At 42.6% G+C, this 133823-nt stretch overlaps 7 protein-coding genes across 12 annotated transcripts; 1 reads left to right on the forward strand and 6 right to left on the reverse strand.

The window, feature by feature from the left end:
* Positions 1–11209: 11209 nt before the first annotated feature.
* LOC308124035 (lysophosphatidic acid receptor 6) lies at positions 11210–14657 on the reverse strand. Of its 3 annotated transcripts, none has more exons than XM_080486814.1 (2): positions 14397–14657; positions 11210–12842 (listed from the first exon to the last, which is right to left on the reverse strand). In XM_080486814.1, the coding sequence occupies exon 2, from the start codon at positions 12834–12836 to the stop codon at positions 11880–11882; it is 957 nt and encodes a 318-aa protein (XP_080342940.1). In that variant the 5' UTR covers positions 12837–12842; positions 14397–14657; the 3' UTR covers positions 11210–11879. The 3 variants fall into 3 exon arrangements, with proteins under 3 accessions (XP_080342940.1, XP_080342941.1, XP_080342939.1); XM_080486815.1 differs by lacking the exon at positions 14397–14657 and adding an exon at positions 14052–14314; XM_080486813.1 differs by lacking the exon at positions 14397–14657 and adding an exon at positions 13595–13703.
* A 3925-nt stretch (positions 14658–18582) lies between these two features.
* tm4sf21b (transmembrane 4 L six family member 21b) lies at positions 18583–22564 on the reverse strand. Its single transcript, XM_080485887.1, has 5 exons — positions 22194–22564; positions 20764–20829; positions 19840–19982; positions 19545–19731; positions 18583–18961 (listed from the first exon to the last, which is right to left on the reverse strand). Exons 1-5 carry the CDS (start codon positions 22383–22385, stop codon positions 18959–18961), a joined length of 591 nt encoding a protein of 196 aa, XP_080342013.1. The 5' UTR covers positions 22386–22564; the 3' UTR covers positions 18583–18958.
* A 2980-nt stretch (positions 22565–25544) lies between these two features.
* Positions 25545–30215, reverse strand: mblac1 (metallo-beta-lactamase domain containing 1). Of its 3 annotated transcripts, none has more exons than XM_080485889.1 (3): positions 29763–30215; positions 27399–27667; positions 25545–27198 (listed from the first exon to the last, which is right to left on the reverse strand). In XM_080485889.1, exons 1-2 carry the CDS (start codon positions 30183–30185, stop codon positions 27428–27430), a joined length of 663 nt encoding a protein of 220 aa, XP_080342015.1. In that variant the 5' UTR covers positions 30186–30215; the 3' UTR covers positions 25545–27198; positions 27399–27427. The 3 variants fall into 3 exon arrangements, 2 of the variants coding, with proteins under 2 accessions (XP_080342015.1, XP_080342014.1); XR_013936212.1 differs by having other exon boundaries at positions 25573–27118; positions 27349–27667; XM_080485888.1 differs by having other exon boundaries at positions 25547–27667.
* A 10447-nt stretch (positions 30216–40662) lies between these two features.
* Positions 40663–52212, forward strand: mpdu1b (mannose-P-dolichol utilization defect 1b). Its single transcript, XM_080486603.1, has 7 exons — positions 40663–40896; positions 42099–42164; positions 43236–43368; positions 43462–43547; positions 49343–49461; positions 50357–50467; positions 51477–52212. Exons 1-7 carry the CDS (start codon positions 40770–40772, stop codon positions 51609–51611), a joined length of 777 nt encoding a protein of 258 aa, XP_080342729.1. The 5' UTR covers positions 40663–40769; the 3' UTR covers positions 51612–52212.
* A 7757-nt stretch (positions 52213–59969) lies between these two features.
* sox19b (SRY-box transcription factor 19b) lies at positions 59970–66538 on the reverse strand. The gene is made up of 2 exons (XM_080485876.1): positions 65306–66538; positions 59970–62227 (listed from the first exon to the last, which is right to left on the reverse strand). The coding sequence occupies exons 1-2, from the start codon at positions 65962–65964 to the stop codon at positions 61966–61968; spliced, it is 921 nt and encodes a 306-aa protein (XP_080342002.1). The 5' UTR covers positions 65965–66538; the 3' UTR covers positions 59970–61965.
* Positions 66539–78514: 11976 nt separating this feature from the next.
* eif4a1a (eukaryotic translation initiation factor 4A1A) lies at positions 78515–84491 on the reverse strand. 2 transcript variants are annotated; one of them, XR_013936246.1, is made up of 12 exons: positions 84375–84491; positions 82996–83038; positions 82759–82891; positions 82401–82540; positions 82124–82292; positions 81603–81712; positions 81383–81526; positions 81166–81303; positions 80998–81087; positions 80266–80345; positions 79532–79969; positions 78515–79451 (listed from the first exon to the last, which is right to left on the reverse strand). XR_013936246.1 is itself a non-coding variant. In XM_080486292.1 (11 exons), the coding sequence occupies exons 1-11, from the start codon at positions 84395–84397 to the stop codon at positions 79825–79827; spliced, it is 1215 nt and encodes a 404-aa protein (XP_080342418.1). In that variant the 5' UTR covers positions 84398–84491; the 3' UTR covers positions 78515–79824. The 2 variants fall into 2 exon arrangements, 1 of the variants encoding a protein (XP_080342418.1); XM_080486292.1 differs by having other exon boundaries at positions 78515–79969.
* Positions 84492–86300: 1809 nt separating this feature from the next.
* Positions 86301–118939, reverse strand: senp3b (SUMO specific peptidase 3b). The gene is made up of 12 exons (XM_080486114.1): positions 118773–118939; positions 115708–115833; positions 114520–115209; positions 110337–110450; positions 109944–110055; positions 107124–107271; positions 101109–101156; positions 98227–98304; positions 94612–94749; positions 91518–91601; positions 91384–91434; positions 86301–87745 (listed from the first exon to the last, which is right to left on the reverse strand). Exons 2-12 carry the CDS (start codon positions 115793–115795, stop codon positions 87635–87637), a joined length of 1662 nt encoding a protein of 553 aa, XP_080342240.1. The 5' UTR covers positions 115796–115833; positions 118773–118939; the 3' UTR covers positions 86301–87634.
* Between the last annotated feature and the right edge of the window lie 14884 nt (positions 118940–133823).

A 133823-nucleotide genomic window follows, 5' to 3' on the forward strand; every position in this document is an offset into this window, starting at 1 on the left:
AAGTTAACTGACGGTGTCCCAGTAGCCAAAACATACAATGCAATACCACATCCATTGTATGATGAGGTCAAGAATCACATTCAGGACTTTTTGAACAAAGATTTTATCCGCAAATCCACTTCTCCATATGCAGCTGCAGTCGTTTGCGTGAGAAAAAGTTACGGGAGCCTGAGACTCTGCATTGACTACAGGGGGCTCAATAAAAAGACAATCCCAGATAGGCATCCTATACCACGCATACAGGAGATACTTGATGGTCTTGGTGGAAACGTTTGGTTCAGTGTCCTGGACCAAGGCAAAGCGTATCATCAAGGGAGCGTTAGTGAGGATTCAAAGAAATTCACTGCCTTTACTACCCCATGGGGGCTGTATGAATGGAACAGAATTCCATTTGGGCTCACAATGCACCATCAACTTTCCAGCGTAGTATGGAAGAGAGTCTAGAAGGCCTGAGAGACAAAATATGCATTCCATATTTAGATGATATTTTGGTGTACAGTAAAACATTCACACAGCATGTTGAGGATGTGAGAGCTGTCCTAAAACGACAAGAAGACTGGGGAATTAAACTGAGGCCAGATAAGTGCGACCTGTTCAAAAATGAAGTCCGCTATCTTGGCAAAGTGATCTCAGCTGAAGGCTACAGGATGGACAACAAAGAAATAGCAGCTGTACAAGCGCTGAAAACCAAACCCCCAATGAACATAAAAGAACTGCGTAAACTTCTGGGTTTTCTAGGGTACTATAGAAGCTTTGTGCAAGACTTTTCTCGCCATGCAAAATGTCTCTATGACTTGCTCTCGACAGACGTAACCCCAAACACTGAGTCAAAGCCTACCTCCCGGTCAGTTGGGGCTGGACAACTCCCCCCAAATCAGAAAATAGTCTGGAATGACGCCCACCAGCAAGCTCTGAACTATTTAGTTGATGTCCTGACTAATCCACCTGTGATGGCCTATCCAAGGTTTGAGGATCCATTCATTCTTCACGTGGATGCATCAGAACAAGGACTGGGAGCGGTCTTATACCAGAGGCAGGAAGGAAAACTCAGAGTTACTGGGTACGGCTCACGGACTTTGACACCAGCAGAAAAAAACTACCGATTGCATTCAGGGAAGCTCGAGTTTTTAGCGCTCAAATGGGCTGTTACAGACAGGTTCAGAGATTATTTGTTTTATGCTCCCTCTGTAACAGTCTACAGTGATAACAACCCTGTTACTTATGTCTTGAGCACAGCTAAACTGAACGCAACCGGACATCGCAGGGTATCTGAGCTCGCAGACTTCAACATAACACTGAAGTATCGTCCAGGAAAAACAAACGCAGACGCAGATTTTCTGTCTCGTACTCCTGTGAGTATGGACTCTTAAATGAGCGAGTGTACAGAGCAGTACACCCCTGACATGTTAAACGCAATATTCTGTGCTGTTGAAATGCAAAAACCGTCAAGAAGTGGATTGGGTCTCAGCCATTACCTGCAACCCAAAGGTACAGGACTTAGCGGCACATGATCAGCTAGACATAAAAGTAACACTACAGGAGTTACTACAAGCTCAGTTGCAAGACCCACACATATCCCACATACTCCAGTTGAAAACATCTGGGGAAAAACCAGACAGAAGAGCTATAAAGATGGACACGCCAAAAACTAAACAGCTGTTACATGAATGGAAAAGACTACATGTTTTGCAAGATGGTCTGTTAAAACGTAAAACGGCAACATGTACTCAAATTGTGCTTCCGGAACAGAACAAAGAGCTGGTGTACAAGTACCTGCATTGTGAGATGGGACATTTAGGGGTAGAACGAGTTTTACACCTTGCGAAGCAGAGGTTTTATTGGCCTGGGATGCAAAAAGATATTAACTTTTTCATATCAGAAATATGTTTTTTTCCTGTGTTGAAGGCGAAGCTGCGGTGTGATCCCGTTTTGTTTTATGGCGACTTGATTCTGTACCTGTCCTGCCAGTGGTAAATAAAGTCAACTGTTCTTCACGCCACGTCGATGCCGTCTGAGTGGTGTAACACTTGCTCTGTAGACTTTCCAACAGCTTTACTTGGAGAAGAAGTTTCTTCTTCTGCAGCTCCTGTAGTTGTAATTCTCCCAACAGAACCTGCTGCTGAAACTTGTACACTCTCTCAGATGCACTTGGCTTCTTCCTGGTCCAGTGTGTGGAGGCTGCAGGCTGGCTCTGACTCCGTCGTGGACGTGGGCGTGTCTGAGAGATGGGTGCAGCAGCTGAGGCCTGTGAAGTGGACGCTGCAGCTGGGGTCTGTGAAGTGGACGCTGCAGCTGGGGTCTGTGAAGTGGACGCTGCAGCTGGGGTCTGTGAAGTGGACGCTGCAGCTGGGGTCTGTGAAGTGGACGCTGCAGCTGGGGTCTGTGAAGTGGACGCTGCAGCTGGGGTCTGTGAAGTGGACGCTGCAGCTGGGGTCTGCGGAGGAGATGCTTCTTCTTGTGTCATCGATGAAGTGGACGGTACAGCAGGGGTCTGCGGAGGAGATGCTTCTTCTTGTGTCATCGATGAAGTGGACGCTACAGCAGGGGTCTGGGTGGGCGTCCTCACACCGACAAACTCGGACATGACGGTGTCAGCAGTGTCAGCAGGCAGCACTGCTTCATACACGTCATTTCCTGAAATTCATATAATAACGGCAATTAGCAATGTATATGACCATGGAATGTTAAGTTGTGTGTTGAAATGATATTGCTATATTACCACCCAACAAAAGTTTAGAATTACTATTGAAAAAATAGGTACATACAGTATAAACCCTCTTTCATTACAGAATAAGTCATAACATTCCATCTTATTACTGATTATGCTGACACATCATCAAATGCACTGTGAAACATGCTAATAAATTCAAATGATCAATGTACACCTGTATCTTTTTTAACAGGATAGATGAGGTGTTTGGTTATTGAAACCAGAATATAGAGCGTTTATGGTGGCAAGTTCAAGGTCCATATTAAAAATAGATTTTGTGATAAACATAACGTGGTTCTCTTTCAGGTATAGCAGCGGACAGTTGATTCGGAAATGTCATTATTTGAAAACTTTATAGACCTCGATATACACAATCTGCTTCACTTTCCGTGATTGTCGATGGCCCTTTGGCAATGTAAATACCGACATCGTGAACACTAATAATCACACATCAGTGTCACTATAATCCGACTTCGGCCTTTTATAAATTTGAGGTAAATTAACTTAAATTTATTGAAATATCTGCAGATTAGAAACTTTGTTCAAATAAACCTGAACAACTCGCTTATCAAACCCTGGCAATCGCCACTGGAAAAAGTCATTGTTAACGACTGTTTGAGAAAAGCTATTATATCAGAGATTTTTGATTTATTGACTCTTTCAATTCCCACTTTGACTGCTTGGAAGGAAAAGTCCACATTGAAATCCCAAACGAAGACTGGAAAAGAGCTTGTGCCAATACACACAGAATATCAACAAATGCGCTATTAAAATGAACACACTCTAAATGGTTAATACGTCTGTATTTTACACCGGCGGACCTGCATCGCTATAATATGAACATACCGGACGTCTGTGCTAAGTGCACGGATGCACCAGGAATATTTTTCACAGTGTTTGGCAATGCAGAGCAATAAAAAGCTTCTGGGAGGAGGTCACAGCTACAATTGAATAAAGAATCTCAAAAGTAATTGAACTGGAGCCTAAACCTTTGTTAGAAGGTCAATAAACATATTTACCTCAAAGGGAAACAAACATTCACACATAAAGAACCATTGCAATGGTTTGAAAACTCATCAGAGAACAATAACACAGAGGACAAGACAGACTGTTGCCGGCAGGCCATTAGAGAGGATCACATAGAAATTAAAGTCTAAAGCACATATCTTTGAGAGAATATGGAGGCTTTGATTCAATATATTAACGATCCAACAGAGCAGCCCGACGGAGCGACTGTATAAATGCAGACCCCAAATAACAACACTCTTCAGACTGTACTTTTTCAGCTAAATTGTAGTTATTAACTTAATAATACTTAAAATTCACTTTATATACTGTATGTATATATACATTTGTGTTTTTTTAGACGTCAAACTTTAATATGGGAAGAGTATGTTTAGATAAGGCATAAGGCCAGAGAAGCACTTTTGTTCTGATTTGTTTTGTTTTTGTTAGTTTTTTCTCTTTTGTACAGCAATTCATTTTCAATATGATCGTGTAACACAACATATCTGAGAAGCTCTACTTTTGCTGTGAACATTTAAATAACACCATTGAAGCAAAAATAATTTATTTAAACACTTGTCTATGTAAATCAATGATTCAAAAAGAATATTTCATAATGATTTAATTAAACTTACACTCTGTCTCCAGGCCGTCTGGGACGCCGTCAAAACTCGCCGTGTCCCGCATGATGTCAATACTGTGGTTTGTTGCCTGACTCAGCTCCGGCGGTGGTCGTCCTCCTCCGGTCTTCCCAGACTGAATTCGGTCGTCTGTGTATCTTTTCTTTGTCTTTCTCATCATGTTGCTCCACTTTTCTTTCACCTCAGCCAATGTTCTTGGAGCTACGCATTAACCTCTTCGACAATCTCACACCAGATGACATCACTTCTTCGTCGCTTCATTAGAATGCTTCTCTGTCAATACGGCCCAGTTTGCTTCTACCATTGATTGAATCACAAGACACCGTTTGGTTCTCCATTTTTTGCAACACCAGATGTAAACAAATTGTGGAATTGTGGGATATATTGCTGGTAACCAATGACTTTAACTACGATGTTAATTTTGACGGCAAACTAACGGGATGAAACAACACATATTTAACGGTCGGTTAGCTAACGGCGGGTTAAGGATTTAACTGGCGGTTATCGTTTCACCAGTGGTTAAAATAACAGAGTTTTGAACAACCGGGCCCAGAGAGTCTTCCAGTAATAACCACCACTCAGGGTAAACAAAGAGAATGTGTCAGTAGTTAGAAGTATCTTGGTTTTGTGCTTGACCAGGAGCTTCTGGCGAGTGTGAGATTTTAGTGGTGGTGGCATGCACAACTGCCGGGTTCACCCACAGAGAAACGGAGTCGGGGCTTTCCAAATCCTTTCTTTTTATTAAAGTAAATCAAAATGTTCACAGAAATCTCACACTCTCAGACACGACGGCCTCTTTCAGGCTCTTCAGTGTGTCACTCTGCTCACGCCCGCCTGTCACCCTGTGAGTCCGGGCGGCTCGTCCTGCATGGGCAGAGAGGTGAGGCAGCACACCTGATTCCTATCAGGGCTTAATCACCTCTCTACTACAACACACACACACACACACACACACACACACACACACACACACACACACACACACACACACACACACACACACACACACACACACACACACACATTTATATATATGATATTACATAAGCCCTTATTTTGTGTACAAATCTGCGTGTCCTATAATTAGCTGTTTAGTATCTCAAAACTATGTCCTGGACTGTCATTCCCGGGTGGCGTTGTCTGCATTTCTTTTTGGTGAATAGAACAATGAAAATGCTGAATATCACACAGAGAGGAACCTAATTAATTTCTCAGAACAACAGAACACAGAACTTGGTGAGAGCTCCTCCTTAGCAGCGTGTGTGCAGGGAGCAGCGCTGGCTCTAAAATTAGAAGTAAAGCTTCTAATCATCTAACTGGTGCCTTTGTTAAGGAGAGCATGAGCAGCTGGTCCTGACCAGCCTTCACCTCCCCCACTCCTCTCCATGTCCATATGCTCTACATCTTGACAGACACAAACACAAGGAGCTGTACAGCGTTTCTGCACTTGTGCATGAGGTGATCAACATGAGCGGGGAAGTTTAGCTGGCAGGTTTGAAAAAGGTACTAAGCTCAAGAATGGTACCACATGGAAACCAGGTTTTTAAGAAAGCAGCAAGTCTAAACAAAGTTATTCAGGTGAACCCACTGGATTAACAATAAGAAAGAGTGTTCATTTTGACACACTAGGCAATACACACATGTAAAATAAACAAGGAGGGCATAAGACTCATCAATATGATCAGATAATTACTGGCACTGGATTAGGAATGTATTTATTTAGGTGTTGGATATTCTTCATTTTAATTCAGGGATGTCAATTTCATTCAAATACAGAAGCCACATTTAGCCCAATTCAATCCTGTCTGGGTCAGACCAGTAAAGGTTATCATAGTACCCTGCAGAGAGGAGAACTCCAAACATTCTGTTTGTTTTATTTCAGAGGGACTCAAGGGCACTTAGAGACAGTCAAGTTGAGCATATTCAAGAAACATGGCATAGATTTGGGGCATTTTGCGGCTCTTTTTTATAAATCCACGATCAATTTGGCTTCATGTTTCACGGCAGTATCACAGGTCTCCTGACTCAACTGTCTGTTATATCTGCTACTCTCAGTAAAACAATGCCATTGTTAGAAACACCAGTTAACTTCATTCAAAATCATAAGTGAATAAAGTTTTTCGTAATCTCATGTATATATATGATCCATTGAGTGGCGGGTTTTAGAGAAAATACACTGTAAAACAGACCTGATGCTTACATTCTGCTCTGATTGCCAAAAGCATTAGTAGATGTCAAATATATTAGAAAGAAAACTCAGTTTGAATCAATAAATGAAGAATTAAGGATTATAAACTCATTAATCATCACATTTTGTTAGATACAAATGGTGGGTTGAGATAAAGAACCAATGAGGACAGTAACAGGTACTCAGTGTTATACGTTCCATCTGACAGTAAACAATGATGATATGATTCACCTGATGATTCATTTTGTGAACCTCAGCTTTGTCTTTAACATAACTGGTACAGAAACTGATCCACCTGATGGACTTTCTGAGACCAGATGGGACAAAACACATAATCCACATTCATCCTGAACACAGGTGCTCCACATGCAGGGGTGTGTACCCAGTCCCTTCTTCACTCCACCACCAGAACAGCAGTCAGACTTTCTGGGAGTAGAAACAACACCCTGCAGCAATAAGACAGCCTGAAAAACAATCAGCATCTGGTGTTCTGATAATACCTGGACAGAAACACCACAAAGACCAAGGAAATAATCCAGACTTCAGAAGAATGAAGTACACTGAACACTGGAGGAGGTAGAAGGTAGACAGCTTCAGATTAATGCTTGCCATCTCAGCTGACCTCCCCTGGACTACAAATGTCTTCTATCAGATGACCTCATCAGGAGGCTAAAACAAGCTCACCTCACACAACTCCTGCTGACTCATTTCTCTCAGGTAAGCCTCCTGACCTACTTCTACTGGGAGCTCCTCCATCTGATCAGAGGAGACCAGGGAGAACCTGCAGCAGGTGCTGAGGCTGCAGAACACATCATAAACAGACGTTTACTCGGTCACCCACTATATAAATGGCCCTCTACAGCTAAAGACCCTCCGAACACAGTCATCAGTGAGCTGGTGTTCTCTAGCTCTGGATCAGCAGGGTTAATGCCGCAAGATCAGTCAAACAAGATTACTGGGCATTGTTGGACCAAACGCTGGGACAATAAGCCGAAGTGTACTTGAGAATATGCATATCTGCTGTGTTTACAGGAGCATGCAGTCAGGAATCACACGATCAGCTTCAGACAAAGCAGACAAACATGGTTTATATATCTGCTCCACAGAGCCTCACTGAACACTAACACAGATACAAATGGTATTAATTCTACTGCAATCACATTTTAAAATGTCGCTCATTAGATTTTGGAAATCACACATTTATTCAAAATGCAGTGGCTTCTGTGTAAGAATCAAGCAATCACTGACACGCAAAATAGAGAACAATCTCTGACAGTAAGTATGTTTGTCCAACGCTTTCAATCGCAGTTTGAAGAAAAAAAACCTCAACATGGATTCCAGTGCTTCTTTTCTCTCGATATATTTGATGCTGCCCGTTGTATGTCACAGTGTTGTCATATGTGAGGGAGAAATAGACTCACCTTTGGGCTCTGCCTGCCGTGTGTGTGCTCTCTCAGTGTGAGAAGACTATGAGCTGGAAAGACTGTAAGCTGGAAAGACTATGCACTCTTAGTGTGATCACACCGTGAGCGAGACAGACTATGTGCTCTCAGTGTGGACTGACTGACTGACTGCTGGACAGACTTAAAAGATTTAAAACAGCTTTTATCATATTTCAGCGGAAATTATGAGGGAAAGAAAGTTAGGTTTTCTTTATGCTCTCAGCAATTTAAGAGTTGGACAGTTTTTCTGTTTCCTTGCCTTGCTGATATGTTAATGAGCAGCATATTATGGATATTTGTCCAATTAGTGCTGTTGAACTCCAAACTCAACTCTTTTCTTCACACGACTCCCTGCTGTGTGACTTTCTTTTGCTTCACACTAAACTCTGAGAATTAAAGCTCTTCGGATTTTTCACTCCATGTGCATGTGTTGTACTCATTTAGCTGATTGGGTGCAGATTTAAAGCCATTTGGTTTGATTCTTCAGGGATATTTTGCAATCTTCTTTTTTTAAAAAGGTGTCTTTTCAGTTTCCACCACTGGGGATAACCAAAGTGTCACATTTTACTACACATGTGAATGGATTCTGCAGAAGATCCGTGGCTAGCAGACATAAACGTGATAGGGAATAAAGTGACTTTTAAGTTGGATTCCGGAGCGGACGTCACAGCTATTTCAGAACAAACATTTGAAAACTTTAAAAGCAAAAATGTTGGAAACGGAAAAGGCACAAAAAGCACTCTATGGACCAGGTGGTACTGCACTACCTGTGTTGGGGTCCACAACAGAGACCATCACATATGGTGACAGGAGCACATCTGAGAAAATCTACGTAGTCAGAAACCTACGTGTGGCACTGCTCAGTTGAACAGCTCCTGTGAGACTGAAACTAATCGCCAGAGTTGACATGATAGACCAGTGTGCCTGATAAGGCTTTTCCACCAAAAAGAACCAGGTTCTAGTTCAGGGCCAGTGCCAGAGCCGGTTCTTAAATGAGCACCACCAAAGAACCAAGTGAGAGTTACGTCATTGTGTCACTCCAAAACGTGAAACGTCACTGATTTCAACAATTTTGCGTGGAGAGCGCTCATCCAGGTACAAGGAGACGGACTGTATTCATCGGTTTAGTCCGGATCGCTCCATCTAGTCTGACCTGAGCCTCAGATGCACCAAAGAGCCAGAAAACTTTACGTCTCTTTGTATCTCCATTGGTGTTTTTTGCTTCCTTTAGTCCAGAGCCCCGGGGTGGACACTGAGCGGAAAAAAAATGACGCGTGAATGAGTTTGGGTCTTATTTTTCAATATTTCAGCATTACATTGTGAATTTCTGCTCCTTTCACTTTATTTCTGGGCGTGTCTGAATCAAATGCTTCAACATGGAGGAATGGAGGTGTAGAATGATAGAACGAAGCTCTGAAAGCTGTTTCCAATGGCAACCTACGTAAACACACTGTGGTGTCCGGGTCAGGTTTGACTGGTGATTGGCTGGCAGCTACGAGCTCCGCATTTGTTGCACAATTTCCATCGGTCGCCAACCTGGGGGTTGGGGACGTCCTGGGGCCTTTGCCTTGCTCCCTGTTGTTTTATGGCCTGATCACTGTTTCTGGTGTTTCTCCTCTGGGGGAGAAACTGCTGGACGAGTTCAATGGAATCTTGAGCCCAACACTGTGTATTGGTTTGATAATTGTGAGGTGATCTTTTTATTTATTTCTAGGATCCAATGGTGGCTCAGGATATGCTCCTGTCTGCTACTAATTATGATCATTAGTAGAGGATAATTATTTTATCTGATCTCAGTGTGGCATGCACATAGTTAGATAAGTGCATAGTCACTCAGGCTGGTCAGACTAATAATAAATTTGCTGTTAAAAAATCACATTTCTTTGTAAAAAAAAATAGTCAGTGCAGCTATTTGACATATTCAGACGCACACAATGTTTCACTAACCTTCTGAAACGTCCTGCTGCAGCGGCAGAGTCTGAACTTCTTCAGGAGCTTCTCCTTCTGGGTCAGATTCTGGTTCATATTGGTTTGGTTGAATGGCATTTCTCTGTGACATAACAACAGATAGAATGTAAACAATAGCACATCATAAGGAGAGGAAGCACTTCATCCATTCAAGCCATGTGACAGAGAAATACTTCCTTTGTTTACAGTTTCAGCACAATCATACAATTCACATCAGAAAGTTAATGTTTGAACATGGAATAAGCACACACACACACACACACACACACACACACACACACACACACACACACACACACACACACACACACACACACACAGGGAGGACTTATTATAATATTTGGTGTTTTTGAAAAGTCAATTCATTTACAGTTGAATCTAAACTTTTTCTTGATGGTTGTGGCCACTTTGGGAATTTGAACTTGGTCTCAAAATGTTGCGTCCTTATTTGCACAGAATTTCCTCGCTCATGATACCAAGAGTTGTGTGATGTGAAGCAATCGCACTCTCAGAGACTGTGTCCCTCAGCTGCACGTCTCACTGTTTATTCACATACAAAAATATGAAATTTCTGTTGCACATTCATTTCCAAATACACAATTGACTGTTTACAATGTTTACAATTTCCATGAAGAAATGGAAAAAACAAGATTCTAATGTAAATTCCAAGTTTGAAATGTGACCTGATTTTTAATGCAGACGCAGAACTGTGATCAAAGACTCAAAGCCGGAGGAAGCTGATGTGGTTTATCTGTGGGCGAGCTATTTGAGCTGTCACGTCCGTGCCGGCGGTGTTTAACTACATTGCGCTGCATCATTTGGTTTCTGCACATGATGATGGTTGAAGAAATATAAATAGACATGGAGAGAGAGAGAGAGAGAGAGAGAGAGAGAGAGAGAGAGAGAGAGAGAGAGAGAGGGGGAGGGTGAGAGAGAGAGAGATTATCTAAATGTATTACAGCTATAATTCAGAAATAATTAATAAAAGGGAAATATTGAAATTCCACAGGGTTCTGTGCTGGGCCCAGGTTATTATTATTATTATTATCCGAGACTTATTTTTAGAAATGCTACAAGAAACTCCCCTTCTAACTATTATACTCTATGTTTCCCAACCCCCCAAAACATTTAAATGAACCAATTAACCAATCAATAAACCAATCAATTAATCAATTAAGTAATGAAGCAATTAATTAATTATCTGTTTCACCAAGAAAATCCAGCTCAACGGGCAGGATCACAGAATACATTAAAAGACACAGAAGGGCTTTAATTGCAAAGAAGAACGATAGTACGTGAAGGTGGTTATGTTAATTTTCAGACAGGATGCTGTGGTGAAGACTACAGTTTCCTTTGTTACCCATCATCTTTCAGTAACAGCTTTACAGTTCTGCAATGAGTTACTGACGAGTGCGTGAGAACAGTGAAGACCAACAGAATGCTCACAGCCAACACTGAGGAAATGTTTGTTCGCTAGATCATTTCTAGGTTCTTACCATAAAACCATCAACTCTTGGCATAATAAATCATATACTGTTGGAAAGCTTGCTGGTCACTTTTACACTTTTACACTTTCAGAACTTTGATCTTCAGTACGTCAGTAGCTACAACAGGTTAAATGTGTATTTAAGGAGCCTGAAAACTGACTTGAGGACCAGAGAATTAACTTCATAGCGTGTTAAATCATAACAAAGAAGGCTATAGATATTTTAACAAAGAGCTATCATTTCACAGTGTCGGACAGAATCAGGTGTACACTGAGGAAGTAATGAAAAGGAACTGTAATATTTCATAACAGAAGTTGTTATTGCATCTTCCTGACACCAAATGTTTAGAAGACTTTTAAGTGCTGAGCAGAGGAGGGAGTGATCATGTCCGGGTTAACTTTCAACCTGACGTTTGGTGACTCCAGTGCACCCACTGACTCAGCCATCCTCCACATTGTTGATGGGAACTCTGCTCCGGGTGTTCACATCAGGACTGTGACTGTTCATCCGTCGAACACCTCTCATGTCCATGTTCCTCCTGAAGGTGTCTGTGGTGAAATAATATGCCACCGGATCCAGCACCGTGTTCAGACAGGCCACCAGCAGGCTGTAGCGGTACGCAGCCACCATGGAGCAGGCTCTCTGCCCTCCGTTCACATACAGCAGCACCAGGGTAGCGTGATACGGGAGAAAGCTGAGCAGAAAAATAAGAACGCTTGTTGCAATCATCCTCTGGATCTTCCTGCTGTCCACGAGGTTGGTCTGTGCCACAGTGCTGTGTCGGACAGCGTGGACCAAACCCCAGGAACATATCAACATGATAAGCAAAGGGATCCCAAACCCCAATGAGAGTGTGGAAACAATCACTCCTAGTTGTGTTGCATAGATGGGCAGAGCATCAAAACAATCATGACTGTAAACGAGGCGGCGCTTGGAGAGGTAAATGAACAGGCTGGTACCGAATGTGAGAATCCATATCCCCAGACAGAACAGCCACGCCTTCTTTCTGACTTCCTGAACTCGTGGTGACATGGGAAAACTGACGGCCATGCAGCGGTCGAAGCAAATACACGTGAGGTAAAAAATACTTCCGTACATGTTGGCCTTCAGGATCAGACCGAGTCCTTCACACAGCCACTGAGGAAGGCCTGCAAATCCCAAGTGGTAGGAGATCCTCAGGGGCAGAGTCAGGATGAGCAGCACATCTGCAACAGCCAGGTTTGTCATGTAAACGATGGTGTGCGATCTGGATTGGGTGTGACTGCAGAAAAACAGCAGCGCTATCAGATTAAATATAAGGCCCACGACGAAGATGGACGAGTACATGCACACGAAGAAGATGTTGATGGATTCTCTGCTGTCATTGAGGCAGGCTGAGGAGCTGTTGATAGACATATTGGCCTGTGAGACATGGGAGAGAAGAACGGTTAAAAAATGGTTCGAAGAGCAGTCATAACCATGTCAAGAAAGACAAACTTTTTGAATAACTATTAAGCAGATTTGCTTTTCATCTGCTCAACATTAGACTTTATTATTTTGAAACTAAGCAGTGTTAACAATTTTTCATTATTCATATTATTCTGTTTTACATCTCTCATAAGAAAGGCTGTAAGCTGAAGGCTGAAGGTTAGAAGCTCTACTGTGTCTCAACAGAAGACGGTTTCACCACCCCACTAACACCTAACCGACACACAGACACACAGACCCAGCATTAAACACAACATATAAACCTTTCCACAAAAACACTGACTGTTAAACAACATGGTGGCCCAGCCGTTTTACATGAATCGTGCAAAGACAACAACTTCTGATGAAGAGCCGAGAAGGTCACTGTCTTGTGGGGCCAATCCCCGAGAAGCATAAATGTTCTAGAATTTCTTTGTTTGGTTCTTTTTCTGCCCTCGAATCTTGGTGGTGTTAACAGCTATAGAGTCCTCAGCCAGCCAAGACAACATTACATCTGACTCCATTTATGGAGCTGAAATAAATTGTTGAACTTGATCGATCGTCTCCTCTCCTCCTTCCAAATCCAAACATGCACCAACACCAGCAAGCACAAAACCTTCCTGTGAAATTACAACACTAAGCACATGAAACTGAGCAGTGAAAAATGACCTGTTCTATGACAAACAGTAAAAAGCTTGAGATAGTACCTGTGGAAATGGTTTCCGTTACTTAAAGTTACAGCCTTGGGAATACTCTGTGATGGATAACTCGGTGTAAAGGCTCCGCTGACAGTGTTTGTTCATTTAACGCTGCTATAATTATCTCTCAAACAAGGAAGCTCAGACTGGAGGAAGTCTCATTGCTGCAGTTTGCAACACTTATCAATGTTTGGAAACACAGACACAGAGTATGTGACTATCAAAAGAGTTCATGAAAACTGCTTAAAGCCTCAAATCAAGAGGTTGACAATCATTAAAAACAAGAGGTTTACTGGACTATAATTCACCAAACACTCCACTTATCTGTTTTACTGTGAGGAAGTTAAGAGCGACACTTGAGCGACTTGTAGCCAACATAATCCCTTCAAGGAGAAAAATACAACATGAATTGGACCTATGAGAATTAGTTAAATGAACCTTTTGAAAAACTGTAGAAAACACAAACCTGTTGGGTAGAAGAGAAGCTGCTACAAATTCTGGAATGTTAACTGTGAACAAGTTGTGCAATTCTATGCAGATGGTTTAAGTTGATACAAAATGTGAAAAAAAAAAAAAAAAAAACACACACACAACAAATAGCAACTCCCATGTAAATACAGGCACTTCAAACCACGAAAATTCTAATAAAAACAGATTTATGTGGTATGAGAAGTATTAATGTTTCCATATTAATGCCCACATCTATAAGACAACGTAATGTCACGTTTCGCAGTGTATACTGCTGTGTGTGTTTTTGTGTGTGTGTGTGGGCGTGTGTGCGTAGGTGGAGCGGACGGAGTAGGAGGCTCACCTGAAAGGGATGATTGAGGCCACTATATAGGAACCGGGTTTCCAGGCTCTCATCGCCAGATCGTCTCGTTTACCCCCGTGGTACTTTGACTCGGCCCCTCAAGCCTTTTTGTAACACCAATTGTTTATCGTGTACTACGGTACTTGGAGTAATCTGTGTAACTACCCTCCTGTGCAGTCCCGGTGTGCGCCGCGCTGTCCAGCTCGGGAGATCGCTCTCCGGTGACGTCAACCTCCGCCTTCACGCCACTCTCCGAGGATTGTCCGCCCGCTGGAGAGATCGCCTAAATAAACTCTTTTCTAAAACTCAACTTCCTCATCCTGTCGGCGCCTGAATCCTCCTTACACCTTACACCTTACATGACACGTAAATTAGATTACTTCATGAAAAGCTCAATGTAGATTTCTGTAGAAGCTTCAGTAGAATATGTGAAGAGCAACGATAAAAACCCTTTTATCATGTTTTTTTGTGTTTGGCTGTTTAGGGGGAAATTATTATGCCTGCCCTGTAATGTAATAATGGACCCAAATTCTAGCAAGTTGTTAGATTTAGGGCAAAGTGGTTTTATGTTTTAGCCTCGAGATCTTGTTACATTAATGACCAGTCATTACATTTTTGGTTTTAATACATTTTTATAAATTACATTTCGGGCTCAGCACTTTTTTTTACATTATGGACCAATTATTACATTTAAATTTTATTACATTTGTTTTGTCTAACAATTCAGGTCGTTACACATCGGGCTCGAAGAAGCTACTTTAGTTTCTGTGCCCAAAACTGTTAAGAAGACCTCCTGAAAATGGTGACGTTGGTTTTCCTGGTTTGTAATGCACAGCGTGCATGTAGTGTACTGTTTGTGGGATGGCCCATCTCTTCATGATCTTGGGGGTCATCGTCTGGGAAAGAAATACCCTGCTGCAGATTATACCTTGTTGGAGTGCGCCCTCTAGGGATACATTTAGGAACAGCGCCAAGTACCGTATAATGAATGTCACTGTGTGTGACCATCATGCAATCCCAAATATATTGACCTCTTTGGAATTACTGAAATGGATAATATGAAAAAAGAATATGAAAAAAGAAAAAAGTGAAAAATTGTTAGGTCATATGACGTTGTTACCAACGGTTGTCAAGCTGACCTCGTGGCGCAACGGTAGCGCGTCTGACTCCAGATCAGAAGGTTGCGTGTTCAAATCACGTCGGGGTCAATCTTTTGGTTTGCATCTTAAACAATCACTTTATTTGCCCTCCTGAGATTTCCAGGGACAAAAAAAATCTGTTTTGTAATTTTGTAATTTATAAAATGTGTGCCGAAAAAAGCGGTTTAACATTTAAAATGGTAATAATGCAGCTACTGAATAAGTTGTAAATGGTGTTTTGCTGTAATTCAAAAACTTGGTCGAAAATACTGTATAAATCTGTTTCTTACACAGCTCCACACAGAATAGAATATTAAGAAAATATTGAATAAGAAACAAAATACTAAGTAAATATGTAATGTAATGTGCAAGACTTTACCGTGAAACAATATAATTGAATACATGGTGAAGGCCTATTGACAAGGAGGAGTTGTAAAGTCTGATCTTATGTTGTCTTTACACAAATGCACCACTCCCTTTTAGAATATATATTTTTTCATTTTTTCAGATAAAACCACAACAAAGTGCAATTCTTTTGTGGTTTTATCAGTTTTAGATCTTCCATCTCTTCTGTAGTTTCTGTGCACATCTCAAACTCCAGACTTGTATTTATTTATTTGGATTTAATTCTGGTTATTTTACCAAGAGGAGACTTTAGAAACTCTCAGCTGAAGTAAAAGGCAGCATGCAGGAGACTGATTTTACTGGATCAACTGTTCAACCTTTCTATATTATAAATGGAGCCACTAAGAGGGGCTATAGAGCCTCTACAGAGGGGCTGAGCGGCTCTAGACCTGTAGAGCCAATCCAATGTAAAATATGTGCTTAATAGTTTAGGAATTTTTTTTAACTTTTATGAGATTGTTTTAAGGATGCCCCCTGGTGAGAAATACAGTCAAATGTTCTCAATTTGTGTGATTTCGTAGCATTCAGCATGTTTTTACAATTGTCACTTAGTATGTGCTTTAATGCAGCTGTGTCCGTCAGGAAGCATCACCGAGGCTTCAGCATCGTGTTGTAAATCATTGCAATCCACAGTTGGGGTGCACATAATTAACTGGCACGCATGCGCCACAGAAATCAGGAAGGCGTAACCGTAAGTTGCATCACTACTTTGCGTACCTGAGAGTTCGGTTGGTTGGCAGCATCACACATCTCAATTTACAGACACACAAGAGAGTAGGTTACCCCACAGTGTGGAATATGTCAAGGAAGCAGCAGACATTAAGCAGCTTCTTTGGTGTTTCGTCACCAACAAGGAAACAACAAGCCAAAGTGGCCTGGAGCCGAAGAAAAGAGTTTCTTCTGAAAAATGGCTGCGTGATGTACCATGGCTTGAAACAACAGTAATAGTGAGCACACGGACATGTGGTGCAAGGTTTGTCACACAAAACAAATGTTTTATAAAGGCTCACAGAAGTTTAATCATCCTTTATTTGACAGACATGAAAGAGCAAGGCGCACATGAATTAGCTATTGCTAATAAAGAAGCTCGCCAAGAAGAATTTTCCAGTCGTCCATTTTCCAGATGGCGAGAAAAGCTGACTGAGGAACAACATCAAGCTCTTTGCAAGATTTTTCTCTTCACCTTCCATAAAGCTAAACATGCACACCCCATGTCTTCCTATTCTGAAGCTATTCCAATAAAGAAGGTACTCAGAGTGAATGTCAGAAGTGCATATCCTTCACGTGTGGGGTTACACGGATCATGCAGCCCATCGCACACACCACCATCACTGGGGAGTTAAGGACCACGTTGCAGGCTGCTGAGTTTTGGGGGCTGCTTTATAATGGATCGGAGGACGTCACAGAAACCCAGCAGGAAACTGTTAACATCGTATTGTCGTCCAGCAGCGGAGAGTTTACCTCAGAGTTTCTTGGACTGATTGACCTCGGTGCTGCCTGGACTGCGCAGACCATCACAGACGGACTGGTGAGACTTTGAGGACGCAGGCTCGGACAACTGGACAGAACGGTTGGTGGCTGTGTGCACAGACGGGGCTGCTGTCAACGTCGGTATCTCCAACGGCATTGTGCCAAAACTACGTCAACTTGCTGCGGGAGGAGACTCTATTGTGCACATTCTATGCGCCGCGCACACACTGGAAAACTAGGCTAAATCAGCTGATCGCAACGTCCCTTGTTGTGAGACATTTAATCGCTCCGTGGTCAAGCTGCTCCAGTTTTATTTACAAAAAGGAGGAGCAATAAACACTGCTGCACTGAAGGTGCGTGACAAAAATGGGATCACCTTTGTGAAACTGAGCAAGTTTCATGATATTAGATGGTGTGCATCGAAGCATGAAACATTTTTAGAAAATCAGGACTATTGCCAGCTATTAAAACACAACTGGCTACAAGTGATAACAGGGGCTTGCAGCATGTTTGCACAGGGCGGTTTCAGTGTTTTCTGGCCAACATGCTTGACATTGGCAGCATTTTGCAGATCACATCCGTTAAGTTTCAGAAGGAAAAGCCGACCGTTGGAGAATGTAATGATGAACTCATGGTGGCCATTGGACAGTTCACACCTCTGCTCGATGGTGAAGGCCACTACAGGACTGGTTCTAATGCTGATGCTGACAGAGACCAAACAAATGCACTCAGGGGCTTAATTCAAAAGATGGAAACCAGATATGATTTTCTCAAGTCATGCAATCAGTTCTTAGTATTTGATCCTTCAACATGGTCTCGTGAAATGCAAGACCTGCACATTTATGGCGACACAACAGTTTTTGCAGCATTCTTCAGAAATATGAGGCCATGTTGCAACTGGACAGAGACGCCACTGGGAGAGAATGGAGGCGCTTAAAACAGGCAGGAAAACCCTTGGAACCCTCTGTGTACAACTTGGTATAAATAGTCAACACAAGTAATTCAGATGCTTACTCCAACACCAACAAGGAGGTTAAACGGTCTCTCACGCTGCCTTTAAGCAGTGCAGCTTGTGAGAGAGGATTCTCACACCTCAACGTCGTCAAAATAATCTGAGGAATTCCCTGAAAAACCTCTGAGACGCAGTAAATGAATTACAGATGGCAGCACGTTGTATTCAAAAAACATTGTATTTAAAAAGTTGTTTTGTGTTGTTTACAATGATAAAAACATGTTTGGGTTGGGTTTAGAGGCTTTATTACAAAATATTTTAAAAATACACATTTTTAGACTTCAGCTGCTGGAGATTTAAATATATAATAATATAACAATCATCATCATATTCCTGTAGCATGTTGATTTGAACCAAAAGCTGAATTTACTTTTAAAGAAGTGCAATGTGTGTTTGTGAGACGGCATTGACCCCACTGCCATAGATGAAGGTGAGTGACTTAAAAGAGTACTGATGAAGATGATGGTGGTAAGAAATGATGACAGACTGATGGTGATGAAGGTCCCACACAAATCTTCTTCAGGACTTTTTGTTTCTTACTGTTGAGAGAAACCAGATGAGCAGCCTGTTAGTTAAATGTCATTAAGTATAACTTTTCATCTGCCGTCAGTGTCCCTCAGTCAGACATTTGTCCCATACTTCAGGGTGTTCACTGTGCTCATATTCAGCACTGCCATTGCTTTCAGGCAGTAACAGACACTATTCAACAGTTGACTGCATAAAAATAGAAAGCTATTTCTTTAATCAAAAGAGCTTATGTGATTATTCATGTTGTTTTTGAAACTAGTGCTGACAAACTGAAGGAATATAAAATGAAATACTTAAATACTTAACTGTGACTGTCAGTAAACACTTACTGTTCCACTTACACGAAACGCCGTGTGTGTGTGTGTGTGTGTGTGTGTGTGTGTGTGTGTGTGTGTGTGTGTGTGTGTGTGTGTGTGTGTGTGTGTGTGTGTGTGTGTGTGTGTGTGTGTGTGTGTGTGTGTGTGTGTGTGTGTGTGTGTGTTGGCGGCGGGCTCAGCCAGTGTCAGCGTGTGCTGCCTTGTATATGGGTTTTGTGTAAAAACATTGCTAAAAGAGTGAATTGTGGAGAAAAGGCTGTCAGGTGTGAGGTCTCACCTCCGAGCTGGAGCAGGTACCACACAGGCAACCGAACAGGCCATTGACCATCTGGATGGCACAGAGGATGAGCTGCAGGCCTGCAGCCACCAGCAGGGTGGAAAACAGCGCCACGTTGAATTCAACCACATTGTCTGGCTCTATGCACTGCTTCCACAGATCCTTGTTATTCAGGTACTCCCCGCTGCTGCAAAGCACCAACACAAGCACACATTTCAATACAGATACTGCTCATGTTCATTGAGTACAGTTCTCAAGATAGTACCTAGTACCATGACAGGATCTTTAATTGTACCTGTTTGCAAAGGGTGCTCCCCACTGTGGTAATGGAAGGATTGTGAGGCACGTTGGTCCATTAGCAAGACCGAGACCAGCAACAGCCAGACTGTACACGGCTCCAGCCACACCCACAGCCGCGAACCCGATGGACAGGAACATCTGCAGGAAGCACGCAGCCCGGAGTCAGTGATGGGAGGAACTGCTCTCACTCTCACCCTGACCTCTGACCTCAGCTGTGGCGCTCACAAGATGGACACATTCAGTCAGGAGGCTGGAAGCGAAACTCCAGACCTCCACAGTAAAAACTACAGAAGTTTGACTTATTGAAGTCAAGATCACGATGACGATTCTTCACCAAGTGACCTCAGCACCACAGGAGTCACAAACCAGACCTCCGTCTCAGATTTCTGACTTCAGACTGACTTATAATTAGAATTGTGACCTTTTTATTCCTCAGAGTTAGGATTCAAACTCTCAGGTTGAAATCAGAATTCTGTTTATGGGGAGAAAATAGTCCAAAATACTAGTCAAAGCCTGAGGACCCAGACTTCTGTGCTTCAGGAGATCTCTTAAGATTTAAGGTCTATATCAGATTTCCGACTTTCATCCGGAGCTCAGACCTCTCACTCCAAATTCGATATTTTGTCAGAAAAAAACTTTGTGAAATTGTGGTATATTGATTTTTACCGTTTTTTCTTATCTATAAGACTTTGGCATCATCAAACATGTGTTGTTGTTGTTACCATGACAACAAGCATCTACTGAGCTCTGGTTACTTTATAATAATAATAACAATAATAATAATAATAATAATAATGGTTTTTTGTTTGTTAAATGATCAAATCCTTTTAACTGCAGCGACTGTCTGACATGCAGGTCTGAGTCCTCTTGTTTGAACTGTTTCCGAGCAGAAAGCCGGTTGGTGGACTGATGGACTCACCCCACAGCGGTTTGCACAGCAGTTCTTGGCACTGGTCAGATGGATGTGGATGGCAGGAATCAGAGCCTGTTAGTGGAAACAGAGACAGAAAACAGCACTTGTGATAAATTAATCCTCAGTTTAAAGAAGAACAATGTAAGACCTTACCTCATTTTTTGCGATAATGTGACACAAAACGATCCAAATCCACTTTTGAAATATTCATGAAGACAGAGGTGTCTGACACCTGCAGGCCAAAACGTGCTCACAAGAGGATTCAGTTCCTCTGAGCAAAGTGTTGAAATATTTTACTAGAAATCAACTGCAATTTTTTTCCATAAAAGTAGCTTTACCCCCTGTAGACTGAACAGTTTCATTAAAAGCAGGAGTGCTGGCTGAAGAGATGATTGAAACCATGCTGACGGTGCAAATAAAACGGTGGGTTTGTGAAAACCTGCACGCAGAAGCTGTGAGTTTGATATTACTGTGAAGACAAAGGGAGAAGTTCACACTGAACTCTGCTTCAAAACAAATTGAAACTTTTCTAAACATGTTTTTTTCAGACATTTTTTTATATGTGAATACTTTCAGGATGTAATAACTGGTTATGTACTGCTCTGGTCTAATTCAGAAGAAGCCGGAAGAAGAAGAGCAGTGGAAGCGTCTGCACCCATGTGATATTTGTTCTAAACGTTCAGAGAGGACAATCCTACTTTAAAACTAGTTTACAGGAATAAAAGCAGAGATCAACTCTTCATCACGCAATTGAGCATATTTATCCATTTTTGCATTTCGTGAAATTGTAAAGAAATGTGACGCCTGTGTTCTATATCTGAATACCTGAGAAGTGCTTTGAAATACTGAATATAGTTCTTTTGCTGAGATACAAAAACAAAGCATACATCAAAAGCCATTTATGTTGCTTGTTACATCTGCTTGCTTTGGAAGGGTTTAGTTGGGTTCTGTCCTCTATCATTGTAAGAGCGCTTTGAGATATCTGTTGATGTGATTTGGCGCTTTACAAATAAAATTGAATTGAATTGAATTGAATTGAATTGAATTTATGATGGGTCATTTTCCACAAACACAAAAATTGTTGGTTTTATGCGTTCAGAAAATATAAATGCAAAACGAAATGTGTAAAAGGAATTAAAGTTTGGAAATATATTTTCGTTAGTTCTATTCCTGAAAACTGATTTTATTTCGTAGCCACGGCTGAAAATAACACAACCGCATTTCCAACCTTGAAAAAGTCAAAGAAATCCTCATTCCTTTAGGGTTCCAATTTTCATTTTCAAACCTTTGCTGCCTGATACGGACCTCAGGGAGAAAGGTTTAGAACCTGATGGAGAAACAAACTAGAGGAGTTCCTTATTTCCCTCAGTAGTTCTGCACTGCTCTGGTTCTTCAGTTGAAGGACGTCCTAAAGCCTCGAGGCTGGTGACACTCACCATGATGCCTCCTCCGATCAGGCCCCCCATGTATTTGACCTCCGCTGTGATTCGAGGATTCCCATCCCTGTCCTGACCCGCATATTTTGTGTCGAAGTCAGGGAAGAAGAGGATGATGTTGCAGATGATGGACACCAGAGCCAGGATGTAGAGAGGGATGGCGATGAACTTCGAGCACGCTCCAGTACACATTTTGCTTGTCGGGAGAAGAAAAACTGCTGCTCAAAATACTGGCGACTCGTCTCCAAACAAAAGTGTCGGGTTCTTTCAGAGCCACTCGGGTCGTCTCCTCGTTCACACTCCCGGCTACTGCGTCTGTCACAAAACGTCAGAGAAAAGGAACAAAATATATAATCAAAGTGTCGAGGGGTGGGGATTATTGAGGTGGAGCTCTGAGAGATAAAGGACTTCTGGCCTGGTGTCACACCCTTGATGGCCTGGGCTTTATGGCCGTTTATTACAGAGACTTCATCACGTCATTGGGAGTAAAGAAAACAACACTGCGCTTGTTTGAATCACAAGCACCAGGCTGATGCTATTTTGTTTGAAACATATCTAATTTAATTCAGTCTAATCCACAGAGAAAAGAGAAGAGAGAGCTCAGACTACCAGAACATTTAAGCAGCTGCTCAAACTAAATGTTCCTGAAGATAGAAAAGCTTTGACGACCTGTTGTTCTCACTGCATTCAGCTTCCAACGTCTTAGAAGCAAACAATGCTGGAAATGTTTTGAGCAGCATGAATATATATGGGTCTGCCATAATCCCGTGTTGGTCCCATCCGTCTCCTCACATGAGGACGGTCCATCATGATCCAGATCAGCACCACTTCGTCTCAGTCTGTGGTTTATGGAGAAGGATGTCAGGCCCTTTGCAGGAACGAGAACCTTCCCTGGGTGGAGGAGTTCAAGCTTCGGTAGGTCGTATTCAAAATAGAATTAGCAGGGATTGTGAGATCAGATTGGAACAGTCAGCTTGCAGTGATGCTGTGGTTGGATTTGCTGAACAGATTATATCTGGTTTGGTCTGAGAGCACAAGAAGAGCAGAAGAGAGAGATGGTCTGGATTTCTTCGAAGAATGGTGAGTGGATGTTTTAACCCTCATTTTGCAGTCCTTATGCAACAAACTGCTTCACTGTGTATTTGAACACATTAAGAACCAAGTGTTCCTCCGCAGTCTGGACTGAATGGAGCTCGTCTGTTAACCACAGAGACCAGACTTCACTCTCCACGTGCATCAATAAACCTTGGCCAGCCATCACACTATCGACGAACACAGGTCCTAATACATAATAATTAGGCCTGAAACTTCCACGTGAAGTGCTTGTTTTATTTAATCTGCATAATATCCTTCAAAATCAATATTTCCATTTGATTAGACTTATCAGGTCCGGATCGTGAGACTCCTCCTTAGATGACTTGAAGCTGCTGAGTCAGAGAGAGCTGCACCTTCAGTTTGTGAGACGAGATGTCCTTTAGACCGGGATGACAGTTTTTCCATTTGCGCAGGGGGAGGGAGCTTTTTATCAACATGACAGGTCACTGATAATAGAGAAGTCTGTTTGCACAAGCACCTTTGTGCATATGTTTTTATGATATGATTACTTTATCAGCTAATTATGGCATTACTGCATGTACTAGAAGTGGACTCTGAAATGCGCGCACACACACACACACACACACACAAAAGGAGCTCTGCTCCCACCACTACAACATGTCAGTGAGTCAGTTTCCATTTTATCTCCACTAACCTTTGTAGAAGTGAAGGTTTGCCAAGATGGAAGATTCAAAGGAAGGTAATATTATTGAGGAGTGTCCTGCTGGCGTTTCTTTTTTTTTTTTTTATTATTATTATTATGTCAGAGGGGACGTAAAATCTGTGTCCCTCTCACCTCATCTTTATACTAGTGTGGACAGACTGTAAAACGTCCAACGAATAACTTTTAAAATCCAAGTGAAGTGGAGTTGTCAGCTCTCAGGCATTGAGAAAGAAAAGATGTTGTTAGTAATAGCTGTTCAAAAACAAAATATAGTGTTATAGTGGAAATGCTCGTTAGAGTTTTTCAGGCGCCTGCACCTGTTAAATCTTATAAGTTTAATTCCTCTTTGTCACAGTTTGTGTTTCCATAAAGTAAATACGAGCTTTAAACAGCATTTATCCCGAAATAATGAGACAGCTAATAATCTCTTTTTTTGTCTCGGATCAGGTCCTGATGATGAGCAGATGACGCCCTTACAGAACAACAGAGAGGAGTATAGGTCTGCACGTTGTCGTACTTTGTGGGTGGTTCATCATGTATCCAGGAAACTGTCCAGGGCACGCTGATCCTCTGAGATCACTGAGCCTTAAACCACATTATTCTCATGTTTTGACCTCTAATCTCACATCCGCTCCACTGTATTGCATCCTAAATAAATAAATCCCAAATGAATCTGAAGACTTACATGCTATTGAGGAATCAATGAAGATTTATAAACAGTATTTCTCAATAATATTGCATCACAATAACTTGAAATGTGGGCCCAACACAGAACCCTGTGGAACGCAAAGGTTACTCTGTGTTAGTCTGCGATAGTCACGAGTAGAAGAGCTTTTTTTCTGGTGTGTGCTAAAAAAAGATGAGGAAATGTTTGTTACAACTGGAACACGGCTATATTTAAATGTTTTAAAAGCTGTGCAGTTGACAACTGTTAAGTATTGTAGACAATCATTTATCAAACCTTTCTCAAAGGTCAGGAGTTGGACTTTACAACCTAAATGAAGTTTATCAACTCACCGAGGGCCTGAAAGTCCTCGCCAAGATGGAAATAATATGTTAATTTGTCCGTTTGAAAAAGATATTATTGTTGGTTTACTTCATAAAACTTAAAACCTGTTTTATGTTAAACTGTCGTTTATGTAAAGTCATTTTCAGATGGTGTAAACAGTAAAACAGGAACACCAACACAACACAGAAACTACCAAGTTCCCTTCATGTTAAAACACACACACACACACACACACACACACACACACACACACACACACACACACACACACACACACACACACACACACACACACACACACACACACACACACACACACACACACACACACACACACACACACACACTTTTATGGGCTCATTTCTTTTGATGGCCATGAAGTCATTTGTGCTTTATGATCTGCTGTTTGCCTGGTACCAGCAGGCACAGATGGTACTCTGACTGACACACACGCGCACACGCACACGCACACGCACACGCACACACACACACAGAGTGATAATAACATCGTCACATTCAGGTGATCAAGTTTTATAAGATCGAAAGAAAAGGAGGAAACAAATTCAGACAAAGATTCATAAAAAAACGTTTTTCTATTCAATTTTATTTTTGATATCTTTTTAGAGGACACAAAAATACTCTGTTGTTAGGATCATTTGGAACAGTTTATGGATACCAGAATTTAAAAAAACAAAACAAAACACTAAACTTGGACTAAAGTAAACTCATTATATAACTAAATCAAACCGGCGGGGGGCGTCTTTGTATTTTTACCTTTATTGAGTGTTATTTCTAACATGTGAAGCTCTTTGCTCTTTGTGCTCGGCCACGTAGTCGATGAAAAGTGATCTATAAATATGATTTGATTTTCCCATACATACATACCATGGTTTAATTCTTTTTTTTTTTTTCTGTATAGATCTTGTCTCTATTCTGTCATTGATCCTGTTCATGCCTTGATGAATAAATAAAATGATGGAACTGGAACATAATCCACAGGTATGATTTCAGAGGGGCAACTAAACTTCACTGTTTGTCAATTGAATCAGCAGCAGTGAAACTCAAACATGTCAAACATAAGCAAACTTCAAAATGAATCTATGAAAACTCCTTAATAAAGGAAGGACAAGAACAAGAGTCGATGTGTTTGCTGCTCATGTACCGTACATTGTTCAAACGTTCTGCTGTGGTGACTCAATATAAAACCTTTGTGACAGGGTGTGGGGACGTTTGTTGTAAGTATTGGTTGTCGTTGTATTATAACACTGATCGTGTGGATTCTGTTTGACTGTGTCTGGTGGTGTTGGTGCACCACCTACTGGCAGCAGAAGGGCATTACTGTTGTTGCTATTACTGCAGTAACTGACCGGAACATGGGCCGGTCAACTGGTGATGTGGGTATAAAAGAGAGTTACAATTTTTCTTGATTATTCACACACATTTTCGCAAAGCATACCTCATACTCTCAGAACTCCACACACAAATATAAAAACACATGAACAATGGGCAAAACCCATCAATGTTATTACTCTTCAAAATAGTATTTTGTTTTTAAATGACATGACATTGTACACCTCCAAAGCAGTGCCGCAAAGTAAATAAGAAAAGATGTAAAAAGGACAAAATCAAAAAGAAACACATTTCTAAAAGAAAAAAAAAGACAAAATCATATAAATAAAGGAGAGAAAAATTAAAACAATGTCAAGACTGCCATAACTTCATATTATGGGTGTTATTATCAATACACTTCGAACCAGAATTACAGTTGAGAAGTGATGCAGAGATACCTCAAGGAACCTGAGGCGACCTGAAGGAACCTGAGGAGACCTGAAGGAACCTGAGGCGACCTGAAGAAACCTGAGGAGAGCTGAAGGAACCTGAGGTGACCCGAGGCGACCTGAAGGAACCTGAGGCAACCTGAAGGAACCTGAGGTGACCCGAGGCGACCTGAAGGAACCTGAGGAGACCTGAAGGAACCTGAGGCGACTTGAAGGAACCTGAGGCGACCTGAAGAAACCTGAGGAGAGCTGAAGGAACCTGAGGTGACCCGAGGCGACCTGAAGGAACCTGAGGCAACCTGAAGGAACCTGAGGTGACCCGAGGCGACCTGAAGGAACCTGAGGAGACCTGAAGGAACCTGAGGCGACTTGAAGGAACCTGAGGCGACCTGAAGGAACCTGAGGCGACCTGAAGGAACCTGAGGTGACCTGAAGGAACCTGAAGGAACCCGAGGCGACCTGAAGGAACCTGAGGTGACCTGAAGGAACCTGAGGTGACCTGAAGGAACCTGAGGCGACATGAAGGAACCTGAGGAGACCTGAAGGAACCTGAGGCGACATGAAGGAACCTGAGGAGACCTGAAGGAACCTGAGGTGACCTGAAGGAACCTGAGGCGACCTGAAGGAACCTGAGGTGACCTGAAGGAACCTGAGGCGACCTGAAGGAACCCTGCCTCCATCTAACGAGTCAGTTCCGGATAACTCGGAAAGGGGGTCCATGTCCTGGGATGATAACGTCCGCAGTGCGCAGCGCCTCCCAGCGGCTAACCTCTTGTACTGCAGGGTTCATACTCACATCCCGCCAACTGTTCTCATCGGAGCAGCACTCAAATAAGTCCCCGGCAACAAGCACTGTGCCAGCAAAGGTTCCCTTCACCTGGATGCTGACATCTTGCCCTGTGTGACCCGGAGTGGGAATGACCATGACCTGCAGGAGAGAGCAGAGCGCCCACTGTAAACAGGTGTTTTTAACTTCCCTACAGTCATCCCACTGTTCTTTCAGATTTCTGTGGAACTATCATAAACATGTTTAAAAATCATTCATGAACCATTCGACAGTAACAAGCTGCAGAATTTTTTCCTTTGTTGCAGATCAGACCCTTATTTAAAATCCCCATATATCCAAGACTCAGTCCCTCACTCTATTATGTGAAATGTATTAGGGCTGGGTGATATATTGAATATACTCATCGTATCGCAGCTTGTTCTCTGTGCCATGGAGACACTGACTACAGCATGAATATTCGAGTGGGGGGTGGGGGTGGGGGGTTACGGGATGTTTTGGACAATCGAAAGCGTGGAAAACAGAGCTCCGGTTTCTTTTTTTTCTTTTTCTTTATCTATTTATTTTTCTGCACTCTGGTTTCCGAGAGGTGTGAAAAAAACGGCTGAGACGGGGTGCGAGCGCTACCGCGCTCCGACCCAAGGTCCGCAACTGAATAGCGCTTCATACTCGACCTTATTTACCAACAACATTCTTGGACACAACTTCAAAATAAAAGTCAAAACAACGTATTTTCAAAACAATCTTCTCCCAACCGAGCTTGTACTTTGAAAAGAATACCGGATGCGCATGCGTAAACGACATGGTGTTTGCGTCCAAAAGAAAACTAAAAAGAAGACTAACATTTGTAGGGATCATATGTGGGGGCAGAATAGGGCTGGGCGATATGGCCTCAAATCAATATCATGATATATTGAGCAGTTCACCTCGATAACGATAAATGAATGATAACTACTCCACTGCGCAAAAAAATGTTTTAAAAAAAGTTTTAAAACGGTGACGCCTGTCTGCAGAGCCCCGCCTCGCTGTACAACGGTTTTGCTAACATCCACGTTTTTGTTGCTTTGCGTTGTTTTGAGCGTAAAATACGTCAAAACAACAACATGTTGTCATGAAAAGTTGGATAGCACAGTGCTGCTATGCTAGCCTGCTCGCTGGCTGCAAACTGTGGACTGGATTCCCTGACTCATTACAGACGAGGCTCATGGAGCAGAAATCTCCGCAGGTTGGATCTGAAATATTCCGATCCGTGAACTACGTTGGTGTCGGAACCCGATCCTGATACTGGATCGGCCCCGTGCCTAATTCAGATTGTGATGGGTCTATCTGTGTACAATTCTCTGAAAGTATTATTTATTTCTTTGAGGGTCAACATTTATTTGACCATTTTGAGTTTTAACTGAGGGGATTGTACATTTTTCTTTATTTCATTTTAACTGATTGACAAGGAATTTGCTGGATTTATTGCCAAGTACACAGTTCCCCAAGTGTAATCTCTGCAGTTGAAATTGTATTTAATGTTCAATTATTTTATTTAAGTAAATTTATTATTTTCTTAACTCAATCAATTATCAATAATCATGATTTTGCTGTTTAATAAATACCCTTTTGGCAAAATTCACTTTCTTGTGATTTCCTCTTCATTGAATCCAAGTTAAATATTAGCATGTATTAATGTAGTATGAACAAGAATGCTTTAATGTAGAAATAGAATCATCACTAGTGTGATTGATGCATCTAAAGTGTTGAGTTCAGGCTCAGGCAAAATATCGAGATATAGTGATATAGCATAAAAATATAGAGATATTGATAAACGGCCATATCACCCAGCTCGAGCATGTATACACACAGATGAAGAAATGTGTATTTAAGGATTGTGCTGAGACATGACTGCTAGTATTATCAGCACAGTTCAAACCTTTACGAAGCTTTTCAGTATGAACAGAAACATTTTAAGTACAGAAAATCCTCCTGGATCATAACTTCATCTCTCCTGCTTGTAACAAACCAAAGCAATTGAAAACCTCTCATTGCTTGAATTGTGTAAAGACCTCCATCAATAGAAGTGACTGTACGTCACAGGAGACACAAGCGACAAGAATGAACCTGCAGTAAAGGAGTCGATTATATACTACTCTCAAAATGCTTTTTAAATATTGTGGGTGAAATCTCTAGTCAATCTCTATAACACAAGTTATAGATTAAGATTCCATTTTCATATGAAATACGTCGCACTGACTTGTGGAGCTATGGGGACGGGCAGGCCCTGGGCCAGCTGGTTCTGGCGGTACGTGTCTCCTTCACTGAAGTCGTAACCGACGATCAGCTTCGCTCCGGCGAACAGGTTCAGGTTTCCAATGTGGTCTGAATGTCCGTGAGTTCCCACCACCCAGTCGATGTCCCCCGGATCCATGCTCCTGTCTCTCAGACACGTGAGGAGGAAGTCCCGGTCCCACGGTCCTCCGGTGTCCACCAGTATAGTCGTGGGCCCGGTGAGGAGGGTGATGGTTCCGTCGGCCCTGAAGCTTCCGTCGGCCTGAGGGCGGCAGTAACCCACCTTCAGCACGGACACCGAGTAAGGCTCCCCGGGGAAGAGCAGCTCGGGCTGCGGCACACAGACCGCCTGCAGGCAGCCCGAAACCTCCGAGCCGCTGGTCCCCATGCTCTACCAGCTCCACAGACAACCAGTCATAGAGTTACAGGGGTAGAACCTTAGAGCTATACAAATAGAATAGAGTTACACAAGTAGAATTCTAGAGTTGTACAAGTAGAACAATGGATCTTTACAAATAGAATAGACTTACACAAGTAGAATTATATAGTTGTACAAGTAGATTCATAGAGTTGTACAAGTAGAATCATATTTATATCAAGTAGAAATATACTGTGGAATTACAAACTAGAAGAATAGTAAATCTACACTAGCAGAATCCTCGACATAATAAAACCAGAATTGTAGAAATACATGAGTAAAATTATAGACGTAATACCATAGTTTAAGGACATAACAGAAGTACTGTATTATCATGAATGTAATGCAAGTGGAGTGATGGACATAATACAAGTAAAATCATGGACTATGGATCCATAAGTAGATACAATCATAGACATTCCAAGTAGAATCAGATGAAAGACAAAAGGAATCACAGAAATGTTTCTAGTCTGCAAAGCCACTTTATTATTAAACAGAACCGGGCCACTCCTCCAAACGGACACACACAGGGGGCTTTTCCACCGGAAAGAACCAGGTGCTAGTTCAGAGCCAGGGCCGCACTTAGCACCAGTTCTTTGTCTTTCCACAGCAAAAGCACCGGCCTATCATCGTGGCTGCGCCAGAGCGCGGCCTGAGTGGGGTCTGACACGTCATCGGCTGGGGGCGGAGTTATCGCCGGAGTTATCGCTACCTACGAGGTGGATGAGACGCTAAACCAACATTCTGAAATCTACAGCAAACATGGAGTACGCGTGGGAACGATATAATAAGTCGCTCCCTCAAGTTAATAATACGAGGGAATGAGATAATTGAATCTGCGATGGCGGAGCCGTGGCTCTCCAGAGTGCAGCAGAGCTCCTGAACTGTCCTGTCAGCTGCGTCGGATATATAATTTAGAAGCAGTTTTCCATTGTTGTTGTTTTTTCAGGCTTTTCATGGTGACATCATTGCAACTAACTTCACTTCCAGGTCTTGTATCATGTCATGACCGCTGGCTGAGGTCCGCATGAGGCTGCAGGGGGCGCTCCGATATAATTTTCTACCCATAGAACTTCTTCATAATGAAGAGATACTTTTGGTTCATCAGTAATTACTTCATCAGTAACTACTGTACATTTACAGTAGTAACTACTGTAAATGAAAGCTTGGATTTTTTTAGCCTTAAAATGAGCCTTTTAATGGCTTCATGTGAAAGAACCTTAATCAGAGTGTTTATGTAGGTTGTCATTATAAACGGCTGTAGAGCAGCGTTCTATCATTCTACACCTCCATTCCTCCATGTTGAAGTATTTGATTCAGACACTTCCAGAAATAAAGTGAAAGGAGCAGAAATTCACTATGTAATGTTGAAAAATAAGCCCCAAGCCACTGCGGGCTTCGGACTAAAGCAAGGCGGACGTGACAAAACACCAATAGAGATACGAGGAGACTCAATGTTTTCTGGTTCTTTGGGGCATCCAAGGTTCTGGTCAGACCAGATGGAGCGACCCGGACTAAACCGATCAATACAGTCCGTCACATCGTGTTTTTTTTTCACAGAGAGACGTCTATCCATCCCTTATCATTTACTCTTAGATGTAAAATCACATTAAATCACTTAATTGTGACTATATAGTGTTGCTGACTGCTTATGGACATGTGAGTTTACACAGGATTTCCTTGATTAATAAGAAGACATTTAAATAAGCAGCCCAGGACCCGTGCCTTTGTCCTTCGTATTCGATGAACTTCCACGACAGAACAAGGCAGCAGGCTGCTCTTGTCTCTTCTAGTCCTGATACTGATGATAACTGCACCGTGTTTATGAGCGACATTCTGTCCAGAAGCATCTTTTCATCACTTTATTAAACCGCCTGATTTGCATTTTGAGGAAGCAGTCACACGCGCTGGCATGTTGATGGACCAACTTTTTTTTCCACCGTGAAAAAAAAAATCTCGACTTTGATTTTCTACTTTTTCTGAAGCGCATGAAGGTTGGTTTTTTTCAGCCTCCAAATTTATTTTTTTTCTTCAGTGGCCCTAAAACTCTTCCGTAGAACAATGACGTGGCTCTGCTGACAACGGAAAAACAACCGGTTCTATGGCGGTGCTCATTCAAGAACTTTCCCTGAACAAGCACCTGGTTCTTTTTGGTGGAAAAGCCCAGGCAGTGTGTCTGCACGCTCACCTGACCCGCCCCCTTCTCCACTCTCAGCCAATCACAGACCAGCTCGCTCCAATGTTCAGGTGACACAAAAGAATAGGAACTAACAAACATAATCACAAAACCATGTCATTGCAACAAGAACACAACTGCAAAGATTTTTGTAATTTTCCTGGTTAAAAAGATACATTGGCCCTTTTTTTCCAGAGTTTTTACCAAAACCGGATTCCTTTTTTATGTTGAGACGGTGGGGGGTGCTGTCGTCAGCTGGTGAAAGTAACACTACTTGTGTTCTAAGTTAGTAAGGTCGCATAGACCAGGTAGTGTCAATAAATAAATAGATATATAGTGCAACAACAGACTACAGCTACATCACCAGGGAAATAAATACCAGTAATAGTAAAAATCTGAGGATAAAACCGTGAGTCAAGGTATAAATACTGTTGTTAATCAGGTGGTGATGAGGTGAAGATGAAAAAAGGACTTTACTGATGCCTTCTTGCTTGCACACAAAAATATTTATCATAACGCTGGTAGCATCAGGATCACAGCTCAAATCTGCAGAGAGCTGCAGAGAGCTGCGGGAGTCCACTGAGTCAAAGTGCGTCTCCCAAAACAGCGGGCGTATCCGCTCATATATACATTTCTGAAACAAGCACCAAGAGCAGACCAGTGGGTCCATATTTGGAAACACAAAATGTCTGGACATGTGGTGCCATATTAAGGAAAGAAGTCCATATCTGAACATTCCACATCTAAACATTCTCTTCCCGAGGTTCCACACAGACTATCTTGCAAAACAGAATGAAAATGATGCAAAACACTACAAACTTCAAAAAACACTTCTCAATCCAAAAAAACACTTCACAATAGAGAAAATACTTCCCAATAGAGAAAACACTTCCCAATCCTAAAAACACTTCCCAATAGAGAAAATACTTCCCAATAGAGAAAACACTTCCCAATCCTAAAAACACTTCCCAATAGAGAAAATACTTCCCAATAGAGAAAATACTTCCCAATCCTAAAAACACTTCCCAATAGAGAAAACACTTCCCAATAGAGAAAACACTTCCCAATAGAGAAAACACTTCCCAATCCTAAAAACACTTCCCAATAGAGAAAATACTTCCCAATAGAGAAAATACTTCCCAATCCTAAAAACACTTCCCAATAGAGAAAACACTTCCCAATAGAGAAAATACTTCCCAATAGAGAAAACACTTCCCAATAGAGAAAATACTTCCCAATCCTAAAAACACTTCACAATAGAGAAAACACTTCCCAATAGAGAAAACACTTCCCAATAGAGAAAATACTTCCCAATAGAGAAAACACTTCCCAATAGAGAAAACACTTCCCAATCCTAAAAACACTTCCCAATAGAGAAAATACTTCCCAATAGAGAAAACACTTCCCAATCCAAAAACACTTCCCAATAGAGAAAACACTTCCCAATCCTAAAAACACTTCCCAATAGAGAAAATACTTCCCAATCCTAAAAACACTTCCCAATAGAGAAAACACTTCCCAATCCAATAATACTTCCCGATAGAGAAAACACTTCCCAATCCAAAAAACACTTCCCAATCCAAAAAAACACTTCCCAATAGAGAAAACACTTCCCAATAGAGAAAACACTTCCCAATCCTAAAAACACTTCCCAATAGAGAAAATACTTCCCAATAGAGAAAATACTTCCCAATAGAGAAAACACTTCCCAATCCTAAAAACACTTCCCAATAGAGAAAATACTTCCCAATAGAGAAAACACTTCCCAATAGAGAAAACACTTCCCAATCCAAAAATACTTCCCGATAGAGAAAACACTTCCCAATCCAAAAAACACTTCCCAATCCAAAAAAACACTTCCCAATCCAAAAAAATACTTCCCAATAGAGAAAACACTTCCCAATAGAGAAAACACTTCCCAATCCTAAAAACACTTCCCAATAGAGAAAATACTTCCCAATAGAGAAAACACTTCCCAATAGAGAAAACACTTCCCAATAGAGAAAATACTTCCCAATAGAGAAAATACTTCCCAATCCTAAAAACACTTCCCAATAGAGAAAACACTTCCCAATAGAGAAAACACTTCCCAATCCAAAAATACTTCCCGATAGAGAAAACACTTCCCAATCCTAAAAACACTTCCCAATAGAGAAAATACTTCCCAATCCTAAAAACACTTCCCAATAGAGAAAACACTTCCCAATAGAGAAAACACTTCCCAATCCTAAAAACACTTCCCAATAGAGAAAATACTTCCCAATCCTAAAAACACTTCACAATAGAGAAAACACTTCCCAATAGAGAAAACACTTCCCAATCCTAAAAACACTTCCCAATAGAGAAAATACTTCCCAATCCTAAAAATACTTCCCGATAGAGAAAACACTTCCCAATCCAAAAAACACTTCCCAATCCAAAAAAACACTTCCCAATAGAGAAAACACTTCCCAATAGAGAAAATACTTCCCAATAGAGAAAATACTTCCCAATCCTAAAAACACTTCCCAATAGAGAAAACACTTCCCAATCCAAAAATACTTCCCGATAGAGAAAACACTTCCCAATCCTAAAAACACTTCCCAATAGAGAAAATACTTCCCAATCCTAAAAACACTTCCCAATAGAGAAAACACTTCCCAATAGAGAAAACACTTCCCAATCCTAAAAACACTTCCCAATAGAGAAAATACTTCCCAATCCCAAAAACACTTCGCAATAGAGAAAACACTTCCCAATCCAAAAACACTTCCCAATAGAGAAAATACTTCCCAATCCTAAAAACACTTCCCAATAGAGAAAACACTTCCCAATAGAGAAAACACTTCCCAATCCTAAAAACACTTCCCAATAGAGAAAATACTTCCCAATCCCAAAAACACTTCGCAATAGAGAAAACACTTCCCAATCCAAAAACACTTCCCAATAGAGAAAACACTTCCCAATCCTAAAAACACTTCCCAATAGAGAAAATACTTCCCAATCCTTAAAACACTTCACAATAGAGAAAACACTTCCCAATCCAAAAACACTTCCCAATAGAGAAAATACTTCCCAATCCTTAAAACACTTCACAATAGAGAAAACACTTCCCAATCCTAAAAACACTTCCCAATAGAGAAAACACTTCCCAATAGAGAAAATACTTCCCAATCCTAAAAACACTTCACAATAGAGAAAACACTTCCCAATCCAAAAACACTTCCCAATAGAGAAAACACTTCCCAATCCTAAAAACACTTCCCAATAGAGAAAACACTTCCCAATAGAGAAAATACTTCCCAATCCTAAAAACACTTCACAATAGAGAAAACACTTCCCAATCCTAAAAACACTTCCCAATAGAGAAAACACTTCCCAATAGAGAAAATACTTCCCAATAGAGAAAATACTTCCCAATCCTAAAAACACTTCCCAATAGAGAAAACACTTCCCAATCCAAAAATACTTCCCGATAGAGAAAACACTTCCCAATCCTAAAAACACTTCCCAATAGAGAAAATACTTCCCAATCCTAAAAACACTTCCCAATAGAGAAAACACTTCCCAATAGAGAAAACACTTCCCAATCCTAAAAACACTTCGCAATAGAGAAAACACTTCCCAATCCTTAAAACACTTCACAATAGAGAAAACACTTCCCAATCCAAAAACACTTCCCAATAGAGAAAACACTTCCCAATCCTAAAAACACTTCCCAATAGAGAAAATACTTCCCAATCCTAAAAACACTTCACAATAGAGAAAACACTTCCCAATCCAAAAACACTTCCCAATAGAGAAAACACTTCCCAATCCTAAAAACACTTCCCAATAGAGAAAATACTTTCCAATCCTAAAAATATTTCCCACAGATAAAATAATAGTTGGTGATTTTAATCTGGTTCCTGATTTATGGCTGGATAGAAACCCTCTGAGAGCTCAATGCCATAAAAATGATGATATTCTTGCTTTATAAATGCAAACCTGGTTGATTATTGGAGGATGGAAAACCCAGGAGCTTCTCAATAGTCCTGGTTTAATTCATCTGGAAATGATCAAAGCTCCAGAATAGATTGTTGGCTGGTCTCAATGTCCTTGACAGATTTTATTAATGATTGTACCAGTTCTGCTTCTCCCCTGACCGATCATTGTGTTATTACACTTTCCTTGCTTTTTTCAAGAAACAATTCTGGTTTGACTCGAATTTGGAAGTTCAGCAGTACCGGACTGAGCAATTCTTATTTTTGTAGAAAAGTTAAGCGGTTGATAATAGAAATTGATGCCTTGGACTTGTCCTCAGTAATCAAATGGGAACGGATAAAATTCAAAATAAAAGAACTTTCTATTCAAACCAGTAAATATTTGTTGAGACAGAAAAAGCAAAGGCAACTGGTCATAAATCGAATCAATAAACTGTCTGAGACTACGCAGCTGTCAAACGATAAATCTATTGGGCTAAACAAATTAGATTCCTTATACGTAGAAAAAGCGAAAGGTGCATTTGTACGATCTCGTGGTGGCTGGTTGGAAGAAAGGTGAAAAGAATACTTCATATTTATTAATCTTGAAAAACAAAGAAATTTACTAAACATAAATGTCTTGGTCACTGAAGACCTTAACTTAATTAATTGACAAATCCATTGTTTTTTCTCTAAATTAAATGAGTCCAGCTACTCTGAACCTGACTGTCAAATGTTTCTGAATACCATTAAAGATTCTGTAATAGAATCGATCCGGATTTCAAACAATTAATGGAAAACCCGTTAAGTATTGAGGAAATGGATCGAGCTATTTTAAGGATGTCCTCGGGAAAATCACCTGTCAGAGATGGATTAAGGGTTTTTTGGCAAGATGTCTGAGTTTTGTTCCACAAAGTAGAGTGAGTCTCTGCTGGGAATCTTTCCAACTCGATCAAACTCGGAATTATCAAGGTCGGAATATTCACAATCATTTTAGATTCATTGTTGATATGTTGGATTATGTACAGCGTGGTATTCGTCAAGGATGTCCAATTTTGCCTCAATTGTTTATTTTTGCTGCACATTTCCTCCCCGTTATGAAGAACCCTACAATTCAATGAATTAGTGTTTTTGACAGACAATTCAAAATAAGTATTTGGGGCTGACACAGATTGATTTTTTTTTAAAAACAGTCTAATGGTTGGAAATGCTTTTGACTCAGTTTCTTTGTTTTCAAAGGCTTCAGGTCTAAAGTTAAATATTAAAAAGGGTGAGATTGTGCCTATTCATACATGCCAACTGAACCATATTTCATCAATTAGAGTTGAAAATTAAAGTAAATATTTGGGTGTTTATTTCCAAAAATGCTCCCAGAGGAGAGGATGTTAATATGTCGAATCGGTTAACGGACATGAATAAAGCTCTTTGTCATTGGTTAACCAGGGATTTGACTTTGGAAGAAACCTGTTAACTAAAGCTGAAGGTGTTTCCAAGATTCTCTCTGCTTGTCACTCAATGTTTATTTCATCTCAGAATATTAAGAAGGATAACTCTATAATCTTTCAATTTCTCTGGAAAAATAAAACTCATGATGTTGAGAGAGCCCAATTAGTTCCGTGTTATGACAGAGGTGGTGTTAATGCTGTAGATTGTGAAGCCCTGGCTGGTACTCTCAAAATCAAATGGTTAAAGTATTTTATGTCACATACAAACCACATGTGGTTCCACGTTCCAAATACTTTATCTAGAAAACTAGAAGGAATAGAATTTCTGTTAAGTTAGGACTTTGAGATCACCAAAATACCATTAAATATAAGTACATTTCATAAATAAATACTCCAGTTTTGGAAAATGATATTCAACTATAATTTTTCACCTCATAATTCAACTCTGTGGAACAATAGAACAATTTTACCTGGTAGGAAATCTTTATTCTAACAGTACTGGTTTGATAAAAATACAAAATTTGTGAAGGATTCATTGGATGACAATGGTCTTTTTTTGAATTACTCGTCCTTTGTGGACAAATATAACAAACTGTGATTGTAAAATGTTTAATAAGGTTTGTAGTGATGTTCCACGGTCATTGATTCAGTTGATCCAAAACACACTTTTGTATTCTCAAGTCACAATTTCACTCCCAAAGCTGAAGGTTAATGAATGTGAGTCGTTAACTTAGAATTGTACAAATAAGCATATCAATGAGGGTTTGAGACAAGTAATGAACCACCACTACAAAAGAACTTCTTTCGAGAAAGGCTATGGTCCAGACAATCAGTCAACGAGAATTAAAGCTCATTCCTTATTTGTTAAACAGCCAATTTCTAAAGGAAACTCTTTTCAAAATATTAAATGATATTCATCCTGTGGGGCGACTTCTTGAAAGAAGGTTTGAATTTGATTTTGACCCTCGTGTTTTTTGTCACCATGAGGCTCAGACTATTTGTCAGTTGTTTGACTGTCGCTACTCGCAGGTATTTTGGATAGATGTCCCCCCTTTTTACATTTCACACATTCTATATTATATGGACAATCTGGACTCTTTTTTTATCTACTGTCATAAATATTATAATACTTTTGGCCAAATACCATATTTACTGCTGTAAATGGAGGGGGAATACACCTTCTTTTCCTTGTTTTATGGAAAATATAAAATGTATTACAGCTCCCTTATAACTTTGAAAGACTGGAAAACTGCACGGATCACCAGACACCAAATTTCTACACTCTGTTATTCTAATGTCTTTGCTCCCTGTCTGAAGAATTGTTCTTGTATTTAATTTCATTATACAGGTATATATGCTATTGCTGTTTTGTGTACCTCTGACGCCCCCTAGCGTTTGGTTTGTTTATAGTCTTCTACGGGAGTTTGGTTTATTTTGTATTCAATACAAAAAGAAGGAATGACTTCCTGTTACAGAGACGGACCGTGTTTTGGGATTTGGAAGGGTTTTCTGAAGTTTGAAGTGTTTCGCACTTCCAGGCCACCGTAGATCTCCCTCTGGTAGTTTTTTCTTTGAAACGTGTTTTACAGTTGGGGGGGGGATCTAATTCTCTTGGGAAGGTTGTGTTTAAATGCTATGGCGTCAATTCAGTGCCAAAAACGCAAGTGACCAATTAATGTGACCAATCAGAAAGGAGCGGGTTTAGGAGACCTTCTATGCAATGACGCCCCCAAAGTGCCAAAACTCAACATCACAGGAGTCACACATAGAGGCAGCGAGTGTGCAGAAGGCACTCCTCCGGGTTGTATGAGAGGATTTGAGTTGTTGGAGTAATATCTTGTTTGGTTGGTGGAGGGCAGCTTTACGCCATACACTGTATGGCATACAGCCTGCCGGAATCCTGGAGGAGGAAGAGGAAGAGGAAGAAGAAGAACTTCACTGATGCATCTAAAAGAGTAAATGATGGGGTCGGGGTAGCTTTCGTAGTTCCAGAGTTAGGCATTGTATCATACAAAAGAAGAAACAATAACTTGTCAGTATACACCTTGTGTGGTGTGTTGGGTGGAGGACGTCAGACCACACAAGGTGTTAATAGGGTCAGATTCCAGCCGTGCAATAACCAGTATCGGAAAATTTGCTTCAGAAACAAGACAGGATATAGTTTTAGAGAGAGCACACACAATACAAAGGGTTAAGAGGTTGGCAGTCCAGGTTCAGTTTATTTGGGTTCCAGCACACAGGACTAGAAGGAAAGGAACTAGCAGACACGTATGCAAAGAGGGCAACGCTGAAAGAGGGTCTAGGAAAGAGTGCAGGGTACAGTAAAGCTGAAATAAAGAGCATGGTAGAGATAGAAATGAAAAGGAAGTGGCAGGCAAACTGGAATAACAACAATAAAGGCAGACACTAGTTCAACATTCAAAACGAAGTGGGAGAGATGAGAGAAAGCAACAGAAAGAGCAATGAAGAAGACATCATTTCTTGAATGAGATTTGGACACACAAGATTAAATGATTCACTACATCTCATCCAAAAACACCCAACAGGGAAGTGTGTATACTGCAGAACACAGGAAACAATTCAACACATATTCACTCAACGTCAACGGTACCATCACCACAGACAAATACTCAAAGAAACACTCCACAGACAGAAAATAACACTGAACATAACAGAAATACTGAGGAGACTGAGGAGACGGTATATACAAGGACATCTTCAGAATTTTAGAAAAAACAGGGTTCGTAAACAGGATTTAGACTAAAAGCCATTCTGCTCCCATTCAGTAGGTGGCGGTAATGCACTGAACCGTGTATGCCAACCCCCATAAAACAACATATGAAGGAGGAGGAGGAGGAGGAAGGGGAGGAGGAGGAGGAGGAGGAAGGGGAGGAGGAGGAACTAAAAGTCTGCGGAACAGTTGACGCGTCGCGCGGACCCAGGGAACTGGTTTTCTTGCGACACACCACATACGTCACATCTGAGGCTGAAAATGTCGGACGGAGGTGGTTTGTACCTGGGCTCGTCCTTCATGGACCCCTTTAAAGGGCTCCTGGTGCCCTACCTCATGCCGGAGTCCTGCTACGACCAGTTCTTTCTGAACTGGAACCTTCTGGACGGTGAGCGGCTCGAGCTGGTCACTTCCGGCTCTCTAAACCTGGTCCTGGAGGTCCATGTTGACAGTCGGGGTTTCTAAACCTGGTCCTGGAGCTCCATGTTGACAGTCGGGATTCAGTTATCTTTCAGCAGCCAGCTCCTCGGACAGCTCGATAAGGAGCAGGGACCCCAGGACCAGGGTTAGAGACTCGGTCATCACGGGATTGTAACTGTGATCATTCCTTGAAACAGACTGAAGTGCATCAAACTGTAAATCGGCTTCTCCTTTGACGACATTCACTTCTCCTGATCAAACTACCTTATCAGTGAATGTTTTCAATATTACTACGTGAAATAAAGGTCTTAATGAATCAGTATGAGACCTCATAACCTGTCAGAAAAGACTTTAGTTTGACAGAAAGCTGCATGTTTTACTAGGAGGAACGAAATGTGTGCTGATCTTTGGGAACAGAGTAATCCTCTAAATACTACTACAACTTAGTGTCCCCCCTCTGTGTGAGTACAAAGAAGTCCAGGAAGCCCCTTGTTTTATTCAATATATTTTCTAGGACCAGAGAAAGTTGACATTCGTTAAAAAAAGAGTGGGATTTCAACATTATCCCATTTTAATGCAGCCTCCAATCATAAAATAGTGTGTATATCCTCTTTCGTGTTTTTTTTTTTGCCACAAGTCACTTGAATTTGTCTGTTTTGTCCAAACCTGCAGAATGATGTGAAATCTTGTAAGTAACAATATTTCTCTTCAACTTCATGTTGATTAAAGCCTGATTCTTCTTCTTTTTACTAATTCAACCCCTTACTGAGACTCTACCACTCCCATTCAATATACCACAAAGGGCAGTTTTCTGTTAAAAATACCAATTTAAGCTGTTTGGGGCCTACAGGCCTTATGTTTCACAAACATGTCAGCTTCAGCAAACAATGTGACGTTGAGTAGTTTTTCTTCACACTGGAGTTAGTTCGAATTTTCAACTTTTCTCAGTGATCATCAGTGATCATATTGTGCATGACAAAACAATGCTGCTGGTCTGTTGTCAGTTTATTTTAAAGAAGTGTTCCTCATAAACGTTTGAACAAACCTAAAGAGGAAGTGAGAAACTATACCTCTTGCCCCAGATTGTTTCACAGATGTACTATGTGTTTTAATCCTTGTCCGCTGACCAATGCCTTGCTTTTCTTCTTCTTGTTTTCCTTCTGCTGTCAGTGCCATGCCTGAAAATTGTGATCAGCAAGGCACTGGGGATCGGCATCATCCTGGGATCAGTTATGGGTAAAAGAGCTCAGCCCCTCTTCCTTTCTGTCATGTTACTCAAATCTCAAGTAGGACTTTCAGCTTTAGTCCAAATCTCATCAGTTCAGGATGGGATGGAGCCCATCATCACACCCCAGGCAGGCAAAACCCAGAAAACACACATGAACCTCTACATCTCTTTCACAGAGGCCAGTCGAACCTGATGCATGTGGGAGGGAAAAACCCCTCCTCACTGCCGACCACTCCACCGTCCATTCAAACTTCATAGAGAAAGCAACACCTTTTCAAGTGTTTAAGTTTTTCAAAGCATTAAGAGCAGTCACGTGTTTGTGTTCACGCTTTTAATTCACAACTGCAAGGAAGCACTAAATCCGTTTGTCTGCCTCTATTTCTACAACTTTATCCTTTTCTCATGATACACACTCTAAAGACAGAATCGGTTAAAATGTCCCTTCCCAGAATTTATTAAAACCCTTTTAACTAATTTTTAACCAACACAAGACTTTTGATTTCATTATATTTGTTATTGCTTGTGCTGTTCTGATTATTTCTCTACACATTTTTTGAGGTTGTTTTTAATGAGCTGAAGAAGAAAAGTCGGCTTATCAAGCACATTTTCAAACCGTAGTCTCAAAGCACTTTACGTGGTCAGACACACACTGCCAGAGAGACACGCACACGCACAAAGACATAAACACACACACACTCACAAACATAGACACACACTCGCAGGCAGGCAGACACACACTCTCACAGACCGTTTGGAGCTTCCTGAGTTTCAGTGTGGAAGGACTTTTTCCTCTGAACCACAGGGTTTCATTTTTGATCAGATTTTTACAAAGACGTCTATAAAAGTTATATTTCAAAGCACCTAATGTGGAATAAATTAATAATGACCATTTGAATTAAGTTTACTGTCAGTATTGTGTCATCTTAAAAAGTTTCCATTAACAGCCCCTTTAATTGTCATTGAACCTGCCTGTGTTGTTTCTGACTCTCAAACATTGTCTTTAAGAAATCAATGGACTTTGTGTCCTGAAGCTAAAATCATGTTGTGTGATTCTTTATCTCCGTCCTCCTGGTTCTCAGTGAAGTTGCCTCAGATCTTGAAGCTGATGGCAGCAAAGAGTTCAGAAGGCCTGAGCTTCAAATCTGTCCTGCTGGAGCTGCTGGCCATCACAGGAACCATGGCCTACAGCATCGCCAACAAGTTCCCCTTCAGGTTGGACCTCACGCTCTCAGGATATTTACACTTTACTGTACAATTCAGCCTGGCTGTCCTAGTGTGAGTGACCTGTTCTGGGTGTTGCCACAGTGCCTGGGGTGAGGCTCTGTTCCTCATGTTGCAGACTGTCACCATCGGCTTCCTCATTCAGCACTATGGAAGGAGAACAGGCCGAGGTAAGACCGCTTAAGAAACATCCCTCTAGAAGTACCTACAACCAGAGGCTTTTTTTCATTTCAGTGCTCAACAGTAACGTTTAATTCCCTCCTCCTTCACTTCAGACCAGTACTGTTCAGATTCTCTCAATAAATGAAATTGAAAGTTTTTTGTTATGCATCCACCTTCGACGCCTCGGTGAGTCTCAGTGAGCTGATCCAGCAAACAGTGCGAAGGCAGGTCCACCTGGACAGAGGACGCTCATTCCCAGGGCACACGAACGGACGGACAGGAACTTTACAACTTTCTTTTATTGTTAGTTAACTTCTTATTTAACCGTTTTCACCGTCTTCACCATTTTGTGTCAAATATGCCAGAGACACACTGGCAAATATTGGTTCGTCATCATCATACTCCACAACTTTTACCTCCGACGCATCCTGGCCCCCTCGTTGATCATTATAACTTCATGGCATTTATTCAGAAATTGTCAACACAGACGAATGAAATATTATAAAGTAATATTAATAAGTCAAGCTGGTATCCAACATAAATTCGTAGCTCCACCCTTCTGATGACACACGCTCTGCTGCATTTCTATCGGGGAGTGAATACTTTAGCACGACGCGATCAGGAACAGGCCGAGGCTACAACCACCACTGCCCAGCATCCTGGGCCCGGTTGTTCAGAGCTGGGTTATTTTAACCACTGGTTAAGCCCCAACTACCGGTTAAATCCTTAACCTGCCGTTAGCTAATCGACCATTAAATATACGTTGTTCAAAACATGGTTAGTCATCCCGTTAGCTAACGTCGCCGTCAAAGTTAACAGTGAGGTTAACAACACTGGTTAGCGTCCCTGACGCCGCTCCGCCCAAGGCTCCGCCCACTCTCAAGTCTCTGTTCTTCCACATTATGTCTCAGCATTTCCAGTTACCGAAAATCACTTTGTGGTAGACGGCAGCGTAGTGTTTTTATCTGCTCTATAAAACATGACAAATCACGCTGCTACCAGGATATTAAAGTGGAAGATGAAAACTGAGCTGGATGATCTGAGGCTTCATGTTGCCTCTTTTTTTAATTTTAATAGAGAGAATGATATAGAAAGTGGACTGAGTGGTCATAGAGAAAAAAAATAATAACCCGTGGGAACAAGATAATTAATCGTTACATAAATATACCTACAAGTACCGAATTCAGTACACATCACTAGTGGCTACCTATTAGCCATGAGCTAAATAGCCTTTAGCGGCCGCTGGTTGGTTCGGTTTGGACCAATGAATGAGCCTTGTTTCTTCTTTTCTTCCTCTCTGGTCCATGTTCGTTTTGGGTGAGCGATCACATCGAGAAGCTTTTGTAATATCACGACGGATTGGTCTTCTCCCAGAAGTGCAGTGTGAACAGTTCCTGCTGTTGAACAGACTCACAGCAGGAGGTATAAACAACATGTGGTCGCCCCCTCCTGGATGCTGGCTGCAACAGTCTGCCACTGAAGGAGTTAATGCTCCCACCAGGATCCTCCTCGATGTTCTGCAGCCAGTGCTACTGGCCGCCGCCGCCATGACGAATAGGCGCTGACTTCTGGTAGTGGCAAAAAGCCACTAATCAGCACATTCATTTATTATAGGCGTAGTTCCACCGCACTTTCTGTGTCGGAGCGTCGAGGGGCGGGGTGGGTTTTGCTTGGTCCGACTGAAAAGTTGTGGATGGTACGGACAGAACCCGCGACCATCGGGTAAGATTTTCCACTACCCCTTCGTTGAGGAACCAAGCAGCGAGGAACGGGTCTGTGAGGAGGAGCTACAACGCAGCCGTCTGCTGATTGGTAGTGAGGATCATCACTCTCCACTTTCCAGCAATATTTAATTATTTCATCGGCCGTAAACCTCCGTTGTTGTTTACATACCCCGCTTTGTGCTCACTGGTTGTTTGGTTAACTGGGTTTATTGAAAAGTCGGCGTGAAACAACATGGCGGTCTTTTAACGAGACACAGACGCTCCTCTCAGGAACAGGAGGAGGAGATTCAACAGGAGCTGGACGCTGCTGTTCACAATGAGAAAGTTTAACCTGAGTCACAGAACAACTTGGACGGCCGCCGGCCGCTTCCGTGTTCTTCACTGGATTAGTCTCCGAGTCATTCACAACCCCGCCTACATTGTTACCGTACTTCCTGTGTTGGACCACACAACAGCGTTGGGCCTGGGTGTGCTTTGCCGTACCGTAACCTCCCGCTCTGCCCCGCTCTGCCCCGCTCTGCCCCGCTCTGCCACACTCTGCCACGCTCTGCCCCGCTCTGCCCCGCTCTGCCCCGCTCTGCCCCGCTCTGCCACGCTCTGCCACGCTCTGCCACGTACATGTGGAACGGCGGCTAATGAGAGAAAGTTCAGCTGGACTGCATCCTTACAACCCATCATGTTCTTTACACTCTGTTAATTAATCAAAAATCTCTCATAAAAGCTGCTGTGTTTTTGTTTTTTTTAATTTACATAATCTGTTTAGTTATTTATATAAAATATTACATAAAAATATTCATTAAACTTTAGTATTAAAAATATGCATCCATCGACTATATGCTTTATATATATATAATATGTACACAGCTCTCTTCAGATCACCCCACAGATGTTCGACCGGATTCAGGTCTGGACTCAATCTTATCCTGGTGAAGCCATTCTTTTGCTGATCTGGCTGTGTGCTTTGGGTCATTGTCATGCTGAAAGATGAAGTTGCTCTTCATCTTCGGCTTTCTACCAGAAGCCCAAAGGTTTTGTGCCAACACTGACTGGTATTTGGAGCTGGTCATAATTCCCTCCACCCTGACGAAGGCCCCAGTTCCAACTGAAAAAAACCAGCCCCAACGCATGATGCTGCCACCACCATGCTTCACTGTAGGTATGGTGTTCTTTTGGTAATGAACAGTGTTGTTTTTGCGCCAAACATATCTTTTGGAATTGTGGCCAAAAAGTTCAGCCTTGGTTTCATCGGACCATAACACATTTTCCCACATGCGTTTGGGAGACTTCAAATGCCTTTTTGCAAAATTAAGCCGGGCTTGGATGTTTTTCTTTGTAAGATGAGACTTCCGTCTTGCCACCCTACCCCATAGCCCAGACATATGAAGAAGACGGGAGATTGTTGTCACATGTACTACACAGCCAGAAAATCCTGCAGCTCCTTCAGTGTTGCTGTTTAGCCTCCCTGACCAGCCACATCCCTAGTCATCAGAGGGTGTGTGCAACCTCATTATCTCAGTTTGTTTTTACTTCACCTCATTGTACAGGTTATAGGTCACACTTAAGGTGGAAAAAGTTGTCAAATTATTCATTTTTTACATCACAAAAACCTGGCATTTGAACAGGGGTGTGAAGACTATTTATGTCCACTGTATGTATTCATGTAACAATTAAAAAATAAACCCGTGTGTACATATTAATCATGCACATAATTCACCTGAATCAGTTTAGATTAGACGCCATCAGTCTCATAAATATGTTACATTTGTTGTGCATATTTACAATAAACCAATTCTGTTCATCAGGTTTGCTTTACACTGGCCACTGTTTTGCACTTCAGTGAACACATACTTTTGAAATGTTTTGATATGCCTATGTAGCCTAATCACTTAAAATGATCAAAATTCAAATTTGTTACACAATGTTATTATTTTTTGTGGAATACATTGTGAGGCACTACAGAATATGTACCTAAGTTAGTATTGATACTGGTATTTTGCTATGGGGGTGGCAGCCACCCACAGTTTCACATCACAAACGGGCTTCACAGAAACGTGATAAACAGATTGCGTGAAATGAACCTTTGAAAAGCGATTTGCACAGCCAACAGCACAGCCTGACTTCACCACCTTGTCATGCTCCTTGATGTTGTTTTGCCGCCGCCGGAAGTCAGAGGTCATTGACCGTCTCAAACAGGCCAATGCGCGGCCAAGAGTTCTACAGGTCTATGGTTTAGACTGGGAGTATCACCACCTGGATGTGCAGCAGCACCCAGAAGGACTACTTGCCTTGTTTATATACTTTTCCGCTATTTGACACTTTGTTTCATATTTTGACCTTACTTATTTTCTATATATTCATTATTCATATATATATATATATATATATATATATATATATATATATATTTATCTCTTGTGTGCTTTAATTTTCATTATTAACATCATTGTTGTGGTTTAAGTTTTTATCCTTCTCTTATTAGATTTGTTGTTTTGGTGTGGAACAAGTACTAAAAACATTTCATGGCACATTATACTGTGTCTGTTTGTTTGTGACAAATAAAGGACTTGACACAGACAGACACCCCTGTTTCATATTGAATTGATGGATTCTAATCTTTCCTGCCAACTTTAGGACTGTACACTTTATCTTTTGTTCCGTTTTGTATTATAGGATTATCACCAATAATCAGAAATGTCTCTGACGTGTGAAGGCTTGAAAACAACGGCCGGAATTCCTCCGTTCTGTATTTCAGAGCTTTTAAAGTCCTGGGATTGAACCTGTTACAGCTTTTTAGTGTAGATTAGATATTGTTCTCAATAAATTTGTTGAGCTTTATTTTACACATTAAGATTAAAGAAGTATGTGTCATTGATCATGTTGTGTATGTATTAGTTCACTGTGCAAGAAATGAACCACCAGAGTTAGGCCTCCTTTACATGACCACGAAAATGAGTGTAACCGCAAAACTTTCTTCACTTTTCAGGGGGGGGGGGGGGGGGTCACTCTGATCCACTGCAACCCTCTCTTTTTTAATAGCAGCTCCCAGGGTGGAACTTTTCTTTCACACTCTCCCCTGCAGAGAGCCGAAGGCTACGGCACCGTTACTGCACATGCACATCACTGCTGTGGTAAATAGTTCTTCTGCTCATGCGGGAGTAACAAACATGGCGGCCTTCGTAGTGGCGTGTGTCCACCATAGCCGCTGTTCCACCGCAGTACGTTGCTGACCGGGGCAGAGCGGGAGGTTACGGTACGGCAAAGCACACCCAGGACCAACTCTGTCACGCGGTCCCACCACAGGAAGTACGTTAAAAATGTGGACGGGGCTGTGAACGACTCAGAGACACGTCCAGCAAAGAACACGGAAGCGGCTGTCCAAGTTGTTCTGTGACTCAGGTTAAACTTTCTCATTGTGAACAGCAGAGTCCAGTTCCTGTTGAATCTCCTCCTCCTGTTCCTGAGAGGAACGTCTGTATCTCGTTAAAAGATGCCATGTCGTGTCGCGCGCCGACGTTTCAATAAACCCAGTTAACCAAACCACCAGTGAGCACAAAGCGGGGTATGTAAACAATAATTGAGGTTTATGGCCGATTAAATAATTAAATGTTGCGGCAAGTCAAGAGTGACAATCGTCCCCACCAATCAGCAGACGGCTGTGTTGTAGCTCCTCCTCACAGACCCGTTCCTCGCTGCTCGGTACTTCAACAGAGGGGTAGCAGGAAATCGTACCATCTTTCCGTACCATCCATAACTTTTTCAGTCGGACCGCACGAAAACCCGTCCCGCCCCGCTCTAATAGCAATTTGTCCTCTGTCCATATGAAAGTCAGGTACTCTTGATTTTGTTAACGTTTATAGCATTTTGTTCTCTGCTCACATTCATGTGTAGTTTCATTACAACAACAAGCAACAGCACCCTCCCTTGGCTCGGCCTACTAACTACATTGTTGTTGGTGTGTGCTGCTGTCGTGTACACCCAAAACTTTTTTAACGGACAAGGTGTTGTCACTTAAAATGTTGGCGTGTAAACGGGGCCTTGATGTGTTATTAGTCCTCTCAGACCTTTGTCTCCTCTCCCAGGTCTCCTGTTTCTGGTCGTATATTTTTTCCTGCTGGTCCTCCTGCTGTCTCCAGTCACGCCCATGTCGGTGGTCACATACATGCAGGCTTCTAACATGCCGGCCATCATCGTGGGCAGGGTAGGAAAATATCCTCACTCATGTATGAAATAAGTAAGATGTGGCGGGACAAACGTATAAAAGAAATGTTTGTTCTGTCTTCATTTCCTGTTTTTTGACTGACAGCAGAGTCACTCTGTAGTGGTCAGAGGAGGAGAGTGTGGGTTGTAGAGTCTTCTCACTAGTCTGCAGCTCCACCTGCGCACATCCTCATGAACCGTGGTGTGTGTGTGTGTGTGTGTGTGTGTGTGTGTGTGTGTGTGTGTGTGTGTGTGTGTGTGTGTGTGTGTGTGTGTGTGTGTGTGTGTGTGTGTGTGTGTGTGTGTGTGTGTGTGTGTGTGTACATACAGTATCTCACAGAAATGTAAGTACACCCCTCACATTTCTGCAAATATTTAATTATATGTCTTCATATGAAAACACTGAAGAGATGTTGGGAAAATTTACTGTCCCTTCAAAATAACTGAAACACTGCCATTAACATCTAAACTGCTGGTAACAAAGGTGAGAACACTCCGAATTGAAAATGTGTGCCGGGGCTGAGTGTAGCAGGTGGTTGATGGCGCCGTCTGTGCTCCTGCTTGGCGTGAACACCAAGAGTGAGGGGTCCAGGGTGGCAGGTGGGGAGGAGATGATGAACCTTTTGATTCGTCTTTCAGAACATTTCATCACCACTGAAGCTGAGGCTTTCTTGGAGACAGGAGCAATGAGACTGTTTAAATCACCTGAGAATGATGCACTGGTATAGCGAGAGGTTGAATATTTCTGGGAACACCAGTGCAAACTGGCCGGCCAGGTCCTGCAACTCGGAGAGCTCTATAACTGTAGAAGCTGTACAACTGTAAATCAGGTTCTATTGACAAATCTGAAGAAGATGTGTTTGACAGATCTGTGACAGTCCTTGTCTGTCCCTCAGTTGATCCAGGCAGCCACTAATTTCCACAACGGGCACACGGGCCAACTTTCTGCCATCTCTGTCTTCCTGCTGTTTGCCGGCTCGCTCGCCCGCATCTTCACCTCATTGCAGGTAAGAAAACAGAAACTAATTACAGTGTGTGACCCTCTGCAGTTCCTGATTTGGCCACTAGGAGACGCACTGTCTCAGTGAGAGTAGAGGAAAAGAAACAACACATCACTGAGACCCAGAACACAAAACGGTTTCCAAGTGTGCTCATTACGAGGCGTCGCTTACACATAGCTGTAGTTTGGGATTTTATGCTCTGGTTACACACACACACACACACACACACACACACACACACACACACACACACACACACACACACACACACACACAGGTAGAAGTCACTTAAATGTTGAAGTATGAGGCAGATACATGTATTATTTTTACATCAATGAGTGTGGAGTAAATGTTTAAATGTTTTGGTCTGATGTTTCGCCGCCTCAAACAGTTTCACTTGCTCTTCATTTCATTTTAGAATATTTTCAGACTTTTCCGGCTTGTGCAAAATAAATAAATGTATATAGCTATTTTTTTTATTTTTAAATAGTAATAATGTTTTGAAGTCCTTAACCGAGTGGGGAAAGATGAATAATGAACAATGTGCATTCAGGATTAAATATGTATGTAGGTATATAAAGTTTCTTATCTGATAACACAGACCCTGAAGTGAACTGCAGAAGGCAGAAATGAGATGTTTGATTGTTGAAAGCGAGCTGATTTATTCGTGAACTCTCATTAGAATCAGAGCTGCACTGAGGGTGTGGAAACTGTCTGAGAAGGACAAGATTTAATGTGAAGAGGAAGACAGTGGCAGAATGGACTTGTGCTCACACTCAGGGGGGTTGTGAGTGATATTACTGCCTCCTGTGATGGACGCCTCACCAGTCCAGACATACTGCATGCTCGCCTGGCCAGGTGTCTGAACTGAAAGAATTTGTAACGTCTCATGTGCATGAAAGCAGAGTACCTGTAAGGAGCACATGTAGGTTTGACCTTGCTGTGAGGACACTGTAACTTGAGTGAAAAAATCCACCTCCTTTCTTTATCACCACATTGTTTGTGTGTTTTGTAGGAAACTGGAGACACACTGATGGCTCTCACCTACGTCATATCTTCGAGCTGTAACGGCGTCATCGCCCTGCAGGTTCTGTATTACTGGAACAGCACTCCAGACGGCAAGAAGAAGAAGAAGAAGAAGAAGGAGTGAGCGAGCGAGCTCACACACTTTGATTTCCAACACTGGACATGCGTCGGTAAAACCTGGAAGAAGAAGTGAAGGCAGCCAAAGAGGTGCAGAGCTGCTGGGACTTCACATGCAGCTTCCAGGTGAAGATGAGCCCTGCTGCTCCCGGTCCAAACTGCACTGTTCTTACATTCCTCCTCCTTCATGTCAGCCTGTGTCAACATGTGTTGGAACTGTTCAATTCTTTGCTTTACAGAATCCTGATTGTCTTTTATTATTATTTCACAGAAACACACACGAGTTTCTTTTTAATGAGTGTGAGTGTTGCTCTGTGGTGTTTGAGAGATCAGAGACTGAAAGTCTCACATCACTCATACCTGTGACAGAGATGTTTATCTTACTGATGAACTCGATTCAAATGTACCCAAGTGAAACCTCAAATAAATGAATGACGCATTTGAAGCAATCACACCAGTTTTCATTGAAATATAAATGTTGTGCAAGTTACTGGCAGTTTGTACTTGTTTAGTTATTCCGTATAAAAGCAGGGGAGGTTTCTAAAAGAAAATGTTCCTGATGAATCACTTTCATTTCCCTAAAGAAGTGCGTCTGGATTTAATGTGTGAATGTTCTCCACCTTGTTTCCTGAATCTACTCACACACTTTACACTCTGCCGGAGGATTCCCGAGGTTTCCCCCAGAGAGCAAAGCCCGCTTGTTCAAAGCTCAGTTATTTTAACCACTGGCCAATCCTTAACCCGCCGTTAGCTAACCGCCGGTTAAATCCTTAACCCGCCGTTAGCTAACCGACCATTAAATATACGTTGTTCAAAACATGGTTAGTCATCCCGTTAGCTAACGCCGCTGTCAAAGTTAACAGTGAGGTTAACAACATTGGGTAGCGTCCCTGACCTGACGCCGCTCCGCCCAAGGCTCCGCCCAAGGCCCCGCCTACTCTGAAGGCCCCGCCCAATCTCAAGTCTCTGTTCTTCCACATTATGTTGCAGCATTTCCGGTTACCGAAAATGACTTTGTGGTGGAGGCAGCGTAGTGTTTTTATCTGCTCTATACAACATGACACACTACACTGCTGACAGAATATTAAAGTGGAAGAGGAAAAATTAGTTGTATGATCAGAGGCATCATGTTGCCTCTTTTTTTAATTTGACCAGAGAGAACGATATAGAAAGTGGACTGTACGTAGCCCCGGAGTGGCCATACAGAAAAAAAATAACGCGTGGGAACAAGATAATAAGTCGTTACCTCAAATTAATAAAGCGAGGGAACCAGATAATTTAATCTCTGAGATTCTTCACTTGTGGTCACAAATTAATGACCTCAAATAATATTGTAGTGACGGCGGAGCCGGTGTTGTGCCGTCACACAGTCAGCTGCCAAGGATATAGAATTTAGAAGCAGTTTTCCATTGTCGTTCTTTCAGGCTTTTCATCGTAACTAACTTCACTTCCAGGTCTCGCATGGCGTTATGACCGCAGGCTGAGGTCTGCATGAGGCAGCAGGGGGCGCTCCGCTATGAGATGCTCCACAGAACTTCTTTATAATGAAGAGATACTTTGGTTCATCAGTAACTACTAAACAAACTACATACTACTGTAAATGAAAGCTTGGAGTTTTTAGCCATAAAATGAGCCTTTTAATGGCTTCATGTGAAAGAGAAGTTTAATCAGAGTGTTTACATGGGTTGCTATTGGAAACGGCTGTAGAGCAGCGTTCTATCATTCTACACCTCCATTCCTCCATGTTGAAGCATGTGATTCAGACACGTCCAGAAATAAAGTGAAAGGAGCAGAAATTCACTATGTAAAGCCCAAATGTTGAAAAATAAGACCCAAGCCCATTCACGCGTTGTTATTTATTATTTTTTATTCTCTCTATGGCCACTCCGGGCCTACGGACTGAAGCAAGACGGACGTGAAAAAACACCAATAGAGATACGAAGAGACTCAAAGTTTTCAGGTTCTTTGGTCTGTATCCGAGGTTCAGGTCAGACTAGATGGAGCGACCCGGACTAAACCACTGTTACGGTCCATCTCCTGGTTCTTGTATGTGCACTGCTGGCGCTAAAATGGTGAAATCAGTGACATACGACGTCTTAGAGCGATGCAATGACGTGGCTCTCACGTGGCTCCGCTCACAATGGAAAAACGACCGGTTCTTTGGCGGTGCTCATTTAAGAACCGGCCCTGAACTAGAACCTGGTTCTTTTTGGTGAAAAAGCGCTACCAGTGATTTAAAAAGTGCCACAAGTCTCGGATATGAAATGACACAGGTTGGTTTAAACTCATGTGGTGTTAACTAGTGAGACCGCTACTAAACCCCGCCTCCTCGGGGCGGCTTCCTGCAGCGCCCCAGGCTGCTCACACCCGTGCACACGCACGTCCACCCTACGATGGCGGGTTAACGTCTTACCGGGGTAAATCACAATGGTAACTTGCACTGAACGGCTCACCTGCTCCGGAGCAAGTTATGTTCTGGATAAAAGAGGGGGTGACGTAAGCAAGAAGACAGGCGGGCTGGTATCTGATGGTGAAGAAGAGATGGTACAGATTGTTGTGCTCGTGAGCCGCCATCACCTGCTTTCCTCAACGTGGGAGGTCCTCCTTCCTCCTCAGCTTTCCACTGCGGTTCTGTCCTGACATGTCACACCACAGTTCAACCACATGAAGAACATAAAGAACAACCAGCACAGAACTTGTTCTCCACTTTGTGGGATTGTTTTCATGTCATGAGAGACAGGAAAGGCCGGTGGAGCCGAGCTTCATAAATGACCTTCAGGTCGTCTCCCAGGACAGCTTCCTGCTCTTCTGTAGTAAGAGAATGTTACCCACTACTAACCCACTCAAATCCGCCTCAATAACCTGCTGCATTGTTGTTAATCAATATCACAATATTCTTTTTCTCTCAGTTTCAACACCTTTTTTTTAATCTTTGTCAACATTTTGTTTCAAATGTATAATGCACAAATACTGAGCACCTTTTCTATACAGGGAGAAATATATTTCTAATTGTTCTGAGGAATGATTGTAGACAACAGACACATTTAAGTTCTCAGCAGGTCTGCAGCAGGTCTGCAGCAGGGCCGCGATGTGAGAGGATGTGCCACACAATCATGATGCTACTTTTTTATGATGTTTCCTTCTGCAAATGTGATGAAATGTGAAATGATTAAAAAAAGTTTTTTTTCATTTTTACACCCACATTTTCTCTCTGCATGTGGTCACAACCAAAAGTGACTCAACAAATTGACCTGACCTGTAATTCGGTCAGTTCATTTAGCAAATCGGCACAAATAATCAAAAACCATGTCTCAGTGTCCCTGTTGAGGACCAGACAGTCTCAAAGTGAAGAAGAAGGATATGATATATACAATAAGATTCTATTGTCATTGCCCAGATATGGATCTGATATGATTGTAAATTTAAAACACAACTCTTCTTATGCCAGTTAGAGGCTGGATGGATGGATGGATGGATGGATGATCTTATCTGCCTAAATATTATGACTCCGCTGTTTTCATAATACAAAGTGTGAGTATTTCTCTTTTGTAATACTCTGAAATACTCTGATCACCAAACGCCTTCTTGTTAGAATCATTCATGTAAAGCCAACAATTTGTTCTTAACTTTATACACAAACAGAGAGAGAGAGAGAGAGAGAGAGAGAGAGAGAGAGAGAGAGAGAGAGAGAGAGAGAGAGAATAAAGACTCTTTGATATTCTGCTCATCTCAACACAAGAGTTCAACAGGTTGACTCTTCTAGAATAAGGAGCTCATTTACCTCTGATACTCTCCATTTTGAAGCCTTCCACATATCAGCTATCTGCATCTGAAGGTGTGCCTCTACACCCCCTCTACACACACACACACTGTGTATCCTATCTCCTCACCTCATTAGTGAGCCATACAATCTTTCATGGCTTGGTAAACACCTTTTGTGAGGCTGCAGGTCTGAGTCGGGCTTGCTGCCCACCCTGGTGGCCTCACTGCTGAACCAACAAATAAAAATCATGCAAACAATGTACTTATCTTATTTCAATACAGATACAAAAAAAAAAAACCTGTGCTTGTTTTTTTGTCATAGTTGTTTACAAGTTGCATATTTTAAAGAAAAGTAAAAGCAATTTCAGCATTATGATTATTTTCTATTACCATTTTAATGATCCTGGTGATAAATGCATAAAACATGTTTCCTGTTTGCAGCATGCATGTTTTTAAAGATCCACTGTCGGTGCCGTCCCCTTCAAGGTAGCTCGCTTACACTTCACATCACTTACAAACAGAAGATATTCCAGAAGACGTCTCACAATGTCGTCTCACAGGACGAACTGAGCCCTGTGGTGGACCTGTTTGACCCACAGGACAAACTGAGCCCTGTGGTGGACCTGTTTGACCCACAGGACAAACTCCTGCAAGAACACAACTCAGGACACCTTTCCAGTCCAAAACAGAAATGTAAACGTTGTTTAAATATGTTATGATCTTATTTTATTAAACAAGATTTTACCAAAAAGAGACTAAAATATTCAATATCATTTAATAATGACGATGGTAGACTTATTCTCCTTTTCTATCCCTCCACAGACGTGTGCGTCTCTGTTTTGTGGTTTAGACATGTCTGCCTGCAGGACTAATGCAAAAGATTTCAAATCAAGTACTTTTGAAGTAGTTTTCTTCCACAGAGGTGCAGAACTCATTAACATCTTTTGTGATGATTTCTGATTTTAATTCCTAATGTTGTGATACTGACAGGAGAAGCAGCCGTAATGCCGAGGCTCAGTGAGAATGAACTAACTGGAGGAGAGGAGATGAATTCAAATCGTTTTGCAGCCAAAAAGATTTTGTGTCTCCAGTGTAAACACACAGGAGTTGTGTTGGTGACTACCACCTGATTCTCCCACATCGCCCTCTCACACTCGAAGAATGACCACAGCTCTTTGTGAAGACTTTTAAGTCACTCTCAGCAAATCCATGGCAACCACTTGTTGAAGCTTCACTGCTTGTTGCTAGGTGATGGGATGTACTGGACCAGAAAATCCTTCCATTGACACTCCCTCCACCCCCTTCTCCACCCTGCCCTCTCCTACCCCGTCCCTACCCTCCCATGGACCGCAGCCAAAACAGCCCACGTATGTGCTCCAACTTCCGCTGGTTGCAGGGCAAAATCTTTTCCAGTAGTATTTCTACGCTGTGTTCCCTCATGCTCATCTTCTATCACACTGTGCAGAGACGCTGTGAGGACATGTGGATGTTTCTCAACACTGTGTTGGAGATACAAACTTCATGTGTGTAGTTTCAGTAGTTCCTGGGAGCAGTTCCACTGCTTCCTGATGAATCCTGGGATTCTGTCCCCAAGGAGCCCTACAGAGAACCACCGTTTATCCCAGGGCTGTCAAACATGATGCAGGTGGACTCACAGGGTCACATCACAAGATGTACAAATTACAAAGTCATGAAGTTAACTTCCCTTCATCAGTAATTTACCAGGGTTTCCATGGACATAAAACAAGTCTGCAGCTTGAGCCCAGAGATCCGTGATCCAGCAGTGAAGTGTTTCCAGCAGCAGATAGTCCTCTTGTGAACAGGACTCAAATAGCAGGGACACCCCTGGTCCAGCCAGTCCATCAAAACAATGTCCTCTCCGTCTGAAACTAATGACCCAGAATTAAACCAAATTATATTGTACCTCAGGCTAAAAACACCATAATGTATGAATAGAATGTCCTGGCTCTCATAACTCAAACATGCTGTGGTAAATCAGAGAAGCTGCGCAAAGCGAATGATGATGTTTGATGTTAGATTTTACAATCATGATGAACTCCAACCACAGATTCTCTGGAGGTTGACGGTGAGTTGCACCACCTCCTGTGTGTTACATTGTGATGTGTGCCGCTGCAGAGGTCTGAGAAGTTGCTTGCATCTGTTGCGCCCCCCCCCCCCCCCCCCGACTGACCGATTAGCCGGTGCGGAGCTCTCCCCTATTTCCATGAGAAAGGCGGCGGTCGGTGAAAGGGTTAAGCCTGAGGCCGAAGCTCCAAAAAGCAGCCCTAATTTTCTGCTCGGTGGGGGGGTGAGGGAAGCGGGGAGAGGGAACAAAGACGCCCAGGGGAGGAGCGGAGACTCCGGCTTTACTATATGCACCTGCGCCCTGAAAAGCCGCGAACAATGCGCCTCCGAAACGGCCAATTACGAGCGGGCCGTGCAGCCGCTCCGGTGGGGGAGGATGAAGAGGAGGAGGAGGAGGAGGAGGAGGGGGAGGAGGAGGACTACGGGGAAAGTGAATTTTAAAAGAGGCTGAAGATAAGAAAGTAAATAATCGAGCTTAAATCATTCTGACCCCCCCCCCCCCCCCCCCCCCCCCCCCCCACACACACACACACACACACACACACACACCCCTAACATCTTCCCATCCCCGAGACACCAACTTTCCTTGCTGAAGTACTTCACAGAGCTGCAGAGACCAGAGAGAAGACCAGGGACCAGACCAGATACCGGACCAGGGACTGGGGGGCCAGGGACTGGGGGACCAGGGACTGGACCAGGGACTGGGGGGCCAGGCAGGGATGCTTCTATAATGATGTGCAAATATTTCATGTTTCAACCAGAAACTAATTAACAACATTCTACCAACAGAGAAAAAAATAGTTTCATTTAAAATAATGTAACTTAGATTTTTCCCTGCAGAATCTTACTGTTGAATTCTTAACTGAATTCTCTAACTGCATTTCTTCCAATCACCTGGAAACTGATGATAAGTTCAGTAAAGTGTTGGACAGCCTCATGTGGAGGACTAATGACATTTAAGAACTGGACCATACTTCTCCTTATAACATTAATAAGGTTTTTCTCCTTGATGAAACAGGCTGTGGACATAAACCAGTGAATGTGAAAGTCAAACATTCAACAATATGATGGACGATTCATTTGATAATGAGAAGAGATGATTCAGCTCAACCAGCCACTAAAGAAAGATTAGTCAGAATCAGCACACACAGATGCACAGTGTGCTCATTATATAGACATTGTGTGTGAGAAGTGTCGTCTTCCAGGCCAGTGAGAGGTTCTACATACATAGTTCTGCAGACAGCAGGCTTCTCTCACTCTGTATTCTGCTTCATTTGAAAATGACCAAACCTTCTGAAATATATCTGAGGTGTTTAGATTAGACTAACTGAACAATAAACCTGGGATGTGACCCAATCATCCAGGATGCTTTAAAACAGAACTGCTTTTGTTCAAAGGAAACATGGATTCTTCAAACAAGATCCACAGATTGATTTTTTTTTTTGCTTTGGCCTCCTTAAACTACAGCAGGACTCTTGACTCTTCAAACTCCCCTCAAAGTCCCAAATAAACCAGTGAACGTCCTCCAAGGTTTCAGTGAAACGGTAGCGTTTGCTCTCCCACATGCTGGAACAGCTGAAGTGAGGAATAATGCTCACAATGGATAGAGAGGGATATTTTCTCTCCTTCCCGTTGAGTTGGGGGTAAAGGTTGTGACAGACCTGTCACCCCTGTGACGTTGAAAACTGATGAATTATGAGATATTTATCAAATAAAAAGAAATGTAGGGACCACAGGGAAACTAAAACCCGATCACGTCTGGATTGGAAGTTGCGAACAGGAAAAAGGTGTCCGTGTTTTAATTCTTAGATTTTTTTATCGCATTCATCCTGAATTAAAATGTAATGTTTTAAAATGTGTTCTAACAGAAATCAATCGCTTAATCAGGATCAGTGGAATAAACCAAACTTTACTATTTGATTTTGAAAGAAAAAGTAAGTGAGGTCAGCGATGCTTCGAGGAACTCACTGCAGGTGTAGCGGCACAACTGTGGGAAGATGAATTTTAAAAGGAAAAACTGAAAAAGCTGCAGAGGTGGAAAACATTTCTCCTCCATGAGCAACTCTGACAATAAGATTTCAGACCTTTTGGCTTCTGCTGCATTTTTTGATGCAAAGAAGAAAAAAGTGGTTGTGGGTTTTATTTCACACAGAACTCATCTTTTTTAAAAAAGAACTTCACATTAAGAATCCATCTTTTTATTTTCTACTTGTTTTAGGGTTGTTTTTCATTAAAAGTAGACTTTTTAATAGAAACATCTGAAGTTATGTGGTCATTTAACTTAGTGACACGTTCCAGATCAGACTGGTCTGTTTGTGATCGCTGAGCCTGGTTTAAAGGGATTTCTGTTAATAAACTGAATTTTGTGAGAATTGAATGTTGCTTCCAATATTTTGATATGAATTAATGTGTGAAATAAAACTGATTGCCTTGTTAAGTTTTCAGGGGTTATGTTTGATTGTTGCAATACATTTTAAAACAGCAGCTAAATGAGGTAATGCACACTGATACTGAACATGAGTTCATAAATGAAAAAGGATTCATACTTTTTTATTAATATTGTCATGAATGCCATAACAAACATTTTATTCAAAAATGAATCAAGACTCTTAGTATAAGAGTCTAACAGTATGTACACTATTTACACATATTCTACTTACAGTAACTCTAGCTTAAACCTTTACATACGAAACAAACCTCCTAAAATAAGTCAGTAGAAAAGTTACATTGTCAAACAGCGAGCAGCAATGTAAACAGTCACACTTGACTCTAAAAGAGCTGTTCTCCCTTTCAAACACAGGGCATCTGTTTCCACTGCATGATCAGTTAGTACAGAGCATCTCGAAGTGTAGAGGATGACCCCCCCCCCCCCCCCCCCCCCCCCCCACACACACACACACACTCCTGACAGCTGTGAAGATAAAGCAAAGCGCTTCATACACAGTCTGTGGCCTGTTTTCTCACTGAAGCTCATTTTATCGTTCTAATTTGTCTCCATGACACATTCAACACATTCACACATGAAAATGTCCACTTCAGTAGAGTTACAACATTTACCCTACATTAATCATTTTCCATCTTCTATTTTAAACAATCAAAAGGTAAATAAAATCATGTTGGGAAAAGGCATCCCCCTGACCCCCAGGAGGGGCCCGCTCCACACTTTGAGAGCCCTGGGTTAGTAGAATGGTCTAACCTTTCACATTCAATAACCTATGTGACAGGATTGCAGAAGAGGTTCCTTTTACGTCTATAGCAGCACTATGAGCATTCAACTGGCTAAAAAAAAAACACAGATTAACAACAGTGCTGTCAGAGAACCAGGATTAGAAACTTTAATTTGACACATTTCCCTACAGGTTAAGTTTTGGAAACTCTGCCGAGGTTTAATACAAAACTCATTTCGTACATTCGCTTTTACTGCTGAAAAATACACAAATAGTCACTGCATTTCTTTTAAACCTTGATATTTGACTGAAGGAAGACAGAACTTGTGAGTTTCTATCGGTAAAATCATAATCTGTTATATTTGGAATAAAACACCTCCAGTGAAATGAACCATTATACTTACCAAAAGCAATAAAAACTGTACGTCTGCCTAAAGCAAAGTGACAGGAAAACACATCAACCCGAGAACGGGTTCAAACTTTCACATCTAAAACTAAATATAGCAAAGAAAACTTTAACTAGCAGCAGAATCAGAGCTACAAATCAAAACCAAAACTGTCATCCAGTGATTTGGTGTAACTGGGGACGGGAAGGACCGAGCGACTTCAGTCTCAGACAGTTCCATCCTCAAGATGCAGTGCTGATTGTCCAGATTATCCAACAGGTCAAGTGAAGTCTGCTGAAGAGAACTAAACCAAAGCCAAGGCACAAAGAGTTCATTTTAAAAACAGCTCTTTTTGAAGTTATGAATCTTCTTCTTCTCCTTGCCTCCACTGACACGCCTCATCAGAACAACACAGCAGGTGATGGAAGCCATATCCTCTCACAGACTGAGCGTCTCTGACAGGGTCCACAGGTCTCCTGTCTCTGAAGACTGGAGTCAGAGGGGAGACTGGTCCACCCAGCACTAATAATCTCCTTTCATGTCTTATAGAACAGTTCGCGAAAAAAAAAAAAAACAGACATTAACCTCCAAAAAATCACATTTCCTAATATGTACACAATAAACAGAAGTTGGCTGTGGTGCTGGAGCCTTCAGGACAGACGTGTGCAGGACGAGGAGCTCTCTGCTCTGTGTGGTGGAGATGAGACACCACAGAGGTAGAAATGATTCTTCGCAATGAAACAAAAGAAATCAGAAGTGTGTCAGACATTTCTGGAGCTACGAGATGACAGAATACAGAGGAGAGTCCTGATTTCCTGTCACTTCAAGTCACTTTTGTCACCAGTCTAAACACTCCACGCCCGATTCCATCTCCTGATCATCCAGTTTGTGCGTCACCAGCACTGATACTGGACCTCCTCTTCTGGTCCTCCCTGTCCAACCCGTGACCTCCCCTTCAGTCCTAGATGTGTGTGAGGGGGACAGTTCCAGTGAGGTAGTGCTGCTGGACACTGGTGTAGCCCCTCTGTGCGGTGGAGGGGTCGGTGGCTTCCCCTCCTGGTCCTGGTATGTACATGCTGATCATGTCCCTGAGGTCCCCCTGCAAAGCACCCCGGTGGTGGTTTGGTGTCCCCGTCGGAGGGGAGTGGGAGACGGGTTCTGCCTTCACCATGGACATGGTGACCGGGCTGGGCTGCTGTGGACTGCTGTTGTAGGACATGGGGCTGTGAGATGAAAGAGCAGGACTCGGTTTAATAAACATTGCTTCAGACGTACACTGCATGAGATCCAGGACAACAGACCAGTTTGTTCTGCATAACAGAAAAAATACTGGCACCGACACTGAAGCCTGAAAAACATGCCAGAGTTACATCTGCTCCAGTGCAGCTGTGAGTCACCTTCATCTAATTCTACATATTATTATCAAACAGGTAAGACCAGGAAGACGATCCCGCAGTGTTAAAACGTAAACATCAACCATTTATTTAACTTAAATTCAGAAACACATCATTTCAACTCACAGTTGAAAGTTGAATAAAGTTGTATAAAGTTCAATACTTGACATATCGTTTAATAGTTATGTTGTTTTATACATAACTATTTATATTCAATTCACACAACGTCAATAATGAGACGAGAAGCTATACCAGGCTTTTCTTGCAATGAGAGGTTTGTACACAGTCATGTCTCTTCTCTCGGTTAGTTTAAATCAATGCAACTTTAGTTCAGTGGGATAAGTCAGGTGAAGCAAAGTGCAGTGGAGAACATGAGTCATTGCACGCTCACGCTCACGCTCACCCTGAGGCTAATTAATCACGACGGGTTATAGCCCATTGAGTCATAACTGCTAAATGTTTGCTTCATACAAAGTGAGTCCACTTCACAAGATAGAGATTCTTTCACCTGAACAGGATTACTTACAAACCACCAGTACATATACTATTTCCGGCATACCATTCTGACGTTTAATTACAAGTTGTCAAGGAATCAGATATATTTTTTTAATTTCTTAGTATTTAAATGATTTGAAAACACCGCGAAACTTATAATCTATTTCGTTACTGGGGGCCTAGAAAATTCCACTAAAATCATGTTTGGAATAAACATTTGCATTTAGTGCATTTAGAATTCCCCTGTGGGAGAAAGAACTCGTAACACTACATCAGATAAAACTGGGGTGAAGAGAAACAGTCCACCAGGAGGTTCTAAAGAAAAGATAAATGACATAAAGAACTGAGAAAAAAAGTTAAAGAAGAGTTTAAGTACAATTAAAGAGTAAATAATAAATAAATGATTATTATAAATTTGTATTGTAAATAATCTTAATAATTAAGAGTTGATGAATAAATATAGAAGAGTTAGAGAGTTAAAGAGTTAATGTACAGATAAAGAAGAGTTAGAGAACAGATGAAGAACAGTTCAGATCTGATCAAAGTGTGAATGAGCTGATGCTCCATGATCTATAGTTTTATTGATCGTAGTTTCAGGCCCATTACAGGCTGTTATCCAGCCGGCAGGATGAATCTGTGTAAAAACAACCAAACAACACAAAGAAAACATGTTTTCTTATTTGACTAAAAGTAACCGATGTTTTGAAGTTCTTCAGGGTCTGGTTCAGTCACATGAGCAACGTAGCATTAGCATCCTAGCTCAGGGCATGCTAAAGGCTACGGACGCGGTGAAACAGGCTTTAGTCAACATTAGCATCAAAGTCACAAACAGAAAATGTTGATATTGTACGAATTCTTCCTCAAAACTCAAATTGTTCTCTTAACGTGTCGAAGTGAGCGTGGTATTTGTGGAGGATTTTTAAAAATGGCGGAGGGAAACATTTCTTACTGACTTGGCCCACTTCAGATGAAAATGGTCTGAGTTTGACTGTCCCGTCTCAGATCTGAATATGTGTGATTGGTTTGGAGAGAAAATGACAGTTTGACTTGCCAGTTGTTAGAATTTTTTCAAACTATCTTGGGAAACATAAAAAATATAAACACCTGCTGGATTTGAAGATAAAAGAGTGAGAACGTCACTGGAAAACATTTCCCACTGCCGTCCTCATAGCAAAGCAATTATCAGTGTTTCGTCTTTGGAGCTTGAGGACATGAGACCGATGGCAGGAGGCAAAGACTCCGTGTGAGTGGGGACAATGGTTTGGTCGGAATGGGGGATTGTGGGTAGAGGACCACACACAGAGCGGCCCTGCCAGCCATCAAGTCATCCTGATCAACATTCCAGGCAGGACCAGGCCCAGAGCGAAGCGTCACATGCATAACAAGTAGGCCGCACACAGGACTCTGTTGTCCCTCCTGATTTAATGAGAGCAAATGCACTTCATCTCAACACTGTCAGACACTTTCAGACACTCTGCAGGGAAAACGACTGGCAGGTGTCCGTAAGACGGACACGCAGAATACGGTTTTATTTCTTCATCTGGGCTGTGACTTGGTTTTAATGGTGATAGTTTCACACTCCATCCAGAGTGACTCAACAGTCAACATGAGAAACGTTTGAGGGCCAAAAATAATCAAGTCTGGCAGTAAAATCTAAAAAAAACCAGTGAGAAGTTTGTGTAATTTTAACATTACTGTAAATGATAGAGAATAAACTAATCTTAATTATCTTTTTCAAGATCACAATAAATCTGAATTCCAATGAAACATGACAAAAAGTCTTGTTTTTTTACTTTAAAATTGTTGAGAAAAAATGAAAGAGTTGGAGTACTGAGGTTGAGGTCACTTCAAAGTTAAAACTTTTCTGATTGGCGGCTGTGGTCTTCCTCTCTTATATAAGAAAACAGTCATTGTGATCTGACCTGTCTTGATTTATTTGTAGTAATATTCTTTCTGTTATGTTATGTCTACGTAATGTGAAGGAAAATTCCTTCTTTTGGGAAAACTTGGTTATGATGGAGAGACACTAAAATGTGTATTTATCTTAATCTTAAAAAGCTGACGTGGTCTTCAGAGAATTTAAGTTAAGTTTGTGAGAAACATTCAAATTCTGTGCTCTTACAAGACTAAGTATCCTGATTACCTACTCTAAACTGCCGGCAGAAGGGTAAGTAACGAATTAGGCAGTCAGGTGGGAGTTTTGGGTACTTTTAAGAGCATTTCTTGTCACAGTGGACGATATTCCTCTTACAGTATTGTTTACACTTTGGAACATGCGACAGGTAAATTCTTATTGAAACTTTATTTTTTCATTGTGAGACATGAAGTTCCACACAGGTGAAGTAAATCCCGTCACATACTTTGTGATGATGCTTTAAAGAAAACGTTAAGGACCCGGGGTCCCGGGCTCACCTGTACGAGTTGGCTCCGTTCATGTACGTCTGCGCCGTCATGGCAGGCGGGTACTGCAGCGCGGACAGGTCGTACCGGTGCAGCTGCTGCGTGTAGCCCAGCGCCTCGCCCTGCATGCTGGCGTAGCCTCCGGTGGGGCCCCAGCCGTAGCTCTCCATCCGCGGGCTGCCCCCTTGGCCCTGAGCCGCGGCCGCCAGCAGGTTGCCCGCAGACAGCGGGTACTTGCCCACCTGGGGGTCTTTCTTGATCAGGGGCTTGGTCTTGCGGCGAGGCTTGTACTTGTAGTCGGGGTACTCCTTCATGTGCACCGCGCGGAGCCTCTTGGCCTCGTCGATGAAGGGCCGCTTCTCCGCATCCGTCAGCAGTTTCCACTCCGCTCCCAGCCGCTTGCTGATCTCAGAGTTGTGCATTTTGGGGTTTTCTTGGGCCATCTTGCGTCTCTGTCCCCGGGACCACACCATGAAGGCGTTCATGGGCCGCTTCACCTTGTCCATGGGGTCCGCTCCAGGTGCGCACGCCGTCTTGGAGCTGGGATGAGAGCTCCCGTTGCTGCCCATGCTCCCGGTCATGTTACCGGCCACCGGTGACATTCCCTGGGTGGTCTGATGAGAAGGGGGCTGGCCGGTGGGCTTCAGCTCGTGTTCCATCATGCTGTACATGTTGGAAATATGTGGAGAAGTTGAGAAGAGTCACGCTAGAAGTTTGAGCGGAGAAACGCCGTCCACCTGGCGACTTTGGGCCAGGTTCCTCTACTGGTCTAACCGGTGATCCAGAAGCAGCAGGCCCGGGGTAATTACCTCAGACACGCCCGGAGACGCGACAGAGCGTGGGACTGAAAGGCTGGAGGAGTTTGGTGGAGTTAAAAGTGCGCCGTGACGCACAGGACAGGTCTATTCAGCGCAGCTGCTGCTCCACTCTGAAACATTTCCCTGCTCCAAACCACTTGTTGTCAGCCGGCCAGCGAACTCAAACTCACCCGGCTCCTCACCCCAAAGCCCCCAAACCTCCCCCAAGCCCCCGCAGCGCCCCCACCAACCAATGAGAGGACCCGTCTGTGCGCGTGAATTAGCAAGTGAAAGAGTCCTGACTGAGCTGAGCGCCAGACACTTGTTGATGACGGAGAGTGTGAATCTATCTATCTATCTATCTATCTATCTATCTATCTATCTATCTATCTATCTATCTATCTATCTATCAGACCTGGTTCTTTCCACACACACACACACCCCACACACACACACACACACACACACACAGTTATTTATTTATTTATTTGTGTGTGTGTGTGTGTGTGTGTGTGTGTGTGTGTGTGTGTGTGTGTGTGTGTGTGTGTGTGTGTGTGTGTGTGTGTGTGTGTGTGTGTGTGTGTGTGTGTGCGCAGCAGAAACACGTTCGGACTCGAAGCTCCTGTGTGTTTTCATATGACAGCACCTTCACAGCTTCACATCACCAGTTTGAGATAAACTGTCCCAGTCCTGTCTGCAGCTTTAGTTCAGCAGTTTTTATTCTTCTGCTGTTTTTATTCATCTGCTGGCCTGAGCCGAGAGATTAGAGATCCAGTGCCAAAGCTCACTACTTTACAGCATTAGTATTGGTAGCATTAGTATCAATGCTGGACCATCAAAGTGAAAATGGTGTTTCTTTTCTAAGAAAGACAAACGAAGCTCAAAGTCAAATCAAGGGAGACATTTGTGGGACCTTTCTTTTTTTTTTTCTTTTTTTCAAAATTAGTTTGTGTTCCTTGGTTTCTAGACGCAATCTCAACATGTTGATACAAAGCACCGAGTCTCCTTTCAATTGATCCCTACAGTCTGTATGTTCTCACTCCCGCCCTCCCATTGCGTCGTTTTAACAAGGCAGCAGCTTTAAAGGCCAGATGTGTCCGTCTGATATTCCTCTGAAACATTGCAGTCACAACTGGAATAAATAAGACACAAATCAGACACTAAGGAATAAATGCTAAACATATATATTTTCATAGTTTCCAATTTGGTCCAAAATATGTCCTGTGTGTCGCTCTTGTCCTGTGGGCCAGAGGTGTGACCCCCATGCTTGAAAATGAGAGCACGCCACGGGAGCAATGCACTCGACTTTGTTGGGACCAACATGTTGAACCTGCAATGTGCTGGAAGTGTTTAAGAGACCACATTAGGTTGAGATTAATAAATAAAGCAGGGAAATAATGAAAGACTTAAGCTCTGAGGTGAAGATGTGACATCACATGAAGGTCAATGTGGCTCCTCTGTAAAGGCTCAGCCGAAATGTCACTAATTTCTATGGAAATAAACATTTTCCTGTTATTTTTATTCGATTGCAGAGCAAAACCTCCCAGCTAAAGGTCCAAATAACCCATGTAAAGAATGTAAACAAAGTTGATCCAGAAAAATCTGACTTTCCGACACACTGCCTTTCACTTCAGCTGAGGAACGTTGAGTTTCCAAAGTCTCGTCTTGGTAACTAAACCAGAATTAAATCCACATAAAGAAAAGACTCAGTAGAAACTCGTTTCATTCATTTAGTTTCTTATCAGATGAAGGACTTACTTTTGATCACTATATCCTGTAGTGCTGCATCACTTTATTCTTACACGATTAGTGAAAGGTTCAAACTCAGTATTAGTACTCATCACCAGGTTCAACAGATGACTTTCAGTAAATATTACAATTTTCTTTTTGGCTGTTTTATCTGTGGTTCTGCTGATGTTAAAAGTACATAAAGACACTCAGAAAACACAAACCCACAAAAAGACATCGCGGCTTTGTACAAGAATCTTACAATATGAAAACTGAAATAGTTTTGACAATCCGAGCTGAAGAGAAGAGGAGCTGGGAGCTACAATGGGAAGATGAAGGGAGGACCTGCTCTCAGCATCCTGCCAGAAACATTCAGTGACATGAACGTTTCCTTTGTCTTCACCTCTAATTAAATTGATAAGGCAGAAAAAACACTGCAGCCACAAACGGACACACTGACTCCGTCTGACCGAGAAAAGAGTGTGTGAGGCCGAAGACAATCATCCCACCACCCTGCAGCCTCCGAGCGGCTGAGCGCCACAGAGGAAAGTTCTGCAAGAGATTCCTCACCGTGTTGTCATGGAGATGAAACAGCAGACTGGAGACACACAATTCGCAATTAGTCTCACACACACACACACACACACACACACACACACACACACACACACACACACACACACACACACACACACACACACACACACACACACACACACACACACACACACAGGAAGCCCTGGCTCTGACTCCAACCTGTTACCGCTCACTGTGAGCCTGGAGTGTAAACCACTGCACCACTGTGCAGACTCATACCAGAATATTGATATCTCTGTTTTTGTAGTCTCACGTTAAATGTTTGCTTTGGGGTTACTTTTCCATCGTTCATCTCCACTTTCCTGCTGGTTGGTGTAACTCCTTGTCCTTCCAGCTGTGATCAGTGACGTTGACACAGTGTTTGTCCTGTCAGGTGTTTTTATATGTTGTCTGTCCTTCTGTTTATCGCCAGTGAGTCCTTTGTGTGCCAAGCTTCCTATTTCCTTTTCAAATACGTGATTATAACTTATAGTTTTTATATATTCCCTGAAACAGTCAACTCTAGAAAGCTGTGTGGGATCGAGAGCTCATTAAAGTGCTGTGTATTGGACAATCTGTGTGTGTGTGTGTGTGTGTGTGTGTGTGTGTGTGTGTGTGTGTGTGTGTGTGTGTGTGTGTGTGTGTGTGTGTGTGTGTGTGTGTGTGTGTGTGTGTGTGTGTGTGTGTGTGTGTGTGTGTGTGTGTGTGTGTGTGTGTGATTTTGTAACCTGCCTGGTTTCTGCTTAACTTCGATGTTGGGAATGGTGATATGAAGTATTTCATGGCCGGTCAGATGATGCTGATGAGCTTCATGCACTGAACACAAAATAACAGACTGTCTGTGGAGCCGAGGTTGCAGCAAATTAGGATAAATCTCAGCTCATTGTCCTGCTAAAAGGCACTGCTCCATACCTTTCTGCTGGGAAACAGACTGAAGTATTGATCTTCAGCATGTTCTCTGTTTCGTTAGGTATCTGCTGAACATGGTGGAAGATGAAGATGTGAGAGGACAGCCACCAGAGGACTTTAACCATTGAGAGTCTCCTCAGCATGTCTGCTGTCTGATCCATGTAAAGTTTGAGGAGCTGCTCTAGTGCCTTCCTGCTTTCTAGTTGTTAAAAGCTGATGTATACGTCTTTAACTCTGTCCCTAATTATGCTATAATGTCTCCCGCTGATTCAAACGTGGACTCAGTCAGCATGTCAGTGCATCAAGTCACATGACTTCTTTTAGCATTAAAGAGCTTTGACCATGACATTTTCATTATGGCTTTCCTTTCACCATACACACAAAATAATAATGAGAGGATCCAATGTTATGGAACTCAGGGAAGGAAAAACAGCTTGATGGAAAGGAAGGGAAATCTGAATGAACAGAAATTAATTGGGATGAAATAAGAAGTAAGAAGGACGGCGGAGTGGGGGTGGGGTGTAGATTAAAGGGTGAGAAAAAACTAGTGAAAACGGGCAAATGAAAGCCTGCAAAATGAAGGCGAAAAGAGAAGCAATGGAGAGGGAGAACAAGAGAGGAGAAGGAGGGACGTAACGATGAAGGGAAAGGATGGATGATGAAGGGTTGGGGTGTCAGGGTTTGGTGCAGGAGGGTGGTTTTGGGTGACAGGCCTCTTTGAATAGGCCTCTATTCTTCCCTCTGCTGGCTTCTCTTCTCATGCAAAGCAGGCCTGTTCAGCCTCCCAGCCATCCGTCACACAGAGAAAGACCATGGCAGGCCTTTTACGAGCCTCACACTCGCATAATCCACCCACCCCACCCTGCCGTCCCTCAGCCCCACCATCCACCACTCAACAGGGGGTGGATTGGGCAACCACACTGTGTATGTGTATATGAGGGCAACTGGGGGATGGGCATGGGGTATCTTCACCTCAGAAAAGGGCTTTTGGAATACGGGCCACCAAGGCTGAGGAGGAAAAAACGCTGAGAGTCGAAACATGCTGGACGTCACATTGAGACTCGGGGACGGCTTGAGGGGTTAAAATGCCTGAAACGCATCTGAAGCAGAAAACTTTAATTCAGGATATTGAAGGGAAACATTTAGTTTTCTGTGTGAAACATACAGCTGGCTTTGATTGTTTCACATTTGTCTCTTGTACCTTCACCTTTTAGATTTTTTCTCGCTTGCATTTATGATTCTGCTTTATTGTCTCAGTTGGTTTGTGCAGACAGAGGAAGAGACAGAAAGAGAAACTCCAGCCTTGAACGATCATTTTCTTGTTATTACAAAAAGCCTCCATAACATTTGAAGATAAACAATAACTCATTATATTTGAAATATATCTCAAAGACTGGACTGTCCAATTTCTCTCTGTGAATGGACAACTTGTCCTTGGACAACTCGTCCACAAAACTGCAAACCCGGACATCTCATCCCCTCGATTCCGGACAACTTGTCCACGACTATTTTTGTCGGCATTATTGATTTGAAGGATTGTATTTCAAAGTATATTTGACACATTTGGAAGGATTATTAAGTATATTCGACACAAAAACATAAACATTGGCAGCTGCCCAGAGCGCAAACTTTTCAGAAATGTATTTCCTAAAACAAATAAGCCGAAAAGTTAAAATGCAGCTTCACAGATGACGGCTTTGAGTGATACGTTCAGGTCCTCGTTGACATGTCGGAATCCCGCCATCCGACATGTTAACATGGACATGGTTTTTCAGCATTATTGATTTGAAGGATTGGATCTGAGGGTGCTGTCTGCGGACGAGCTGTCCTACAATCATTCCTCTGATAGGACTTTTTCACCAAAAAGAACCAGGCTCTAGTTCAGGGCCGGTTCTTAAATGAACACCGCCAAAGAACTGGTTCTTTTTTCCATTGTCAGCAGAGCCAAGTGAGAAACACGTCAATGCGTCACTCCAAAACGTCGTACATCACTGATTTCACCAACGTAGCGCTGGCAGCGCACCTACAGGAAGGAGGATACGGACAATATTCATCAGTTTAGTCCAGGTCCGTCCATCTAGTTTGGCCTGAACCTCGGATGCAGACCAAAGACAGAAGAAAGAAAACATTGAGTCTCCTCGTATCTCTATTGGTTTTTTTTCACATCCCTCTTGCTTCAGTCCGGAGGGCCGGTGTGGCCATAGAGAAAAAAATTAAATAATAACAACAAATGAATGAGCTTGGGTCTTATTTTTCAACATTACACAGTGAATTTCTGCTCCTTTCACTTTATTTATGGAAGTGTCTGAATCAAACGCTTCAACATGGAGGAATGGAGGTGTAGAATGATAGAACGCTGCACTAGTATGTACTTTGTTTTTGTTATGAAAAAAAAGTATCTCTTCATTATAAAGTTCTGTGGGTAGAAAATAATATTGGAGCATCTCATAGAGTAACGCTGTCTCATGCAGACCTCAGCCTGCAGTCATAACGTGATACAAGACCTGGAAGTTAGTTACAATGATGTCACCATGAAAAGTGGGAAAGAAAACGACAATGGAAAACTGCTTCTAAATTATATATCCGACACCTTCTTTGCCCTGCCGGGTTGGGGGGGACGGGTGCGGCTCCCGGGGGTGCGGCGGGCTTTGCCGTGGGGATTGGGGGGGCTCTCGGCCCGCTCGGCCCGGGGGCCCTGCTCCGGTAGGTCTCGGCTTGGCGGCTTGGTTCGGGGCCTGGGGCCCTGTGCCCTTTATCCTTCTCTGGTGGGCTCTTCTTGCCTGGGGGGGTCCTCTCTGCACTCTCCATCTGGTGCTTTCTGGGTGGAGGCGTGGCTCTATGGGGTGGTTCGCTGGGGCCTCCCCGGGTCTGGAGGGCCGCCAGGGGGTGGTGCCCCTGATGGCCTCGGGCCCCGAGGTGTCGCTACAGGTCCCCCCACAACAGTTCTGGCCACACCCAGTGGACAAACCACACACACACACACACACACACACACACACACACACACACACACACACACACACACACACACACACACGCACACACACAAACATATTTCCACTCCTCGTCAATGAGATATGTTACTGATGTTTCTTGTTTTCTACCATCATTCGTTCAAATTTCAAAATCATGTTTTTCTTTTGTTGTTGCTTCTTTGTTAATTTATGTTCCTGCTTCATGTCACTGTCTAGATAGAGCTGCTCAGGCTGGTTTAATCTAATAACAGCCTCTCTCTCCCCTCAATCTTCTCTCTTCTCTCTCTTCTCTTCTCTTCTCTTCTCTCTCTTCTCTTCTCTTCTCTTCTCTCTTCTCTCTCTCTTTGAGTGTTCCCCCCCAGTCAAGGCAGCAACAGGAGGAGACTCCAGGTCTCCAGACCTTCTGACACCAGAAGGTCCGACGCAGCTGACTGACGGCTCCACCATCGCGGATTCAATTATCTCGTTCCCTCGTATTATTAACTTGAGGGAGCAACTTAGTATCTCCCACGCATTTAGTTTTTTTTGTTCTCCGAACCCAGCCCCTGGTTCTTTCTGGTGGAAAAGCCCCCTCAGATGGGCTGAAATATCTACAAGTGTTCCTCTTCATGGCATCTTTGTTATTTAAGATTTTATTCTTTGGGTGGGCAAAACTATGGCTCGCGGGCCACATCTGGCCGGTTGGTATTTTTAATCCAGCCCACTAAAGATTGGTACAGAATTGCCCAAATTTAATCATATTATAATCATAACTGCATTCATTTGACCTTGTCCTTTGAGTACAAGTCGCAGGACCAGCCCAACTATGAAAAAAGGTGCGACTTATAGTCCAGAAAAAAATGGTAACAGAAATGGACAACTAAATACGATCTGGACCTTATGAAACCTCTGTAGTTGTTGACTCTGCTTTGCACTAGTTGTTTTGTTAATTTCTTTTTTGTAGACACAGAGCTGCAGCTACAACTTTGTGTTGGTTCCGAGAGCGCGAATGCTGGCTGGTGCCAAAAAGTGATTCCCATCCATGGAAGCGCACACTAACTGGCTGTCCCTGGAGACCTCCGTTCTGTTCCAGCTGCTTTTAACAGGATTTACAGCCATAACATACAAATATACAAAACTGTATGAACACGGTAACAACTGGGAAAGTCTCATGATTCTTGTGTACAAAACAAAAAGACGATTTAACAAGGAATGATTTGAGGCTCATAGCATCATCTTGCATGTCATTTACGTGTCAATTATTGTTGTTTATAGTGTTTATGTGTTTGAGTTCTCTGTTTTCTTTGTTTGCACTTGTAAATCAAACTGCCTTTGAGATGATTCACCAATGGGTTACATGCAAAATAAAGAAATTATACTTTTTATATCGCTTCATATTATTAATATATATATGTGATACAGTTTAGTATATTTTTACGCTATGGCTGTAAATCCTGATAAAAGCCACTCCCAGGGACAGGAATCACTTTTTGGCACAACACCGGCTAACCCTGGTGAGTCGCCCCAGCAAAGTGACACCGGAGCACGCTCTGCCAGCTCAAAGCCGGTCGGCGCCGGCGCAACACCGCTGTCACGTCACCGGCGATGTGACAGCCGTAACCTCCTTGTTGGGGCCGAGAGCGTGGACGTGATGCAAGAACGGACACCGGGGCTCAGGGCTTGGAGCAGCGCTGATGTCCTGGTGCTCCGGTGCTCCGGTGCTCCGGTGCTCCGGCACACCATGTGCGGATGCGCTCCGAGTCTGATTGTTGCATTGCATCACATCATGTCTGGAGCCGCTGGCTGGAGAACCGGAGTTCCGGAGCCGGCCAGTGTGTGCTGACACGCGCCGGTCCACGTAATGGAGCACCGGCCAGCGACGCAACGTGACGCAACAAGTGGACTTGGTAATGCACCGGAGCTGCTCCGAGCTGCCGACAGACGTCCTCGTCTCCAAGCTCTGATCCCGGTTTGGTTACGGCTGTAGCACCTGCTCCCAAGTCCTGGTCTCAGTCCCTGCCTCACATCTGCCCTTTGGGGACCAACGTGAAAGTTGTGCCCCAAAAAAAGTTTTTTTAAAACAGTGCTGAATATGTTAACAACAGAGGATTCATACAGCCGACATTTTAAAACATTGAGGGCGTGTAGTCAATCTCTGACCAATCACCAGACGGATCATCAAAATCAGACCCGTTCTGTTGTCCTGAGTACCCCGACGGAAGTGCAACGGAAAAGCATCAAACTCTGGAGCGGTTATTTCAGTACCCGCCACAACTCTTGTGGTGGAAACCTGAACCACCGTACCGGACCATCCCGTTCAATCCCTGCACTTTCTGTGCAGCGGAAACGTGGCTAAAGAGTGAATAGTAGAGACAGCTGGTTTCTTGTGTCCTGAAATCAAGAACAAATTAAAAAAAAAAAAGTTTATCATGCAGGACAGTGACTCACTGTGTTGAGCTAATTGATAAAGACTTAGGGTTATGGTTAGGGTTAGGGTTAGGGTGAGGGTGAGGGTTAGGGTTAGGGTGAGGGTGAGGGTGAGGGTGAGGGTGAGGGTGAGGGTGAGGGAGTTATTTACATTATATTCATTGGCACTTGACGAAAGTAATGACCTAAAGGACACTGCACAGCTTTTAGTTTTTATCAGAGGGATTAATGACAGTATTGAGATAAGTGTAAGGTTTTTGGCCGTGGAATCCCTCAAGTGGAAAACCCAGGACAGAGCTTGTTTAGCAATGTGTCGGGAGTCATCGAGAGGCACCAGCTAAGTTGGAGTACACTCGCCAATGTTACCACAGATGACTTGAGCCAAATCTGATTTGACAAAATGTCGGGCTGCTCAAAAGAATCCAGGAGAAGGTGAAAGAGGACAATCCTGGGCAGGAGGTCATTTTGGTACCTTGCATAACCCACCAGGAAACACTGTGAATCTGTATTGCAGCTGGACCACGTAATGAAGCCAGTGGTCAAACTCATTAACTTTATTTAAGCGAAGAGACTGCAGCATCATCGGTTTCTTAGTTACTTATTAATTAGTTATAAGTTTCTTCTTCCTACCACTCTAATGTTTGGGGAAAGTGTGTCAGCGAGTGTGCGAGCTCAAACAGGAGATAATCTCATTTTTTGGGCTCAAGAGAAAACTGACGATTTTCTTGAGTTCAGTGACATAGATTGGCTTTGTGATTTAGCTTTTGCTGTGGACATACTGACACACATGAATGAGCTGAACGTGAAGCTACAAAGGAAAAGAACAGTTTGTGCATGAAATGAACACAAACATCAGAGCCTCCAATACCAAGCTCGCTTTAGTCACAAGGCAAATGTCCAACAAGTCATTCGCTCTTTTCCTCACAGTGGCTACGCTGAAAGAAGCCCCTCCACACGTGAACAAATACAGGAAATCCCTGGACGACCTGCATGGAGAATTCTGCCGGTTCTCTGATTTTGGAAAGATTGAAAAGTCACTTCAGCTGATCTCATGTCCCTTCACACAAGATCCTGAAATGACGCCACAGCAGTTGCAGTTGGAACTAAGTGATGATTAGTGTGACACCGTCTTAAAGTAGAAGTTTAACTGTCTTAGACTGGATGAGTGCAGCCAAATTTCCAAACATCCAGAAGATGGCACAGAGGATGATGGTGTTGTTTGGCTCTACGTGTGTGTGTGTGTGTGTGTGTGTGTGTGTGTGTGTGTGTGTGTGTGTGTGTGTGTGTGTGTGTGTGTGTGTGTGTGTGTGTGTGTGTGTGTGTGTGTGTGTGTGTGTGTGTGTGTGTGTGTGTGTGTGTGTGTGTGTGTGTGTGTGTGTGAACGGGCATTTGGTGTGATGAGCATCAACAAAGCACCGCACAGACCCCAGATGAGTGATGAACACCTCAGATCTGTTCTGAGAATTACCCCGACAAAACTACCACCAGACTTCTTGGCACTGGCAAAAAAGGGTGAATAACAACACTCTTCCCACTCCTACTAAAAGTGAATTTAAGCATTAACACTGTAATGCCTTTTCTATGTTTTTATGTGATACGTATGCATCAGGTGCTGGCAAGTCAGGGTGGGCCCCGAGCTAAAAATGTTGCCCACCCATGTTTTAGATTCTGATTTGGAGGAGTAATCTCACCCAGCATTATTCATGTGTGCTAATGTTTGAAATTGTGTGTGTGTGTGTGTGTGTGTGTGTGTGTGTGTGTGTGTGTGTGTGTGTGTGTGTGTGTGTGTGTGTGTGTGTGTGTGTGTGTGTGTGTGTGTGTGTGTGTGTGTGTGTGTGTGTGTGTGTGTGTGTGTGTGTGTGTGTTCCTCTGCTCTTGCATGGTAATGTTGTAATTACATAAAATTGAACAATGTCTCCTCCTGGTGGACTGAAACTGAACTGATTCAAATCAATATAAGAAAAGATGAGACTTTATTAATCCCACATGGGGAAATTCAGTCATCACAGCTGCTCAACATTGCAAAAATACTTAAAGACAGACGGGACAGTTGCACACAAAAGAGTAGACTATGTATTTAAATGAATAATCAGATAAATATATATTCATATATGGACATGGAAACACAGGAGGGAAAGGTATGGGGGAAAATACTCATAGTAGTATTAATATTTCCTGGACGGTTGCTGCAACAGCGTGAGGACCGTGGTATTTAGACGGTTCCTGCTGTCGAACAGACTCACAGCAGCAGGTATGAACGACCTGCGGTCGCCCCCTCCTGGATGGTGGCTGCAACAGTCTGCCACTAAAGGAGCTCGTTAATGCTCCCACAGTGTGGTGGAGGGGATGGGAGACATTGTCCATGATGGATTCCTGCTTTGCCAGGATTCTTCCCTCATCTACCTCCTCGATGTTCTGCAGTGGGTCTCCCGGAATGAACCAGAACCGTATGACCTTCATGTTAGATTAAGCTTGTATATGATGACACACTCTCTGCAGGAGGAGCCTTGGACCTTGATGACTTGTGGCTTAAAGGGAATCATCCAGCCCGCCTGCTGAGATGACATCAGATTCAGGTTTCTTCTTGAGACATTGGCTGATCCTGATTGAGGCTTTGCTGTTTCTCATGTGAAGATATCAGTGAAATAGATGGATGGGTAAGAAATTCATGAACAGAATATAATAAAGAGATGAACCAATGAACCCTGACTTAAAATGATTCTCCCTACAATGAACCTGACAACACTTCCAGGAACAGATCATCTGTTTTCTGTGGTCCCAACACACTCCACACTCCACATTCTACTAGAAAAACAAAACATGGGATTAAATAAGAAACACTAGAAACACCCAAAACTGAGTAATTTACCCTCCAACTCCAAAAAATGTGTTGCTTCAGTAATCCTGCCTTCAGCCACCAAACAACCCATCCAGAACTAAACTGAGCAGAAAACCACTATCATGGAGAAGAACATTTCTCTATCTCTCTCTATCACACTATGATCACTATTGCTGACTGGATCCACATGTACAGCATCAAGGAAAAACTGTACTCTGAAAATCCTCCATTCAATCTGGAATCCGACCTGGAACGTCTGCCCTTCATCAACTCTCATCATCATCATCATCACCTTCAAACATCGAACTCATCCTGCAGGAAGTAACTCAGACGGTTCTACACATACAAAGAAATATTTTAAATGGTTCTATACCCTCTAGATATCCACACGGACCAGTCACTATTGCCACAAACACACACACACAGGATAATATTGAAACTGAAGTGTGTCTGCGATTTTTAAAATCAAACTGTTTATTTCAGAGTAATTTCAAAACATTTTGTTTGATATTTATGACATTCAGAATAATGTAAATAGAAAAACGGAAATTTAGAACCCATCTCAGATTACGAGAACATCAGAGCGGTTTGTCTGCTCCGCCTGCTCATTTGAAGGTTTTCATGGTCTCATGTGTTTATCACATTTTATTAGTTTTCATCTCCTCTGAAAGTCTTTCATTCAAACCGAAACACAAGGGGGCATTTTCTGAGACCCCAAGCTCAGGAGCAGTTCACCTGAGGGCGACCTCTACTGTTCATATCTGTGTAAACGCACTTAGTTGTACCGTGACGTCAGCGGCATTACAAAGTAACAACCATTTTGTTCATAGAGTCATTCATATTTCACAAGTGAAAACTTGAACAAATTCCAACTAGTCCATCTTTGAGTACACCTCAAAACTGAGACACAAATGTCTTCCACCCAAATAACCTCGTGTGTGTGTGGGGGGGGGGATCACTAATCACTGACTTAATCGACATGACACAAACATACAACTAAATGTTTATTGTGGAAAGACAACCAGTAATGACATGCTCGAATGCTGTAAAGACAAGTCAAGCTGCAGGCGCCTCCTGAACGACTCCAGAATAGCCACACATCCACCAGTCTGAGCCCCTCACCAAACTACTCAATGCAGAGGCCAGTTTACACTGTTAAAAACCAGAAACCTTTATTTTAAAGACCATTAAAATAAATACTATACAGAATCCAATGTAGAAAACTTGATTTCTGTCAGAAAAGAATGAATCCAGAAAGTCATTTAAAAAATAGCAGATACCAACTCGCCAATAACAGGCATTTAATTCTCAGAGTGAAATTTGGGAGTGGAGAGAGGGGTATAATCTCTCTATACTCACTTGTAGTTTGGTCCATTTACGTCAGATACCACCCCAACCCCCACCATCTTGGTGATGTAGTTACAAAATGTGACCACCTAGTCAGAAATCCCAATGAAGGTACAAGGAGGAACATCCCAGCAGGAAGTCTAGGCCAGGAGGCCAAGCCTTCCAGAACTCACCGTCTCAGCCCCCCAAACCACTCACCTCAAGACAACAGCACCATTGTACGAGTAAAGGACGCCGACAGTACAACAGCCACAGAAAGATAAGTAAACAGCAGTGAAAGGATCAAGACGGTAAACCACTCATTCATGACGGAGTTTACTGTACAGGTCTTTTATTGAATTGCCCAGTGAACTCTAGGACCCCCAGACTGCTGTTCTGAACATGGAGTTGTGTGGAAGGCTGGATGGGCACACCAAGGCTGTTTAAATACTGACGTGGTCCACCGCAGCTCTTCCATTTCATTTTTATCAACAGTTGAGTTGAAATCCAAAGTGAACTGCAGTCCCAACCACTCAGTCAACCAGCAGGTGGCGCTGTGCAATCCACAGCCACACATCTCAGAAGCTCCGTCAGTGTTAACGCTGCAGGATCAGATCAGTGGAGTTAGGTCTGGGTTTACTGTTAAGAGTACAAATCAGCTTCTGTCTTTTGGTGTGTTTACCCATCAAAATGAGCTTCTGGAGATGTGGCTGGGATTCAGGGGAGGAGTGAGCTGCTGGCAGAATTTGGGAGCCAACATGAGACAAGACTACGGCAGGCAGATGAGTATGTTATCCTTCCATTATAGACAAAAAAAAAAAAAAAAACACAACTATTTCCAAAGTCTTGATGGAGAAGGGCAAGTCATGTTGGAATTTAGCAAAGGAAGGTTTTAGAATGCGGATCATATAAGAAACAAGATTTTGACTTCTAAAATAAGTGGGTTGGGGTGGACGACGGGCATTTTTAATTTTTCTAGATCAGATCGGCCACGTTCATGGGCATCTCCTCAATGGTGGTGTTGTAGAAAGTCTCAATGTCCCTCAGGGTTCTCTTGTCATCCTCCGTCACCATGTTGATGGCCACTCCTTTCCTGCCGAAACGCCCACCTCGTCCAATCCTGAGGGAGCAAGAAGAAGGACGCGAGTCAGTTCGGAGGATTTACACACCAGAGGTGGGCCGGTGACTGATTCATCATATTCAGCTCTTTAACAAAACCAATTGCAATCTGAACGGCAGCATTTCTCAATCAGGAGTTGGTGCAGCTGAATAAACTTATCCCAGAAGTGTTGAACATCTTACTCCTACTTTCTAAATCAACAGATCCATTACAAAGACAAAGTTCTCGGCCTGAAAGGACCCCCAACAAGCAGCTTTGTCATTCTAGGCTGAAGGTTGGTGAAAAGCATTTTTTACCTGTGAATGTAGTTTTCTCTGTTGGTCGGCAGGTCGTAGTTGATGACTAGAGACACCTGCTGGACATCAATACCTCTGGCCTGAGGAGAAACGGCGTCAGTTACTGCTACACGTGAACATAAGTCTGAAACATTTAACCACGCGATTAATGTCATCTGCCAATAAGTTGTGAGTCAGGGACGGGAGCCCAGCTACAGTGGAGGACAGATCAGATTATGTACCAAAGAACTTTCAATCCTTCAGCAACACAGAAGATGGAAGGAGAGGGAACTTTGGACATTCAGGGGGGTCAAACACACAAAGCCAAGAGATTTGAAAGGTGAACATGTTCATTTCAAATCCTCTTCAGTTCAGCCACGTAGATACACACTGGATTTTAACAATTACTAAGCTAAATTAAGTTTTAAAAAGATCAAGGAGAGTAATTTAAATGTAAAATTCAGATGTAAAAGCCCATCAAATCCTCAGCTGGACAATTTGTGCGGCCTTCAGAATAAACTCAACGCTGAAGCATTGTATAAGTCAGCTACACTACCGTTGAACATGGATCCGTTCCTACATTGTCATGTGCTGTGCTACTTTCCAACAATTCTTACAAGAACATTAAAAAAAAAAAAAACACCCAAATCCTTTAGCTTGACAGTTTTGGAACCCGGGCTGTGGAGATAGTTTGTCTCTACTGGTTCAATAGAGTATCCAAGTGTGAGCTCGGCAGGCTGTTGGCAGACGTACCAGCAGGTCAGTGGTGATGAGGACTCGACTGGAGCCAGAGCGGAACTCCCTCATGATCAAGTCTCTCTCTTTCTGGTCCATGTCACCGTGCTAAAAGACAAGCGCCAGTTACACAGGAGAAAAGAAAAACCATCAAGAGTTGCCAGTGTGACTTGTGGATGTTCTTACCAGGGCAGACACAGTGAAATCCCTGGCATGCATCTTCTCAGTGAGCCAGTCCACTTTCCTCCTTGTGTTGATGAAGATGACGGCTTGTGTTATGGTGAGGGTTTCATACAGATCACAGAGTGTGTCCAGCTTCCACTCCTGATGAGGTTCAGATACCGTTAACACAGGTCTGCTACCAAAGGTGTAATCACACTGTACTAGATGAACAATGCATCACCTCTTTCTCCACATTGATGTAGAACTGACGGATACCCTCCAGGGTCAGCTCCTCCTTTTTCACAAGAATTCGGACAGGCTCACGCATGAACTTCTTTGTGACCTCCAAAACATCAGCAGGCATGGTGGCTGACAGGAGGACAACCTAAAAGGTTATAAAGAGGGTCAGCCTCTGCTATTGTTCTGTTGATTACCTTCACTGATGTGCTGGGGACACTGACCTGTGTGTTGCTTGACAGTTTCTGGAAGATTTCGTAGATCTGATCCTTAAATCCCCTACTGAGCATCTCATCAGCCTCATCCAGCACAAATATTTTGATGTTCTTTGATGCTGTGGGGATAAAGAAATATAGCTGTTTCAATCTTGCACTCGTCAGTATCCTAGCCCATCCAAACCAGATGACATAACGTGATCAAGACTCTTAAAAGAATGTTCATTTTCTTTTGTAGTACTTTGATGAGACCGACCATCACTGTGATGACGGCTGCTGTATTCAGAAAAAGCAAATGTATGATCATGTCTCTGGACCTCTGTTGTACTGCAGACTCAAGCCGACAGAACGCCGTCCAGAGCAGCAGCACAACAGTAACCTCCAAAGTCAGCTGACACGCATGGGTTTCATCATGATACAGCAGGAGCATATGAGCCACACTAAACACGCCCACTACTTGGCTGAGGTGAGAATGAGTAGAGTCCAGTGTGCGTGTGTCTTCAGGACAGTGTCAGTGACTGAGGACTTACAGATGTTTTTGCGAGTTAACATGTCGAAGACACGGCCAGGAGTTCCCACCACGATGTGAGGAGCCTCAGCCTGCAGCTTCTGGACCTCATTGCGGATGTTAGTTCCTCCAATGCAGGCGTAGCAATTGGCTCCCATGTAGTCACCCAGGGCCAGGACCACCTTCTGGATCTGGAGTGAAAGGAAGAATACAACTTAGAACCATTTATTGAGGGGCCCTGAAGACCATTTAAAACCTCATTACACAACTGTTTCCATTAACCTGCACATGCAGCATACCTGCTGAGCCAGCTCCCTGGTGGGAGCCAGGACGAGAGCCTGAGTGGCTTTCAGCTCCACATCAATCTGCTGAAGGATAGAAATGGCAAAAGTGGCAGTCTTCCCAGTGCCAGACTGGGCCTGAGCGATCACATCGTAACCTGCAAGACAATATGATAGTAGTTCAGCGACAGAGGGTCAACATCAAATGAAATGCAGGATAAAGTTTTGATACCTCGAGAAAGCTCCATTTACGGTTGAGTGTAAAGCAATATTTTTTACAGGATGAATGACTATCAGGGAATTTAGCATTTCTTGTTACTTAGGAAGTTTAGATTCAACGGCCATTAATGTCAAAAGTATGTTGACAGGTACTCACCCTTGATACAAGGGATAATGGCTCGTTGCTGGATAGCAGAAGGCTTCTCAAAACCGTAGGCATAAATTCCCCTGAGCAGAGCCTCGCGCAGGTTCATCTCATCAAAACTGTCCACGATCTGGTTCCAGTTGCTCTGAAGAACGAAGGCACGAGGACAAACATTAATGTTATAATTAATGGCTGTGTATCATTTCGGCAGACAGCCAGGTAACTCAATGATGACAAAACAACTCTTACCTCAATGATCCCATCTGGCTCCATGCCCTCAGGGCCATTGTCTCTGTGGACAAAACAATGAAAACATTTTACTGGACAACTCCTTCAGTGACAATTTCTTCTCAGGAAAAGACCATGTGGGCAATCCTAATAGATTTAAAAGGTAAATATTGGAACAATATGATGTCAGATTAATTGATTCGAGTCGTTTTAAAGGCCTTGTCCTTTTTTCTATCCCCGTTTACACTTCTGACCTTTGATTAGAGAACGTATAAAGATAGCGTGTCAAGGAGTAAGAGACTTTTAAGAGGGAGTTTTTAGAGGATAAAGGCACATCGCTCGTGAATTTTGTACAGCTATCGACCAGTGGCTTGCTGATCTTAACTCCGCGAAGGCCTCGAGCCGCTCCATCCGGGCCTTTTCTTCGGTGCTAACGCCTTTTCGCTGTCCGCCATTTTTTGCTCAACATATCCAAGATGGTCGTTCTTCCGTGAGCCGGAGAAATGTTCCGTATCGGCTCCACGCACCCGCAACCCATTATAATCACAGTGTTTGACCCATAGTCTGGCGTCAGCCGGACAAACAGCCCCTAACTAGACTCTTACACCCTGGCGGAAGGTTTTGTGGAAGAAATGGGCGTTTAACCGCCCCCTTAGCCGCGGCCTGCTAACAGCCTAACCAGGCCGCGGTCCTTCCACGCGGCCTTCCAGCACCGATAGCCGGTCTAACTCATCAACTTGTCCCCCACACATTACCTGACCACTGCTCGGTTGTTTGACTATGGCAGAATATGTATAACCCACGACGACAGGAATCGGCTGGTAACGCATCCGTCCGAGACATTGTTCAGGCAGACATAACGACGACCATGTGCGTTTAAGGGACAAAAGAAAAAAACGCTAATAGCTTTGTCTAAAAGGTGCTTAACCCTACACGACTTGACGTACTGTAGTAGCCGGTGCCTACATGAAGCCAAAATAAGCTCATTACAGTGCATTTATGTTCGGATAAAACCGACCGAACGTTTAATGAGACCTGATGAAGGCCCAGACCAGCTCCGCTCACGTGCTCCGCCGGTCGCCGGTCCTGATCCAGACCGGGGATCTCAACCAACACTCGAACACTCACAGGAACAAACTACCAAAATAGTCATCTGGATTCACCTTTTACGTGAACGATTCACTGTACAATTGGTTTGAGATTTTAATATCCGACTGCCGAGCCACAGGCCTGTCCGTTACTTAACCAGCAAAGTAACGCGATGTTCCGCTGTACGTCGACGAGCACAAGGCGGACATTAGTTTTTTAAAATATCTTTACATCTCGCAATGTTGTCGAAGTTACAATATTTAGCCTGAAACATCGTAATTCTACCCAGGTCCATCCGCGGTTTTCCTTACCTGTTATCATATTCAGCCGACATATTTCCAAAGAAAGAGGCTGCGGCAAAAATGTCTTTTATACGGTGACAACACAAAATAAAGTGTTCTTATTGCAACACACCACCGTCATTTATCAGAAGTCCCGCCCAAGGTGGCCTCTGATTGGGTAGTTAGATTCGTCAGAGAAAATGGGCGGGTCACGATTTGGGGAGGAGTGCGCGTTTAGGTCACCATCGGCAAACCAGGCGGGCGGTCTCTGTCTTTTACTGCAAGAGCATATGAGCAACCAAGCTCCTTGCGAACGGGACAACCTGGATTCTATCGTCAACCCTCCAGACAGCCATTAGAAAACGCGGACAAAAGACTGAACTCCACTGCCGATTTTACATCCTCAACCGTATTTCCGTCCATCTCTCACCCTCCGAGGTGTTAAAAGCAGCAACATTTAATCAGATACACGTCAATGCCCACAGGAGGATTAGGGCCACTCAGAAATGTTTTGAACTTTACCAAATATAAAACGAGTTACACTGTCAAAAGAGCACGAGCTGTAATAATATACCTTCATCAAATGGACAGAAACGATTAAAACATGTTATTTAGACAGAGTTCACTTAAAGTAAACGCCACCATGTACGGCCTTAAGCCGACTCCTCTTGAACTATCAGAGGTTTAAATTCTGAAGCAAAAGTTTCTGCGGCCCTTTTCGTAGTCCTGCGAAACAGTAACATGCCGAACTCATCGAATAAAGCTTTAGTTATCATGACCCTACTTTACAGAAGGCTCATCCTCCACACCTAATAGATGGTTACATGAAATCATAAACTGCATCAAGCTTGAGAGGTTCAGATTCTCTCTTTGGGGTTCCTTGAAAACCTACAAAATGTGGCACCATTTTATTGATTACAGGAACTCATTCAGCATTGACATAGAATCTGACAAGGAATTGAGCTGGTTGAGCTGCCAATGACAACTCTGAGACCCCCAACCCCTCCCCCATATGAATGAGTGTATGTGTGATGTTTGTCTGAGGGACAGGGATGGATTTGGATGTTGTCTTTTGCTTGTTTGTCTTTTACTTACTTATCTACTCTTCAATCTTTTCACTTCTTTTTGTAAACAATTGTGTCTGATTATGCTTGTTTTCTTTTTGTTTGTTGTTTTTGTTCTATCTTAAAAAAAAAATGAAGAAATTACCACAACTGACCAGTAGAACTACAATTTCACCTGTGAAATTTCAATAAATCAAATTGAGGATAAAAGAGGTTTCTGTCTCCAGGTGAAACCGTGTCCCTGGATCCTCTGCAGTGAGACCTGAACTGGATTCCTTGTGTATTCCTGCTGTCCCACAAAACCAACTCATGAAACTTCACTTCACTCAAAAGCAACAATAATTGTGGAATTAGATTCAAATGTATGGTTTTTCATGCAAAAAGACTTAAACGGTTTCAGTTTGTGTGGTACATCTGAAACAAGTTTTAATGTTTAAAGTCAGTAACTTCTCATTTACATTCAGTATTTTCAATGTGAAAGCAGCACATATGTAGTCAGAAAACCTGGTGGATTTTATAGTTGTGGGCTCATTCAGTTAGACACTTTGTGCCTGACTTTTGTTTTCCTTCCCACAAAATAAATGCAGAACTTTTGAAATCGGGACAACACAGAAAATGTAATAAATGACGCTATATACAAAAACTGTGTATCATGTGTCACTCAGAGGAATGAGGAAGCTTGTTCTGTGTTGGTAGACTTAACAGGAAGTTACAAACAGTGCTAACATGTCCTGAACAAATACACACTGAGGTCAGTCAATCATCTTTAGATAGTTTTGTTATAGTGTAAAAGAAGTGTTTCTACATCTAAAAGTAGTAAAGAATCCATTCGCACCAACAGTTTGAAGTATGTGATGGAAGCAGAACTCTGTTCAGCACAAAGTACACAGACTGCTGTTTGCCACATATTTTTATTTTTAGCAACCATAATGCATTGCAGAAGATATAAAACGGTCAACTCTGTTGCATGGACTTCAGTTTGAAAAACAAACAAAAAATGCTGAAATAAAAACACACAGCTATCCACAAGTTTGTCTCATTATAAAAAGAGGAGGAAAGCACTGTAACTCCGCTGTGGAAATACTGCGCCTGTTCTGAAGCTGTTGTGGTCCTCACCGAAAATGGCTCTTTTAAGAAATACTAACCACATCATCTTTTATGAACTTACTTCAAAGAGAAAACAAATGTATAGTCTTTTTAACACCATTTGTTTAAAGCAATAAGCATATCACCACATTTACTGACAGCGAGAAAACACAGAAAAAGATAAATGCAATGTGAAGATTGGCCTTTGGGCGGTGATCAGGAGATCAAACGTCCACGTGGACTCGAGCGCGTTTGTGAGAATACAAAGAGATCTGGCGGAGGGGCCAGGCCCTTGTGTTTTCCACAGCTGTTCTGGAAAAGTTCAGAAAAGTCCGTAGAAAACAGTGATGAGACAAACTATAAGCAGAAAGGAGTTGGAGACGTCCAAGTGTCCACCGCCTTGGTTCTGAGGATGGAGAAGTGAGTGGTGTGATGCTCCAGGCCGGTTTCAATCCCGGAGCTCTGCTCTCAGCGTCCAAACAGGTCTGTACCCTGTATTTACAGTGAGGACTTATCAGAGCTGGACTCTCCACATCTGTACGAGACCTAAGTGGACTACAGCTGGATGGACTTTTCCAGAAAGAAAGCTACGTAGTCTTGGCCTCTGTCAACCACAAAGGAATAACCATGACACAGAAATGAAATCAGTTTACAAAAAGGTGAAGGGGAAAGCGAAGACGGATGACAAAGAGTCAAACAATAACATTTCATACAGTAGAAGATATTCGTCTGGATGTTGGCAGAGAAACACTTTCTCTTGTTTTTTTTTTTTTTTTTTTAAGTCAAGTCAGTCAATCATTGGCTCCCCTTGTCCTCGTGTTTTTTTTTTGTTTTTTTTTAATAATTGTCCCTCTGGGTTTTTGAGGAAAGCGGGGGCAGGGCTCTAGATGTGGCTGGGAGCCAGAGCCAGGGCTGGAGATGGGGCTCTAGACGGGGGCTGGAGAGAGGTGGTAGGGATGGGGGTGGGGCTGGGCCAAGGCCAGTGCTGGGCTGTGGGGAGTCACAGAGTGAGCTTGCGGTGACACTTCTTTGTATATTTGCCCCGGAGCCGGGGCATGTCCTTCTGGAGACGGGGTTGGACATGGGAGGTGGAGATGGATCTGGAGACGGGGACGGGGCCGGGGCCGGGCCTGTGGGGAGTCACAGAGTGAGCTTGCAGTGACACAGTTCCTTGTACATTTGCCTCCGGAGCCGGGGCATGTCCTGCTGGCCGAAGCTGAAGGGCTGCCCCAGTGACAGACACTTGCAGTACTGCAGGAGGAGCAGAGAGACATCGGTGAGAGAAAGCACTGACCTCTGAGCAGATGCACTGTAAGACCATACAGACTGGATAAAACCTTTTCATAATGCATGAAGCAGGACGTAAACCTGAATATCTCATCTCTGTAACTGGAACAATTGATACTTTAACTCCAGGAGTTTGTTTCTGTGTGTTCAGCCCTTGTCCACATGTCTGAATGTAGGCAGCTGTGAGTGCACAGGCCCATCTCAAACCTCAGGAAAGTCAAAGGAGTGGTTGTGTGGGCTCTAAGGAACAGCAGAACCACACAAGATGGTGGAAATCCAGCTCATTGAGTCTGATTGCAGAGGATCGAGAAGACGAAACTGGACTCTTTGATTTAGAATGTAAATAACTGACAGTTAGAGAGAGCTGGTTTCAAACTCACTTCTTCAGACTCTGGTACAATTTGTTCACTTTGATGGTGAAATCATGCAGACGAGAGGAATCTGTGCTGGATCATCGGAGATAATCGCAGCTTCAGAACAACAATCTGAAAGGACGAGAACCCTACTGGATTGCTAGGAATTATTATTATGACTTGTGATGATTTGTGATGGCCTAAACATCCTCAAACCTCCGTGAAAATCTGCACACGTCAGACCTGGCCATTTTTTAAAACTGCTTTTTACTATTTTACAGTCATTGCGTCACACAGTCATTATCTGGAAAAATGGCTCCATATTGCCCAGACACTGTTTTCACATTTACAACATCTACTAGGGACTACACCTTTCACTTCATTCTAACCAATATGGTAGAGACATAAGCAGCACGTCGGGCTACATGTGAGGTTAATTGGTGACACTAAAATGCCCGGTGTGAGTGTGTGTGTTTGTCCTGTGATGGATTGGAGACCTGTTCTGGTGTGTCTTCTTCTCATCCAGAGTAACCTGGGACTGGTTCCAGTGTCACACAACCCTGACTAATGTTAAAGTGATTTGAAGATGGATGGATGTATATGTTTAAGTAGCCTGGTAGTTCTATCAACAGCTCACTGTAATCAACAGCTGACTGTCAAAACAAATGAGTTCAGTGCTTTTCAAAAATGTATTGACAATATTTATTATCATGAACCAAACCACTGTATAAAGTATAAGTATGACTGCTGATATAATTCTCTCGCTCATTTTCAAAATGAGAGAAAAGAAATAAAATGTGAAAGTTGTGCATGTTGAAATGCAGAGGTTGACTTCAGACAATAAAATACATTTTACAGTAAAACCTAAACACATGAATGTAAATGTGTGAAGGACCCTGGTGGACGGGTCATACTGGACTCCAGACTACTGATTCTCTGGGATCTCACTTCTGATCTGAGGCTCGTCTGTTCAAAAGCTTTACGTTTTGGCTCATAAACTCTGCTTTGCATTGACAATTTTAATAAGAGCAAATGCGACTCAGGTTTAGTGCTGCTAGTGGGAAGAATGAACAGAAATGACTCCGTTTTGGATTAAATGCTCCATTTTCACTGTCAACACTTCTTTCTTTGGAGAGCGCCATCAACTTCCTGTCTCATCCAATGTTCTCCCCTTTATTCTGTCTTTTTCGAACCGCCAACTCTCCGGTTATTAGACGACCGACTCTACCGCCGAGCCATCATCAAATACACAGATTTGATTGGCTGCGTGGTTTCAACTAGAAGCGCCCCATCTGGTTTACGATTACCATAAAGACCATAATAGCTGCACTAGTTGAAAAAGAAGCGCTCTGTCAATAACCTTCTGTTTGGGCCCGAGGTTGGTCCGGATCCGGGTGGGACCGCATCTGGGTCCCGACCCGGACAGCAGTCTGCCATTTGGTGATGCCTGTTATGTATTGTACTTCAGTATACTATTCAAAAATATATATATGCAATTTATTTGTATCTTTTCAATAAAGGCATAAATAAATAATAGTGCTATATTATAGTGGAGAAGCAGTGCTATTTAAAGATTTGTTCTTATTCCCAATCCTTTTCGGCCAAGCAACCTGATTACAGTTCTGCTCTTACTTGTTTAGTTTGATTGGTGAAATAACTTTGGTTTATTGATGTGCACTGTTGATTTTAATATTTGAATCTGAGCATGTTTGAAATAAAAAATGAAATGAAACAAATCACCCCGCGGATCCTAGTTGAGTGATGAACATCTCAGATCTGTTGCAACGACACAACTAACACCAGACCTCGATAAACTGGCAAAGAAGGGTGATCAACAACACTGTTCCAGTAAAAGGGAATATAAGTATTAACACTGTAATGACTTTTTTAACTTTATCTTTGATTATGTCTGCATCTGGTGCTGGCCCGGCCTGGCCCGTCTGTCAAATCTTAAAAGTCAGTGTGGAACCTGAGCCAACAAGCCTGCCCACCCCTGCTCTAAACCCAACAGGAAGTCTGACATTTTGTGTTATGGGGGTAAGTCCAAGAGACCTGAAATGTGGCCGGTATATACAACAGGCCTTCCTGTTGGAAATGTATCATAACGCTCCTCAAAAGCCAAAGGGCGTGGCCATGGCGGCCTGCTGAAAATCTGATAGTTCGCCATGAAACAGGAAGTGATGCGTAACTCTGCTTTACATACTGAAATCTGCCTGAAACTTCACATACATGATCAAAGACTCCCCCTGATCAAAACTACATGCCAAAATCCATTCAGACACGGTGCCACCTGCTGGCAACAGGAAGTCTAAGGAATTATAATTTCACATACCAAGGCCCCAAACTGTGTGATGTCATCCATGGTATTGGTCGGGATATGAAGCACATCAGGACATATAAAAGTGTCTCAGACACCCATACTGTAAACCCAACCGCAAATCTGCCATTTACTGTGAAATTCTTATACTGAACCCCTCGGACAGGATAAATCCGCTCTATTCTGCCTGGGGTCTCCTCCTTTTTCAATACAAATTTTATTTACAAAATGACATACAACGTCACACGCACAATCACACAGGACAAACCGTGAAGCTCACTGTGAAACCAAATAAAACATATCTGTCAAAAGAACACGTAAAACCAAAAACACCACATAACTATAATAAGTATGGGACCATCCAAAAATCTAAATGAAACAGTTCCAACAATAACAATTATCATTATTACTACATTATCGTGCTTGCAGCTTTAATTTACTTATATTTTCTGAATCAAAGGTCAAAATTATGATTAAAATTCTAAAAAAAAACTATTTCAATTATTTAGTTTGTACAGCTTCTATTTCTCAGTAGTAAAAATAAATACATTTTTGAAACTATTCCTTTTTTGATTCTTCATCAAGTGAGCCTAATGTGAACTTTTGCATCTTAAATTTTCACCAGCAGTAATAAAGGTGACAGTATTGGATTAATGTTTCTTCTGAACTGTATCCAGATGACAATCTTATAATCATATAATATAATTACATCATTAAATTGTGAGATGGGAGCTCCTGGAGGTGCTTCTGCGGGAATAATCAATAAGCCAATAATTCTCAGGAATCCGGGGAGACATTTTTACCGTTTAGACTTATGAAGCTAGAAATTATGAAATATGTGTGATAATGCTCAATATAATTTCAATTGGGGACAATTACACATGCTGAGCTTATCTGTAGTCAGAATTTAAAGACCATCAGAAGGAACTCACCTGTAGCACAAACGCTCCACAGTCACTGTCGTTGTTCTGGCGACCTACATTCTGAAACATCACAGCACATTTCACATGTTAAGCTCAGCTTCGACTGACGTCACGTTTCTGTTACATACGGCAGAGGACGGTACCATTTTGAAAAAGCCTTTCCAGCCTGTGAGGAAATCCCGTTGCTCCTTCTTGATGGCTTCAGCTTGAAGATACTTGAAAATGTGCTGGAAACATCGACAAGAAGTTTAATAAACACACCGAGCAGAAACCATTCATCCAGAGAGACAGACAGAGACAGAGACAGAGACAGAGACAGAGACAGAGACAGAGAGAGAGAGAGAGAGAGAGAGAGAGAGAGAGAGAGAGAGAGAGAGGAGAGGGAGAGGGAGAGGGAGAGGGAGAGGGAGAGGGAGAGCTTTTCCACCAAAAAGAACCAGGTGCTAGTTCAGGGCCGGCTCTATTGCCAGTTGTCTGCCAAAGAACTGGTTGTTTTTTCCCCATTGTCAACCGAGCCAACTGAGAGCCACGTCATTGTGTCACTCCGTCACTGATTTCACCAATGTAGCGCTGGCAGAGCGCCTACAGGAACGAGGAGACAGACTGTATACACCAGTTCGGTCCGGGTCGCTCCATCTCATGGTTTAGGTTTTAATTTGAGCTAAATTCATCTTTTTCCGCCAAAATATAGCAAATTATCGGCTCAAGTAAACAACTCGCAACTGACTTCCGGTTTGTATTACGCCCGGTAATGAGCAACGTGATTGGTCAATTGATACCATGTTGGTAATCCCTAAAGTCCATAAAAGTAAAACAGGAGGCAGGAGTTTCAGCCATATGGCTCCTTTACTCTGGAATCAACTAGCAGCCTCGGTCCGAAAGGCCAACACCATTAGTTTATTTAAGAGTAGACTAAAAACCTTCCTCTTTGATAAAGCTTATTATTAGGAATAAAATAGGACCACTAAGTTGAGCTGCTATAGGCCTAGACTGCTGAGGGGATTTTCTCTCTCCCGTTAAAGGGAGTAACTCTACATTTGGAGGTTCTGTTTCTTGTCTTTCTTTCTTTCTCTCTGTGTAACAACATTACTGTAGCCACCAGATACTGCCGCTGTCTTTTTTCTCCCTGACAGGAGGAGAGCAGGATCCAGGGGATCAGACCCAAGACTCACAGAGTGGAGTTACCACGGTCCTACTACCCGACCCCACCACAGCACCGGGACCCCACCGCAACTCCAGACTGAGATTGGTTCATCATCAGACCAACGCTCATCATAGACTTTTCTTAGTATTTGTACTTATCTGGCCTGTCTCCCACTCTCTCTCTCCCTCTTCTATTCCTCTCTCTCCCTGTCCTATCTTATGTACTTCTCCCCCCAACCGGTCAAGGCGGATGGCCGCCCTTCCAGAGTCTAGGGTCCGCCCCACGGTTTCTTCCTGAAGAGGGAGTTCTTATGAACTTCTCTCCATGCGAGGGAGTTTTTCCTGGCCACTGTTGCTTGTTACACCTGCTTGCTTTGGAAGGGTTTAGTTGGGTTCTGTTGTACTCTATCATTGTAAGAGCGCTTTGAGATGTTTGTTGATGTGATTTAGCGCTTTACAATTACAATTGAATTGAATTGAATTGAATACCATGTGGTGTATGCGTTTTGAAAGGTGGCTTCTGATTGGTTCGTAAATCTCTGACTCATCCCGATGTGTTCAAATGCTGCGGCAGAGGGGAGGAACTTAGACAAATGTTCTTTCCAAAATGCTGAGGAATTATATCTGCAGAATATCTATGGACCAAACGATCAATCTAAATTATTCACGTTTGGAGTCATGTGCTCGGTCTAGAGGTGCAAATAGAAGCAATGTGCCAACAAAAGGGGCATAAACAAGTACATATAGTGAAGTTTATGAACACACCAATATACTGTTTTTAAAACTACACACTGTACAAGACTGCACAAATAATATAGAAAGCAATAAATAAACTGCTCCCTGTAAACATACCAAACTGTTGAAAGACAGAGTGGGGGGTTCAACTTTAGAGGGAAACTAAACTTGTAACAGAATTATACTTGGACCAAATAATAAGTTTGTGTGTTTCCATTTGTGGGCTGGTTTTGTGAAATGTTCTTGACGATAAGATTAAACAAAGTATGAATATAACGCAGTTTGCAAAATGTACAAAAGATATATCTTGAAGAAGGAAAATGAAACTCTCACAGATGTTAATGGAACTTGTTCATTTTGTTCCTTTTTTGTGTGTTTTTGATTTATTATGTTTTCATAAATAAACTGATTGGAGTAGTTTTTCCTTTTTGTTTTTCTTATTTTCTCATTTATATTATCTTATTATTTTATTTCTTATCTTATTTGATTGGATTTTGCATTTGTCAATGGGTGAAGAATGAGAGTTGGACTTGATAAGCCGAGGCTTCTTCCTATCCCCTCTGTGAACGAGTCAAATGTGTGTGGTTTTGAAATTGGCTTTTTATTTATTTTTGTGTTAGTTTTTTTTCCATTTGTTTCATCTAATTTCAATCGTTCCTTCGTTTGAAATAAATAAATAAATAAATAAGTAAATAAGTAAATAAGTAAATAAGTAAATAAGTAAATAAGTAAATAAGTAAATAAGTAAATAAGTAAATAAGTAAATAGGTTTGGAGTGAGGATATAGGATATAGGATAGAAAGATATAGGATGCATCAGCAAAAATGTCAAAGAGAAAAGGAAATATATAACTGTTAACCCCCACTGGTCGCCAACATTTGGGCATTACATAGTGAATTTCTGCTCCTTTCACTTCCTTTCTGGACGTGTCTGAATCAAATGCTTCAACATCGGGAAGCTCTAGCACCGTTTCCATGGTAACCTATGTAAACCTGCCGATTAAAGTTGTCTTTCACATGAAGCCATTAAAAGGCTCATTTTGTGGTTAAGAAAATCCAAACTTTCATTTACAGTAGTTTGTAGTTTGTTTTGTAGTTGCTGATGAACCAAACGTATCGCGTCTCAGCGTGTGGAGGAGGAGACGGACTACGGGGAAAGTGAGTCTTAAGAGAGGCTGAAGATAAGAAAGTAAATAATCGAGCTTTAAATCATCCTGAGCACTATAGAACACACACACACGCCCACAATACGGAGAGAAAGTATAAATCCATCAATTTTGTAATCTGTAAGAGAGTTGAGAGGAAAAGCATGCCGATCCAGCTCGTTTCTTCATATTCCAGAGTTGGAGCTGTTGTTTACCTTGGGGCATCTTCTGTTGAGGGTCCGCTGAGAATCGAAGTATGTGATGGCTCTGCCACGAATGTCGACGCTGACTAGAGACCAGTGGACCTCCAAGTGGATCGGGATCAACAACAAGTCCTTCTGAAAGATGTCCACCTGGCACATAAAGCACAGAGCACAGAGCAAGAAGAGAAGCATGAACGAGGGCACTGCTCCTCTGCTCCAGTGTCAGATCCATTCAGTGGAGAGTAGTGAGATCTGTCTTAACAGTTGGCTCCTGGGGACGGTGTGATTTTAATATATTACAAGTTCATAGCGAGCCACACTGTATGAGATTACTCCATATAAACTTTAGGCCATGGCATGAAGTTTGCTTTGTGCAGAATGCACAATGAAAACAAGCTTAATGGCAGCTTACAACGTGACTCCACATGATCACGCAAGAATAACACGTCTTAAACATACACATGAATGTTGGCCTGGCCATTGTGGCATTTATATATTTGGAAATCCCCAAAAACATGAGAATATGGACGCAGTAGTGGCTCGGAAAGACTTTGAATGCCAATTTTGCAAAGGGAGCTTGAAGTAAGTGCTTGTTAGCATCTACTACCGTTTTACGGTTATGGTCTTTTATTTTCCAACAAAACACACTACAAGTACATGTAACAAACAGGTGGCAGCAGCAGTCACGATCACCCCAAATATCTGACACGGTCTGAATTTTAGAGCTGTCTGAATTTGTTTGCAAGACAATGACAACGGCTGTCCTTGAACTTGTCTCTCAGTGCGAAGTAGGACCATCAATTCAGAGCTATCTTTGGTCTGGGAGTGTAGCAGCCTAGAGAGAACTGGAGCTGTGGATTTGTCTGTACTGATCATGACGTGAGGAGCTACTAAAGACATTCAACAATAACATCAACAAATGGAAAAAGCTGACGGTTTCTGCTGAATACTGAACACACACACAGTGAAACAGTTTAAAAAATCTCAAAGTGCTAAAACATCATTGAGCAGATGCATTCATTGAGGCCCAGTTGTTGGGCCAAAGGTTCATTGTTTACCCTCTTGACGTTTTTTTTAAACAAATAAAAACATGGTGACTGCATGGTTGAAATTGTTATTGGCACGTCACGTGACCCCCGCCAGCCGCCCCCCCGAAAGACAAAGGCACGTGGACCCACAAGGACCGGATCCTAACTTGCTGGCCAAGTGAAGAAAGCGGTGGAAAGTACTTTTACTTTTTCGTCTGTTTTTGGGATCCTGGGAACGCAGCGAGCAGCTCTCCTCACCACCGCACAGCGCCCGACTGTTCTGCAGCTGAATGCAAAGCTCCACAGTTCTGGTTCAGGATGCCGAATCCAGACTCAGTAACGGCATCTGCTTGTATTTGCTTACAAGTCTGTTAATAGAAGAGTCTTAATAAGTGCTCTCCATTCACTAGCTGTTTCAAAGAACTACAATGTTTCACTCAATCTAAAAAAGGCAAGATTCTTGTAATGTGGTTTATAAACACACTGTATTTAAATTAAGTTAACATTGGCTGAAATTGAATAATAATGAAGAGCCCCACCTAAGAAATTTATCACCAGCCACCACTGCTCCATACTATTATTTCTATATTTATCTTTTGGCTCATTCCAAGTTAAAATGTGTTTACCATTATAAGGTTCTCACTCACTTGTATACAGAAAAGAATGGGTTGATATGTATCTGGAAAAACGTGTACACAAGATGTAAATTTGTTGATGGGATGATGCTTTGTGGGAATCAATATTAATAAATCAAAGCTGCAAGCAGCGTTGAGCGGTACTTCGCCCCCTGGCCCGTCGGGGTCAGCCCAGTCACAGCCTCCGGCCCCTTTAAATGTTATGTACCTGAAAATCACACAGGTGACTCCCCAGGTGTCCCTGACCTGGAATCTGGTCTTATCTAACAGTGTTCATAGTGAAGTGTGGATGAAATTTTGAGAACACCGGGGAGAAAAAAGATCATTTTGGCTCGTGTGGACGGGGCCTAAGTCTGTCCTTAGAGGCTTTCAGCGCAATGTTCGGCCGTCGGGGTCATCAAACCTTTCACACTGTTCATGACGGTATGAGCTGAATTTAAATAATTTTTTTTGCATTCTTATGTTTGGAGAAAAATCCCTAAAATAGGAAGAGAACATGGGCGATTGTAGGACAACTCGTCCACGGAAAACTCGTTCACAAACCTGCAACCCTGGACAATTCGCCCTCGGACAGCACTTTCAGTGGACAACTCGTCCATTACAGAGTTTCCAAATTTTTGGGAAAAAATAAATCCTGTACAATGTACTTTTACTTTTGTTATTTCTAATTGATATTTTATAAATATTTTATACATCCAGTAAATGCCCATATACATTGAGTATAATATCATATGGCTTTGTTTCTCTTGGAAGAAGGTGTAAGCAAAGCTCCAGACGAGTCTGTACAACTTTGTGGGCGTCTATAAGGCTTCCAGGAAAAGACTCCCCAATTCCCTGCATCTCTCTGTCCCCCGTTCGCAGGAAAAGAACTAGGATCGTGCACGGTCTCTCCCTGGGGATTGGCTGCAGTGTAGGGGCCCTATGGGAGCGATTAATCTCCGGTATCTTCCCCACGAGAACTGACTGCAAGAGACTGCCAACAAACTCTGTCATATCTCCAGACTTGCTGCCTTCTGGCATTCCAACAAACTGGAGATAATTACACCTGCTCCAGTGTTTGATGATAGAGTTTGTCACCAAGGTCGTCCACCTCCTTCTTCGTAGCCACTGGGTTAGTTTCCCAGGATACTTTTATGGTCTTGTCCATGTCCTCCAGCTGCTACACCCTCTTCTCCACATCCATCACTCGTGCAATAAGTGAGAACAGCTTCCCTTCCACAGACATCGTGGTGCAACGAATATCATTAATGCTGACTCAAAGGGTCTGCAGCACAGTGAAATTATTTGCGATGTCTTGAGTGAATTGCTCGGAACAGGGAGCCCCACCATTGCAGCCATGTTTGGAGGCGTTTTGACACCGCAAATGCATCTTAATATTGCCACGGGTCGCATTCTTTGTTGGTTTTGAAATGCTTTAAGTAGTAATCCAGTCTTTTGTAACACTATGCCTGTCAGCTCGTGGTCATGGACTAAAGTATAAAGACAAATTCAACACGGCTTGACGGAGCGTTTTACTGAGGCAGCCATCTTATTCATGTCATCTTATGCATCACATGACTCTTATTTTCGTATTTTTAATTGACTCAAGTTGTCGTGCAACCTCAGAGCTAAAATACACGGGCAGGACATTACGCTGTTTTTACTGGACATGTTTTCCCACCACACAAATCGTCCAAACACATCATGGCTACTTTGTCGACTCATGAGAGAAGATCTTCCGTTTACATTTCAAACGTATGCATTTACATTGAAATACTAGTAAATTAACCCTAGAAGACAAGTAAAGTCAGTTTAATTGGTGTCCTTCTAAGTCAAATATACAAGATGAGTTCACCAAAACCTTTACTTGAACACATCAGTTACAGATAACAAAGACTTTAGATTATCAATAATCTTTTCTTTTTTCCATCAGATCCCATTTATAAATACCTGTCATAATGATAGATGGCCATGACTTTACTTACATTCTTTGTCCATCGTTTGACTCCGTCATAGCCTTTCGTCCTTAACTTATCATAAAAGAAGCTGTTGAAAAAGTGGACCTGAGAGAGAAAACAAAGGCAGAGGAGGGAACATTGTTACTAAAAAAGATGAACTTTGAATCTGATTTGTAAACAGATCTTGAACATCCTGAACATCGTTTAGTGGTGAAAAGACTCACTATGTAACAATACAGTTGTGGTTTCAGTTAGAAATCTGCAGCATAATACAGACAACTCACCAGTTACGAATCGAGCAGTTTCACAATTAGCTGTTTTTTTCACACGTGACTTTTGCTACAGTTCTGCCGTGACAGAATTCAAAGCTGTAAAGCCTGGGTTTTACTGCCCTGAGCTCAGGCTCACAAGTTCTAATACAGATGAGCCCATTTTTTCACACATTTAAATACCTAATTACAGACAGACAATTATGAGACCATTTTTTGCAGATTCATGTTCACATCGACAAATTATTTTACACATCTCTGGCTTTGGACAGACAGATTGAAATACAGACAAACAACCCTCCAAGCGCATTGACACATAGTTTTGGTACAATGAGGCCCCCATACACCCTGGCTGCAGCATGCTGTGATTTGAAGTCTCTGTACTTTGTTTGCCTCTGCCACCTGTTGGTAAAGAAGTGCAGGAAGATGTTTCGGGCTACTTTAACATGGTTTTAGACCAGTGGCCTTGTCACGAGAAGAGCCATCTCCTTAGCTTTTTGGACAAGTAATACCTGAGTTAGGGTTGGGCGATAATATGGTAATAAGGTATCCCGCAGTATCTAAGAATAGCAATGGTATCACTTTCATTAAGAGTCATTAAAAACCAAAAATAAATCTGCTGTGCATATAAGCTCTTTAATTGGATAAATAACCAGTGTTTGCCCAGCACTTATGTATGTGGGGTTGAGTTTTCAATTTCTTACAATTACAATTAAAAACTAATGGTAGGGTATAATGTTTCACTTAACTGTTGAATCAGGAGATGACAGTTAAAGTTTTTGGATGTGACATCATCACGTGACAGCGAAGAAGTGAGAAAGACAGCAAGCTGCCGTATCCAAGCATATTAACATAAAACTTTTCATTCTAGAGCACTTCATGATTCCCTCTGCTGACAGGCTGTGTGGAGATGCTGCTTTTACTTTCCAGCAGGACTTGACATCTGCCTACTGCCAAAGGTACTAAAAGCTGGTTCAATGACTATGGTGTTACTGTGCTTGATTGGCCAGCAAACCCTCCTGACCTGAACCTCGTAGAATATGTATGGGCTGTTGTCAAGAGGAAGATGAGAGACACCAAACCCAAAAATGCAGATGACCTGAAGGCAGCTATCAAAGCAACCTGGGCTCCCAGTACACCTACGCAGTCTGATTGCCTCCATGCCACGGCACACTGATGCAGTGAGTCAAGCAAAAGGAGGCCTAACCAAGTATTGAGTGCATGGAAATGAAAATACTTTTCAGAAGCCTGACATTTGTGCTTAAAACATCCTTTTTGATTGGTCTTACATGATATTGGAATTTCTTGAGACACAGAATTTTTGGTTCTCATCATCTGTAAGCCAAATTCATGAAAATTACAAGAAATAAAAGTTTGAAGTATTTAACATTGCAAAGTTTAAATATATGTGTAATGAATATATATAAAATAACAGTTTCACTTTCTGAAATGACTGACAAAAAATATTGAACTTTTTCACGATATTACATTTTTTTGAGATGTATCTGTATCAGTCGCTTCTTAATATGAGTGACAACAGCAGACAAAACACACAAAAAGGAAAGGTGCCCACCTGAAAAATAAATTTAAGATTAACACGGACCAAAATCTGACAGATTTCAGTGTTTTTGGCCATTTTCTCACAGGTTTCCTCTCTGCCTGCACACTCCTAACCTACAATGTGATGTGCTGAATAAAATCCAGCAGCCTGAATGTGGCTGACTGAAATATTTTGAGTGGTTGAAAGAACATTGGACAAGATGACACGCTCAAGTGTGTTAAGTTTCCTCGCCTCGTGTCCCAAAAACATGCACTATGGGTCCTGAAGTGGGATAAATATAGAGATATATAGTATGATATGATAGCAATATAGTATGATAAATAAATATATTGGAAACTAAAGGCGTAGCTCCACCGCACTTTCTGTGCCGGAGCGTCGCGGGGCGGGACGGGTTTTCGTGCGGTCCGACTGAAAAGTTGTTGATGGTACGGAAAGAAACCGCGACCGCCGGCTACGATTTTCCGCTACCCCTCCGTTGAGGTACCAAGCACGAAGGAACGGGTCTGTGAGGAGGAGCTACAACACAGCCGTCTGCTGATTGGTAGTGAGGATCATCACTCTCCACTTTCCAGCAATATTTAAATATTTCATCGGCCGTAAACCTTCGTTGTTGTTTACATACCCCGCTTTGCGCTCACTGGTTGTTTGGTTAACTGGGTTTATTGAAATGTTGGCGCGCGACACAGCATGGCGTCTTTTAACGAGATACAGACGCTCTTCTCAGGAACAGGAGGAGGAGATTCAACAGGAACTGGATGCTGCTGTTCACAATGAGAAAGTTTAACCTGAGTCACAGAACAACTTGGACGGCCGCCTCCGTGTTCTTCACTGGACTTGTCTCTGAGTCGTTCACAACCCCGCCTACATTTACCGTACTTCCTGTGGTGGGACCGCACAACAGAGTTGGTCCTGTGTGCCCTTTGCTGTACAGTAACCTCCCGCTCTGCCCCGCTCCACAACGTACTGCGCGGTGGAACAGCGGCTTAAGGTGAGTGGTGGTGGTTCTGGGCTGTACCGTCTCTGTTGTGCTTTAAAAACAGCCTCACAATGAGCTGACAGGCAATCGATATGTTGTTTACCTTGTCTGGCACCGAGTCCATGACCAGATCTCCGTACATGTTCATAATCTGTGGAAAACAGAAAAAACAGAATGACTCTGTGAGAAGTTTTATTATTGTCATGTCACACTGATTATTTGATGAATCAAACTTTTTGTAGGGCATACTGGGTGAACATGTGATCATGTTGAATATTGCTATAACACACCGAGTTATCACGCATACAGTTCAGAAGATGTTATTGCCTTTGGCACTTTGAGTTCTTCTAAGGCCCCGTTTCCACAACAATGAAAACAAGTGTACCTGCAAAACCTTTGTGGGGTCCGTTTACATGACGGCTGTGCTCCAATCCACTGAAACCATCACTTTTTCATACTGGCTTTCAAGGTTGAACTTTTCTTTCTCGCTCGCAACTCAATTGAGCACATGCAAACCAAATATAAATAACTCTTCTGCTTATGCGTGAGTAACAAGCATGCCAGACTATGAAGTGCCTTGATTCCAGGCCTGTATTCCAGATTTATAGTCCATATTGGTTGTTTTATATTTGATACTCCCCCCTAATAGCATCCAATTCATCATCTGTCCATACAAATATCAGGTACTCTCAATTTTGGAAACGTTTTTAGCGTATTTTAGCGCTGTACACATGTATGTGTGGTTTCATTACAAAAAGAAGCAAGAGCACCACCTTGTGGCCTGGCATACTAACCACATCGTTGTCGGTGTGTGCTGCAGTGTAAAGGCAACACCTTTATTTAACAGACCAGAGGCCTGTACTACGAAGCTGGATTTTCTCTTATCGAGATAACTTCAAGGATTAAGCCTGGTTTTCTGTACTGTGACTCTCGCTCACTTCTCACCAGGATAAATCACCTGGTAACTGACGCTGAAAGTCTAACCTGCTCCGGAGCAGGTTATGTTCTTGATAAGAGGTCAAAGCCCCGTCTCCTGACCAATCAGATCTCTTAGAAAATGACCAGCCCATTCTTACATGATGGTGATTGGTGGGCAGGTTCAGCACTGAGCGGAGATGAGAAATTAATTCAGAGCGATCTTTTTAACATAATAAAATAAATCCTGGTCACTGAGGCTTTGAAGGATGTTTTTATTCTTGACTTGTTCCAAGTCTGTTTATCTGTAATAATGAGGTTAATGATCACACCTGACAGAACTGCAGGAACATGAATTTATGGAACCAGAACTACTCGTGTCATCACGGTGATGAATTAATATTCCAACATAAAACACAAGAGAAACTCAGCCTCAAAACAACTGGATGGAAAATATAAACTAAAAGAAGATCAGTGAGGAAATTCAGCCCGACATGTTTCTGCTGTAATAAAGTGAAATTGATTGATCAGCGACGTGCTGTCCGTTCATATCACTGATAAATTAATATTGTATAATCTCACTAAATCAGAATTAACAAGTCAGGAATGTTCTGGCTTTGGCTCCAGCAGCAGTGTTGCTTTTAGCTGCTGGATGTGTTTTAATTCTTCATAATCTCAGAGAATAATCGCTACTTCAGTAATCTGTAAACTGCTCTGCAGGATTTCTCCGTGTGTGTGATTGGTCAGATGCTGCAAACTCCGCCCCTTTCATGTGAACGCGCACACGTAGGTCTGGGTTGAACCAGCGAGTTGATAACCTGATTCGTAGTAACGGTGATCAGGATCACTCATGTCTGGATAAGTCAACCCAGGAAACAGAGAGATATCCTGGATATGTTGATCACGCTTCGTAGTACAGGCCAAAGGTGTTGTCACTTGAACGTTGTTGTATAAACAGGGCCTAAACAACTGTGCTTTTTCTCTTGTCCCTCATTCAAAACCAGCCGTCACTGAGACTGGTTAAATCTTTGAAATTATTAGAGTTTCCAGTCGTATTTCATAAATTGGAGCAGTCATAATCTTTTCTAAATTCTGGAAAATATTGCCTCTACAGCATTGAGGGCCACAATCCGTAATACTGTAATGTTAGTTAGAGAACGTGTCTGCTATACTACTATTTGGACTAGTTTTGTGAATAGCTCTCATGTTCATTATTCTTAAGGTTAAAACATCCCTCAGGCGCACGGACAGGGGGAAGAGAGGAAGGAAAAACACAGCAGCAGCACAGATAACACATATCAACATTGAGGATAGCTATTTAATCATGTATTCCATTATTGTCATCTTGGAAGACACAGAAAGAGGACTTCCTTCATCCAGTCACATACTAAATAAATTATTCAGGTTGATTTGGAGATCCTCCATGTCTGCTCAAACATGTGGACACAGTGAATCATCAATGATTGAGAAAAGCTTCCAGGAGCTCTAATTTAAAGCTTCATTCTAAAGCCACAACATGAAGCATCACCTCCAACATTAACAATGTGAAAAGCTGAGCAAAGTGGATGAAACTTCATGTCCCTCAATGCAAACATGCTCCTGATGCTTTTCTCTTCATTCAGCTCAGACAGTGTCATTTTACGAATGATACCGTTTTTTGCTATGCAGCTTTTTGTTCTGATTGGTAAACAGTTTAACTGAGAAAGTGACTGATCACAAAACATTTGCTTGGGTTCACCTCTTGTTTCAGAATATCACAGCAGGAAAAACTTTCATGGGTCCACTTCAGCCCTGTTTCCACTGCAGAGAATGTGATTGGACGGGACGGCAAAGCGTACCCAGACCCAAATCTGTTGCATGTTTCCACTACAGTTAAAATGTCGGTGGGATTGTGAATGCTGCAGATATGTGACATCGCAAAAGTAGCCTCAGCTGGGGGCAGGCCCTGACCCGGGCCGTATAAATCCTCTGTTGCTGTTTACATACTCCGCTTTGCACTGGTTGTTTTGTTAACCACTTTAGCCGCGGTTCCAACGTACTTTCTGTGCCGGGGCGTCGCGAGGTGGGACGGGTTTTCGCGTGGTCCGACTGAAAAAGTTGTGGATGGTACGGAAAGAAACCGAAACCGCAACCACCTGCTACGATTTTCCACCACCCCTCCGTTGAGGTATGGGTCTGTGAGGAGGAGCGACAACACAACCGCCTGCTGATTGGTAGTCACAATCGCCACTCTCAACCTGCCCACAATATTTAACTATTTCATCTGCCATAAACCTTCCTGTTGTTTACATACGCTGCTTTGCGCTCACTGGTTATTTTGTTAACTGGGTTTATTGAAACGTCGGCACACAACATTGCGGTGTTTCAACAAGATGCAGACGCTCCTCTCAGTAACAGGAGAGGAGGAGGTTCAGCAGGAGCTGGATGCTGCTGTTCACAATGAGAACATTTGTGCTGTGTGAGAGAGAACGACTCCGACGACCGCGGAGTTGCGGCCAGGTAAAGCCGGCTGCTTTCGTGTTCTTCCCTTGTCGCGTCCCCGCGTCATTCACAACCCCGCCTACATTTTAACTGTACTTTCTGTGGCGAAACCGTACGAGTGTTGGGCCTGGGTGCGCTTTGCCGTACCGTACCCACCCGCTTATCGAATTTGTGGTGGAACAGACTGAACACAGGCAGTATTTTTTCTGCTAAAGCCAATTTAATTAGCAGCAGCTCCATTTCACAACACAGTTTAAGGCAGCGGGCCATCTAGACGTCATTTGGCCGGTCAATCTTCAAAAAAGATGGCCAAAAAAATAGTGCACAGCTGCTAAAAGCGGTCTAGCTTATGTGTACAGTAGAACCTCGGACTAGGGACCCAGTAAGAGCAGACAAATAGTCGAGCACCGAGCGGTTTTAACTGTTAACACCTTAATGAGCGGACAGCCTCCAGCAGGGGGCGCTGCTGTGAAGTTTACTTCAGTCAAACATAAGGCCCGTGGACCAAAACCGGCCACAAAAATACCAATTCAGGATGGAATTTCCCCTCTGGGGATTAATACAGTGCTAAAATAAAATAAAAATAAAATAAATATTTTAAAGCAGAATGTTCGATGAAAATTTACTTAATGTTGACATTGTTGTCATTTTTAGTACTAATTGTGTGATCTTGCAAAGTTCATCCCGTACACCACAACAAAGAAACACTATCAAGTGTAAATTCAAAGGTTATTATAGTATTATTTTACCAGTCCAGCCACTCAAGATGAAACTGGGCTACGTTATGGAACGTTAAGGAAGTGAGCCCATATTGTAGTATGGATGCAATCGTGAGCGCACCCGCGGCCTTAATATTCCAATAATCTGGTCCAGCCCAAGTAGTTTTGCCGTTTTAGTGTCGCTCAGCTTGTAACTTGCCAGGAAAACCTGTCCGTTGTCAGCGTTCGGCAGGTTGTCCGCTCATTAAGGTGTGTTAACAGTTAAATATGTGTCCCTGCACTGTGACGTGTCCGCCCAGTACAGGGTGTCCACTCGTACCGGGTCCGCTACTCATAGGTTCTACTGTATATGATGTCTGCAGTCATTTTTGAGTGCATTGAGAAAAAAAATCGAAAATCGAGTTTTGTTTGAAAAATCGTAGATTTATTTTCTCGGCCAAAACGCCCAGCCCTAGTGCAGACACGACCCGAGTCCCTTTCGTCGCGTCCTAAGCAGTAGGACCGGGGCCAGCTGGTGCGTGCAGGCACGGACGGATGTCCTCGGCTGCCTCCGAGCCTGTGCCCGAGGCCCGGTCTCTGTCCCTGTGTCACGTCTGCTCTTTCGGAACTAAGGCAGAAGTTGCAGTCGCAAAAAAAAAGTATCGTAACTCTTTAGCCATGTTTTCACCGCACAAAAAGGGCAAGGAAGGAACGGAGTGGTTCGGAGCAGTACGGCAAAGCAGACCCCGACTGAAATTTGGGTGGCGTTTCCAGCGCGGTACCGATGTCTTTAAAATGATACTATACTGGGTGGGGCCGGTACCAGTATCTTTTTTTAACGTCACCCCGTAGCGTCATTGTGTTGTAATTTGCACTGAGGAGAGTCGTCAGTCTCTCTGTGGGGGAAGCGTCTGTCAGCTACTCTGCTTCCTGACTTTCATTCATTTAGGATCTTGTAGACGTGGGAGCGTGGCGAATGACCGAGGGACCCTTCTAGGAGAGCCATCGTTGATGGAGGGTGCTTGCGTAATATTGACAGCTCTTTACGTGATCGTGTGTGTGTGTGTGTGTGTGTGTGTGTGTGTGTGTGTGTGTGTGTGTGTGTGTGTGTTGGACAATCTAAAGTGCAGAAAACATCGCTCTGGTTTCCGAGAGGTGTGAAAAAAACGGCCGAGACGGGGTGAGTGCGCGCCCCCGCGCTCCGACCCAAGATCCGCAACTGCTTACTTGACAATTATTTACCAACAACATTCATGGACACAACTTCAAAATAAACGTCAAAACAACGCATTTTCAAAACAATCTTCTCCTAACCGAGCTTGTACTTTGAAAAGAAGACCGGACGCGCATGTGTAAATGACATGGTGTTTGCATCCATGTGAGAGTGCGCACGCATAACTGACTCAAACGTCGGGGAACCGGAGCGGCACGCGGCGGTTCTCGCAATGGAGCACCGGCCAGCGACGCGACGAGCCGACACGGTAGCATCGATTACGGCCGTCGCGTCTGCTCCAGAGTCCCGGTCTCCGTCCTGCCGCGATCGCGTCTGCTCTTTAGGAACCAAAATGAAAGTTGCGCAGCAAAAAAACTAAATAAAAAAACAACCAGTGCAAAGCTGAATATGTTAACAACAGAGGATTCATACAGCAGACATATTAAAATATTGTGTTACTACACACCCTCAGTCACTGACCAATCAGCAAACTGCTCCTCAAAACCAGATCTGTTCCATGGTCCTGAGTACCTCGACGGAGGGCTAGCGGAAAAGCGTCCACCTTTGGAGCGGTATTTTCCGGAAAATCCCAAATTCTTGTGGTGGAAACCCGAACCGTAACGGACTATACCAGTCCATTCCCACACTTTTTGTGCGGTGGAAACACGCCTTTTGGTATGGTTCTTTCAGTACCATCCACAACTTTTGCAGTGGGGACGCACAAAAACCTGAACCAGACCGTACCGGCACATTCTGTGCAGTGGAAATGGGGCTTTAGACTGGATGTTAGTGTGTGTGCACAGTATTTCACCTGGTCGTTGAGCCAGTTCTGTCCATACAGAGTTCCCAGGTCGTCCATGGTCAGAACGTGGCGTTTGTAGTTGACTCTGAAGGTTTTAGCCATGGCTGACCCTGACGAGCGCTGGAAGGATTGTATTAGATGCTGGATCATGGCTTTCCTAATAAATAGACCAAATACAACAAACAGTAAGTGGTTATTCATCTGGTTCTTCAGCAAAAGATCCAATTTCCACCGAAATTATTCAACTGCAGCCACAAAAGATGTTGAATCTGTAAATTGAGGTTAGCACAGCTTATTAAGTTTCACTATACTTGTTTTACCCTTTATCGCGATTTTTAGTGCATTTTACCTTTTTTAGCTGCTGCCATCACCGCGATTTAGACAAAACCTGGTGCAGACCCCTCTGAATTCAACAGTTACTGTCCCATTTTCAATCTACCTTTCATCTCCAAATTCCTGGAAAAAACTGTTGCCTCCCAACTCCGCTCTCATCTATCCCACAATAACCTCTATGACAAAATCACCAATTACCTACTTACGGCAGCTGATTCTGGACTCCTCACCATCCTCATCCTTCTCAACCTAAGTGCAGCCTTTAGTACTATCTGTCACAAAACCCTCCTCAACAGACCACCTTCTATTGGCCTCACCCATACTCCATAGATTGGTTCATGTCTTACCTCTCTGACCGCACTCAGTTCACTCAACTAAACCAATCCCTTTCTGTCACTACAGGTGTGACCCAGGGCTCTGTCCTGAGGCCCCTCCTCTTCATCATTTACCTCCTTCCCCTCTGTAATATCTTCCGCAAATTTAACATTAATTTCCACTGCTACGCGGATGACACCCACCTCTACCTTCCCAGTAAATCCTCATCCACCTGCCCACCCACCTATCTCCCTCAATGATTACATTTCTGAAATAAAAACCTGGTTCACCCTAAACTGTTTTAAATTAAACAGCAACAAAAATTTAGATCCTGCTCATTGGCACCAAGTCCACTTTATCTAAAGACAAAAGCTTCTCTATCAGCATTGATAACTCCTCCGTTTTACTCTCCCCCAAGGTTAACTGTCTGGGTGTCATCCTCGATAGCACTCTATCCTTTTAGTCTCATATCATTACTCAATCTGCCAACCTCCATCCACGAAACATCAATTGACTCCACCCCCCCTCACTGCCACCATCCTAGTCCACAGCCTTGTCACTTTTATTCAAGGTACACCACTATAGAGTAACAACAGGTTCAAAATGCTCCAACATGTTCTTCAAGAACATGGCTTTGCCTGGTGGTGCAGATAGAGATGGCACATCTGGTAGCGGGGAGTATGACTGCCAGTGGCACCTCTGTCCAAATGGTGCGAATGTCCATATTGGCGTGGACTATTTGGACGTTTATCCTCAAATATTACTCACACCTGATACCTATGGGGGGAATTTACCTCCAGAAAATAATACCTCTGATGCTAATTGCCCTGTGTCTTGTGTTGTTTGTACTGTTTTTAATGGCTGAATGTACGTTGTAATTGAGTGCCGAGAAAAGTGCCTTCAAATAAAATGTATTATTATTATCATTATATTGGTTTCTTGTGGTTTTATCAGTTTCAGATCTTCTTCTTAACTTGTCAGTGATTTCTGTCCTCATCACAAAGCTCCAAGTAAAGCAGAATGTTAATTATGTTCGATTTGAGTCAGTGAGACCAAAACTTTAATAATTCCTTAGTGACAGGTGCCTACCTCATTGTTGCTGTTTGATCCCAAAGGCAAATTAAGGAAAGAAAAAACCTAAAAAACAAACCTGAAATATTTATTTTTGTGTTGTTTAGGCAAGTGCCTTTTCCTTACTTTACTCAGCTGCTTGCACTTTATGCTACACAGTTAAACAAGTGTTTGTTGCTACAAGCATATTTCATAAAAGATTTAATGTCTTTATTTTTAGTTAGCATATACCTTAAACACTTAAAGCTCAAAACTAATGATGGTTATATAAGAGCAGCTTCATGCTGGTGCGATAAGCTTTATGTTTTACATTCAATTTACGTATGATTCGATTGGTCAACTAATCAAAAAAATAGCGGGTGAGTAGTCAACTATCAAAATAATCGTTTGTGGCAGCCCTGACTGACATGCACACATCAGCACACTCACAATAGCAAATGTCAGTTTAAAGCATTGGTCTCCAACCCTGGTCCTCGAGGACCCCCGTCCTGCATGTTTTAGCTCTCTCCCAGTTCCAACACACCTGATTGCAATGAGGGGCTCGTTATTGGGCTTTTTCACAACCTTGGTGATGACATCATCATTAGATTCAGGTATGCTGAATCAGGCAGCAAACTCAAACATGCAGGACAGGGGCCCTTGAGGACCAGGGTTGGACACCCCTGGTTTAAAGTGAGGCTGACGACATCCTCCACACTGCTCAGGTACTTCGTAGTTGGTATTATTATTATCAATGGTACTAAATATTTCAAGTTTGATATGTTAAACATGAGCACAAATCACATCTATTCATCCAGCACTGCAGAAAATAATTTGATTAAATTACGCAGGACAGGACAGAGAAGAACTGATGGAGGGGATTTCTTTAACAATTGACCCTGGAATGGTTGAAACCGGTAAGATGAATGTGACTGATATACAAAACGGTATGTAGGCTCAGACGGAAAAGGACAGCAAGTCAGCAGAGAACAGCAGGTGGACCGAGGAAGACAGACGAGAAGAGCAGAGGACAGACGATAGTAGGAGGACAGCAGATAATAGAGAAGACTACAGAGGAGGACCGCAGGAGGACAGCAGGAGGTGCGCAGAGAACAACAGAATGCATCTGACCTGTGTGGTTGTGAGAAGCTCTCGCTGAATATATCCTGAAGCTTCTCTACGATGTCATCTACATGGACGGGGATCAAACTGCCATACTGCTGTAGAGACTCCTCAAGAATACCTCAAGACAGAAGACAATCAGATATTATAATTTAACTATCATCATCAAAGCATCTCTCTTCAGGACTCAAACTGTGGACACAAACAGTCCAGCTCAGTGTTCCTCTGACAGTTTTCACAGGAATGTTCACATTCAAAATCACTTAATGTTTCAGAACAAACTGTGCAAAATAAGTTAAACAGTGTGTTTTAGTGGTTCAGAGCCAATGTTGTGATAGATAAATCAGAGGTACTCTTTCAAATCAGTGACATGTGCTGATAGTCAGATTCTTTGATCCATACCACTCACACAACTTGTGTGCTCCTCCGTCAGGGCTAGCTCCACGGGTTTGACATCCATGTTCCGTTTCTCTCTGTAGTCCTGCTTCTCTGAGGACGAGCCATTTATCTGCTTATCTGTAAAAGGAATTCAGGAAAAAATCATATTAATATCTCAGTCAATAAATATGGCTCCTTTGCTGATACAAGAACTATCTGTGGGGAACTGACCCCCCCCGAACCCTACATTTGCCGACAGAAACTATGAGCTAGAGACTGCTGTACAAGCATTGCCTGGCCACTAGGAAGTGCAGGACGTGAAGCTGTCAGCCTCTTTTCTCTGTCCTTCCTCATGGTCCACTCAGTATCTGAATTGAAGCAATGATTTCCACATATGCAGATGATGGTGTAGTAAATAGTAGAAAATTTGGTTAACTCTAACAAACACTCTTAATCCTCCATGTTTCTCTTTATCTACTCAAACTGTTAACCTCATTCAGGTTGGTTTTTTAATGCTATTTTCAGAGCCAAAAATGTAAGTTTGTGAGAACAAAAAGGAAAACGACAAAGAACATCAGAACTGTGTGACAGGGTAAATGTGTGTCCATCAGGTGAATAAAGCCACATGATGATGTCAAGGCTCACAATAACTCTGATTTTTGATTAACACAAGTACTTAAGTATGTCATTGTGCTTTGAGACCCATTCTTAACAGTGCCATTTCTCTTGTCCCAAAGTGGAGCATTTTAGCCGTGGTTCAACTCTGTTGCGCGGCCCCACCAAAGAAAGTACGGTTAAATCGTAGACAGGACTGTGAACGACCCGGGAGGCGTCGAGTGAAGAACACCAAAGCGGCCGGCTTTACCCAGCCGCAAATATGCGGCTGTTCGAGTCGTTATCTGTGACACAGCACAAACGTTCTCATTGTGAACAGCAGCGTCCAGCCCCTGCTGAATCGCCTCCTCTCCTGTTACTGAGAAGAGCGTCTGCACCTCGTAGAAACACCGCAATGTTGTGTTGCACACCGACGTTTCAATAAACCCAGTTAACAAAACAACCAGTGAGCACAAATCAGCATACGTAAACAACAATGGGAAGGTTTACAGCCGATGAAATATTGCGGGAAATTCGAGAGTGGCGATCGTCACTACCAATCAGCAGACGGCTGTGTTGTCGCTCCTCCTCACAGACCTGTTCCTCGGTGCTAGGTACCTCAACGGGGTAGTGGCGAGGGGTGGTGGAAAATTGTTGCCGGTGGTCGCGGTTACTTTCCGTACCATCCACAACGTTTTCAGTCGGACCACGAGAAAACCCTTCCCGCCCCGCAACGTTCCAGCACAGAAAGTACAGTGGAACCGCGGCTTTAGTAGTTGTTTTTAGTCATTAAGGATCGAGCCCGAAAGGCCAGGACCCTATTGTATTTGGAATGTTTCTTATTATTGCTTTTTTGACTCCTGACGCCTCATTGAGTCCAAATTTGACCCACTAAACAGGATCAAATGTTGACCAAATTTGGCAGGCTAATCAACACCGCCAATTTTTTTTAGGAAATGTAAAAACTAACTTCCGGACATACAAAATGTGCTCTCTAGCCCCACCAAGAAACACTAAATCGGCCACCACGGGCCGTAGGAATGTCGTAGAGAGATCAAACCAAAACTCAAGTGTTCGTCTCATCAAGACCTAAAAATCATGCACGCCGACACCCCAGACCTAAATCCAGCATGAAGTCTGCTGAATCCCACCACCTGCCTCCTCTCATTTAAATACATGGGAGAAAGAAAAAACCTTTCAAGAATCTCCCCTGATGCACCTCGAACAAGTGGCAACTGTAGCTAAACCATGACTCTGATCGACAAAGCCAGCAGATCAGAAGCGCAACAAGAACCTGCCAAACAAGGCGATGTAACACATGTGGGGAAAATTCCATTAAACATGGCCTTTTTGACTACAGAACAATGCTGTCATTTTGTTGTTGCTAAGGTTTCAAGCAACATTTATCAGTCAGATGGAACAAAATCGTGCGTCCGTGTCAAACTGAGCCTCGTCGTGTCTAAAGTTTAAGTCTGATGGCTTCAAAACCCACACAGACTGAGACAACAAATTTTCCTCAAGAAATTATAATTTTATGAAAAGATTTGCCCAGAAACTTTGGATTCTAAAGAGTTGTTTCTAAAATATGTAGATACAATCTGTCCTCTCTCCCACTCTGATGACATCACTAACTGCAGTTGCGTCCATCAGTGTTGCATCCTTCACACTAAGAATTACGCAATATCATGTCGTTCAAACTGTGACCACTTAACCAGCATGTTACTGACTTTCCAAATAAAAGCCCCAAACTCCATCAAAATAAAAGTCCTTGTTTATCAAAAATTACAATGTTGACATCAAAATGGATATTAAGTGCTTACCTAGGCGTAGATGTGAGCTGGCTTTCAAAATAAAACCCCAAAACTCAATTAAAAAAAAAAAAAATTCTTGTTCATCGAAACTTACAATTTTGACTTCAGACTTGATATTAAGTGTGTATTTAGGCTAGGGGTGAGGTGGCTTTAAAAATAAAAGCCCCCAATCTTTTCAAAATAAAAGTCCTTGTTTATCAAAAATGATGAAGAACAAGAGGAAAATTCGGCAGTGTCGTCAACCAGCTGCCGAAAAAAAAAAGCTTTTTCGGCAGAACTGTTCATACTGATAAGAAGCCGCCGAACTTGCAGGCCACGCCTCCTCACAGCAGCCACACGTCTGTGATGCGGCGTTTAAACTTTTCAACTGCAGTTTATTTCTCGTCTCCAGAGCTTTCCAAAATGCATTTCGCTGAACTGTTTCAGTAATAAGAGTTTTTGTCCGAGCGCGATGTTGGTCCAGTTTTAACTACAGGAGCCGACAGCTTTGAGTGATGCGTTCAGGTCCATCACTTAAGGCGTGGTTCCACCGCACTTTGTCATGGAGCGGGACGGGTTTTCACACATTCCGACTGAAAAGTTGTGGATGGTACGGAAAGAACCTGCGACCGCCGCCAACGATTTTCCGCTACCCTTCCATTGCGGTACCGAGCACCGAGGAATGGGTCTGTGAGGAGGAGCTACAACGCAGCAGTCTGCTGATTGGAGGTGACGATCGACACTCTAGACTTTCCTGCAATATTTAATTATTTCATCGGCTGTAAACCCTCCTGTTGTTGATATTCAGCACTTTGTGCTCACTAGTTGATTTGTTAACTGGGTTTATTGAAACGTCGGTGCGCGACACAACATGGCGGTCTTTTAACGAGACACAGACGCTCCTCTCAGGAACAGGAGGAGGAGATTCAACAGGAGCTGGACGCTGCTGTTCACAATGAGAAAGTTTAACCGAGTAACAGAGAGCAAATCAGACGGCCGCTTCTGTGTTTTTTGCTGGACGCTCTCTGAGTCGTCCACAACCCCGCCTACATTTTTACCTTACTTTGTGTGGTTGGACTGCGCGACAGAGTTGATCCTGGGTGCGCTTTGCCGTACCATAACCTCCCGCTCTGCACCGCAATTTACTGCGCAGTGGAACAGCATCTATAAGCCTGCTCTCCAACATTTAAATGAGTTGCGGGGCTCACACAGTCGCGATGTTACAAGCTAAATATGATTAAAGTATGACTGATAGCCACAAACGAACTGGAACACACATGCGTAGCACATGGCAGTGCAGAAGTTTCGGCAGTGCAGCTCCTACACAGTTCGGCCAGGACGGTTGGAACAGCCGAAACAAATTTTTTCAGCCAGAGGGAGCAGGAAGAAGGAAATGAAGTCATTTTGTTTGGCAGGACCCCGCAGTGCATAACTTTCTTCTTGTTCTTATAGAGTATGAATTGGCCTTAAGTATATTAGCACGTGAGATAAGACCAGATTCCAGGTCAGGGACACCTGAGGAGTAACCTGTGTGAATATCAGGTGGGTAACAGGTACTTGCCTGGCATGCTGTTTTGCATGCTAACAAAGTTTGTTCAATTGAGCTGATATTTGGGGGATTGCCTAAAGGGGGGGGCTAGGGTTACAGATCACTAGCTAATTAGTGACCCGATCAAGGCTGCTTGAAGCTTTAATTTCTCTGACTTTTGTCCTGTTGTCACCAAGTTTGAAATGGAGTGATGTACTTGTCATGAATGTTTTGGTTAAAGTAGAAGAAATTTCGAGAGTAGAGCCAACACATGGTGTTAAGTTGCCTTGCATACCTCTCTCAGACAGCGTGAAAGGCTCTTCGTTGGTGTCATCCTCTTCAGAGTAGGGGGACTGCTGATACTTTTTTGTCCTCTGCTTGCCATACAGATTGTACCTTTGTCCTCGCCGGTTCCACCGGTGCCCGAGCGAGCAGACCCACCGGGCCCTCTGGCGCCAGCTCTTCCAGTGCTGGGTGAGTCGCGAACCAAAGCCTCCATGAGGCCTGACCCGTTGTAGACGCCGGAGCCTCCTGAGAGTGCGGTACCTGCTGAGGGGGGACCCAAACCCATCCCCAGCTTCAGCCTGAGAGACCACGTCCACTACACAAGCTTCACCAGCCCTCACTGCCTTCTGCAGCGGTTCATGATGCGGGTGCTGTTGTGAAGGAGGAGGCTGAGTGGATGGAGAGAGAAATTCTGGCATCTCCCAATCCATCTCCCCCTGCTCTCTGTCCTCATCCAGTTCCTCCTCATTGTTCTCCCAGGCTTTGCTCTCAAATTCACTCGTGGCTCCTCCATGCAGGTTGTTTATTTCTTCATCATCACCATCACCTATAGCTTCGACCACTCCCATCCCATCCTCCTCCTCCTTCTCCTCCTCCTCGCCAGTCCACACCTTCTCTTTCTGCCCGAGCCTGAGGTGCATGGGGCTGGACACGCTGTGGCCCGACACTGGCACGATGAGGTGGTCTCCAGGAATCCCACCTGCACAAAAAGATGAGCTGCAATGACCTACATTCTGCTTCACCATCTGTGCCAGTGAGACAAAATTCTGCAGATTTTTACTTCAACTACTCGGTTTAACTGAGAGGAGAAGAGGAACTTATCTTTCACAAGCAGAATGTGACTTTAATGTAAGGGTCTATGTTCAGTAGGTACAAACTGAGGTCAGGTCAGTAAAGTTGACAAAAACAAAGAAAAAACAAACTTGTCTTCAGTCTATGGACCACGTCGACTCATCTGATCTCAGACGTTGTTTTAAACAAATTCAAACTCGATATCTTGTGTTTGTGTTATGTGACTATGCTCGGTTGCTCTCTGAACAGTCTTCAATGGTTATCTTTTGAAAAACTAGTTAATACGGTCTGAAAAATAATTTAAATTAATAAAAAAGTTTGAACCACAGTGGTTCTGTGACGTTTGAGGCGTCCTGATTAAAACTGAGTTACCAGGAAGTGATTCTTTACAAATAGTAGTGCCCACCTCCTCCAGTGTCGTCCTGGCCTACAGCGGTCAGACCCAGGTCTCCCTGCCAGCGGTTCTGGGCCAGGCTCCCGCCACTGTCTCGCATTATCCACGAACAACCTACAACCTGCGCCAGCTCGGCACCTGCAAACAAACAGCAGATGCACAACTTTATTCATGAGAATACTGTGAGATGAATTAAGTGGAGTCACATGGTACAGGTGCGAAGGTGCCGACATGACACGTTCAACAATTTTCACACTTAAAAATCACCTGGTCTCTTTATTCTATGAATCTCAAACACTAAGATGCTAAAAACAAATATTTTTCTGAAGATGAAGCAATATGGACTCCAAAAGTAGTTAAAATGTTTTTAAACCTTTGAAGTCATCTTGCAGATAAAAAATAAATAAATAAATCTCCAAACCCAGTGCTGAATCTTTTTATGCAAGATAGAGTGTTTGTATTCAACCTTAAAGGGGGTCATATTATAGAGCTTATCAACACTTTCACATGGGTCTTGTTGGTCCAAAAACTTTCCCTTGATTTTCCACCAGTTGAATATTGGATGATAGGAGCTACATTCAGAATCTGCTGTGTCTGTGTGAGCTGGACAGGCTCCGCCCACACATGCCCATCTTGGGAAGAGGAGGAAGTAGTTCCTCTTGTGGTGCCATGTGCCAGAGCAGAGCTGCCTAATTGTGGGAGGAGTCAAAGGGAGGGCCTACCTTGATTGAGATTGGCTAAACCCCCGATGACACTATATAGGGTTTGATTTCTGATTGGCTGGTTGGAGCAACACACTTTTTAAAACCTGAAACAAGCCAGGGAGAGAGAGGACAGACTGTCTTCACTTCTGGGGGGTCATTCCAGGTATGGAGACTGTTATTACTGTTGGAAAACCTTTAGAAAGTGAATTTTGCACAATATGACCCCTTTAAAGCATCCCTATACTATAGAAATCAGACACATGGACTCTTCACATCAGAACAAACACAAAACTCTTGAACAAAGACCTTTCCAAAATAAAAAAAATAAAAAAAACCTGGGACTGCTCCAGGAACATTCAAAAAGAAAGCTAACCTTTAAACCATGGAGTCAAACTCATTTGGCCCAGGGGCCATATGCAACATGATCTGGATCGGGCCAGACCAGTAAGAGGACAGCAAAATAACCTTTCAAGACCAACAACTCAATTTCAAAGCAAAACAGCCTATTACAAAACGTATCCATTCAAATTGTATATATTTTTTACAATGAGGACAAGTAGAAAATACAATGAAGCGTCCAACGGTCTGGTCACACATTTGTAGCTTTCATAATTTTAAATGGAAATTTAAACACAGACTCTGTGCTTTTTTTTGGAATGATAAATCTGTTAAAGGGAAATTGTGTCTGATGTGTTTTTCTTGAGTTGTTTTCAGAATCTCTGTTCGGTTTTATGTATGTTACGCTTCCTCAAACACCAAAACATCCTTGTGAATTTATTAAAGACTGAAGTTAATGATTTTAACACTAAGATAATCACACATGCTGGACTGGAACATCTAATGGGCCGGTTTTGGTCCACAGGCCAGGATGGCACCCCTTCTTTAAAATCTTTGAAATAAACTCCCTGAATAAGTTGTTACATGAAGCATGGACTTTTTAAACTGACCGCAGACGTTCAAAAGTTTCAGGAAAACCAAACACCTCTTAAATAGTTGAAAAGAGTTTTAAACACATTTGAATTAATAAAGACCCGACCTGTTTGTCAGCTGGCACTCTTTATATGTGTACATGTTGGGTTCATTCAGTCCTTCATGAGGCAGCACATTTAAGGTTCATATACAGAAAACCCCCTTCATGTTTCTACATGGGCTCCCACAAGGTCCATCCAAAAACCCCAAAAATCAGTCACACGAGGAACAACAAACAAAGTGAAACTAACCTAGGACTAATTGATCCTTCGTCTTTTATTTCAGAGAAGAAATCAATGACAGCGTTAAACATGGGTAACAAATGACTGAATCAAAAACCATGAAAAGTAGATTTTAACTGTGGACATCTTTACTAGTTGCTATTTAAGTCCATAAATTGTATTCAGGGAACAGTACAAAACACCAAACTAGAGCTGGATGTATTTGAGTCTCAAACACATTGTACAGTGTATAACATGAAATGAAATGTGTTTAGCACCTGTTCCAGACCTAAATAAACAAGAAAAATAGTGTGTTTGTGTGTGTGTGTGTGTGATAAGCTAAATAAATGAGCCAAATAAATATATACAGACATGGTGAAAATAGACAGTCAATTGTTTTGGCTCCACATGAAATATTTTTGGTAAAAAGTGGGGAATCATTGCAGACCTCTGGTTAGAAGCTGACCAGGCCAACCAGCGGTTTACACCTCTCAAAAAGGAAAACATTCGGGGCATCATAATACTAAATCTCAAACAAAGACTATTTTAAATGATAGTCCGTCATGGCAGGAGGATGGTAAACCGAACTCTCTTAAGGACTGCCACTGCCATCAAGTTCAACATGTATTCAAAGAAACTGGTAATTAACTCAAAAGTAATCATTTGGCATGTTCACGTGTTTAGTTTATGATCGCTGAAAATCTTAACATGCTGGATACATTGACTTTCCACATATATTTGACGGTTTCTGTTAATAAAAAGCTGCAGGTCCGTGCGCAATTCTGTTACAGATCATAAACATGTGTTACACTAGGCAAACCAGTGTAATCGGAACCAGATTTATCATATATCGGCTTTCGTTTTTTATAACGAGTTTCCTTTCCTGCAGGAATTAGTCCAGATCCATGCTATCGTGTTGGTAGCTAGCAGCCTCGCCGCCACTTTCTTCACTTCACAGTAACACTCATACGCATCTCACTGTTTTTTATAGTAGTTAATACGGGTAGACAAAGTTTCCACAGCCACATTGGAGACAATCTGAGAGGCTTAATCTGGCCGGAATATTAGATAATGTGTTGTCTGTCCGTGTTAGCCGTTAGCCATGTTGTGCTAAGCTACAACAAAATAAAACGCCCGGCGTGTGCACTTCTCACGCAGCTAGGCACTGCAAATGAAAGCTTACCTTTAACCCGCAGATTAATGTGAATGTGTGTCCAACTGCACAGCAAAAGGAGCACTTTTCGTATTCTTAATGCACCAAAACAGAATCTAAGTGAAGCTAAAGCTCATTCAATGAAGCAGCTCCTCCTCTTCTTCTACGGTACGCCTGTGGTCTCTACCATGGTTTCTGCGCGGTGAAACACCGCGTGCACTAAGGCACACTGCGCTCAGCACCGCCCCACCAGGTGAGAAGTACACAGCGCACACTGAGGAAAGGCGTCAAAAGAGACATGTTCTACCTTTAAAATGAGAAAAACAGCACGGAGAGGTGATCAGGTGAGGCTGTACCTCACCTGTCGTCACAAAGAGTACACTGAAAGAGGAGGATACAATAAGTATTGTATGCTATAAAGAGGAATTCTGTACAAAGCTAATAATTAAGATAATTATTTTGTTGTATCAAGTAGTTCATGTGTGTCTGATAGATCAATATCGGACCCACATGGGAGGTATGTGATGGTTTCAGGGAAACTCCAAAGCATTTCTGTGTTGTTTGTTTGTCTTTATGGTCCCAACAGGGGCTTGATAACTAGATTATTTACATCCTTGCCAGACCTTGAAAGTCATTATATGATCATGCAGGGTTATTTTTTGTGTGTTTAATATATTTATTCAAGTTTTTAACAAAACAATGCTCCAGAAAAACAGACTTTACCCCCCCCCCCCCCCACACACACACACACGCACACACGCACACACGCACCACACACACACACACACACACACACACACACACACACACACACACACACACGCACACACGCACACACGCACACACACACACGCACGCACGCACGCACGCACACACACACACACACACACACACACACACACACAAAACAACCCCCATAACCATTGTCAATCACAACACTAAAAGGAAGTGATACAGAGAAAATAGACCTTTAGTCAACCAGAATATAGTGTATAACACATATATAGTGTATAATATCATTCTTACACCGTAGTAGATGGTTGATCAAAAAAATTCAAGAAAGGCTTCCACACCAGATCAAATTTATTTTCTGATCGTCTCAAATTTAGTCTTATTTTCTCCAGTTTGAGATGGAATAACACCTTTGATCCAATGCGACACTGTTGGTGGGGCAGAATCCTTCCACTTCAAAAGGATCAAGTGTCGTGCCAACAAAGTCAAAAAGGCAAAAAGCTTTTGACCCCCAGAAGGTAATGTTAAACCCTCAGCATTGGCCCCAAAAAGAAACATGAGTGGGTCTGAAGTTATTCTGATTGCAAATACACAGGAACATGCTTCACAGATATCTCCCCAAAATTGTTGTATTTTGAGCCAAGACCAAAACATGTGGATTAAGGTGGCTTCTGCACATTGACACCTGTCACAAGAGGCGTCAATTTGAGGATAAATCTTAGCCAGTTTGGATTTATGCAGGTGTACTCTATGTACAACTTTGAACTGAATGAGACAATGTTTTTGCACACATAGAGGATGAATGTATTTTCCTCCAGACATCCTCCCAGTCCGATTCACTGATGCTCATCTGGAGATCCTGCTGCCGGGACGTTTTAATGGCAGAAATTTAAGGGGAATCGAGATGTAAAATCAAACTGACCACCACAGGAATAACTTTCTTCTTGCTAAGATTAAAGAACACATCATCCATTACATTATTGCAAAGGTTTGTCAGGGAATCCTGGGATGGAACCTGAAATAAAGTGCAGCACCTACAAATATATGAAATGCAGGAATTGCTGAATCAAGCTTCTTAAAATAGGCATTAGAGACACACACAGGAACCCACTGAGCAAAAAGTGGTCCAAAAGACGTCTGAAAGACGTCATCTCTATATATCCAGAAGACGTCCTCAGAGGGGCCAGAATGAAAGTTTTTTAGACGTCTTTCTTGAACATTGTATTAACGTCTTGTCTGGACGCCATATGGAAGTCAATGAAAATACGTTGCAAAAGAATGAGATCACACTGTTAAGGTTAATCACAGGAGTAACTTAACATTATAATTTACAGGCACATTTAAGGAATGAGGGAGGAAACCCACACTCACACAAGCAAACTCCACAAACACCTTCAGCTGGGTTTGAACCCACAACCTTCTTACTGTGAGACAAGAGCACTAACAATTGCACCAATGAGACAACATGATAATTGACAGTCCTGATAAAATATTTACTCATGTACATATTTGTATTCACAAGATGAAAGGTTATCAAAATGGCGAGTGTCTCCGTAGAGACTTAGAAAGTTCAATGCCTTGTGACCAAAACAATAAATGGTCATAACTCAGACATTGTGCGGTCTACATCTACTTCCCTCAATATTTTAATGACAAATCAATAATTATACATGCAGTTGGACTTAATAGACAGTGTGTGACCTGTCACTTTGAACTGATTCTGGTTGTCTTAGGTGTCCATCATTTTTATAATGTCCATAAATTTTATATCATTTGTCAACTAGTTCTGGCTGTCAGATAGACGTCCAGATTACAGCCTGGACGGACGAGCCTGTTTTGGACGTCTATGGACGTTGCTTGCTCAGTGGGAAGGCTTTGAACAAAATATAAATATCTTGGCAGTATTGACTTTTGGATTACATTCACCCTCCCCAATAGTGAGAGCGCGAAGAGGCGACCACTTAGACAAGTCCTGCTGTACTTTAAGTTGTAATTTAGTTCAATTTTCTTTATCAAGGTCACAGAATTCTTTTGTCACAGTTATGCCAAGACAAATAAAACGTTACTTTGCAATCCTAAAGGGTACTGTTATTTTCGTTAATACAGAGTCATTCAAATTAAGCAGCAGTCACTCACTCTAGTGCAAATGTGGTTTATATCCTGACAGCTTCACAAACTTAGCAAAAAGTTCCAAACTATGGGGAATGGTCATCTTAGCCCTGGACACAAACAGCAGGAGATCGTCCGCGTAAAGAGAAAGTTTATGCTCTGTGCCCCACTTTGATATGCCATGGATAGAACTGTTATTTCTTATCGCTCTGGCCAGTGGTTCCATAGCTAGCACAAAAAGGAGAAGGCTCATGGGTCAGCCCTGACCGGTGCCACATTACAGGCTGAACGGTTTTAAATAAAAGTTTTTGGTAAGCACCATAGCCGATAGGGCAAGCATATAAATGTCTTATCCAGAATAAAAATGTGCTGCCGAACCCAACTCTATGCAGAGTTTCAAAAAGGAAACCCCATTCAACTTTTTCAAATGCCTTCTCTGCATCCATGGAGAGAAGGCATTCAAAGTGTGTTTGGCTGGGATTTTATATCACTTGAATCAACAGCAAATACTAAAAATGGAACGTCCATCTTTAACAAAACCGGTCTGATTGGAAGATTTGGCTAGAATTTTATAGTCTCAGTTCAAAGGTGAGATTGGCCAGTAAGACCCACATTCTAATGGATTCTTGTCCTTTTTAGAGAGCAGTGTAATACAAAGCCTGATTTAAACCAGGAATCATGTGATCAGGTATGGACTAGTCCCCCTGAACAGAAAGACCCCCCACAGCCCTCGCTGATTTACATTGTATTGCTTTTGTCTTTTCCAGACGGCTTGACTCATCCAGTAAATGCAATGACAAAAAGCAAATGGAAAAGACAAAGACAAAACAGGAGAAGCGTTGACAAAATGGAATAAGCAAAGACAAGATAGAAAAAGAATATGACTACCTTTGTATATTTTTTTTATTACTGATTCTCTTTATATTTCCACATTTATTTCCTTTTAATTTTGGCACTCCTGTGATTCCATAATTTGGAGCGTGCAGCAGAACAGGGACATGCACTGACTGTAGAGCAACAACTTCTTGTGGCACTTTGCTTTTATGCAAGTGGTAGTTTCTTGCAAGTTGTCGGGGACACGTTAGGTCTTAACAAGAGTACTGTGTCAAGAGTCGTGCGGGATGTGACTCCATTGTCAAGACGCAACGACTTCATCTCATGGCCAACTGACAAACGACGAGGTCGTCAAATTGAAGATGGTTTCTTTGCGCTGTGTGGTTTCCCAAAAGTGATAGGATGCGTAGATGGGACACACGTTTGCATACAAGCCCCCTCTTGAGATGAACCTTCATATGTGACCAGAAAAGGATATCACAGAATAAACGTGGAGTGATCTGTGTGTGATCACGAAGGTGTACGAAGGTAAGCATTTCCATACCACTACAATTAGAGTGGCTTCTCTTGACTTTTATTAAAATCTAACTCTCCATGTGAATGAAAATAAATCATACTTTAGTTTTGTTTGTAGAATGTTTACCAATTTGTTCAAACTGAATATTAGATTAATTCAAGTAAGATGAGGTATGGATTTTTGGCATTGTAAACTGATCTTACACAAAGAATTAAACAACAAACATGGGCAAGAATGAACTTTACATGATAAATGAAGCACTTATAAAATATCTAGACATTTTGAATGATTTCCCCTTTTCACTGTGTCTTTGAACAATAATATAAATGTTATACAATAATGAAAGAAATAACCCTAATATGGGTAAATATCATAAGTATATATTTATGCCTTGATACAATATATGAAAAATATAAAACAATTATTTAGAAACTTCATATTTCTTTAATTTTTTAAAGAAAGAACCCCAAAATTGTATTCGTTGTTATCAACAATACAAATGTATTAATTTCTGCTTCTTAGTTGTTTGGCAAAGACATTATTATAAAAACTATAAATATAAAAACATTCAGTAAAAATATGTATTAGTATTCTTGAAGTTTAAAATTATTACCTAAACATTACAAAATATTACCAAACACAAGATTGTGATGTTTTTGTAATTTTGCAGGCAAATTCACAAATATTTCTGCCAAGAGCTCCGGGTCAGATCACGACAGCCACATCTTCAGAACCTCGTCACTCTGCGCACTCCTGGAGAGGACCCACACGTCTCTGACGTCTTCATACTAGGAGACAATGGCGTCCCCTGTAGACCCTTCCTGCTGACCGCCTACCTCAACCTGCAAGGACGACACCAACAGCGCTACGACGACTCCCTGTGTGCTGCCAGGGTCACTGTTGAGAGGACGTTTGGCCGTGGAAGAGACAGTCCATGTTCTGCACTCCGAGGTACAATATATATAATACATGTACTTTTTTTCCTATTATTGTTTCACTATGACTTGGTGATACTAGAAAAAAAGAATTAATTCAATTAATTCTAAGATTTGACATTGATTACATTATACCATTTTTGGAACAGGTGAGGATGACCCCAACCCATGTGAGCCGTATGGTGGTTGCGTGCGCTGTCTTGCACGACAGAGCTATCGCCATGGGAGAACCTCAGGATGAGAGACACTACGGGGACGACCAGCCACCTATTGATGCCTACACAGGGACACATGACGGCAAGGCCATACGGGATCATGTGGCTTCCATTTTCTTTTAACCTTAAGATGTGATAAGAACAATTTGACACAAATCCACATCAGAACTGAAGTATAGTTTAATAAAGACACAAGATGGCGCCGGTGTATGTGGCTCGCCGTCTGTTGCGTTCAGTTTTTCTTGTATTTTTTGCGTTTTTAATCCTTGGCAATCTACATGGCAAGTCTCTACTGGTCTATGACTGCCAATTTCTTCTAGATCTCCAAAACAATGTTGGTGATCTTGCTACATTAAACTGTGGTGGGCACAAAACCCTGCCCCCGCCTCTATCGGGAGTCCCGGCTTACCTGTGCAGGACCTCGGCTTTACTCCCCCAGCGAAAGCATCACCACCGCCACTGTAGACACAGCGGCCGGCTGGAACTGAAAGCCCGCCTGACACAGTCCTTTTCCACCTCCTGGAAAAGTAATGGATTATTTTGCTCCTTCTTCGAGTCCCGGCGTTTCCTGGATTCCATCGTTTTATTGCTGGTACCTGTTGTCGGACTGGATGATGGACTCCCGCCCCGTCACCCACCCTCTCCTTGGCTCCCCTGCCAGCACGGAGTGAATCCCCGCAACCTGAGGACGCTGCGCCGGGTTCCCTGATCCGCCGGTCTACAGGCACCGTTTCTTGCCAGGGCTGGCCTGGTGAATGCCAGATCGCTGGCAAACAAAACTTTTATCCTGAGGGAATTCTTCAACTCCAGGGCTCTGGACGTCCTCTGCCTGACGGAGACCTGGATCGATGCTGGTGAGTGCAGCGCCTTTAACGACCTTGTACCGGCTGGTAGCTCCTACTTCAGCTCCCCACAGACATCGGGTCGTGGAGGTGGAACAGCGACTGTTTATAAAAACGACTTTAAATGTAAGCAGTGCGCTGTATCGTCCTTCTCCAGCTTCGAGCTGACTTTATTTGAAGTGGGCCGCTCCGACCCAGTGCTGTGCGCAGTCATCTACCAACGGCCCAAATACCATAAGGATTTTATTCTCAGACTTTCTGGCTGGACTCATGCCCAGATACGATTGTGTTCTTATTGTTGGAGATTTTAACATCCATGTTTGTTGTCCTGATAAACCTCTTGTGAAGAACTTCTTAAATCTTATTGACACTTTGAACCTTGTTCAGTGTGAGTCTGGCTCCACACAGGAACGTGGGCATACTTTAGATCTGGTACTCTGTCATGGTCTGTCTGTGAGGAACCTGGTAATATGTGACAATGTGCTTTCTGATCATCTGCCTGAGTTATTTGAAATCGGCTTTTCCCGCGCTGCAGTTAAAAACTGTGCTCCTGCTCGACTCTGTCCTACTTTTAACCCTTCCACTGCTGGGCTTTTCTCTGCTGCCTTCAACCAGCTCTGTGTCCCTCCTGAATTTACTGATGCAGAGGAGCTCAGTTCTTGGTTTCACTCCTCCTGCACATCCATTCTGCCCTCTGTGGCTCCATTAAAAACTAGGTAGCCTAAAACCAAACCTGAGCCCTGGTTCAATGAAAGAACCCGGGCAGTCAGACAGGAGTGTCGCAGAGCTGAGTGCAGCTGGAAGAAGGACAAGCTGCATGTCTCCTTACAAATCCTAAAGGAGAGCTGGCACAAACATCAGAACACTGTAAAACATGCTAAAGGGAGCACTTGTCAAAAATAATTCTGGAAAACTGCCACGACGAGCGCCTGCTTTTCAGAACCATTGATTCTGTTTTAAATGCCCCACAGTCTGTCTTCCCGGAATCCTCCCCTGAAATGTGTAAAAACTTCCTGCAATTCTTCATTGAGCAGGTTCTTGTCACCAGGGCCCTGGTTCCAGCTACTGGCTCTGATCCCTCTGGTTCTGCTTCTTGTCTGGCTACATTTGACGAGTTTGAGCCAGCAGCATTGCAACTTTTAGAGGATGTGGTTGCACATATGAAGCCCTGAGGTTTCTCCCGGGATGCTGTCCCTCCTCATCTTCTTAAAGAAACCTTCCACAGCATTGGGCAGCTCATCCTCACTATTATTAACTGCAGCCTTTCGTCTGGTGTTCCCATGCTTTTCAAACATGCAGTGGTGCAGCCCCTTCTTAAGAAACGGAAGGTTGTCCATGCACAGCATAAGGACTACCTAGAGGAGCACAACATTTTAGACGTTTTCCAGTCTGGTTTTAAACCCCTGCACAGCACAGTCAGCATTGCTCAGGGTTTTTAATGACATCCTCCAGGCTAATGATAGTTGTGATCATGTGGTTCTGGTTCTGCTGGACCTGACTGCTGCATTCGACACTGTGGACCATGACATCTTGATGTCCCGGCTGCAGCACCTGGTGGACATCCGTGGTACCGCACTGGCCTGATTAAGGTCCTATCTGGCAGACAGAACCATGTGTTGGCCTTGCTGGTTCTGAATCCTCTGCTCCTCTCACATATGGGGTTCCACAGGGCTCAATTTTAGGACCCCTGCTTTTTTCCCTGTACCTTCTGCCACTGAGTTCTGTGCTCAGGAGACACGGCATCTCTTTTCACTGCTATGCGGACGACAGCCAGAGTTATGTCCCGCTTAATAAGAAAGATGCCTCCTGACTGTCTCCTCTTCTGTCAGGCCTTGATGACATCAAAGCCTGGATGGTTTTTAACTTTCTAAGTTTTAATGAAAACAAAACTGAGGTGATGGTGTTCGCGGTCCAGTGGCTCCTGCTGGGTCCCCTGGCTCCACATGTGAAGCCAGTGGTTTTAAACCTCGGTTTTAGAATGGACAGTGATTTTAAATTGGACTCTCAGATGAGGACAGTGGTTCAGTCCAGCTTCTTCCACCTCAGAAGGTAAAGGTGAAGACCATTCTGGCTCAGCAGCACTTTGAAACAGTAATCCATGTTTTTATTACATCCCGGCTGGATTACTGTAACGCACTTTATGTTGGAGTCAGCCAGTCCTCCCTCGCTCGTCTCCAGTTAGTCCAGAACGCTGCAGCACACCTTCTACCTGGAGTAGGGTTAGGGTTAGGCTAAGACGGAGCACAGAACTCCCTTCTGGCGTCTCTCCACTGGCTGCTTGTGCATTTTAGAATTCGTTTTAAGATTCTCTTATTTGTTTTTAAATCTCTGAATGGTCTGGCCTCGCCCTACCTCTCTGAACTGCTCCACCCCTACACCCCTGCTTGGTGCCTCCGGTCAGCTGATCAGCTTCTTCTGGAGGTACCGAGGTCCAAACCAAAGCTCAGAGGGGACAGAGCCTTTTCTGTTGCAGCCCCTCTGTTGTGGAATGAGCTCCACTGCTCGTCAGGCAATCCCGCTCACTGTCCACTTTTAAAACTAATCTTAAGACCCATTTTTATTCCTTGGCTTTTAACCATGTTTGAGACTCTGTGCCTGGTTTTATTGTTGTTAATCTTATTGTTTGTTTACTGTATTGCACTGTTTTTACTCTTCTATTGTAATCTTTTTATTATTTTGTCTTTTATTGTGAAGCACCTTGGCTTCAGCCACAGCTGTTTTAAAGTGCTATATAAATAAAGGTGAATGAACAGAAACTTTATTTTTGTGGTTTGCATATTTTAAATCATATCCATTGACTATACCTCTTCTTCATAAATTGTCCACTAAATTCAACCAAAATATCACACGAAAATAAATGTACGATAAATACATTTTTGTTTTACTCATCAAAAATTAACTGCATTTGTGTTTTTGTTCTTTTAATATTTCCAGTTTGTCTTTGCATCAATGACAATATCATCTCTTGTTGTCATTTCTTCCCCTTGCTTGTTCTGTAGATTTTCCAACAGCTTTATTGGGAGAAGAAGTTTCTTCTTCTGCAGCTCCTGTAGTTGTAATTCTCCCAACAGAACCTGCTGCTGCAACTTGTACACTCTCTCAGATGCACTTGGCTCCTTCCTGGTCCAGTGTGTGGAGGCTGCAGGCTGGCTCTGACTCCGTCGTGGACGTGGACGTGGGCGTGTCTGAGAGATGGGTGCAGCAGCTGAGGCCTGTGAAGTGGACGCTGCAGCTGGGGTCTGCGGAGGAGATGCTTCTTTTTGTGTCATCGATGAAGTGGACACTGCAGCAGGGGTCTGTGAAGTGGACGCTACAGCAGAAGTCTGTGAAGTGGACACCGCAGCAGGGGTCTGTGAAGTGGATGCTGCAGCAGGGGTCTGCGGAGGAGATGCTTCTTCTGGGGTCATCGATTAAGTGGACACTACAGCAGGGGTCTGTGAAGTGGACGCTACAGCAGAAGTCTGTGAAGTGGACGCCGCAGCAGGGGTCTGTGAAGTGGATGCTGCAGCAGGGGTCTGCGGAGGAGATGCTTCTTCTGGGGTCATCGATTAAGTGGACGCTACAGCAGGGGTCTGTGAAGAGGACGCTGCAGCAGGGGCCTGTGAAGTGGACGCTGCAGCATGAGCCTGTGAAGTGGACGCTACAGCAGGGGTCTGGCTGGGCGTCCTCACACCGACAAACTCGGACGAGACGGTGTCAGCAGTGTCAGCAGGCAGCACTGCTTCATACACGTCATTTCCTGAAATTCATATAACGGCAATTAGCAATGTACATGACCATGGAATGTTAAGTTGTGTGTTGAAATGATATTGCTATATTACCACCCAACAAAAGTTTAGAATTACTATTGAAAAAATAGGTACATACAGTATAAACCCTCTTTCATTACAGAATAAGTCATAACATTCCATCTCATTACTGATTATGCTGACACATCATCAAATGCACTGTGAAACATGCTAATAAATTCAAATGATCAATGTACACCTGTATCTTTTTTAACAGGATAGATGAGGTGTTTGGTTATTGAAACCAGAATATAGAGCGTTTATGGTGGCAAGTTCAAGGTCCATATTAAAAATAGATTTTGTGATAAACATAACGTGGTTCTCTTTCAGGTATAGCAGCGGACAGTTGATTCGGAAATGTCATTATTTGAAAACTTTATAGACCTCGATATACACAATCTGCTTCACTTTTCGTGATTGTCGATGGCCCAATGTAAATACCGACATCGTGAACACTAATAATCACACATCAGTGTCACTATAATCCGACTTCGGCCTTTTATAAATTTGAGGTAAATTAACTTAAATTTATTGAAATATCTGCAGATTAGAAACTTTGTTCAAATAAACCTGAACAACTCGCTTATCAAACCCTGGCAATCGCCACTGGAAAAAGTCATTGTTAACGACTGTTTGAGAAAAGCTATTATATCAGAGATTTTTGATTTATTGACTCTTTCAATTCACACTTTGACTGCTTGGAAGGAAAAGTCCACATTGAAATCCCAAACGAAGACTGGAAAAGAGCTTGTGCCAATACACACAGAATATCAACAAATGCGCTATTAAAATGAACACACTATAAATGGTTAATACGTCTGTATTTTACACCGGCGGACCTGCATCGCTATAATATGAACATACCGGACGTCTGTGCTAAGTGCACGGATGCACCAGGAATATTTTTCACAGTGTTTGGCAATGCAGAGCAATAAAAAGCTTCTGGGAGGAGGTCACAGCTACAATTCAATAAATAATCTCAAAAGTAATTGAACTGGAGCCTAAACCTTTGTTAGAAGGTCAATAAACATATTTACCTCAAAGGGAAACACACATTCACACATAAAGAACCATTGCAATGGTTTGAAAACTCATCAGAGAACAATAACACAGAGGACAAGACAGACTGTTGCCGGCAGGCCATTAGAGAGGATCACATAGAAATTAAAGTCTAAAGCACATATCTTTGAGAGAATATGGAGGCTTTGATTCAATATATTAACGATCCAACAGAGCAGCCCGACGGAGCGACTGTATAAATGCAGACCCCAAATAACAACACTCTTCAGACTGTACTTTTTCAGCTAAATTGTAGTTATTAACTTAATAATACTTAAAATCCACTTTATATACTGTATGTATATATACATTTGTGTTTTTTTAGACGTCAAACTTTAATATGGGAAGAGTATGTTTAGATAAGGCATAAGGCCAGAGAAGCACTTTTGTTCAGATTTTTTTGTTTTTGTTAGTTTTTTCTCTTTTGTACAGCAATTAATTTTCAATATGATCGTGTAACACAACATATCTGAGAAGCTCTACTTTTGCTGTGAACATTTAAATAACACCATTGAAGCAAAAATAATTTATTTAAACACTTGTCTATGTAAATCAATGATTCAAAAAGAATATTTCATGATGATTTAATTAAACTTACACTCTGTCTCCAGGCCGTCTGGGACGCCGTCAAAACTCGCCGAGTTGCCTGACTCAGCTCTGGTGGTGGTGGTCCTCCTCCGGTCTTCCCAGACTGAATTGATTGTTTGCAACTGACGTCACATTTCCCATGATCCTCTCTGATTTGCATGGGTCCGCCATCTTTTATGTACACAGCTGCATAACAACACATCTTCAATGGCAGATTCATGTGAATTTTTCCCAAATTTATCGAGGACTAAGTGTTCCAGATAAAGCTCGGCATCGCAGTAAGATAGAGGAGTGCGGTGGGGTTGACCCCAACAGCAATTTGTTAAAACTTGAGGACGATGTCGGCATGTGACCAAGAGTAAATTACACGGACATCGTGAACTACTTGGTGCTCACTTCAAGTTTTCTAACGGGAAGACAGATGAAGACGTACAAAAGCCTCTGTTCATCCAACTTTTCAGGATCGGTGAGGAATATTGTAGTGAAAGAGACTCACAAACAAAGGAAAATAATATTGGCCAGGGTAAGTAAATGTGACTTTATTTTCTTAGTCATTTTTTTCAGTACAGTTGAGCCAGACAGAGAGTAAGATAATCATGAAGACATGGTGCCTGTACAGAAACTTGTGATGAAATTGTCATCAAAACACATAAGTCAGGGTAGTAATGCGCAAACAAACGTACCCTTCACAAAATGCTCTTCACATACTCGTGTGTATTTGTAGCTTGTAGGTTTTATGTACAATCTGTACAGATTTGTGAGCCACTGTCTTTGACGTCTGCGAGTTCATTCTTTGACTTTTGGCCCTTCACGCTGTTTAACAGTAGGTAAAAAACGAGACATTATTGCGAGCAGAATTGTTAGAACACCCGACAACTGTGCACATAACATCCCCCTCTTAAAGAGTACACCTTCTACTCAGCAGTGCACCAATCCTATTCACGGTTAGATTACTTTCTGGTGAGTAAATCAGTGATTAAAGACAGCTCGGACACACAGATTCACCCCATTACTATCAGTGACCATGCACCTGTCACTATGACAGTCACTAATAGAACAATCACCCCTCCTATTAGACAATGGAGATTTAACACATCACTGCTCAAGGATCCAGACTACCTCACATTCTTTAAAAAACAATGGACAATCTTTTTAGAAATAAATGACCTGCCTGGTGTCTCTCCCCGTGTCCTCTGGGAAACGGCTAAAGTTGCCATGAGAGGCAAAATCATTACTCCTCATACAAGACCAAAAGGGAAAAATAAAGAAAAAAGAACTGGAACATAAAATCTAAACCATGGAGACTTAAAAATAATTGAACATAAAACACAATTTCAACTACAGAGACTACGCTGGGAGAACTTTGAACATGGCAATAAATCCAGCAAACTTTTAGCCAATCAGTTAAAACATACAATCCCCTCAGTCCAAACTCAAAATGGTAAAATCACTTTTAACCCTCAAGAAATAAACAATACTTTCAGAGAATTTTACAAAAAACTTTACTCTTCACAAATTGACCCTTCACAATCTGAAATAGACTTTCTGAGCACAGTTGACCTCCTGAAATTAAAAGATGAACAGATCCAAGGCCTAGAAGCTTCCATCTCAGTAGAAGAACTGCAGGAAGCTCTCCAGCACATGCCTGATGGTAAAGCTCCAGGACCTGGTGGTAAAGCTCTTGGACCTGATGGTAAAGCTCCAGGACCTGGTGGTAAAGCCCCAGGACCTGATGGTAAAGCTCCAGGACCTGATGGTAAAGCCCCAGGACCTGATGGTAAAGCTCCAGGACCTGGTGGCAAAGCCCCAGGACCTGATGGATACCCCGCTGAATTTTACAAAGAATTATGGTCTTTACTCTCACCTATTTTTTTAGAATAATTGAGGAGATTAAAAAATCTTCAACTCTCCCCCAACATATGAACTGTGCAAATATCAGTCTTCTTCTAAAACCGGATAAAGATCCCACACTACCATCGAGCTATCGCCCAATATCAGTAATCAATGTAGATCTTAAAATAATTAGTAAAACATTAGCAAGCAGACTGGAATAAAATCACACCCCACATCATACACCCTGATCAAACTGGGTTCATTAAAGGACAACACTCCACTAACAATACACATAGATTAATTAATCTTATAGACCACTCCACTAACAAAGATTAATTAATCTTATAGACCACTCCACTAACACTACACGTAGATTAATTAATCTTATAGACCACTCCACTAACAATACATATAGATTAATTAACCTTATTGACCACTGCCACCACAATAAACAAAAGGCCATTATCATCTCCTTAGATGCAGAAAAAGCCTTTGATAGGGTAAATTGGAAATTTCTACTTGCTCCAATACGAAAATTTGGATTTAGAGAAAATGACTTCTCCTGGATAAAAATACTGTCCACCTCACCCAGTGCCTGTGTCAAAACCAATGACTAAATGTCTTCAAGGTTCAATCTTGAGAGGCGCCACACAGGGGTGTCCACTCTCACCATCTCTCTTTGCATCTGGAGTGTGTGAACTGTTCAGTCGCTGATGTTAGAATAACTGGGGTGTGTGGAGTCATATATTTTTAAATTCATTTGCTGACCTGACTTGTTTTACGCCCTGGGCGAACACCCGCCAAGACCAGAGGCACCTGAGACAGTGATTCTCATTTCCTCTCATGCGCGGTGTGCCCTGGGCGGCTGGACACATCTCTCATAGCAAAATCCACAATTGAATATAACAAATTCTCCAGATTTGCCACATTCCTGACAGATTAATTATAGAAAAAGACGATACACAACGGCGCAGAGCAGCCTGCAGCAGCGCAGCCTGCCGCAGCGCACAGCTTTGTGTATTAGTTTGCATCACCGCAGAACAATAATGCTGACGGTGCGTAATGACGTGTGATGATCCACCACCGTTTCCTCCTCTTACTTGTAACTCATGATAAAAGGTCGTGACTGTCAGTGACGTCGTGACGCCTCGACCCTGAATCATAGAATTCAGGTCAAAATCGTGATCCGTGGTCAGGAACTGAGATTCGTGCCAAACTTGTCATTTTGTGTAAACGCACCTTTAACAGCTCTACAACCATTTTCTTGCTTTTCTCATCGTGACTAAAATTGCATCAACCATACCAAGATTTTAATTAACTCAGCATCAGCAAATGGTTTCTTAGCTTTGGCAAGGTTCCATGAAACAAGCGATGATGCGCGGTTGCTCTCTTATACCAATGCATACCGTAGACACAGAGGGCTTGTATCACGTTACGTTTTCAATTTCTGTTTTACAGCTGCAGGACTTTGGAGGGTCATTGGTATTAAAGCATGCAGAAAGTTGAAGTGCCGATAATATAAAACTAAACTGTTCAGCCCAGTCAGAGTTGAACTGACGGGTTTCCGGGTCAACTTTGCGCTTTGTCACGCTGCGGGTCATGTTCTTTCTTTGTTTATTTTCGATTTAC

The sequence above is a fragment of the Lipophrys pholis genome (assembly GCF_963383615.2).
Source record: "Lipophrys pholis genome assembly, chromosome: 18".
NCBI classification, from domain to species: Eukaryota; Metazoa; Chordata; class Actinopteri; order Blenniiformes; family Blenniidae; genus Lipophrys; species Lipophrys pholis.

Excerpts from the sequence above, each read along its gene's own strand:
- LOC308124035 (XM_080486814.1), bottom strand. The coding sequence starts at position 12,836 with ATGTCTATCAACAGCTCCTCAGCCTGCCTCAATGACAGCAGAGAATCC.
- tm4sf21b (XM_080485887.1), bottom strand. The coding sequence starts at position 22,385 with ATGTGTACTGGAGCGTGCTCGAAGTTCATCGCCATCCCTCTCTACATC. Across the intron at positions 20,830-22,193 it reads TGATCGGAGGAGGCATCATG|GCTCTGATTCCTGCCATCCA; the intron begins GTGAGTGTCACC and ends TTCCACTAACAG. Across the intron at positions 19,732-19,839 it reads GGAGCACCCTTTGCAAACAG|CAGCGGGGAGTACCTGAATA; the intron begins GTACAATTAAAG and ends GGTGCTTTGCAG.
- mblac1 (XM_080485889.1), bottom strand. The coding sequence starts at position 30,185 with ATGGGGACCAGCGGCTCGGAGGTTTCGGGCTGCCTGCAGGCGGTCTGT. Across the intron at positions 27,668-29,762 it reads CCGTCCCCATAGCTCCACAA|GTCATGGTCATTCCCACTCC; the intron begins GTCAGTGCGACG and ends TCTCTCCTGCAG.
- mpdu1b (XM_080486603.1), top strand. The coding sequence starts at position 40,770 with ATGTCGGACGGAGGTGGTTTGTACCTGGGCTCGTCCTTCATGGACCCC. Across the intron at positions 40,897-42,098 it reads GAACTGGAACCTTCTGGACG|TGCCATGCCTGAAAATTGTG; the intron begins GTGAGCGGCTCG and ends TTCTGCTGTCAG. Across the intron at positions 49,462-50,356 it reads CGGCCATCATCGTGGGCAGG|TTGATCCAGGCAGCCACTAA; the intron begins GTAGGAAAATAT and ends TCTGTCCCTCAG.
- sox19b (XM_080485876.1), bottom strand. The coding sequence starts at position 65,964 with ATGTACAGCATGATGGAACACGAGCTGAAGCCCACCGGCCAGCCCCCT. Across the intron at positions 62,228-65,305 it reads AACGGAGCCAACTCGTACAG|CCCCATGTCCTACAACAGCA; the intron begins GTGAGCCCGGGA and ends TTCATCTCACAG.
- eif4a1a (XM_080486292.1), bottom strand. The coding sequence starts at position 84,397 with ATGTCGGCTGAATATGATAACAG. Across the intron at positions 82,892-82,995 it reads AGCCAGATGGGATCATTGAG|AGCAACTGGAACCAGATCGT; the intron begins GTAAGAGTTGTT and ends TTCGTTCTTCAG. Across the intron at positions 81,527-81,602 it reads AACTGTCAAGCAACACACAG|GTTGTCCTCCTGTCAGCCAC; the intron begins GTCAGTGTCCCC and ends ATAACCTTTTAG.
- senp3b (XM_080486114.1), bottom strand. The coding sequence starts at position 115,795 with ATGCGAGACAGTGGCGGGAGCCTGGCCCAGAACCGCTGGCAGGGAGAC. Across the intron at positions 110,056-110,336 it reads GCACACAAGTTGTGTGAGTG|GTATTCTTGAGGAGTCTCTA; the intron begins GTATGGATCAAA and ends TTCTGTCTTGAG. Across the intron at positions 107,272-109,943 it reads AGCTTCTCACAACCACACAG|GAAAGCCATGATCCAGCATC; the intron begins GTCAGATGCATT and ends TCTATTTATTAG.